This window comes from Bidens hawaiensis, unplaced genomic scaffold (assembly GCF_021521415.1).
Source record: "Bidens hawaiensis isolate Kalapana, Puna unplaced genomic scaffold, B.hawaiensis_p1.1 tig00003781_1, whole genome shotgun sequence".
Classification (NCBI taxonomy): domain Eukaryota; kingdom Viridiplantae; phylum Streptophyta; class Magnoliopsida; order Asterales; family Asteraceae; genus Bidens; species Bidens hawaiensis.
In genome coordinates this window covers 2,281,077-2,397,912 of record NW_027491218.1, presented here as the reverse complement: position 1 = coordinate 2,397,912, position 116,836 = coordinate 2,281,077, and the positions used below count along the sequence as shown (strand labels likewise).

Here is a 116,836-nt window from a genome sequence, read left to right as displayed (position 1 = left end):
AAAATAATATATTAAGACCGGGTTTATTCTTATACTTGTATTTTAAACATAACTTATAACAATTATGTATAATTCGTCTTTAACATGAAGGTAGTCGCAATAATTTAATATAATAATTGATGTTTCTAAAAGCAATGAGTTATGTATAATATGTCTTTAACATGAAGGTATTTACGATAAAATAATATAATAATTGATGTTAATTATTGATACATGCATGGTAAAGATATAAAAGTAATGTGTGGTTTTTAAGCCCCTTAATCATGCTTTGGGTACAAAATCAAGTAAAGTAGTGTATGTAAATTTGCATAGAAGTTAGTTTATCCTCAAGCAAAGCATACAATAGTTGAAGTTTGTTGTTTGTATGAAGCAAAATCAACAAGTTATGAAGCAAGCATGTAAAGTATAACTTCAAAGTACAAAAGGTACGTAAAAGAAAATTGTCATGAAAGCGTATAACCTGTAAAATATGTAAAATAAACATCTATAGTTGAAATATTCTTGAATGACCTAACTGAGATTAAAAAAGTGATTAAATTGAAACAGTAGTGAAACATTGTTTCCATTCTATCATATTTTTCTCTACTTTTTTTATACTAGCAAATTAAACTTTCATAAAACGAATGCACTTTTACCTATACCAATCTTACTATATTATTAAAACAGCACAAGATATTCATATGGGCTTCAACTAGCATGTCCACATATGCTTCTAAGTCATATGTTTTCATTTATAGAATTGTCACATAATTCATTAATTAATATTTTCTATAATCATAACCTCACTAAGTAATGTTTTCTATAATCATAACCAACTATTTCCTTTCAAATGATTTAAAACCGATTTTGATCACAATTAATGATTTGTAACTGATTTTGTCTTCCCTTTTTTAGTATGACTATTATTTTAGCAAATCAATTATTTGTATAACAGTTTGTTATTTCACAATTTATACATATTTTTCCTACATCTTGTGGTTTTGCAGAGAATAAGATAAAGAATGTTTACGATATCTACATATATATAACGTTTGAAATATTTTCCACCCGTGTGTAACATTGGCCATTATTCTAGTAAGATATTAAGATTATTAGATTTTTGTCTTCAGCCTATAAAAAGAATTAGTCAAGCCCAAATGTACAACACTTTGTTATATCTTTCAATTGAAAACTTACCAAACATATTATAGAACAATGCAATAAATTATACATAAATTCGAGAACCAACATTTTCACTTTGTTGAATGAAGAATTGGAAGCTTACCAAACATAATATACAACAATGCAATAAAAATATATATATAATACATGAAACTTCCGTATATAAAGAAGTATTTAAAGATTTATAACATTTATTAATATAGATTTTAACTTTTCATTATTATGCGTAATATGTTATTTCAGTTACAAAAAGTATATATAGTTTATGTGTTGTGAAACAAGCCTAATAGCTAAAACAATATGATAATAAGATGTAGGGAGAAAATAAGAGATTTCATTAATAGGTGTGTATTACAATAAGATACAATGATATGTATATATAGGAAAAGATAACTTGAAGAATAAGCCTAATCTATATTAGGTATTGATAACCATAATAATATATATTTATAACACTCCCCTTGGTTATCAACTCAATACGCTTGGATATGCTGTCTCATTAAAAACCTTGATAGGAAAACCCAGTGGGACAAAACCATAGCTAAGGGAAAAAGAGTGCAGCGCGTATTGTCTCCCCCTGATTTATATATCCTTTAAAATGGTAAATATCGATCTTATGTGAAAGTTACCCAAAACTTTTATAGTCAATCATTTGCGTCTTCGTCCATTGACATTTGAATCTTTAAGTTGAATAATGTTATATGATCTTCACGTGAAAACTTCTTTTGCTTCATCTAGTAAACACTATGATTCTGTTGTGTTTCTCTGCATCAACAAGACGAACCAAACTTGTTTTGATGGGTTAGTAAAATATAAAAACATATATTTCATACCTGAAATACATGTTTTAACACATTCAGATGTCTCCTAGCAAGACACATTCCGATAAACATAAATAAAGAAAATAATAATCATATGTAGCTAACAGTACAACATAATATAATGCATATATGCATTTAATTATAGTATTTTCGAACCAATAATATTTCATATTTAGATAGGAAATTATAAAGAGTCATTGTGTGACATCCTTTAACGTGCTAAAAGAATTAAATTTGTCCATGGTAAAATGTCTCAACATTTCATAGATCTTTGGTGGATTTCATCATCATCGTACTCAGTATATCCCACCAATAGCAATGCTATGGTAGGGTCTGAGGAGGGTAAGATATAGACAGCCTTACCTCTATCCCATAGGGATAGAGAGGCTGCTTCGGGTGAGACCCCCGGCTCGATAGTAGTTTTGCATCAAGCCTTGGACATAAGGCACATATACTCGAACTATAAGTCGAGTAATAATCATACATTGTCAAGGTCTTTCAAAAAGAATTATCTCTTTAAAAGCTCATAATTTTCTCTCGGTGATATATCGTCATTGTAAACTGTGATTATAATGAACTTTTAAGAGTGAAATTTTGATAAAAATATGGCTAATTATACCAAACTTATCTCCCTCTTTATCAAAATATCTCTTGATTTGTGCCAAGCTCAATTCGAATAGTTTAGTTCATACGTAATAAGCATAAATTTATGCGTTTACCAATCCATCATGGACTTATTTTCTACTTGACAAATTATGCATATGCATTCACTTTATCAAGATATTTGCTGCATAAACTTGCTCATTAACACATCACTTTGTATCACATATCAAAATCCATATTGTACAATTTCTTTGTTTATTGAGATATTGTACTCATAGCGTGCATTCTCTTCTATGTGTATGCTTATTGATGCACAAAATAAACTAATCTTTCAAGCATTCAATTATCTTAGGAAACTTTTCATGAGTTCCATTTATGTTCAACATATTCAATAATCGTAAAGTATCAAATATGGCTCTATACACAACAATCATTATGTTCTCGATAACTTACTTTACATGATTTGATAATTCAAATCATTCATAGATTTTCTTGTAAACTCTCAGTATCAACTGAATAACAATATTTATTGGACGCATATCAATTCTCTCTTTATATTACCAGACTTTTAGTTATCGAAAAGTCATTGCTTCCACCATTGAAGAATGTGTCTCCTCAATCCTCATAATTAATCATGGGTCTTTGCAAAAATATTTGTGCCATCAATTTTGCTTTATATCACTTGATGAATTTTCATAACTCATATACAAGACCCGTTTGTATCTAACACATTTTACAACTTTAGTTGTACAGACTGCTGGTCCAACAAACTTTCCGTTATTTAGAGAATTCAACTCTGCCCTGTTTGCGTTTTTTCCACTTTGGCCAATCATTTTTTTATAGGCAGATTTAGATCTTGATCCTCATCATCATTTCAAGCGCTAATTATATATATAAATAAAAGTATAACGACGTCGACTTTATTTCGATTCCATATATCTTTGTAGACATGATACAATATAATTTATTGAGAGCTCTTTGTTTTCAGGTACCTAATGTTCTTCAAGAACCATCATGTCTAATCTCTTTCAAGAGACCTTTTACTGCACCTCGACTTGACCATCTTTATTACTTGCTCCAATTTTCGAGGAAATTTAAACTTTGGAACCGATCAATCTACCACGCTACAAGCGTGCATTATAATTATTATCAATTTGCGTTTGTCCTTCCGGGACATTTATTAATTGGAGCATTAGCAGTTCGTATAGGTGTCTTAGCTAGACACTCTCTTTTGGTCAGTGAATCGTCTGGTAATTCTTTCGTTGATCTTTATTCATAAATTATCCTTTGAACTTTTAGTTCATATAATTTAGTTTGAGGATCAATGATAATTCATTCCAACTAAATTTGTTTTCCAACTGCTTTAAATCTCCCTATAATGTTGGGAATGTTGATTCACTAAAGTGAAAACTAACGAGCCATAAGCAAATATCTCATTAATGGCTCTAAGTATTTAATCATATATAATATTTAATACCGACATATATTCCCAACTTCCTTTGTGTTCTCATCTTTGTGTCTTGTGATGGATTAATTTCAGTATATAACACATACGAAATATTAGATGAGAAATATTTGGTTACTGACAAAAAACCAATTGCAATGGGGAGGAAGTATCATAACTTGTTGGCTTGATGCGAATTAGTTTAAAGACAGTAAAATCATATGTACTCAAATACAAACATGAACCTTTGCTCTCGTGATGATTTCCTTTCCAGCAAATTATAGACGTTGAGTAATCGTCTTTAACAATACAATTTATGTAATAACATAATCTGTTATGAAGTTCAACACTTATTCCAATGATCATTATTAACTTCGGAATCAAATTCATTATTATAATCGAATGTAAATATACCAATTTGGAATAATATGCTTGCTATCTTATTAGCTAAGCAATAGATCATGCAAACATGAAGTTGCGATCTTGATAACCATTTAGACGATGCATCGATTTTGAAAATACTAAATGGTATCATAATATTTAGGGATTCACACCCTATTCTATTTAATAAATAGGTCATTTTCATTGAGAGCAAACTTTGCATGTTTAATCATCATGAAGAATCTCATGGTTTTTCAATATATTTCACATCATTGACTCGGTGTGGTCTAACCGGTCATGCCATTAGATAATCATGATTCATAAACTTCAGGTTTATGATCATATATGTATCATGCTTCTTTAGTACAAGATTGTAAATATAAGTGAACATTGTATTATCGTTTCAAACGATTATGTAATTTCACTTTTGTATTTCTAGATTTTGTTCTCATATATGATCAATCTCTTTGCCACATGTGGTGGTCGATCTCATTATTAGCATGACCAATGTTATAATTTCGATAGCCGATCTCATTATTAATATAATCATTATTACAATTTTTCTATTATGTCCATGATCGCAACAATCAGTGCATATTCACATTCACTTCGGGGAATGATATCAAACCAAACACTTTTCATGGTTTATTCATAATTTTCTCGGACATAGATACAAAATCACTTCAAACATTTCATACGCTTTAATGATATGCTACTTTATGAGCATACTTGAGGTCTGACTAATGAAAAATTGTCGTTTCCGATTTTTCCTCATAATTAATCTTCTCTTAATCATCTCTTCATATAACAAGTACTGAGAATTATCGTGCTAATATTTTATAACCTTTGATAATGAGATCTATAGAGAATGACACTTCAGGTGCCATATATAAGCACATCTCTATCGTGAGAGTAATAATAAAATACAACTTTGGTTAGTTGTTTGATTGTATGCTATCTATATATTAATAAGATATAGAATATAAAGCATTCACAAAGCTAAATAATAAATATATGACTTTATAACATGATATCATATAAAATGAGTTATAATATAACTCTACAATATAAGAGTTTTCAACACTTACAACCAAATACATATAATTTGTGTGTCAACCACCTATATAACAATATAACAAACAACAAATATATCTTATATGCGAGAATTTTCATTGTAGATTATCATCACAAAATATATCCATATAGTTCCAACTTTTAACTTTTTTTTTTATAACAAATGGTATAAATTCAAATTCTATTGAAAAGAAATCTATTTCTTGAGCTAAGGCTCAAATGAGATTCAATAGCAAAATTTGTTGAAAACTAGCTGTCATAATGCAAAACCTTAAAAATCATTCATGTTTCTATAAATATTAAATACTTTTTAATGATTTTAAAATCAACTAATTATCAAGAAAATGTTCTCGTCACTTTTTGAAAGGAATAGATCTTCATAGACAAACCAATGAGATCTAATAAAATTTTGTGTAACAGTTATTTTTTAATATTATTCTTCAATAATAAACATATCGAATCAGTAGTTTAATATATCACAATATTGCTTCCCTAAGATAAAAACCAAAAACAAACAAATGTGTACCATTTATCTATCAATAGTTTAATTCTTATCACTTTAATAAATACACTTGTATCAAAGAATTATAGCATCTTAACAAGCTTTTCATTGTCCAATATTCATCTTACACTCATAGCAACACATAAAAAGAAATCGCAGCTTATGGTATATTGCGAACAACAATACATAATTCACTTATTTGGATGTTTGATGTATCAGTTCATATTAGAGTCAACTAATTGTTCATGCTTATTCAAATTCAACAGAATGTATGTATTAATGTATCTTCTAAAATAATGCCTTATAATATTATACGTCATATCCTAAAATATCATAATCAATATTATTTAGAACATTATGTAATTTATCATTATAACTTTTTAGTTTTTACCACTTGTATTTCACAGATTAATGAATTATGACTATATTTTTTATTTAGCATTGTGTAATTTATACAACCGGTTTAATACATGATTATCTAATATGTTGAACATATTTTTCTACTTTACATTGTGTCATTTATTGAACGTCATTATTTATTTCTAGTATGTCGCTTATTCCATCATTGTAGTATGTAAAACGTGTTTATCTAGCCTAGTATATAATACACACAATTAGAGGTACACAAAAAACTCGAATCTGGAACCAGATTCGAAAAATAACCGAAACCGGTTTTTTTATACTTGGGTTTTAATACCCGAAAGCGGACCCGATTTGTACTCGGTGATACCCGAAAGCCCTGATCGGTTCCATACCTTGAACCGGGTTTTTTCAATACCCAAAACCAGATTTTTCAAATACCCGATCTATAGCCAAAATTACATGAAATATACCAAAAAAACTACCCGAAAAATACGCCTAAAAGTGTACCCCCCCCCCTAAAAAATCAAATCTATACTCGAAAAATACCCGCAACAAAACCCTAAAAAACCCCAAAATAGGGTTTTTTTCAATACCCGAAAATAAGGCATTCAAATACTCGGTTTTGGAATAAATGGTTATATACCCGACCCGAACATGATACATAGAGTATGGTTTTTAGAGACAATACCCGGACCCGAACCCGATCCGTGCATTGCCAATACCCGATTTTTCAATATCCGGTCATACCCAAACCCAGTTCCATACCCAGTACCGGGTATTTCAAAAACCCGATTTATGAACCTCTACACACAATTACAAAACATGTTAAATTTAATAAGTTTTTTTTTCTAATGTCTACCCTCTTTACAGTAGTGAAGCTTGGAATAAGACACCGAGGGAGGACTCAAAATGTATACAAAATTTCACAAATAAGGAGGGTCGAGCTCAAAATTTAGGCCAAAAACGACTAAATTTACACAACGTATAAAAAATTTCAAATGAAAACGAATAAATTTACACTACTACGTAAAAAAACCGGGAGGGCTAGGGCCACCCAGCCGTAACTAACCTTCGCCAATGCCTCTTTACTTGAAGTTTTTTCAACAAAATTATGCTCTAAATAATTTTTATTTTATTAAAAAAAAGGAAAACAAATGCCACATGCCTGCAATCAGGGCATAACTTTTTGTCAATAATTTAGTTGGTCCAAGTTGCTTAGACCTTTTACAGTAGTACATAAGTTTTGATCTTGAATTCAACAATTACATGTGCTTCCGAATCAACTATACTCAACTGTTAATATTACGAGACATTGAAGGAATGCTTCATGTTAAATTCAAGGAATGTTGGCAATGGCATTATAGTGGTGTTTAAGGTTTGGAATATTTATGGTTCAAAACCTGACTTGACAGTGTTTATACTTTATACAATGGTGGGTTTCTTCCTTCATGGTGTTCTTGGGTGAGTTAGGCCTAATCATCAAAATTAATATGGACGGTTGATATCCTGTCTAGACTCTCGGGAAAAACTAACTTAGGTATTGAGGGTGGTTCCAAACACTGTTAAAAAAACTGAAGGAATGTTGAGGGAACCTTCCGTTGGTAAAAACCGTGTTTAGTAATGTAAACTTGAGTTTTACTCGTTGCAAGTTTTATTTAAGTTTTTGACTCGTGAGTAATGTTACAAACTCGTGCTTAATTTTGGCTCGACTTATATATTATTTAGCTATTTATGTAAATATGTATAATATTTTTTAAAACATGCCATATATATGCTAACATTTATGAATGTGAATATTGGATACTTTCTTTTATGTTAAGTTTTTACCCTAAAAATTTAATAGTTATATTATACTGTTCCTGAACTTTATCAAATTTCTTTTAAAAGATTTATGTTTCTAATCCCTTTTCATATTTAACCAATTTACGTGGTTACCGTTGAACTAATTCTTTTTCTTTAAACGAATAATGTTTCTGGCTCTAAACTTTAATAGAGTTACAGTTTAGTAAACCTTTATTATTTATTATTTTTAAAGTATATGTTTTCTTTAATTTTTTATACGTGTATTTCTTTTTTATTTCACTTATTGTAATTAAAATTTTTAACTCTAGATATGTTTGAGTTAACTGTGTGGATTGCTTATTTTACCGTTGTTTAGGTTAAAACTTAGACCACGGTCTATACTAATTCAACGATATACCATGTAGCAATCACATAATCACCATCACCCTTCTACACCCTCTCGCGAATCGTGAACTTAAATACTAGTTACTAATATTTCCAGTTGATAATCCCTTGTAGTCAATACAATTTAATGTAAATTGCGGTTAGTCCAAATCTACGGTTTTAGTCTAAAAGTTTCAAATTTGCAATTTTTGTCCATATGGTTTCATTTCACTTGCAATTAAACCCAAATTCATTTACCTCGTTAAGTATGGTCGTTAAAACCATCAACGGAAGTTTTTGTCATTTTTCTTTCCCAATAAATCCCAATCCTAATTTGTAAGCCCCCTCATGTGAGGGGTCGGGGCGTATCTGGAAAAAAAAGGACAAAACTGCCCCTCACGTGAGGGACACGCTGATGAGTTTAACAACCCGACTTAACGTGGTTAATGAATTCAGATTTAATTGCAAATGAAATGAAATTATAAGGACGAAAATCAAAAATTTGAAACTATTGGACTAAGCCACGAATTTATACAAACCAAAAGGACGAAAACCACGATTCACTCTACATTTTAAATATACAACAATTTCTTATAAAAAATCACATATTAAAATATACAAATGATTAACACTACAAACCAAAGTTTAATCATGTTACCCATTAAGTGGCGTAAGTGTCAAAATTGGAATATCATGATACATAAGTATTGTGACCCATTTCAATGTCAGAAGCTCTAAAATATTTTATTCTTAACAATTAGTCGGGAGTAATCATGTATGGTCTTGAGGTTGTGTCGACTGTAGGGTTTAAAATCTTTAGTAGTCGAGATTTTGGTTTTTCTCGTTTTAAATATCCCCTCTCCAAACCGTGTGCGTGGTCGCAGGTTTGAGAGTTAGTTGCTTCGCTTTCCTCCTTTCATTTTTTTTCCATTTGTGTTTTGCCCTTCTCGGACCGCACATATGAGAATGTTCATGTCCAACCACGTCTAAACAATAAGTTTAAATAGTGTTGGCTTAATTGTTGTTTGGCCCAAGTGTAAGGCTCAACCCAATAATTAGGTTTTATTATATTTGGTAATGTCTTGGCTAACAAGTTAGGGTTAGTCTATATAAACCGAGTTATGGTTAGACATTAGATGTAATAGAGTTGGTGTAACCGAGTTAAGGTGCATCAAGAGTCAAACCGAGTTAGAGTTTGAGAGAGTTGTAATTAGTTTTTTGAGTGATATTTTCTGATTAATATAAACGAGAGTTATTCGTTTAGTTGGTGTTTGATTATCGATCCGGGACTTGAATTGGTATCAGAGCCAAGTTCAAGACATCGATAATCGGCCGGCGTTGAGCGGTGGCTTGAGGAGGAGCTATCATCGACGCACATCGGAACCAAGTTGGGTTTCCGAATCGGATAGTTTTGTTTTAAAGGGATTTATCGAAACTCAAACCATAGTCGGTGTGTCTGCGATCAGTTGAATAGACAAGAAATGCAAAAAAGGTGTTGCTTAAGTCAAAAGCCTCCAAAAGGAATTATTTTAAGGGTTTACGTAAGAAAAAGAAAATCACTGTTATTATTATAATAATATTAATTTGCAATACAAGTAGTTGATTTTTAATTCGATACACAAAATCAAGTAAAGTTGGTTTTATATACTATCCGGTTTTTGAGAGGTATTCATAACCGGGTTTCATGAAGACACGTTTCGGTTCTGAAAAGTTGTTTGGGACTGATTTGTTTGTACTTGTTTCAACGGGGTGAAGCAAAGGGGTTTTTCGTCAATGACAGGTGGCAAAGAAAATCCGATAATCCAACCCAAAGCGAGTGGGGGAATATCGTTGCAGGTTCTAAAGTTGAATGGAACTAATTACATCACATGGGCGATTGTGGTGGAAGCAATCTTAGATGATCAAGAGTTATGGGAAGTTGTTCAACCGAATGAGGGTGCGGTTATTGATGCGAAGAAGAATAAAACGGCAATGTCGTTTTTGTTCCAAGTTATAGAAGGTAATATTCTTCTTCAGGTTTCTTAATACAAGAATGCTCGAGAAATATGGGCGGCTTTGAAGGCACAGTTTGTTGGGACCGAGCGAGTTCAAAAGGCTCGACTACTGATGTTGAAAAGTGAATTTGAGAAACTCAAGATGGCGGAAGACGAGACTGTTGATCAGTTTGCGGGAAAAATAACCGGTATGGTTTCAAAGGCAACGGGTCTTGGTCACGTATTCGAGCAAGATGTATTGGTGAAATGTTACTTGACGCGGTTCCAGACAAATACTTCAACTTTGTAGCTTCAATCGAGCAAACGGTTGATCTCGATAGTATGAGGTTTGAAGATGCTGTTGGAAGACTTAAGGCGTTTGAGGAACGTTTACGAGGGAGAGAGCGCGCTTCAAATTCACAAGGTCAGCTACTTTTCAATCGGACAGATGGTAATTACAAAGGGAAGTCGTATGATCAGTCCAGTAGTCGAGGTAAGAGTTGGCCGAGTTCACGGGGACGTGGAAAAGGCCGTGAAACCGGAGGTCAAGATTGAGATGATTCACACCCTCCTTCGGTTGGTAAATAATAATTCCCTTTGAGAGCAATATTATATTCTTCAACAAATTCACTTCATTGACTCGGTGTGGTCTAACCGGTCATGCCGTTAGATAATCATGATCTATACACTTATTGTTTATGATCATATATGTATCATGCATGTTTAATACAATACAAAAACATGAGAGAACAATGTATTATCGTTTCAGACGATCACTTTCATCAATTACGTATTTTCATATTTTGTTCTCGAAAATCTCTTTTCCACTTCTAGTGGTCAATCTCATTATAAACATCAATATCATTAAACTTCTAACAGTCGATTCATTATTAACATGACAATTATTGATCTCACTATTAACATGACCATAATTACAATTTGCTCAATTATGGCCAAGATCACTACCAATACAACAATCAGTATATATCACTTTCACTTCGAAGTAAACCAGACAACTTTCATGGTTTTATTATTTTCTCGGACCCAATAATATGAAATCATATCAAAAGTTCATATTGCATGCTTGAGGTGTTTACATGTGTTGCATGCTTAAAAGGAAAGTTGATTACTCGCCCATCATCAATTAAGGTGGGGACCAAATCCCTTACTTTCTTGGAAAGAATACACGGGGATATATGTGGGCTCATACACCCTCTAGTGGACCATTTAGATATTTTATGGTGCTAAAAACAATATTCTCTTCACATAACATCATCTGAGAAGTAATCGTATGTCTAAGCCATGTAATATATATCGATCTAAAAATTGCGACCTTTCAGTAGTTAATAATGAGATCTAGAGAGTGACGCTTTTGGTGTCATATTTATTGCTATACTCTTTCATTGTAATGATAACAAAGTACAACTTTGGTCATTAGTTGTTTTCTTAAATATTAGGAAAATTGGTTTTTATTGGTCCCAACTATTTTATTTTTGCCGGCGCTGGTCCTAACTATCATTTTGGCTGGCAACGGTCCCAACTTTCACATACGTTGAATCCACCAGTCCGCGACTAACGGAGTACTAACTCCGTTAGGTAAAATTTGATGTGTCGTCCTAGTTGTCAAAAGCCTGATGACATGGACATCCTACGTGGACCGGCTATGTATTATAATCAACGTTTTATACTTAAACATTATACAAACATAAATTCCCAAATTATACAACCCTAAATCCCCAAATTCTCTCTAACTCAAGAACCATAATTCCCTCTTCAGTCGATTGAAAAACAAGCCATTACATCCTGTTAAAGCTTCAACAATGTTGTGATAATCCAATGGGTCTATGTGAAACACTCGTAAATTCTTACTGTCACTAATCGTGGACTTCATCTCAGCTGCCAAGTAATTAAAAACCACAAATTAAACAACAACGAATTGGGATCATGAAAAGTAAAACAAAAACAAAAACAAACGAACGAGCCATGAGGGTAGATTGCAGCATGAACAAGGAAGCCTCTTTGAATAAGACGATGAACAAGTGCAGACCCAAAGCATCCGCCAGCATCCATTACACAAACCCTTTTGAAATCAGGCGAAGTCCATCGAATTCGAGTGAAACCAGAGTCGATTGAAAGACAAACAAGCCCTAATCTTTAACAATGGATAAGGTTCTTGAGTTAGAGAGAATTTGGGGATTTAGGGTTGTATAATTTGGGAATTTATGTTTGTATAATGTTTAAGTATAAAACATTGGTTATAATACACAGCCAATCCACGTAGGATGCCCATGTCATCAGGCTTTTGACAATTAGGACGACACATCAGATGTTTCGCGGACTGGTGGATTCAACGTATGTGAAAGTTGGGACCGTTGCCAGCCAAAATGATAGTTGGGACCAGCGCCGGCAAAAATAAAATAGTTGGGACCAATAAAAACCAATTTTCTTAAATATTATAGTCTATCTAAAATGATAGCCTACATACTATAAAATTAATATGCAATATACAGTGGTATAACATGTCATTATAATAAACACGAATTATAATAAAACTTTATATATTTTTGTCAATCAGTTAATAGCAAATACATATATAGTTTCAGTATTGAGCTAATGAACTATTGTACTTTTCTTCTTTTGTATGACTTTATAATTACTATTCAAAATGTTCAAATGTTCTTTTATAATTACTATTCTAAATGTTCAAATTGAACATAACACAAGTTATATTGACATGAATATTAAATTATCACGTGGATTTGCAAAACAACCTTGAAAAAATTTAGGTTCATGTATCTCAAACAATATAACTATTAATATCAAATTTGCAAACATATTTAATGTTTGCGCATCGGGTTCTAAATTAACTAAAAATAATTGAAGAATTTACTGAACAATATAGACTCGTTTCAATGAAATTATAAATGAAACATTTAATTTGGAACATTATACTATAATAATGCTTATAATCTTTAATTAGAGAAAGAATAATAATAGTCAAATCTATATTTTATTATAATGTTGTTCCATAGTAATAATATAAATAAAGTCATATATACCAAAACACAAAATTATACCGAGAAGATATACATAAAACTTCTTTTTGTTTATTTCCAACCAGAATAATAATTTCAACTTTTGTAAAACTACAAATATTAAAGAGACGTGCATAGCAATGTGTCGACTCCAAAGGGGCAGGGGTATGTCTTTAGTAGGTCAGGGTTTTCAATTCAGAAAGGGGTGGCAGCGTAGCTTGTTGCCCGTCTACCTGCTATGTTGATGTAATATCTATGTTTCTATATAATGAGAAAATTATTATTTTCAATGAATAATATACACCATATGATAATTGTGAAATAATAAAAGAAGTCGGTTAACCGGTTCGGAAATCAATAATATAAACCGGTTACCAACGGTTAGAACCGGGTATAAATCGGTTAGAGGTGGACCGGTTAGGTTTCAGGTTTGAAACAGGTTTGGAAATCGGTTAACCGGTTAGCTTGTGCACCTCTAAGCTGAACTACCAAGAAGAGGTTTGCTAAAAACTAAAACCAAGTGCAAAACTGAGTATACAGTTCAGGGTCCCAATATAGAACGGTTCCTGATCGGCTTATCAGATTCAAAACTAAAAGCAGTAAATTTGGTGTAGGTAAAAGGTTTTCATGATACGACTAAACGATTACCGACAACAAAACTTTGCAAATCATCAAGCATTCAACAAGGTGATGCCTATGAAACTAACAAGTGAAACCTGCACCGCTCAAAAGCTAACTTTATTGCTATAATAACACGAAAAATACATACGTTGTCGATAACAGCAGCAGCGCGTATATATATTTATGTGATCACGGTCGGGGCAGAACGGCCGGTGAATTCTAGTATCTTTGACAGCTTTAGTGCAACATCAACCTGTAGCCAAAACATGCTGGTCAACCCTCCGTCAACATACGCATAATAAATTGTTATATATATATATATATATATATATTCCATCACAAAGTAATAAATTGTTATATTTATTATTCATTTTATGGGGATCATCTCATTTTCTGAATTTATGACAATTATATGCCCTTCCCATAAACTTGTACGAAAGTTTGGAGAGTAAGAAGAAAAAGAAGGGCATATCCGTCATGTTATAAATTATATCTAATGAATGGAAATGTTAAATAGTTTCAATCGAAAAATATGATATTATGAAAGTTTCCAGAGGAGTATACGGAATTGTTTCTAAAAATGCATATGAAAATAAAAATAAAAAATTAAAATGGTTTACCAAAGGAGCAAGTGCTTCTCGAGATTCTCTTCCAGTTTTAGATGAATCTTTTACGTACTGCTCGATGTAAAGACGAATCGTAGCACCTTCTGACCCAGTCCCGGATAAACGGAAAACCTACAACACACATTCAAAAGTGTTCACCTACTTTTCATTTTTTTAAACATTCTTACAACCGTGAGAACCCATCACCAAAAAACTCGCGGCCCAACAAAAAGACATGATGCCTTCAATGGGTAAAACTTTAAAGGTGGACTCTTAAAAAAAATTGTTTAGCAAATATTAAGTAAATAAATGTATTCAATAAATACTCACCAAACGTGACCCGTCTTCAAACAAATAACGAATTCCTTGATTCTTCGAGACTGAACCATCAACTGGATCTTTGTATTCAAACTCATCAGCACCGGCGACATCTAAAACATCTGGACATATTCCCTTTATAGTACTACAAAAAAAATAACTAGAATGAAATATAAGCTTGAAATCAGCTTGTTAACAACTAGAGGTGTAAACGAGATGAAACACATCATCTACTCAAGATCGGTTCGTTATAAGCTTGAAACGAGCCAAGCTTAAACGACGAGTTCGAGACTAAAAGTAAGCTTGTTTGCTAAACGAGCTTGAGCTTCATAACTCGGCTAGTCTCGTGAACCTAACAAGCCCGTTAGTCTCACGAATACAATAACTTTTATTTAATACAATAAATAAATACTACATAATAAAAATATTTATAAATAATTATGTAAAAATAACTAAACACTATTTATTATAATACACACACACCCCTATATATAACCGTAATTAATAAACAAGCCAAGCCATAACAAAACTCGAGCTTGAAAATTTTCTCACAAGCTGAGCTCATATCGGTTCGAAAGTTATACGAGTCAACTTGGCTCGAGCTACATACTACCACAACATTTCTAATTTAGTATAATAAGAGACTAATGTAACGAAAAGATCGATCAACGGGTTTTCAAGGAATTAAGAAATTTACGTGTTAATGTCAATAATAGAGGATTGCAAGTTGACCAAGTGATCCATGACTTGCTTTGCAGCACCCGCATCAACATTCTTCAAAAAAACCATCAATATAAACATCGACTACAATTTAGTTACATTTTTAATGCATTATCATAACTTAAGAATTAAAAAGGACCTCATAATCATAACGAGTATAATAGTGGCGCCCGAAAGTAGCCCAGTGTTGCTTCACAATATCTTCAACAGTCACAAGCTTCCCGCCATCGAGGTTATCCTTGTTTTTATAAGCAAGGATGGATAACCAAGCCAACACAGCCCAGATTCCATCTTTTTCACGTATATGATCCGACCCTGTATGAATAATATAAACAAACAAATTATTAAAATATGCAACAATAATATTCTTCATATTCACAAAAATAAAAAATTACCTGTTCCAAAACTTTCTTCACCACAAACTGAACATAATCCAGCATCCATCAAATTACCAAAGAATTTCCAGCCAGTTGGTACCTAAGAAATCAAAACCAAGTGAGTTTTACTTTAAATATGATTATATTGTAAGTACATAAGTACTATAACTATCACAATATTATATGTACATGAGTACCTCAAAAAGCTTAAGGTTGAGACTTTTAGCTACAACATCGAGAGCAGCGGATGTTGGCATGCTCCTACAAGCAGACAAGTCACAATTGCAAATCAAAATTAGTTTCGGTTAGACTAGTTGAATAATGGGTTAAATGAGCTCATGTTGAAATGGGCTGGGCAGGGCAGGGCCGGGTTGGATTGACAGTTGACACACACTACTTTGTGCATTTTCTTATTTTTCATATATAAGTTAATGTGTTGATTACAATCACAAAAGAACATTCTTTTGCTGTATATACTAAATCTTGTCATCTGCATTAGATTATAGACTTTGGGCAACTTTGACATGTTTGACTCATTCAACCCACAACCCAACTCAACCCATTTAGAGGTGTAATTAAAGCAAGCTGCTCGTGAGCTACTCGAATTCTGCCCGCTAAAAGCTCGAATGGAGCCAAGCAAAAATATGCTTGAGTTCGATCCAAAATAAGCTAGCTCAATAAACGTGCCCAAGCCTGAGCTTTGCTTATTGAGCTCGAACTTGCTTGCGAGCCTAGAGGAGCCAATTATTTATATAATTTACATTTAATATGTTATATATATTTATATAAATATATTACTATGTATAAATTTATGATAAAAATAACTAAACAATATTTATTATGTTATATACAATAATTAAAGCTATATACCTATAATATATAAAAAATATAATTATAAACGTAAACAATTAGTTATTAAAAAATAAGCGGGCTCGAGCTTGAGCTTTAGAAATAAGCTCGAAAGCTTGAGCTTTAGATCTAGAGCTCAAAACCAGCCCAAGCTCTGGTAAGTTAAACGAGCCTAATCAAGCTCTGGCTTGGCTCGGCAAGTTTACACCCTAAACTTATTTATAAGCAAATGGTTGGCAATGCCACTTCTAGGAAAAATGAATAATAATATACACCCAGCAACACAGTCGCTGCCAGTAACATTATATACGGTCACAATAATTTAAGATGCTAACTGAAGCACACACACAACCATCCAAAGAACAAAGGAAATTAAATATAAATATAAAAAGGGTAACCTGGCAACACCCATTAATCCAGATGAAAAGTAAGGTATGGCTTGGACTGCGTTGGCAGTAATGATGGCGACCGAATCTGAAGGTGTAACAAAAAACCTGAAACCGTAGATAAAAGTTACCAACTAAGACTCTTCTAAGGAGTAAAAAGGTAAATGAAGTAGTAATTCATATATGCATCAAGAAGGACTTTTACCTTTTACCAAGGATCATGTTTCTATCAGCATCACCATCAGCAGCAGCACCAAATCCTGGTGGGTTACTGTCAGGTTTATCACCCAATCCCATTCTTGCTACCAACTCTTTTGCATAGGTTAGGTTTGGGTCAGGATGTCCGCCTCCAAAGTCTTCCTGTTCGCATCAAAAGTTTAGTTAAAAACGAAAAATAAAGTTAAGCATAAATTTGACAGTTGGGTAATGGTCGGTCTGAAACGGGTCATGATCGTTTAACAAATTTTACCATTGTAAATGTATAAAATAAAAAAAACAAAAAATAAAGAAAAAAAACAGATCAGAATCGGTCCAAGTAGAACTGACCCGTGGCGCGAGGTCGCAAACAATATTTTAATCTTTTAATACTAATTGACGATTCAGATATATAAACAAATACAATCCAAATCTTTATATGAAATCAGCATTGAATGAAACGATCATAAATTCAGAATTGGTCCAGGTAGGATTGACCCGTGACAAAAGGTCAACATTTTTTGCTTTTTATTTTTTGCTTTTTATATCTTTTACGATAAATTAATTATTCAAATATATATACAAAAATAATACCAATGGGTTGGTGATCCATTGGGAAGGGTTTGGGAGGTCTTGGGTTCAAGTCCCACACACGACAAAAATATTCGCCGTTCAACACACACACACACACACAAATAATCCAAATCTTTTAATGAAATCAGTTTAGGAGGTTGTATGCATTAAAAGCTTTCAACCATTTTGACTCATTCAGCCAGTTAGCCGTTTAGCGAAAGCATTTATTTAACATGACCTGTTTGACTGATAACAAGGTATATTTTTCTACTAGCACCTTTAGATTAGATCTTAAACAAATGAGATGGATAGAAATAACCATTTGGTCGATTTTTAGTATGGGCTAAAACGAGTTAGATTGGGTTGACCTGCAAACACTTTTTTGTCCAATTTTTAAAATATATAATAAAAAAAATAATGAACAATAACAATAATAGTCTTTGAATAGAAACACTTTTAGGAGACTGTGTGCATCAAAAATAAACTTTGGGGCAGTAAAAAAGTAAAAAAAAACACAACCCAAATCAGCCCATTCATAAGCAAACGGGTCAAAGCTTCCACATGTAACAAAATCAAAGAACAATTGAGATTATACAGAATGAGCAGAACCTTGGGAACACAGTTCAATAATGAGCTCTCCTTTGCACCAAGCTCTTCAACAAAGATTCGTTTAGCATAAGCTCCAGCAACTCCATGAAGTCCGTCAAAACTAATAAATCACAGCATAGTTAGCATTATTATTAACCGAATATTGTATAAACACAATAAAGGGTAAGATAAAGTGGGTAAGAAGTGCGCACCAAAAACTAAATTGTGGAGATGCAATTAACTTTTTGATGGACGGGAAGTCAAAGATTGACCTGAAAAAAATCATAAACCATTAGTTCGAATGCAACATTTATGTTTAACTTAATTCTTTTTATCAAAAGTAATACCATACTTCATTAACTTCACATAGTCACTTGCTGAGTCAAAAACATCAACATCAAATTGATCATCTGAACCTGAAAAGTTTGAAACCCCAATAGCTGAGATATCCACCTGTATACACATATCAAATATGTGATCAACTTATGCATATAAATATATAACATAACATTTTTTTTTAAATTTAATATAGCTTGAGGATTCAGTATTACATCAGGTAGGCCTTCTGCAATAAAGTACTCCTTTATTGTTTTAGTGTTCTCAAAGATTTTATCAGTAATTCCTTCGGGTGCTGGCCCACCATTTTCCATATTGTATTTAATTCCAAAATCCTGGAAAAAAAAAACAATCACGAAAATATAAATTCCAATCCTGTATATCATGCTCAGGGTTTTGCTGTTGATAAGATAATAACATACCTCATTGGGCCCACCAGGGTTGTGACTAGCTGTCAATATGAATGCTCCATTTGCTTTGGAACCCTATAATATTAACAGTGTGAATGTTAAGCTAATCCTCATTATTTAGTAGAGAGAAGTTCAGAACGGATATGCTTACATCAGCGCCAACTCGTTCCCGTACAACTGCTGATACAGCAGGTGTGGATAGAAGTCCATTTTGACCAACCCAAATGCGTCTTACACCATTTGCAGCTGCCATTTTAATTATAATCTGCAGTTTTTTAAATAATCTCATGAAAATAACGTTAAAAGTGTGAACCCTCGGGTGGGCAAAAGTAAAAGCCCTGCTTGCGGTGCGCGCATATAATGTATATATGTGTGAACCCTCGGGTGGGCAAAAGTAAAATTGCACTAATTTTGACATTATTTTACTAATCTCATGAAAATAACGTTAAAAGTGGCGGAAGGTTAATCAGGCATCATGTGGTGGCGTTGATAGCCGAAAGACAAGGGCACATGCACCAATCAGCCGGTGTCCCGATGATTGAGTGCTATGTGCCTTATGTCCAAGGCTTGATGCAAAACTACTATCGAGCCGGGGGTCTCACCGGAAGCAGGAGGCTGTCTACATCTGACCCTCCTCAGACCCTACCATAGCATTGCTATTGGTGGGATATACTGAGTACGATGATGATGATGATGATGATGATGATGATGATGATGATGATGATGAGTTTTTTAAATAAAATACGTTCACCAATAAAGAAACAACTATGTGGTTCCTTCATTGTTAACAATTTTGTTCTCTCATTTTTAACGAGAATTAGGCCTGTAAACGAATTGAACGTTCAGTGAACCTTTCAGGAACTGCTCAGCAGAAAGTTCGTCTATGTCCGTTTATTTAATAATTTAATAACCAAACAAACATTAACAAAAACTTTGATTCATTTAGTTAAATGAACGAGCATGAACACATGTCTCGTTCATTCATTTATGTTCATGAATGTTCGTTTCCGTTCGTTCATTTAAATTTGTTTATGTTTGTTCGTTTACGTTCATTTATGTTCGTTAGTTTACGTGTATTTAAGTTTGTTCGTTTACGTTCATTAATATATATTCATTAAAACTTTTACGCCCATTACAGTTTAGTATAGCTTTAATAACAAATATAGACCCAACACATTGTTGTTCACAATTGCTTTTGATTGTTATGTTCGTTTATATAATTTCAGCTATGCTCGTTCGTCTATGTTCATGAACCATTCATTTATACTATTGAAGAACGAACGCGAACACATTAATTTTCTTAACGAACAAACACGAAAAAGAAAACCACATTCGTTTAATTGCTTGTGTTTGATCGTTTGTACGGTTAAAGTTAAAAGAACAATAATTTACATGCTCCGTTCGTGTCCGTTCTGTTCGTTTACAATCCTAGCAAGAACCCATTTAAAAGCTCTGACTAGTTAAGAAAAAACAAACAATGTCATGTGTACAGAAGAGATTACTTTATGAAGTAATTCAAGGATTGAATGTTAAAAAGTTAAATAAAAAAAGATAAGATAACTACCTGAATTGCATCCTTTGAAAAGTACCGTCCATCACCAGAAACAACAAGTGTAGAACCTTTAACTTTCTCTGCAGAAAGAGCGTTGAACGTCGATTGAACAAAATTATGCAAATAATGTGGTTGGGTGAATACTTTAACCTGAAAATTTGAAGTAATAAAATTTATTATTACTGCCATCCTGCTTAAAGTACGTAAAAATGGATATAAAATACCATATATTCATTCAAATTTGTCAGTGATTTAAGTGATCTATAACTAAACCTATTATTGATGTAAGCAGATGCCAGTATAAGTGTATAACTATGGTTGTATCCTACATTCCTAATCCAGAAACTTTTCAAGTATATATTAATTTGTAACTACAAATAATATATATTAATTTGTAACTACAAAAATAATATACTTAAGAATAGAGGATGTATATTTAATACAAGTCAAGGTGAGTTTATGGTAAAAGAACATGAATACTCATTTCTTATTACAAAACACATTCTTTAGTCAACTATTACTAAGATATTATTTGTGTATGTATCATAAAATATGAATTAACATAAAAGGAAAACAAATATCCACATTTGTCTTAGTATCCATTAAAAGCCTGAAAAGGTGCGTGGTTTTAACCATTAATAGAAAAGTTTTCAGCGAAGTTTTTCATTTATTTATAGCATGAGCGTTTAGAGATATAAGATGACTTGTACAAACTAGAGTACCTTCTAGAAGGGCAGTTGGTTTACTCAAATAACAAAAACACTCGACTCGCAAGGATTTTACACCTTTGTTGTTGTCTGGTATAATTCTGAATTCGGATTATGAATTCAGATTATCAGCTCTACTTCAATATGAAGCCTTTAGCATGAACATATTTTCCTACAGAAGACGCATGTAATCCCAATTTCTTACTTTTTCATGGCTTTAAGAAAGTCATTTCCAATCATGAATGCTTAACGTCTTAGAATCTATGTGGAGTTGACTGTTTCACCTAGACATATTCCCTTCAATTGTACTACAAATAGATTTAGGCATGAGGAGCTTTTTTGTCCAATCTAGTGATGGTATTGTGTTTACATAACTTTTTTATAGAACTGTTGGTCCAGAAAATGTATGCATATGTAAAAGAAAACCAACTTTAATAAAAAGGAGCATATATAATACTATAGAACTTGTATAAATGAGTAAACATTGCAGTTTTCAGGAGAAAAAGGAGGTCATCAACAGTCAACATTTATACAATATGCAGTGTCCCGCTTAAAATTTGCGCGTTTTGACCCTCTGCAAACTTGTAACATGGAGGCAGATCACGTTAAGGTATAGTTACCTAAACTATCTCAACAGTCAGGTCAAGAATTAACTCAACCTTTGACATGACTACTTAAAGAGACTAAAATCCTATTAAATCACCCTACATGCAGACAATCCTTCACAAAAACATATATAAGCAGCCTTGTAACCTAAATATGTATCAAAATCATGCTTGCCCAGTGGTTATTTACAAGGCTCTTTCTTGACTCAAAACATTTTCTGCGCATCCACCGCCATTTGTTGCCTATTAGGCCTTGGGTATTCAATTTGAGACTTCAAGTCCTAGATGTAACTAATTGTCTTGTTTTACAAACTTAAATCACTTCTAGCTTGACTAAATTTGGGTTGGGGAAGACACAGTTGTATAACCCACTTCGAAGAACATGATAATATAGAAAAGGTATCTAAAGAAAATGTTCACTTGTGCCTAACGTTATAGGACTAACAACTTATCAAAGTAACTAGATTATGTTTTTAAGCTATGACTGCATTTCTGTCCTTTCTCCTGAAATCAGTGAATATTAAGTACCAAACTTTTAAATTAATATCTTACAACTATATAAAATAACACTTTAAATAAAGTTAGTTTTAGGATTTTGGAAATTCTGTCACAATACTTTCTATGTTTTAAGATTTTATATATAACACTACTACAAACACTATAAAAAAAACAAAGTGGACTATTATATTAAGAGATAATACTTTGAACTTTCCAGACCACTAAAACTGTCATCCTCGCATCTAGTATAAGATAATGTCACCAATGAGATCTAAACACGCCACTTAGGTCATTTCAATTTTCAATCAAACCTACTTTCCCTAATTTAAATCCAAGGAACAGATTCCATGCTGCAATACACACAATATACGCTCACAGTTTCTGACACTGACCTGTTAACATGACAGCACGACACAAAACAACATGAAGTTAAACAAGTTTGGGTCTGGGCTTAAAAGGTTTCGTTTCTTAAAACAGGTCGACACGTTTAAGACATGTTTAAATTTTTGTCAACAGAGGTTAAACACCTGTGAACCTTTTTACACTTTAAAATTTTTTTGGAAAAAATAAAAATGTATGCCTACTTAGTGGATGCTATCAATTATGATTTGATTTTAGACTCTTATGGATTTTTGTTTTTGAATATGTTAAAAACAATATATATTAATTAATAACTTTATTAACATTCGGCACCTTTTTATTTCACCACATATGTGATATTTATCGTGTCCCTACTCCTTAAACAGGTCGTCTTTTCTCAACACATTCATATTCGTGTTTGGAAAAAATTGCATGACTAGCTATCATGTCTAGCACCATATGTAATTGTTTGTAGTGTCATGTCTAACCCAATCATCACTCATCATCATATAGATCCGTGCACAATAATCAACACGAATTCGAATCGATCACAATTCACACACCACAATCTAAACTTACGATTCACGAACTCAATCCAATCTCACTCTAGACAACTTCACGTAATTTATTTATTACTAAATTCTGTTTCACTACATACGTGATATTTATAAGCTGGTCGTGTAGTGTAACCTGTTTCTAAACATTATTTATTCGTTATCATCCGCACACAATAACCGACACGCACGATTCAATAACTCAATCCGATCTCACTTTAAACACGAATCAACAACCAGCAGTTAACAATTCTACTTAACAATAACTAATAATTATAACAAATTCAAAACACGCAACGGATATATACTTAACGAAACCTAATGAATTAATGAAACAAATTAGGGCACATATACCTTCTTCCTGAGACCAGATGTGCCAGGCTTCTGGCCTTCAATTGGAGCCGATTCGATGCGATTAACCGTGAAATTCGCCATGAATTGTTGTTGTTTTGCTGTGAAATTAACGAATTAGAAGACGATCGATCGAGCTAATAATAATAATAATAATAATAATAATAATAAGATGTGTGTGTGTGTGTGATGAAGAAATGGTTACTGTTAAGAGGAAGGTTGGCGAAGATGAGAGAATGAAATGAAAGACGTGGCGGGTGAAATTGTGTTATTATTATTGGGAACCGTTGGTTAACCGAAGGTTACGTGATCTGTCAACTTATGTCTTTCTCCTACGCTCTTATTCTCGGTAGTTCGGTAAAACTCGGGCGGTAAAAAGACGTGAAAATAAGTCAGTTCTGATAACGTGTGTTATGGTATCTAAACTATAACAAAAAATAAAATAGAAAATATAAAAATTGAGATATATCAATGGATGACATCGGCAATGGCGGATCCATTAATTTTTTTTTTTCAGGTTGTGTGCTACCTTTAAGCACTTCAATCTTACAAGTTCATTAGATAATAAAAATACCATAAAATAATAATAATAATAATAATAAAAAGATGCCGTCATTATAAATTAAAAAACACATAATATAAATACAATGGCAGAGAGCGGCATCTGTAACTTTGTATAATTGTAACACTTTTGTTCTATAAAAAACGCTAAACATAAAAGAATGCATTAAAAAAAAGTTTTTAAAAAATACAGGTTGGCAGGAATAAAACATGTGACATTCACGTAACAAAACCAGTGTCTTATCCACTAAACTAGCTGCTTGTAACATAATTAAGATGGTTCCCTCATATATTTCGCTCTATCATTTTCTATATAACAGTACATGATTAATTCGAAACTCGGGTGATTCCGGAGAACCACTCATTTCTCAAGTAGATCCGCTTCTGGGCGTTGATTAGTAATCCGAGTCTACGCAAATTCGGTCGGTTTCCAATACATTTGTTAAGATATTGGAACTAAAACAAAACTCGGTGACTCTACGCGAATTTGATTGGTTTCCGTCACGTTCGTCACGGTACCGGAACTAAAACTAAAAAAACAAAATTGGCACCCTGACGGTTTTCGTTATGTTCACAATTATGGTAACTGACTAAAACAAATAAAAAAAACCAATGCCGTTAAAACTTGAGCTCTGTCGGTCCCGTACGTGGATGCGGTGAGTTTACATGAACTCATCGGTTTCCGCCACGTAAAAAAATGAACGAAATTTTAAGTAGCCTTTTTTTCAACAATCCAAAGAGACCCTTCGAAAGTCGTTGACGGATACAAGTTTTGAACCAAATCCGTCTTTATCAATGAGTTTTGTTTGAGCCAATCAAAACTAACCACATGTTCTAAATTGTCTTCCCAACAAGTTTTGAGTGAAATCCGTCGGCTCCAACAAATTTTAAATCAAACCCATCGGATTTACAAATCAAAAGTGATCTCCTCCAACGGTTTCGTAACTCATTTCTTACTCCAAAATTTTTAAGTATGAATATTATATTATTGAAATTATTTTTACTTCTAACTTTGTTTTTTATAACAATTTTCTTTTTATAAAATTTGAATATATCGTTGAGATGTTATTAATTTTATCTATGTGCTGACATAAATTTTGTTCAAAACCTAGCCCGGTTAAAATCATATCGAAACATACAATGAAAATTAAACCCGGCTCGGTACACATAGATAAAATAAGAACATTATCTTAATGTATATTCAAATTTTTATAAAAGTTTATATTTTAAAAGTTATAAAAGAAAAACAAAATATACGCAAAATTAATTATAATAATATAAAATTCAAATTAAAACTTCAAAATTGAAATTATATGAACTTTGGCTGTACGTAGAAGTTGGGTCATAAATTGTCAGGCACGAGGAACTTTGAACATGTGACAGTTTATTATTGGTTTGCAAATTTTGTCGGCACGAATTACAATTTGTCGCCTCCGACGAGTTTTAAAGGGAAGATACGGGAATTGTGTTATAATGGGAATCTCTCTTCATGAAAGGGTTTTTTTAGGAATTTTCCTTTATGTTTTCATTATATGTATTGTACGAGTGAGTTGATTATTATTGATAGAAAAAAGAGTCGCACCACCGAGTAAACCCAGTGTTGGTGTTGGTGATTTGGTTATATGTTCTATTTGTAATTGTTTAACATTAATATTTAGATGGATATGATGATTTGTGATGAATATTTATGTGCTTAAGGGAGGACATGTCCAAATTAACCTTCAAAGTTCAAAAATGTTCTCTTGGTCATCTTTTGACCAACTTTATGTTAAAGCAAATCTGGGCCCTTTAGGATTATGGACCAAGACCGGCTCGAATAATATGTAATATGAGTAATATTTGAGATAGGTATAAGATGTTATAGAAAACACATAGTTAAAGGTGTAGGTATTGTTGATGAATCATATATGTGCACTGTTACAGTAATACATTGCTATTTATAGGGACAATATGACATCTAAAGATTGCATAATTGTTCTTTATGTCCGACCAAATGGTTTGACTGTCCTTTCTTCTCTACGGCTATTATCTTGTTCTTTTATATTTTCTAAACGGCCATTCCTTTTGTCTTTTGTATAGTGATGCCAACTCATTCGTACCAACGCTTCTTTCGGGGTATTACCATTACAACATGCTATAACAACATCAGTCATGCCTATTTGGATGGAGGCAAACATTCAGCATTTGTAAACGGTGCTAGCATTTGGTATGGGTTATAGCCGTTGTGAAGTTTCGAAGTACATAAATATCACTTTACATATATGTGTGACGTGTTAAGAACCATTGAGAACCAAACATGTATCTGTACAAGTGTACATATAACATACTACTTTATGGGATGTGTGTAAACTAATGAACCGGGCTAGAGAAAGATATGTTGCCTCTCAGTCGTATCATATATTTATATTTCAATCATAATTTTGAAATCATCACGTACCCCGCCCCTTTAATTTATGTTGTCGTCGTCTTCAAGCCATACTGAATGATCATCACGTACTCCGCCCCTTTAATTTATGTTTCTTCACATACTTTTTTTTCTTTTCAAATATTATTGTTAACATGTGAACATATTCGTATAGAAATGTTTTTTTCTTCTCAAAAATGAATGATCACATGCCAAAAGGTATGTGGCCTTCAATATTTTTCAACCTTGAAACCCATACACTGAAATGTGAATCTAAAACCAAATTTTTTAAGTTGTTAGCAACTGAATTCATAACCATCTTCATAATTATCATAAGGTCAAAAGTTAGCAATTGCCTCACCATAAATTGGTAAAACAAATGCCTCACAAAAGCAAAAGAACAAAAGTAAATACTAAAAAAAAGCCTAACAAATATATTGGCCCATAAGGGACAAATTAACCTTTTTTTTTCAATTACTAATGAATAAGTCCGGTTATTCGGGGTAATCCAATGATAAAAGGTGACCTCATATGCTCATGATTATAGATAGTGCACATTGTGTAGTTCAAGCCCATGATATCTTATTCTATGTAAATTCCGTCACCCAAAGGCCTACTACGATAAAATTTGTTTGAGATATGTTGTTCTAAGGGAAATTCGCAGTCTCCAACCCAAATTTTCACTACCACTTCTGTGTCATTTGAGCTACAGGTTGTTGGCCGGTCAGATCAATCTAAAAGCTTAACAAAATGATTGAACTATCTATAATATATATAAACGAAAACATAAAAATCCTACGTGTCGCGATGTTGTCGCTCCCTCTTTTTTTGGAGTCACCAGATTTGATTGATTTTTAAATAGAGGCTTCTCATGCATTTGACCCGAATTCATGGGTATGGGTCTTATCAAACCCAGATATTCCTTAAATGGGTTACAACATCTCATTAAATAAAAAATTATTCAAACCAAATTATTGATGTAAAAATCCTATAAAATAGGATATACTAAAAATAAATATTTTATTTATTTTAAAAAAGATATATATATTATTTAAATTAAAAACCAATTTTATAGTAAAAAAATAAATGGGTATTGGGTCTCATCAAACCATGAGTATATTATTAACTTTCATAAATATTATTTATAATTAAAAAAACCAATTTTATAGTAAAAAAAAATAAACGGGTCTTGGGTCTCATCAAAACCATATAGCTTTTAAACCGGTTTATAACATCTTATTTATTTGTGAAACATTTTATCATCAAACCATAAGTCTATTATTAACTTTCATACAATAAAAAAAATATAAATTCAAAAATAAATAAATATTAGAACAAACAATATAAAACAACCCTCATAATACGGGGAGATAAAAACTAGTATATATATAAACAATAACGAAAGACATTCCTGATAATTAAAGCAAGTCCATGTCGTTAGCACAACATGTTATGCCAATATAATAAAGTCTAGTAATATTACACGATTTAACATCATTTATATCAAGCAATCTTAGAACTTATATCGTGTTTGAAGATTTTTTTGTAGACAATTAAAAATAGCAATGATATAATATGCTAAAGTACCAACGTATCTTAGCTTTATTATCTGTCTTTTTTTCCAAATAGTCAAAATAAGGTTATTTATGCATGGGAAGATTAACGTACAAATGAAATTAACGTGTGAAACGTGAGAATCAAGTAGAGTTCTTATATTTTCAAGTAGAGTAATTATGTAATTAAATCATAGAGTAATTATGTACTTGTAAATATAATTACTCTATTTGATTTTCATGTTTAGCACGTTAATGTTATTTGTATCTAATCCAAAACCCTTTATGGCATAACTTTAGATATGAAAACAAATGCAATTTATCTTAGGATTATTGAATTAAAATAATCACACATTTAATGAGTTGGCATGATAATCCCACCTGAATTATTTCTCTCTAGCAGTCCTACCTTTGCCATGTTTTTTGTTTTATGATCCCCCGTTAAAAATAATTAACGAGGTTAACTTTTTGCTGATGTGACTATATGAGTTGGCATTTAAAAATCCTACATGGCATTTTTTTTTCCTTTCTAGGCAAATTACGTGGAATCTCTCACCAATTTAACCCCTAAATGATATTGGAGCCCTAATTCCACATCCGGATATCACAACTACCCGTTCTTCGGAACCCGGCCTGAATGAAGGGTGTTGTTTCAACCATCCGGTAATATCCCCGACACAAACGTTGTCCGTGACGAAAACCGAGGATTTAGGATTAGAAACTGGTGTTTCATAATGAGGTGTTGTGGGTGTTTGAGGGTTTGAAAAATTTAATAAACTCCAGACGAGAAGCACGCAGCGACGCCGCCGGAGTAGAAGATGAAGGCGTTGAAAGCGATGGAGAACGACGAAGAAAACCGCCGTACGCAACTGCTGTTTCTTGCGGACTGAGCTGAAAATGGTGACGGAAAAACCTCCGGTGACTTCATTGGGTTTTCGTCGGTGGAGGTCCGGCAAAGTTAAGGTGAAGTGAGTAGGATTTTTAAATGCCTAGAAAGAAAAAAAAATGACATGTAGGATTTTTAAATGCCAACTCATCAAGCCACATCAGCCAAAAACTAACTTCGTTAATTATTTTTAACGACGGATCATAAAACAAAAAACATGAAAAAAGTGGGACTGACAGAGGGAAATAATTTAAGTGAAATTATTATTGGTCAACTCATTAAAGGTGAGATTATTCTAATCCAATAATCCTTAATCTTACCACATATACATTACATTGTGAAATCTTGGTTAAATAAAAATAAGTTTCCGTATGTCGTTTATGCGTACCAAACGCTAATTTAATTTAATTTTTTCAACTATCAGGACTTTATAAACTAATTATTTTTCTATTGCTAGATATATAAACTAAACAAGTTCCAAATTTATTTAATTCCTTTTATCTTCATAGTTTATTTTATTTTTTCAAATTATTTGTTTCTAACATGTACATATACTAAACTTTTAATTCTTAATATTATTTGTATTTTATGTAATATTTAAATATTGTTCAAACCAATTATGAACGTCATCCAGTTTTTAATTAAGTAGGATCTAAGCAGTGAATGGTCAAGTGAATAGTTACAATAACAGTTTAACATTAGTATAACATTAATAAGACATAAAAAACAATACACACACAAATTGTTATAAATGCAAACGATTTTAAGACTAGTTCGATGTTAATTTTCTTTTTCTAAAAACAAACTCTACTACGTACTTTAATTACATTTTAACTTTTACACTCAAACACAATCACTTTTCACTCATTTAGAAACAACCGCAAAACGTTAAATAACCGTTAGTAACCCCCAATCATGGCGTTTGTATCGTATCCGCAAAACCGTTAATTAACGCCAAGGCATTACTCGTTACCTCCTTCACCTTCACCGCCCGAAGACACACCTCCGTCTCCACTCCATCGTCTGGCACATCTTCAAACCCATCCGTACACGTCTCCTCGTTCGTCAAGGCCGCGCTCATCCACGTTTGCACGTTGTTGAGCTGGAACCTGTTAAATTATACATATCTTTAGTCAATTCGTTTAACCATCCTCTTTTTGCCAGAAAAATATACGGGTCAAGTCGCTTGTGAGTTAATCGAGGCTGACTCATAAAAAAGCTCAAAACGATTCAAGATTAAACTTTCACAACCGCCATGGATATCTATTATTTTTTATTTTACATACTAATATTTCACGAGTTAACATGTTGTAAAACGTATTCGTGGTTTAGTCCTTTTATGTATGTTTTTTGCTTAAACAGTTTAACAGTAGTTATAACTAAAAATATATATATAAACAAATAAATATAAAAAAGTATATAAATCAGCTAATAAATAATATACGAGTCGAGCTCTTTGAAACTCGAGCTCAGATCTCTTTATCGACAAAAAAGTTATAAATTGACAAAAATTAAAAATACGTATAACAAACCTCAGCGCCTCGTGGGACCCACCAAGGTGCCTCCTTATCAACTAAAAAATTACCCTATGTTAATTCACATAATGCTTTTCAGTTTCAACTTGTTTATTCTTTTCTGCAATAATATTTTGCGTTTTGGTTTAAATTCGTGTTCATGACTTATTGTTTTACGTATATTTTTTTTCGGTTTAGCCGTAGTTATAATTAAAAAAATATATATATAACAGTTTCAACTAATAAATAATCTACGAGTCGAGCTCAAGCTTAAGAAAGTACTCAGCCTCATGTACGGGACCCATCGAGCCGCCTCATTATCGACTAAAAAATTACGAAGTTGACTTAAAATTAAAAATACGTATAACTTAACAAACCTCAGTGCCTCGCGGGACCACCGAGGCGCCTCATTTGGCGTAGTGAGCCCCGAATTTGGTCCACGGCGTCTGCGAACACCGAATAGCAGTCGTGCACGGCCGCGGCTACTCTCTAGCGTAATCGGCTTTGCGAGAAATGTTGGCGAAGTAGTTGGTAATGTGGTTGGCTTTGGAGAGAGTGACGCCGATGGCAAGCCGAGCCGGGTTTTGTTGTACGGAGAATGAGTGTCCGGATAGAGAGGTGAAACATGTTTGTGGGTACAAGGTTGCCATGCAACGTGTACGGATGAAATCTTTGTCGGGTGATGTGTTTGGGAGTGTGTTGGCTATTGTGGTGGTGGTGGTTATTATGGTGGTGATGAAGAATAAGAGGGTATATGAGGAAATTTGGATTTTCATGGTGTTTTTTTTGTTTTGAATTTGACGGTTTTGGTGGAGTGATGGGTTTAAGTAGTGTTATAGGTTGATGCTAAATTACCGTATTGCCCTTTTCGACATGATTGCGTTTTCTATAGGGTTATGTGAATGAGCCGCTTTGTGACATGTAACGCTTCACATGTACTAGAGTATGGTGTCGTATGGTGACATCATGATGTGTGAAATGTGATTGTGAAGTGTGATGAATATTTTTAATTGGTTAATATGTTAATTAGAAAATATACCTGTAATTGGATTTGCGTAGGCCTCGATTGTGTACTTTGGTGCCCTGGTTCGCACCCTATGTAGCCCATATGGCAAGGATGACACCCCCTCACCTACATCATAACACGCACCCTTAGAATACTCTTTATTTGTTCGTGGTTTTTTTGATTGAACGTTTTTAGTTTAAAGAAATGTTATTTTGACAATAGAAATTGTTAAATGTACACTGCTTGTTATTTCTGTTGAATGAACCTCGTGTTCTTATTAATTAGTTATATCGTGTCTCTACTTTACTCACTACGAGATGTAATTTAGTATTTAGTAAACCCAAATGAAACTAACCTTATTAGGTTTATGTTTTTCACAAAGAAAGTAAAAGAGAGAAGTTTAACCTTACCATTACATTATCCAACTTTTTTTATATTCGATAAAAGGAGCTTGGTTAGTCAAACTAGTTTTCTTTTAACAGGAATATAATATGACTTTGATAAAAGAAAAGGTTTTAATATTGTCAAAAGTTCAACCATTCTAGTAAATATATAAAGTTTTGTTTGTCTTTTATTAATACTTTATTTATCATGCTTTAGTTATTAAAATTAGGAAAATGTATCATGTATTATTGTATACCTCTCTCTCGTCTTATATAACATTTTATCTTTTATGTCAAACAATATAGTCTTCTTTACTCGTCAAGAGCTCATAAGTTTGTTTTTCTGTTACCTGAATAGAAATTTTTTATAGAATACTCAGCTCGAGAGTGCATTTCCCAATCATTCATCCAAAACACGTTGGTGGTATTTGTCATCAATAGTCGTGAACTCAAGATCTCTCATTACCAATATTATTCCACCAACAAAAAATAATGTCTTTACTATACGAATGATCGATCCTCCTGTCTAAATAATAGGTCTTCGTACACGCATATAGCGTGTGTACAAACTTATGGTCAGGGGCAAAGGTTAGTTAGGAGCAGGGGTCCCTGAGTGTTATTTTTTTGCGTAGTAGTGTAAATTAATCCGTTTTCGTTCGAAATTTTTTATACGTAGTGTAAATTTAGTCGTTTTCGGCAGAAAATTTGAGCCCGGCCCCCCATCGTTTGTGAAATTTTGTATGTGCTGTGAGTCCTGTCCCCCGGTGTCTTAATCCAAACTTCGCGCCACTGCTTATGGTAATATAATCATGAAAATATTTTTAAATATAAAGCATAAGCTTTAAACTCATTTAAGTCTTGTTCTATATTTAATTTTCATTCTTTTAAAGTGCATACAAGCTTTAACGGATTATGCAGCAACCTTACCCAAAAAAAGGTACAAACGGGATAAAGTGTGACCCATTAACTATATATTAAAGGAAAGAGGACTGCTACAGTATATCTTTAAGCTTTCCAACTTTAGTCCTTGAATTTTATATTGTTATAATTTAACTCCTTAAAGTTTTAAACTATTTTAGTTTTGAGACATGACATTTTTTTTTGCTAAACTTTTTTTACTTTTCATTAGCATCCCAAGGTTTTTATGGTTTTAGTATGTGCCTTAATTTGTGTTTTTCTTCCCACATAGTTATTTGTTATTACTTATACATTTAAGTTATTGATCCTTTTGTAACGTTTAACATACAGTATTTTTAAAACTTTTTAGTATACCATTATGACATGCTCCTATTTTTATGTATGTCATGTTGTTAAAACGAAGTTGTACTCACAATAAGTTATATAAGTAGCGATGACAACGGATTATTATTCGCAATACAACTTTTTTATTATAAGCCATATATCGAGTGTCGGTACACATCAATCACGTAATGAGTCAAACTAATACCAACCAAGTTCTTTTGATAGTTAAATAAACTTTTATTTTGTTGTGCCAAAGTGTTATTCATTACGATGTGCTTACATATTTACGTTTTAATATTCGGATCCATTGCCGAGTTCCCCGCGCAAAAGCGCGTCGGGAACACACTAGTTCTCATGATAATGTTTTGTACTGTTCATTAATCCACGGCCCATACGAGTGGGCCCACACTATCATGGCTCATTATCAAGTCTCTTCTCGTGCAAGCACAGTAGCACACAGTCACTTTGTACAAAAATAGTCTTATAAATGGTAAAAAGATTCAAAACCAACCTTTTTATGTATTTATTGTTTCCTTGTAAATTCACACATATCTTTATAAACTTTTAAATTCACCCCTCCTTCATAATAAAACATCATATATATCTAATAATAACTTAGCTATGAATGATATTTTACCAGTATAATTGTTACAGTTGTCGTGGATATAACGTGTGACCAAAATAAAATAATGAAACACATTTTTAAATTTAAATGTAAACTAGTTGTGTCGCCACCACTATATTTCAAGCCACCGTTATCCATTAACTTCCTCACAAACTTTATTGTTACCACTTACCACCATCGCTAGCCTTGTTGCCACAACTGTTGTCGCCACCACTACGTCATCATGGCCACCAATCCACCATCACTCTTTAGAGCCAAAATAATGTTCCTCAACAACGACAACAAGATGTTTTTCAACAAATGCTAAATTTTTATGAATGTCAAATGAGTGTAGGTAAGAATTACACCTAAGGTTGACAAAAGTGCATCAGCCAAATAATCGAGTCGTGAACTCTAGGAAAATTTTGGAATATAAGATTTTAAAATATTTAGCCACATTTTGACATATATTTCAAAAGTTCACAAAAATAAAGATTTCAAAAGGATTAATTTGATGTGGTTCCAACGGTTTAATCGTTAGCCAGAAAAAGTTTGTAAAATCTAGAGTAGAATTGAGAGATAACCAGATCAATTCATTATTTTTCATTCATAGTCTTCTCTTAAACTACTGGTGCATCTGAACATGGGAAGGGCACATATCATAATTCCATGTTGTTAGATATGTGTGGTGGAGGGGCTACAAAATGGGGCGATTTGCGCATGTGGTGTCCAGTCAGCAAATGACATGTTTTTGTTTTTGGGATGTAATGGTGTTTTAGCCATATGTATATATATATATATATATAGATATATATCACACACACACACACAACACAGGCGAGGAAAACTCACCCCCCTCCCCCTATCGCCCCGTTTATCGCCGGGGGGGGGGGGGTGAAAATGAATATTTCCCCAAAAATCTCGCTTTTCTCGCCCACTACAGGCTACCATAGAGCTTAAAAATAGTAATACACAATCTTTTCGGTTACAGTTTAGTTAACAAGTTCTTACACTAATCACCATACCTTGTTGGTTGAAAACTAACATATAACAACTGTTTTGAAAACTAGACTGAACTAACCGGTCAGAGTGTCATACTGTTTTATCGTAACGCTTCATGTCACCATTTTGGTTGCGAGATAAACAACTATACATATATGAGCATACCCATTTTTGGTCAACATATTACTTTCTTTAAAGAAAAAAAAAGTGAAACTCTTGACTTTAGAAGAAAAAGAAAATTATAGGAAAACAATTATTATGTGGGATTGGCCGAGATTGACTCCAATAATATGTAAACCCTGGGCCGGATTTTGTGGCCTGTTTGTCCCCATGGCCCATGCCGGGACTCATGGCTATTATTTTTGTAACTAACTCTGTTTAATAATTAATTAACTAAATGTAAGTTTATCCCTACTATTATTCACATTTAGAGGTGCACAAAAAACCCGAACCTGTAACTTGACCCGATAAAAATACTTGGAACAGGTTTTTATATACCTGGGTTTTTAATACCCGAACCCGTACCCTATCATATCCGTAGGGTATGAATAGAGCATGCATTTCGGTACCAAAACTCGTACCCAGTAATACCCGAACCGGGTTTTACAAATACCCGGAACCGGGTTTTTCAAACATCTGATCTATTCCCGATATTACCCAAAAAATGTGCAACTCCTTAAAAATCCAATATATATTCGAAAAATACTCAAAAAAAAAAAACAAAAAAAAAACCCCTTAAAATAGGATTTTTTCAATACCCATAATTAAGGTATTCACATACCCGGTTTAGAATACCCGGTTCTATGCCCGACCTGAATCCGATACATAGGGTATGGTTTTTAGAGACAATAATCGGGTCCGAACCCGACCCGGGTAATGCCAACCCGATTTTCCAATACTCGGTCATACCCGATACATGTTCCATACTTGAACCCAGATATTTGAAAAACCCGATTTGTGCACCTCTGATACGTGCATCTGCATGAATTAATATAATTATTAGTATTTGTTTATTACTTTATTTAAGTTAATTAGTAATTGGTCTATGAGTTAGTAGTGGGTAGTTTAATATTCATAGTGGTTAGTTTATCTAGAGTCATATTAGCAAGTAGTGGGTAAGTGGTTTGTATGGCTATTTATAGTTACTTTGTATTTGTTTTTAGCATGAATGAAATATTATTAAAATGGTGCTCCAAAAAAATGTCTCTATCTTTCTCATCTAATTTTTGAGAGTGTTTGCTTACTACAAAAGGCGAAGGAGATTAACCATCTCGAACCGGTTCTTATCAACCTCTTTTCCCATTGTCCCTGCAAGTTTAAGCATTAATTGAGGTTAACTTGTGACCAAAATTAAAAGCAGGACATGTACATTGAAAGACGTTTATTGAATCACTTTTGAATTTGAATTCGATCTAGAATTAGAATTAGAAAAATCGATTTGAATTGGAAACTTGATTTGGTTTGAGTTTCGATTAGTTTGAAAAGTGAACTACGAGAAAATAAAGTACATTCTTAAGTCGATTTTCGCTCATTTGAATTTTGACTTGGTAACACAATAATCTAAGGGGTATTTTAGTCCTCTAATAGAATATTTAAAGTATATATGAATGAAGTTAGTTGGCTAGATTTTAATTGATATAAAAATGAAACTATTATATAGGTCTTGAGTTTTCCCTCTTGCATCTTTGTATAGCCTATTATTCTCTTAGTTTTCACTCTTTTTTTTAGCTGTGACATCCTGGTTTATTGAAGACCAAAAAGTGTAGTGTGTTAAAACTTTAAATAGAATAGGAAGACCAAAGTATATTGGTGATGGTATATATTATTGATCATAGCTTTATCATCATGATGACCAACTTTACAAGGTTCGTGATGGACGGAACATACCATCAAACCAATCAAAATTTAAGTTTGACACGTAAAGGATTCATGAACAAATGAAAGAGTGCATACTATCTTAAACAGAGAAGCATGTTTACTTTATAAGCACTTTCTTTATAAATTGATTTGTTTTCGAATATTGAAAACAGTGGCGGATCTACGTTGAAAGAATAGGAGGCAGCCACCCTTCATAAAAAAAAAATAAAGTTATAGGTATGTTTGCTATATAAGTTATAACCATTATTCTTTTTAAATGTCTATGGTTAATAGTTGTATGGGAAAAACACACTTTTAACACATTATTAGATAAAGGTTGTATAACAGTTAAGAGGTGTAACAATTGGATTTTGGGGACATCAGATCGGTTCTCAAACCGGATCAGTTAATGGTGGTACTAACCGAATCATGCTTAAATTGGATCGAAATGTATTCAACCTTTGGGGGTGACAATTTGATAATCCTAACCTGTAGGATCAGGATCAAACTTTTTTTTTTCGCCCAAAATTACAAAAGAAAAAAATTCCAATATGTTTTTTTTTCTTTGGGAGATTATTGTTTTCGAGTTAGGGTGTTTTTGAGTGGTATGATTAAATTAACGCATCGAATACATATATTAACAAATGAGAACAAAAAGGTCATTTGTGCAGTTTTAACGGTAAAAGAAGGATATTGTTTTTCAGAAAAAGGCAAACATGGCTATATTAATGGTAACTAACGACTAGGTTGAAAACCAATTCTAACGACTATATATAAAACGTGTCCCATAACGAACCAGATCGAATCAATACGGTTAAAACCGCCGGATTAGGTTCGGATTCAAAATCGTATTCTAATTTTAATCGGTATTTTTTGCCCCCAAAGATAGTTACATGCTAGCCTAGGGTCCAATAGTTCTAATATTAATGGCCCTTGTAAAACAAAGAGATGGCCCAATATCCAAACCAGCCCAATAATAACACATGTTATAGACTATGAGTTGACCTTTGGACCTCAAAGGCTCATAAATTGTAATTCACAAACATATATGTAGTTTTGGCCGAGTTGACACCAAAGCAAGTTTTGGTTAAAATTAAAAAATATCATGATTATAATATGTAGTTAAGATTGATATGAAAAAGAATTATATTATAACTTTTCTGCTTGATCTTTGGGTATGATGCGAGTAGGTGTGTAACCTCTTCGCAAGTCGGGAGCGTTGAGTTTCACTTGTGTAGATTCTCCACGAGGTTTTGGTAGTTTTAGACATAGTGATCAGTTATGTTAAACAACCAATTCCACCTTGAAGCTTCAAACAATCTAGTTCTCAACGTCCCGCCATGCGGGGGTGTATTTCCCTTTCCGCAAGCATGGCCCATAAGATCGATCTTCTTGGTTTCAATTCCCTGCAAGTGCTAAGTATGTGAAGGGTTTCGCCTTGACACTGTACCCGCACTTGTCTTATGGTTTCTTGTTTCCAAGGTAAGGGGGTATATTCCCTATTATTTTTGAATATTTTTGAAATTCGAAGAGTTGGTGAAAAGATAAGGACAGTCCAAACGGTTGAAAGGACGTTAACGTCTTCTGACGGTTTCAGGACGTGCAGGAAGTTACGACGACGTGACAGCATGTGGTCAATCCGGACGCTTTTTCAGGCGCGTGGGCGCGAGCTTCATGGCACGCGCCATTCTTACATCTGTTGCCAGCTTGCTTTTTCCACGTGTCGCCGTGTCATTGCTCCTACGCTCTCTCTTTCATCCGCATTAAATTCATCGCATTCATTGCGATGAGTATATAAGGCGGAGAGGGGGCATTTCGTCCAATATCTTCACTTCACTCTTCTTTCTTTTAAGCGATTTCCAGCGAATACTCATCTTTTCCGGCGAGCATTCTCTTGAAACCGCTTTCTTTCATTAACATTAAAAAATGTCCTCTTCTCATGACCCAGAGGTTAACGTCGAAGAGTCCGACGTTTTCTCCGAGAACCCGACGTCAACGTCCGATAAGGACGATAAGAGTACTGATGGCAAGTGTCAGTGTACTCTTTCTGACGATGTATACCATTACATTGTCAAGAAGTTTATGCTGGAGCCCTATGAGCCGGAGTTTCCGGAGGCCAACCAGACGGTATACGACGCCCCTAAGGGCAAGATAGGGGTTTACGTTTCGTTCTTCCTATATGGGAATCTAAGATTCCCATTAACGAAGTTCGTATACCGTGTTTTGGAGAAACACGGTGTTCATTTGACAGAGGTGCACCCAATGGCAATTGCTAAGGTTCGCCATTTCGAATGGGTGTGCCGTATTTTGGATATCGAGCCTCGAGTCGACCGCCTGATGACCTTCTATACTTGGAGGTGCATCCAGGGTTGGTATACCCTTGTCACTCGGATCAAGGGTTTGAAGATCTGCGCTACCGAGCGTAGTCTTCGCTCATGGAAGCGCGAATTTTTCTACATTTCCGCTCGCGTCGTTCCCATTGCGATGACGTTCAAGAATGAGAGGGCACTCCCTAATCTTCCGGCTTCCAATTACCAGGAGACGGAGTGGTTCACAAAGATTTCCCAGATTCGGACTCCTGTTTATCGCTTCGCGGAGTCTGGGATGGTCATGCTTGGGATGAGCCGCGTGTGGAAGGATGCCGGGTCTGGGACGCCGCAGATACCCATCGTTCTTGAATACGGTTTGAACTATATTCCTTATGGTATGCTCCGTCTTTTGTGTTGGTTTAGGATTTCCTTCTAACATTGTTATCATTTTTATTTCAGAGAGGAACGACTTACAGTCGCTCTTGCACCCGCGGGAGACTGGTGGTCCCGCGCGGTTGGGTACTCGTGACCTTGATGAGAACGAGTTGCCCATTTTGGAGAAGACTGCGGATAGATTCGTAGAGGTCTATCCGCCAGGCCATGACATTTTAAGCGCCGCTCGGCCAGGTAAGGAGTTCTTTAATCCTCGTCCTCTTCATGCTCAAACTTCTGCTGGAATTCCTCTGATCTTGTCATCTTCTGATGAGGGATCCGCAGATGGGCCTTTTATTGTGAGGAAAAAGAAGGCGGCTGGCGTGAAGGGCAAAACGAAGGTTGCTACCTTCGTTGACCTGGGGAATCAGTCTGATTCTGAGACTGAAAGTGAGGAGGCGGCGGGGAACCTTGGTGGTGATGACGAGACCATTGCGAAGGTAACTGGCGTGAAGAGGCCAGTTTCATCGGGTCCATCTCCGCCTGTCAGGGCTTTCAAGATCAAATAAACCAGTAAGTATACTGTATACCTTTTCCGCATTTCCTTCCGCATTTGTTTTTTATATCTTTGTTCTTTATGCAGGAGTGGACTTATCTGCTTTTGAAGAAAGTGGTGCGGGAGAAGCTAGTTCAGGACCCACGACGATAGGTTTGGTCAACCTATCCAAGGCGATGATCCAGGCGGCACGTGGAAAAAGCAAGCTGGCAACAGATGTAAGAATGGCGCGTGCCATGAAGCTCGCGCCCACGCACCTGAAAAAGCGTCCGGATTGACCACATGCTGTCACGTCGTCGTAACTTCCTGCACGTCCTGAAACCGTCAGAAGACGCCAACGTCCTTTCAACCGTTTGGACTGTCCTTATCGTTTCACCAACCCTTCGAATTTCAAAAAGATTCAAAAAGATTCAAAAATAAGAGGGAATATACCCCCTTACCTTGGAAACAAGAAACCATAAGACAAGTGCGGGTACAGTGTCAAGGCGAAACCTTTCACATACTTAGCACTTGCAGGGAATTGAAACCAAGAAGATCGATCTTATGGGTCATGCTTGCGGAAAGGGAAATAACACCCCCGCATGGCGGGACGTTGAGAACTAGATTGTTTGAAGCTTCAAGGTGGAATTGGTTGTTTAACATAACTGATCACTATGTCTAAAACTACCAAAACCTCGTGGAGAATCTACACAAGTGAAACTCAACGCTCCCGACTTGCGAAGAGGTTACACACCTACCCGCATCATACCCAAAGATCAAGCAGAAAAAGTCGAGAATTTTCTGCAAGTGACATTAGGAAAACTGCGGGAAGAATCCCCATGGAGAACTTTAAAAAAAAAAAAAAAACGAAAACCCCTTTTTAGAACCCATTGTTTAAAGTCCAAAAGTTCCCCTCACTTATTAACAATTCATTAGAGGAACAATGGACTGGGGGGACTTGAAGAGGTAGGTCCCCGCAAAGCCCAGTTGGACCCGCAAGACTCACCTTGAGGAGGTACGTCTGCGCAAAGACCAACTGGATCCGCAGGACCCACCATGCTCAGAGAGAAGACCTTACACGCAGTAAGCCAGCTGTTCCCGCAGGAAAGCCTCCCTTGGTACAGTACCCTGCCTGTCCCCGCAGCTGTAGGTACAAGCCAAGAAGGAAGGCTACCCGCACTAACAGTAAGGCTACACGCATAAGGCACTAACTCTTAATACTTCAGTAATGTCACCTGAAGAAGGAATGAGCAGGGCGGGAATATTCCCGCCCAAAAGAGCCAGTCCGTACGCTTCTAGAAGATCTTTTGTACTATACCTACCAAGGTATGGACAAATAGACAAGATCTGACAAAAGCAACCCATGAACCAATCACAGGGTGACAGCTCACCGACAATAGTACGAGGAGGAGCACGCTCCAGTACAAAATGTCACTATCAGCCGCTGCCTACCCACCAACTCCCATCGTGGCACGAACGTAGCCCATAGTTGGTGGAAAAGGAATATTATATACAGCTAGCCGTACCTTCTTGGAAACCTACCTTCGGCTATAAATACTCCAACACCTTGGAATGGTATCATCATCTTCTCTATAGCCATTTCTCTCTATATACACTTATATTCAGAGCAATCTAGTCTGATTCTCACGCCGGAGGGTGGTTACAAGGAGGAACCCCCCCTTCTCAGTGACGAGCTTACGGTGTCTGTTTTGCAGGTTGAGAAGAATAACCATCTTTGCCGGACCTAACCCTCGTGGGAAACATCTATTTACCCTAAGATTATCCTTAATCTGCCGGGGTCATTTAGTGTTTCTTCAGGCAAGAAGCCGAAATCAAGACAAACAACTTACATCAGCAAAAGATGGTTTGTTAACCACTCGTCTCATGAAAATAAAACTTAATGGTTCATATGAGCATGCTATAGATACAAATAACGTAAAAAAAAAATCTCCGACCCTTAGCTTTGATGGTTGAAAGATAGACGTGCTTTGCATCCCCAAGCACCCAACATATCGAGAAACTCAGTTTAGACCGTCACAATAAGCTTTTTCATGTTAGCAATAATATAATATGAAGTTCTAGTTGAAAAGTTATAGTCCGTCATGATAAAGATGATATTAATTATTATTATTATTATTATTATTATTATTATTATTATTATTATTAAATTTGATATTCTACGTTACACAAATGGATAGCACACAAGAACGAAATAAGTTCTCTTTTGTGAAAATCCTGACATGTCTAAAGGATGGCCAAGTGGTGATATTCCCTTCTACACTAGTACACTTGCTATGTTCTTTTTAGAATGTTAGTAATATTTTTATATACTTACACATACTAGTATTATATCATATATTGTATATTTGTTTCTCACTTTAAAAGGAAAATTGGTTTTTATTGGTCCAAACTATTGTCTTTTGGTCATTGCCGCTCGCGGCTAGCAAAATCCTAACGCCGTTAGTTTCAGATCGCCGAAAAAACGTTTTTGGCCGGAAAAGTCAATTTTTTTTGCCGGAAAACACCACCTGAACACCGCCACCACCACCAATTGACTCACCGCCAACCAACCACCATCACTTAAGCAACATTAACAAATTCCGACGATGGTTCTTGGGTTCCGGCGATCTCAATAATTGGGCTTTTACTAGAAAAATGTTCCTAAAGGTACGATACAAAGTTACCATGATTTTTGGGACAAAATTTTTGAGTTTTCGGGAAAAAATGTGTGTTTTTCGGGCAAAACGTTTTTTCCGGCGACCGGAAACTAACGACGTTAGAATTCTGGTAGTCGCGAACCGTTAGGAACAAATACGTTAAAAGTTGGGACCGCCAGCAACCAATTCGTTAGTTGGAACCGACAGTGACCAAAAGACGATAGTTAAGACCAATAAAAACCAATTTTCCTTTCTAAAATGATTAGAAGAGTAAACTGTGTTTTTCGTTCCTATGGTTTGTCTAAATCTGTGGTTTTAGTCTAATAGTTTTAAATTTGTGATTTTCATCCCTAGGGTTTCATTTCACTTGCAATTAAACCCGACCCCACTAACCTTGTTAAGTCTGGTCGTTAAACTCATCAATGTGAGGGGAAATTATGTCTTTTTTTTTCAGATACATCTCAGCCCCTAGGGTTGAGGTTTATTTGAGGAGAAAAAGGACAAAATTGCCCCTCACGCCGGCCGATTATCGATACCTTGAACTAGGCTCTGATACCAATTCAAGTCCCGGATCGATAATCAAACACCAACTAAACGAATAACTCTCGTTTTTATTAATCATAAAATATCACTCAAAAAACTGATTACAACTCTGTCAAACCCTAACTCGGTCTGACTCTTGATGAACCCTAACTCGGTTACACCAACTCTACCACATCTAATGTCTAACCATAACTCGGTTTATATAGACTAACTCTAACTTATTAGCCAAGACATTACCAGATATAATAAAACCTAATTATTGGGTTGGGCCTTACACTTGGGCCAAACAACAATTGAGCCAACAATCACCCCCGCAATTTTTGTACCCGAGTCACCCGACTCACCCTTAATTTCCTACTCGAAATTGGCGGGTCTTCAACTTCACGCTTGTCATTCTTCTCAATTTCTATTTACAGCAAATACTTAACAACAAAGTAAACAGCAAATAGGTAGTATAAAAATGGTATCAACATGAGAATCATTCATTAAACGATTATCGGATGAAAAAGAAAAAGCAGTGGTTATCCAAATTATTCTTTTATCAACATGAGAATCATTCATTGAAAGATTATTAGATGAAAAAGAAAAAGCGGCGGTTATTCAAATTATTCTTTTCAAAAATCAAATCCTAAATTAAGGGTATAGAGGTTTTTGTAAATTAAGGGATTGACATTTCGGGAGATAAAAAAAAGTACGAAATTGCCTTCCCTGAAATTTCGAAATTGTCCATGTCTCTTTATTCTATTCTATTAGTTCTCATATGTTAATTAACTTCATTTTATTCTATTTCTCCTTCATGTGACATATGTAAAATAATAAAAACAGGACAGACGAAGAAAGAACCAACTTACAGAATTAATATAATATAAACATGATTTATAATAAGTACTAGAATGAACTATATATTTATACACAGATCTAACTACTATATAGTTATAAACATATTTTTAGTAAGTTAAAAACCGGTATTTTTACTCGTACCTGATTGGGTAAAAAATGATATAACCGGGTTAAACAATTTACCCTATAATATCATATACGCACAACTTTCTCAAAAAATAGCCTAAAAGTACTTGATTGATAATAAAAAAAAATCAAAAGGTAATTCATAATTAAAAAAATCCAAAAGTGTGCAACAGGTTATGACATAGTTTACTGGTTTACTCGTTTTAATTTGTCAGCTAGGTTGAAATTCATTTTAAAAATATGGGCCGCAAACAAATATAAAAAATATGTTGGGCTTAAAACTGGTATGTTGTTAAAGCGGTATATTTTTTTAAAAACAACCGGCGGTTCGATGCTCTAGCAACCACCTAAAAGTACCGGGCTCTAAATGCCGGCTACCCGGTATAACTGGCAGTACGAACATGTTATTAAAACACTGGTTACAGATGATCTGATATAAAATAAATAAATATTTCTAATGATTTGGAAATCCCGGGTACCCAAAATAGGATGAGCAGTTAGATTAATCAATAAATAAATTCTTAAAACTTTTAAGGATTTATTTAAATAAATCCTTAAAACTTTTATGGATTTATTTATTCTAAAAGGCAGCCATCGTCATCGTCTCCTCTGACCAGCCAAAAAAATATCTATCGACTACTACAGAGTTGAAACAACACAATTGAAGTCGATTGTCGGTTCCAAATTCTTCCGGGTAAGTAAATGTAATAACCCCCTCCGAAAAATAAAAAAAAATGATTTCCTTTTATAAAGAGAGTTTTAAAGTTTAGTATAACAAATATTTTTACATAATAACCCCCTCCCACTTCCAAAACCGGAATTTTTTCTTGAGGTTGGAAAACAATATTAGAGAATTGGTTTCCTATCCTTTTTTCTTAAACAATCATCTTCATATCGTATCAAACTTTGATAAAAGTATATCATAACATTAAAGGAAAATGCACAAACCAACACGTAAATTCAAGGATCAACTTGTAATGACTAACAGAGATCTTCTTTATCTTTATATAAGTCACTAACTGATAACTTACTTGTGCATAACAACAAATAAACCTAAATCATCATCTTCTTCTTCTTATAAGTAACCAACTAACTTGTGCATGCCAGTATCACCATACCTTCTTTAAATTATGTCTTATAAATTTTCCCAATGGTAATTCTTCTCTTCATATCATAACATTCATTCTGTAATTCTGATGCAAAACTTTTCTTATAACAGGCGTATTTGGCTATTTCAAAAACCCATAAAGATGATGCTGTTGATTTTAGAGGAAATCTTGTTGACCTCTCGAAAACCGGAGGGTGGCTTGCAGCCGGGCCATCCTTGGTAGTTTTTCACTAAGTTTTTTTTTACTTGAGTAAGTCTAATTATTAAGTATTAACCAATGTATGCATTTGTCTTTGTAGTAATTGAGCTCGCATAAAGACTGTGTGTGACCGGGATTTCGATGAGTCTGGTAACATATCTAACAACAGAAATGAATATCTTAGCCACAAAATCTGCAGTAACCGTGACAACCTTCATGGGGGTTCTCAATATTTTAGCCTTGTTTGGGGGATTCTTGGCGGATGCTAAACTTGGCTGTAATTGTTATCTTTGCATCTATATGTGCAGTGGTAAGCATATAACTTATATATTTGAAGTAATTGCATGGTTTGAGTAAAGAATCATATAAAACCTTATAACTTATTAGCACTAATATATCTCAGTTAAAGAAATAGGTCTCTAAAGTAAACAAAACCGGCCTAACCGTCAAAACAATAAAGAAAACCGCTCAGTTAAGTCGATTTAAAGTCTATACGGTTTGGTCCAGTTTTACTATTTAAAATCTGCGTTTAACATTAAAAGAGATTACAAACTTTAAAGTAACCATAAGTTTTTCATCATGAACAGGGTGTGACACTATTGACTCTAGCAACAACAATCCCGAGCATGAAACCACCACATTGTGACATGGAGACCCGGAGCAAGAGCCAATGTATAAAAGCTAGCGGAAGTCAACTCGCGATGCTGTATGTTGCACTTTTCACCATAGCATTAGGTGGTGGCGGACTAAAGTCAAGCGTTTCAGGTTCGAGTCAGACCAGTTCGATACTTCCAGCCGGAAAGAGGAAAAAACAATGGTCTACTTTTTCAACCGTTTTTACTTTTGTGTTAGCCTTGGGTCTGTTTCTGCGGTTACAATTTTATTTTATATACAAGAACATAAGGGTGGAGGATGGGGGTATGGGATTTCAGCTGGGACCATGATTACTGCAATTATTGTATTGGTTTGTGGGACCGGTATTTATCGGTTCAAGAAACCGCAAGGCAGCCCGTTTACGGTTATATGGAGAGTTGTGTTTTTGGCTATCAAGAATAGGAATCAGCCGTACCCTGCGAACCCGGGCTTTTTGAATGGTTATAGCGACTCGAAAGTTCCACATACGACCAAATTAAAGTATGTAGATATACTTTTCCCAAAAAGATTTTGAGGGAAAAAGATAAAAGAATTATTATATATCTTCCTAAAGGAACACATTAACCTGATTTATCACTAGAGATGAAAAATTGGTGTCTTAGTGGCTGGGTCTGGTAACTAGTAAAACTTTAGTACATTATAAAACGGGTCATAGAGGGTTAGCGGTTAGACCTGTTGAATTAAATACCTTTGGAGGTGGACCCGTTTGGCTGTTAATTAAACAGATTAACCAGGTCATACCCAAACACGACTTATTTATTAAGTAGGTGTTAGAAAACCCTTGTAAGACCCCGTTACCGGTAGCCCTACTTTGGTGTTCGATTTACTCATAAACACAGTTCTGAATATCAGCGTTAATTAAAACTTTCACGGAATAATATAAAACATCAACAGTCTTTACAAACATTCATAATCTTGTCTTTAAAACATAACTTAAACATGTCTTTAGTTCAAAACATAACAAATAGATCTTCAGATGCCAGTTTCTTTATTATACCGCCATGTGTCCCCACTCAAGCCAGCTGCCTCATTCTACTCACCTGCGTGCATACTAAAAGTCAGCTACGCTGAGTGAGTTCTAGTTAATCACATAACATACAATACGTACGCTTACCTTCCATTATGCATCCGAAGACACATAATAATTACGTTACTATTTTACTTTCATTACATAACTTCATACATACATACATACTTTATTACTTTCATACTATATATTTACTGTTCATTCTATCTCAGATATTATTAGGGTTTGATCCCTTTCTTTCCTATCTCAGATATTATTAGGGTCTGATCCCTCTTTACTTCTTTATCTCAGATATTATTAGGGTCTGATCCCTCTTTACTTCTTTATCTCAGATATAATTAGGGTCTGATCCCTTTCTTCTCTATCTCAGATATTATTAGGTTCTGATCCATTTCTTCTCTATCTCAGATATTATTAGGGTCTAATCCCTTACTTCTTCATCTTCGTACATTTTGTCTTTACGTACTCGTAACATAACATTCTTTACTCTTTCATACACATTCATACATACATCTATCATGCACACCCATCTATCATATACATACCTCCCTTGTCAATACGTGCAATATCCGAAGATTGTTCACGTACCGACAAGCTTTCGATCACATTTAAGATATACATAATTAACATATAAATTACACATGGCATACACTTACCATTTAAGGTAAGTGTATTAACTATCACATCGAGTATGCACACAGCCCCGAAAACATAACAAGGAAATGGGGCTAGAAACTCACCTGTACGCGGTTACGTTCACCGTTAATGGTTATTCCCTTTCTTGAGCCGTGCACGGCTAACTGTATAATATTTACATGTATCAATTAATTATTACTACTCATATCGTATTTCTATATTTATATAACCCACAACGAACGGGGGTCCGGAGGCAGCGCCCCTGGCAGCGGGGTTCTAGGGGCGGCATTCCCTAGCGAGGTCCAAGGGGCAGAGCCCCTGGCTGGGGTTAAGCTGCCAGGTTAGCTTGAAAAAATTTTATTTTCATTAACTGTCTTAACACATTTTCCATTAGGATTTTAATTTATTTTTCTAATTCGCTATCTCATTCGCTATAACGAATTAAGACTAATTCGTTACTGATTCGTCACCTTACATGCCTGATTCGTTAGTTGATTCGTCATTCTAGTTCGTTAGCTTAATCATAGCGAATTATGAGTAACGAATCAACTGATTCGTTATCTAAATATAACGAATTGGTCATTAACGAATCTCCTGATCCGCTGTCTGGTTCGCTGTCTTATTATAATGAATTGACCAGTAGCAAATGACCTAGTTCGCTGTTGTAATCACAACGAATTGCTAATCACCTGATTCGTTATTTTAGCGTAACGAATTGGCTCCGTCTTATCCAACCTTGACGAATTAGCCTATATACTTATCCAGACTTTGACTCTTGGGTCAAAGTCAAAATTGTCAAGAACAATAACAGTCAACACGAACTAGATTAGCAATTCAGCCTCAAATCTCAACGAAAACACACGAGTTTGGTATCAATCAACTCGTAATCACCTCGCCTACAAACCCTAACCACCCAAACATATATACATTCGCGTTTAATGGGTGCGGTTTGTGTGTATATATTATGGGTATTTCAAACTAACAATTAGCCTATCAAACTGTAACGGATTTTACTACGAATTAGTTCGTTGGACTCGTTTTCATCTCATTCATACAGATCTAGAACTTCCTAAATGAATCCGAACCTAGATGAATGATTTATAGATATAAACGTACCTTAAATGAGCCGAACTACGAACACGAGCTGGTCCTTGATGTTGTTTTGGTTCTTCACGACGATCTAGCACCAACAAGCTCGGGTTCTCGCCTTCGGATCTTGGTTCGGGTTTGTGTGTGTTTTCCAAGGTGTAGACTATGGTGTAGAGATGGATAGAAAATGGAGAGGTTTAGGGTTTAAGGGTATTTATACTCCCTTAAGCCATGGACCTAAGGCCCATTCCATTTCTTATTTTCCATCTTCTAAAGTCCAAGCCCAACCGTGTACAGTTTGTTAACTAAACTGATAAACGACACAATATAAAATAAACGACATTTATTTTATTATTATAATCAAAAGTAGGATGTTACAACCCTTTTTCATGTGGTCTTGCCACTGTTAAAAGTGTCATTTCAATAAAGTTTACAATCTGATCAAGTAAAAAAGATCTTTTCTTCAAATTTCAAAAACTCATTAGATTTTATCAAGTAAACAAGAGCTTTCATGTTAATAATAAAACTCAGGGATTTTATCGCATAGTTTTGAAGTATTTAACCATGCAGAAATAAGATATAGGGACTGATATGGAAATTCGATAGAAGTCCATACGGTCTTTTACCCGACAATTGCCCTAGATAAAATGTAATATTTTCATTGAAACTAACCAAAATTTTCTTCTATGCAATTTAATGATACAGGCCACTTGACAAAGCAGCCATCATACTTGATAATGCAAATTCAGATGAAAACAGAAACAACCCACGGATAGTGTCAACTGTTACACAAGTTGAAGAAGTCAAAATGATTATTGGCCTAATCCCGATATGGGCAACCTGCATACTCTTCTGGACAGTCTACTCTCAAATGAGCACATTCACTATACAGCAAGCTACAATCATGAACCGAAAACTTGGAACCTTTAGCATACCCGCAGGCTCGTTTTCAGTTTTCCTGTTCATATCGATTCTCCTGTTTACATCTCTTAACGAACGGGTCATTGTGCGTTTAGCCCGAAAGATAACCCATGATCCAAAAGGGCTCAGAAGCTTACAAAGAATCGGAAACGGGCTTGTTATTTCTGTTATGGGCATGGTTGTTTCTGCTGTTTTAGAGAAAAAAAGGCGGGTAATGTACGAAAAGAAGGAGGTTTCGACATTTTGGTTAGTCCCGCAGTTATTCTTGGTGGGTGCGGGGGAAGCCTTTGGTTATGTAGGCCAACTTGAATTCTTTATAAGAGAAGCTCCTGAAAGAATGAAGTCACTGAGTACGGGCCTATTTTTGAGTAGTTTAGCAATGGGCTTTTTTATGAGCGGTCTGTTGGTTTCGTTGACCGACATGGCAACACATGGGAGCTGGTTAACAGATAATTTAAATAAGGGGAAATTGGAGAATTTCTACTGGCTTCTTGCGATTCTGGGATTTATTAATTTCATGGTTTTTTGTGTTTTGGCATCTAGACATCAATATAGAGCGCAGAATAATAACAATCAGAATGAAGGCATCGAAAACTGAATAGAACGAGTGAGGATATTAAGATGAATAAGGCAGTCATTGGAGGGGAAGAAAGAAGCCCAGGAGATTATTTTCGTATTTGTGGTCTTAAATATAATAAACAGAATATTGCTCTTGTCACACCCCGACCAAAGGCCGCGGAACATGCCGGGGTGCAACGATTGTCCATAAGCGCATGACACTATTTAAAGCGACAATATTTAACAAACTCATTTCATTTCACAACATCGAAAATGTCACATAACCAAATATTCATAAGTCAAATACAACAAAATATAACAAAATTTAGCAAATCAAATATTGTTCATTTTTGTTAATAACTTAAAGGTCTTGACATTCGTTTTCACCACAAGCATCGAATCAACCGAGATGTAAACCTGTAACATTTCATACAATAAAGTTTGTCAACACAAAGGTTGGTGAGCAATTCATAAGTTTGAACATGTAGATATATAGTAAGAAAGATCCACAAAACTGAATTTGAATAAAATCACTAATGGAATTATGTTAGCGACACCTAACTATAAGGGGATACCAAATAGTCTAGGATTTAATAGAATATCGTTAATTGCATTACGTTAATGACACCTTGCTATAAGGGGATGCCAAGTAGTCTAGGATTTATAGACTTCCACCAAGTGATAAACACATAGGCATATAAGCATAGAACACCAAATCGAGCAATTATTCAAGTAAAGTATACAACAACGTTTGTGGTTTAAGACTCAATTATAAAACATTTAGTTTAGATAAGATGAAATGCCACCCCCAAAACAAAAGATAGAAAATGGGGTATAAAGTTACTCACATTCAAGTAATAAACTTGAAAAGTTGATAATTTGGAGATTTGCCGGAACGACGGGTTTAACGTATGTGGTCTAAATAAAAAAAAGTCTTGGATTTAGAATGGTTGTTTTGAAGATCTTTAAATAAAATATTTGTTGCAAAAAGTAAACAATTAAAGTTCAAGGTTTAAAATGTAACTATTTAAGAATTTATATTAATAACCCTTTAAAAATGCAAGTTTGCTCGAAACCGGGTTAAAGTATCTAACCTTAATATTTACTTAACCAATGTTAAGTAATAAGGTGGGAAAAATGCTAAAATGCAAATTCCATTAGGGTAAAGATACTAAACGGGTCTTTAACGAGTGTTCGGGTCTTGACGAATGGTCAAACCCAGAGTCAACTTTCCAAAATATTAATTGTTATGATATAACTCATAAAAACTTTACAAGACTTAACCAAGTATGTAGATCTGTTGTTTAGAACTAACAACGTACGTTAAGTGGGTGTTCGGTTTTGTCGGTCCAAACTTTGTTATGAGATCAAGTTGGATCCAACATCTCCAAGTACTTAAGAAAATAATAAAAATCAGTTTGTAAACTATTTTTAAAGAAATATACAAGTCTTGATAGCTAAAAACACACTTATGTGTCTTAAGCGAGTAAAAATCGGATCGGTTCGGTTTCCATCTCACAAAAAGTTCATAGATGGATTCCACATACCCATATATCATAGATCTTGTATAATTATGTACAAATGAAAATATTTAAGTTCTACAACTAAAAAGTCAACAACAAGTCATTTTAACATAAGTTCGGTTTGGTTCGGTTTCCATCTCACAAAAGTTCATAGATGGATTCCACATACCCATATATCATAGATCTTGTAAAAAATGATTTTTGAAACTCAAATCTAACATTAAATATGTTTAAACAACTATTTTAACAAAACTAGTAAGCAAAAGTTCAGTTTCCGGTTTAGAGCTATTTGCGGTCGAACCGAAGCATAGACTCTTAGAACCCATAACCATGGAACTTGTAAATAAGGTAAACAAACTAAAATGAGCAGATGTTACTCATGGTTAGTATGTGCAAACAAGTTATATAAATGTGTGTATATATCAAGAACACGAAGTCCTCCTTCAAGCCTTGCCTGACGAGGTCGAAACTTAACCGATCGGAACCGGAGAAGCTACTACCAAAAGAAACAAGGGGTGTGTATTATATATATGTTGTACCACCATATTCAAGTGTTAGTAATGTTAGATGAACAAGTTAGAATTAAAGATTAAACTCAGTTTGACTTTTAGAAGTCAAACATTCAAGAACAACTATGAACAACCTTTGAATCTTTGATGTTCTGAGAGAGAAATGAGAGATGTAGCAGGGAATTATGAATAAGAATAGTGGTGTATATATAGGGGAAGGAGTTGGGTCAAAGATGAGTGTTAAACACAAGAAATTTCATGCAAAAAGGGTAAAAAACGAACACAAAACAACAAAAACGAGTGCAGGTTTGCAGGGACCGTCGCGCTACGTGACCAGCAAAGGAGTCCCCCATTGCGCGGCGCGACGGGGTTGATTTCCTGATTTTCAATATTTTCAAAAATGGCAGCTTTGGCCCCTGAAGTTCGTTTTAAGTGATTTTTAAGCGTTTTAAAGACCAAAATGAATGTTTTCAAGCCTAACAAGTGTAAAACAGTATTGTAATATAAAATCCATCATTTTAATTATTTCCAAAGTGTCGGTTTATAAAACGGGTCGGTTTACATAATAAAAGTTTACAAAACAAATACTATTCGGACCCGAAATTGACGAATGTCACAGCTCTCTCTATACATAGTTCCAGATTTATAGCCTTAATTGTGGTTCCTAATCTTTTTATCTGACCCATATGTGTATATAATGGGCATTTCCTTGTAACCGTGTTGGATGGTTCTTAAATCCTAACTAACATCCAACCACAACTAAACCCTAGGTGGTTGGGTTGTAACGGCCCAAATATTTCTTTCTTTGTGGCATTCGATATCGACCACATCCAATATTCATCATCAACACTGCTAATAACCTCTGAATCCCCATCACCAATTAATTCATAACAAAATGGTAAAACCTCTAAACCCTAAATCTCTCTTGACTCTCCGTACAACTATATTATCATTATCATTTTCATCACAATCTCACGTCCCTCCTAATTTAGTCACCAATGTCTCCAAGTTATTATCCTCCAATCCCCGCTGGTTCGAATTGAAACTCGTCAGCCACTCTCACGTCACCAGAATCCTAACCACCGTTAAAGACCTAGATGTAGCCATTCGCTTCTTTTACTCGATCTCTAAAACCTATTATTACAAACACGATTTCAATTCTTCCAAGGCCATGCTCAATCGCTTAGTCACCGAGTCCCGACTCGCAACTTCCCGGCGCAACCTAACGAAACAAGGATCAAATGATTGGCAAGTGGGAAGATTTGAATCGAAAAATGTCAAAATTTAATGTTTGTTACATCCAAGAGGTAACTATTTTAGTTTATTTATTTTATAATCTAGTACTTTATTCTTACAATTTGATATATATATTTTTTCTAAATGTTTTGTAGTCCCGAACTCCACAAAGCTGATCGAGCGAGGCGACTATCATAAAGAACGCTTTGCGCGAATATGTCTGAGTTTACAAATGTAAGGATTTTCCCCACTTGGAAGCGTGGGAGATTGCGAGACGTCACGTGAAGTGGTAACCGATTCCGTTGGTCGATTTGAACGGACCAACGGCTCCAAGGAAGAAAGGATCTTGTTTAAAAAGATCAAAAACTTCCGAGTGCGGGGACTTCACATCCACCGTTCATCTATCAACACAACAAACACTGCTAATAACATCCATCACATCCACCATTCATCACCAATTGATAACGAAATGGTAAAGGTAAAACCTGTAAACCCTAAATCTGTCTTCACTCTTCGTACAACTATATTATCATTATCATTATCATTATCATTATCATTATCATATTCATCACAATCTCCTAATTTATTATCCTCCAATCCCCGCTGCTTCGAATTGAAACACAAACTCACCCACTCTCACGTCAACGATTTCAATTGTTACAAGGCCATGCTCAATCGCTCCGACCAGATTAGGGTTTTCATGCTCAAACAGTGTCGAAATCAGAAACAGGTTATGGATGTTGTTGAATATTTAAACGAGCTTCATCATAATAATAAACACGGGTTCCGGTATACTTTATATGTTTGTAACGCCTTGTTGATTCAAATGGCCAAGTTTCAAATGGTGGAAGCCGCGCGTGGTGTCTTTGAACGGATGCCTGGGTATAATGTCAGCCCGACTTTGTTAACGTATAACACGATGATTAACTTGTTGTGTAAACGGGGGATGGTTCGGGAAGCCAATGTGTTGTTTGACCAGATGGTTGGCTATGATTTGTGTCCGGATGTGTTTACTTACAGCTCGATGATTCTTGGGTATTGCAGGGTTAGTGATTTGGAATCTGCGTTTCGGGTGTTTGATCGGATGATGATTCAGGACGGGTGTAGCCCCAATTCGGCGACGTATACGAATTTGATAAACGGGTTGTGCAATGCGGGTCGGGTCAATGAGGGGCTGGATATGTTGAATGAGATGATGGATAAGGGCATTGAACCGACTGTTTATACGTTTACTGTGCCGATTTCTGTCTTATGTGCAAGTGGGCGCGTGAAGGAGGCGATTGATCTTGTAATTGTTATGAGGAAAACGGGTTGTTTGTTAAACGTGCATACCTACACGGCTCTTGTAAGCGGCCTGTTTCGTACGCGGCAGCCCGAAGTAGCGGTCGGTTTTTACCATAAGATGTTGAAAGATGGTTTGATTCCGAACACAGTTAGTTATAATGCTTTGATACATGGGTTAGGTATGATAAGTAGGTTTGATGCTGCTTTTATGGTTTTTGATTGGATGGAGGGACAAAATGGTAATTTGCCAAACACCGAGACGTATAATGAAATCATTCATATGTTGTGCTTGATGGAAAACTTTCAAAAGGGTATGGTTCTTTTGAGTAAAATGATGAAAGTAGGCCCGTTGCCGACTGTTGTTACGTATAACACGTTAATTTTTGGATTTATCATACAAAGGGATTTAAATAACGCGGTTAGGTTATTGAGTTTGATGAAGGCAAATGGATGCAAACCAGATGAGTGGTCTTATGCTGAAGTTATTTCAGGGTTATGTAAGACTAGGGATCTTGACCGAGCGTTGACTTTTTTAATGAACTGGTTGACCAAGGATTGAAACCGAATAAAGTCCATTTCACGACTTTAATAGACGGTTATTGCAAAAAATGCGATGTAGAAGCTGCACTTTCGTTGTTAAAAAAGATGGAAACGAGTAATTGCAAGCCCGATGTTGAAAGTTTTAACCCGATAATATCGTGTTTATCGAAAACGAATCGATTAAATGAAGCACAAAAGTTATTTGAGGAAATGGTCGACAAAGAATTATCCCCAAATGTGATTACCTACACATCTTTAATCGACGGGTTATGTCGAAACGGTAATGTCGAATATGCGTTCAAGATTTTCGATGAAATGCGGAACAAGAATTGCATGCCAAATTTATTAACGTATAGTTCGTTAATTTACGGGTTATGTAGGGAAGGAAGTGTAGATAAAGTAGAGATATTATTAAACAAAATGGAAAATAAAGGAATTGTTCCCGATCATGTGACGTATACTTTGTTAATCGATGGTTACGTGTCGTTAAATCTAGTGAATCGCGCGTTTTCACTTCTTAAAACAATGGTCAACAGGAGATGCAAACCGAGCTACCAAACATTTTGTGTCTTGATGAAAGGTTTAGAAAAGTCGACTTTTGCTAATCTTTTGGATAGAATGTTAGAATACAAGTGTGAACCAACGGCTGACACTTACAGTATCATAATCTCGGGCTTGTGTAAGGAAGGTAAGATTACAGAAGCGGTTGACTTGTTTCACAAAATGGAAGAAAAGCCAATAACTCATCGTGATGTGAATATATATGCCTCGCTTATATCCGCTCACTGTAAGAATTTTAAAATTGAAACCGCTTTAGAGTTCTTTAATTTGATGCGAGGAGACGGTTTTGAACCTAATATTAAATCTTATAAATTGGTAATTTGTGGTTTGTGTAAAATTGGGCAAACGGGTAAAGCTGGTGAGTTATTTGAGAACATGTTGGATCAAGAATGGGATGCAGATGAGATTGTTTGGACGGTTCTGATTGATGGGGTTGCTAAAGATGCTGACATGGATACATGTGTGCGTTTTTTACGTTTAATGGAATCAAGAAACAGAATTCCTAACTTTCATACATATGCAATGTTGGCTAAAGAATTGTCAGCAGCCAATGAGAGTTGTGATATACTAGGTTTATCTACTTTTGTGACAAGACATCTAGAAAAGTACAAAACGTTATGCATGAAGTAATGACTTAGCAACATCTTTCTTGTGGACGATGTGATAACGCACGATCTACTGATAGAACATGAGCGTTTTTAGGTGAATACTAAATTCATTGTTTTTGTGAAGTAACGCAATATAAAGTTTAATAATTATTCAAGTGTCTAGTGCCTAGTAGGGTGCATGAGTGTGTCGTTTGGGCTTAAACCAAACCAAAAACAGAAAAAATGAGTTTTGACATGCTGAATGGTAATGTGGATGTAAAAACTTAAATGATCACGTGTCATGCCACATCAGCTGCATACCTGATCACGTGTCAATCCAACCCGGCCCGGCCCGGCCCTGCCCTGCCCAGCCCATTTCAACATGAGCTCATTATTCAACTAGTCTAACCGAAACTAATTTTGATTTGCAATTGTGACTTGTCTGCTTGTAGGAGCATGCCAACATCCGCTGCTCTCGATGTTGTAGCTAAAAGTCTCAACCTTAAGCTTTTTGAGGTACTCATGTACATATAATATAGTGATAGTTATAGTACTTATGTGCTTACAATATAATCATATTTAAAGTAAAACTCACTTAGTTTTGATTTTTAGGTACCAACTGGCTGGAAATTCTTTGGTAATTTGATGGATGCTGGATTATGTTCAGTTTGTGGTGAAGAAAGTTTTGGAACAGGTAATTTTTTATTTTTGTGAATATGAAGAATATTATTGTTGCATATTTTAATAATTTGTTTGTTTATATTATTCATACAGGGTCGGATCATATACGTGAAAAAGATGGAATCTGGGCTGTGTTGGCTTGGTTATCCATCCTTGCTTATAAAAACAAGGATAACCTCGATGGCGGGAAGCTTGTGACTGTTGAAGATATTGTGAAGCAACACTGGGCTACTTTCGGGCGCCACTATTATACTCGTTATGATTATGAGGTCTTTTTTAATTCTTAAGTTATGATAATGCATTAAAAATGTAACTAAATTGTAGTCGATGTTTATATTGATGGTTTTTTTGAAGAATGTTGATGCGAGTGCTGCAAAGCAAGTCATGGATCACTTGGTCAACTTGCAATCCTCTATATTGACATTAACACGTAAATTTCTTAATTCCTTGAAAACCCGTTGATCGATCTTTTCGTTACATTAGTCTCTTATTATACTAAATTAGAAATGTTGTGGTAGTATGTAGCTCGAGCCAAGTTGACTCGTATAACTTTCGAACCGATATGAGCTCAGCTTGTGAGAAAATTTTCAAGCTCGAGTTTTGTTATGGCTTGGCTTGTTTATTAATTACGGTTATATATAGGGGTATATAGGGGTGTGTGTGTATTATAATAAATAGTGTTTAGTTATTTTTACATAATTATTTATAAATATTTTTATTATGTAGTATTTATTTATTGTATTAAATAAAAGTTATTGTATTCGTGAGACTAACGGGCTTGTTAGGTTCACGAGACTAGCCGAGCTCGGTTATGAAGCTCAAGCTCGTTTAGCAAACAAGCTTACTTTTAGGCTCGAACTCGTCGTTTAAGCTTGGCTCGTTTCAAGCTTATAACGAACCGATCTTGAGTAGATGATGTGTTTCATCTCGTTTACACCTCTAGTTGTTAACAAGCTGATTTCAAGCTTATATTTCATTCTAGTTATTTTTTTTGTAGTACTATAAAGGGAATATGTCCAGATGTTTTAGATGTCGCCGGTGCTGATGAGTTTGAATACAAAGATCCAGTTGATGGTTCAGTCTCGAAGAATCAAGGAATTCGTTATTTGTTTGAAGACGGGTCACGTTTGGTGAGTATTTATTGAATACATTTATTTACTTAATATTTGCTAAACAATTTTTATTATGTAGTATTTATTTATTGTATTAAATAAAAGTTATTGTATTCGTGAGACTAACGGGCTTGTTAGGTTCACGAGACTAGCCGACTCGGTTATGAAGCTCAAGCTCGTTTAGCAAACAAGCTTACTTTTAGACCCGAACTCGTCGTTTAAGCTTGGCTCGATTCAAGCTTATTACGAACCGATCTTGAGTAGCTGATGTGGCTCATCTCATTTACACCTCTAGTTGTTAACAAGCTGATTTCAAGATCATATTTCATTCTATTAACCTTGAGTTGTTATTTTTTGTAGTACTATAAAGGGAATATGTCCAGATGTTTTAGATGTCGCCGGTGCTGATGAGTTTGAATACAAAGATCCAGTTGACGGTTCAGTAAGAATCAAGGAATTCGTTATTTGTTTGAAGACGGGTCACGTTTGGTGATCATTTATTGAATTTGTTTATTTTATATTTGCTAAACAATTTTTTTTAAAAGAGTCCGCCTTTAAAGTTTTACCCATTGAAGGCATCATGTCTTTTTGTTGGGCCGTGAGTTTTTTGGTGATGGGTTCTCACGGTTGTAAGAATGTTTAAAACAATGAAAAGTAGGTGAACACTTTTGAATGTGTGTTGTAGGTTTTCCGTTTATCCGGGACCGGGTCAGAAGGTGCTACGATTCGTCTCTACATCGAGCAGTACGTAAAAGATTCATCTAAAACTGGAAGAGAATCTCGAGAAGCACTTGCTCCTTTGGTAAACCATTTAATTTTTTATTTTTATTTTCATATGCATTTTTAGAAACAATTTCGTATACTCCTCTGAAAACTTTCATAATATCATATTTTTCGATTGAAACTATTTAACATTTGCATTCATTAGATATAATTTATAACATGACGGATATGCCCTTCTTTTTCTTCTTACTCTCCAAACTTTCGTATCGTAATACAAGTTTATGGGAAGGGCATATAATTGTAATAAATTCAGAAAATGAGATGATCCCCATAAAATGAATAATAACTATAATAATTTATTACTTTTGTGATGGAATAATATATATATATATATATATAACAATTTATAATGCGTATGTTGACGGAGGGTTGACCAACATGTTTTGGCTACAGGTTGATGTTGCACTAAAGCTGTCAAAGATACTAGAATTCACCGACCGTTCTGCCCCGACCGTGATCACATAAATATATATACGCGCTGCTGCTGCTGTTATCGACAACGTATGTATTTTTCGTGTTATTATAGCAATGAAGTTAGCTTTTGAGCGGAGGTTTCACTTGTTAGTTTCATAGGCATCACCTTGTTGAATGCTTGATGATTTGCAAAGTTTTGTTGTCGGTAATCGTTTAGTCGTATCATGAGAACCTTTTACCAACACCAAATTTACTGCTTTTAGTTTTGAATCCGATAAGCCGAGCGGGAACGGTACTATATTGGGCCGTTGGACAGTATACTCGGTTTTAGTTTTTAGCAAACCTATTCTTGGTAGTTCAGCTTAGAGGTATACAAGCTAACCGGTTAACCGATTTCTAACCTTCTAACCGGAAACCTAACCGGTTAGTAACCGGTCCACCACTAACCGGTTATACCCGGTTCTATTCGCCGGTTGGTAACCGGTTTATATTATTGATTTCCGAAACAGGTTAACCAATTTTTTTGTATTATTTTATTAAAAACCGGTTTTTTCTGGTTATTCAACGGTTAACTGGTTCGGTTATACCTGAAACCTGTTATACTGGATAGGAGCTTCTTGTCTCAAAACTGGTTAGTACCTGACGAAACCTGTTATACTGGATAGGAATTTCTTGTCTCAAAACAAGTTATTACCCGACCTGATTAACTGGTCTAACCGGTTATTTCTCGCCAAATAATTAACCGGTTTGAAAATAAACCAGTTAACCGGAATGACTTCAGCTAGTGAACTGTTTTTGAATGGTGTCCCTTGTTCTGCGTCCAGAGTAGTGGGCGTTGGCCCACCAAGAGTGGGCCTAACAGTGGTTTGGCCCAATCGTTTCTACAGAAGGAAACTTAACGCCACCAGAAAATGGGTTACGGAAAATACATAGGGACGGTTTCATTCTCCGCACCAATGCAGAGATCTCGTACCTACTACGCGAATCTATGTAGTAAATGGTGCCCCTCTCATGTCTCAAATAGTAGGGGTTCAAGTCCTGTTGTAAGCAAATGGCGTAGATTTAAGAACATGTTTAGTGGGTGAGTTTGTCGCTAAAAAATGTAGTAGTAACAACTGGCTAACTTAAACCGAGTTTAAAGATTGAGCATGTTGGTCATTTTATTGTCATCAGACTATTTAGGGTAATAGGGTTATACTTGGGACCCGAATAAAAGTTTAATGCGTCAACAAACTTGTGGTTCAAGGGAGCAACATATCCTTGATATGGCGTCCATGTTGAAAAATGCTACTTTATTCTAATGCTTATAAAAGTTGCTTTAGGTTTGCATGATAGATCGAAAGGTATGAAAAATAATCATTATTCATTACTGATTATATGTAATAAGTCACTACTTATCGGTTGCAATTTGATTTATCAGCGGTAACTTTTTGTCATTAGTGGTTGTGCCTTAATGGTAACTGGGTGTCACCGAGAAACTTGGCTGTCACTAGTAATTAAGTTACCATTGATAGAGTTACGGTTAAAGGTTTTTCATTGATGTAACTGTTTAACTCGGCGGTTTTTCATTTTCTGATGGCTCATTCTCTATAGAAAGAATGTTTTTGGACCAAGTTAAATGCACCATCTTTATAATAAATCTGCATGTCTTCTTGTTATTACATGTTAATTATTTGACTTAAAGTTCGAAGTTCTATAAATTATTTCAATATGAAGGTGGTTTTGTACATAATTCATGGGAGATATTATACCTATATACCGTTTAGAATGACTTATATAGTTGTAAATCACCATTGAGTAGTGGCATACGCTAAAAATATTTCACAGGGGTCGGAAGATAGTAGGTGTCACAATTTTATAAGGGTCGATCGTGATTTTAACATATATTTAAGAAAGTTTTTTACAGGGGTCGGCCGACACCTACATCAAAGGTGTAGGTCCGCCAATGGCATTGAGCCAAGTGACATTCAGTTTCTTTGTGTTATATTTTCAATTTCATTTTTTCCGAACTGACGTTCAGTTGGTTCCATAAGTCTTTTGGATACGTATTATAAAGTAATGTTTATGCACAAATACATTCTGGAGCCATAGTAATTATTCATGTATCTATTTTTTGAATTTGTATAAATATAACCCCTTTCGACTATTCTAAAACGTGAATTTTTAATATGTACTTTAGTGAAATAGTAAATAACAGATATTTAATGTGTTGATGTTAAAGATCAAGTGTTTTACAATGTGGCAAAAAATTGTGACTATGTCGAATTCATAAGTTTCATATGCCATGCTACCATTCATGTAATTAAGTAAAGGTACCCCAAATCCCTTTATTTCATCCACTTAAGTTCCGAGTCTTTCTTCACCTTGTTGATCCACGAAGGTTTAGACTGCACTGGGTTGATTTGCTTCGGTTCTTCAAACTCTCCCTTGGATGTTACACCCTCTGAAACCAATTATTGAAAACAATTGAATAAAAAACGCAAAAACACGGTGCCTTTGTGAGAACTCATCACCACTCTTGTTTATTAATGAAGTGCTAATCTTGATTAAGGTCTGAAATGGTAAATTAACAAATCTGAGGGGTTAAATATTAAAAGTTGACAATAAAGATAATCAAGAAAGAGAATATATAGACAATAACGGAGTTGTAGAGATATCATTAGAGTTAGAAATATTAATTTATTTTAATTAATTTATTTGTTTCCTAGTTTTAGTCTAATTAGAAATCTTGGTTAACACATTAGAGTTTTAACATAAATAGATGGTTTAGAGTTATTGTTTTACGTTGTGTTTTGAATCGTTTTGTTCTTAATTAGTAAACAAGGAAAGAGTCGTGAGAAGTTCTCCACCAGACATTATCCGCGTATAATAATATTTTTTCTATCTCATAAATAATATAATAATCAAATATAACTACTTATGAAACTCAAGAAAAAAAAATAGTTAAATTATTTGATGGATGAACATGAACCATGTCCATGGCAATGGAAGTTGAGATGGTCAAAAAAACCGGTTGGGGAACCGGTTTACCGGTTTAAACCGGAAACCGGTTTTTACGAAAACCGGTTTGACCGGTTTACAAACCGCCGGTTCGTCTTTCGGTTACAAGTTCTAGATCCAAAACCGGTTAACGAACCGGTTAATGGAAAAACCGGTTTTTTTTAATAACCGGTTATGGAAAAATCGGTTAACCGGTTTATAAAAAAACCGGTTTTTGACCGTTGTGGAAAAACCGGTTAACCGGTTTCTCCATAACCGGTTTTTGAACGTTGTAAAACGGCTATATGCCCGTTTTTTTTTTTTTTTACCATTTTACCCCCACAAACATCTGTATATAGTTTAGGTTGGGTATTGGTTAGATCACACTCGATTATACAACTCCAAACGCTCTAAACGTTTATTTCATACGCGATTATTTTGTTATCTCACGCTCAATTATACCACATTACCACTCCATACGCTCTTATTTCGTAGTCGTTTATTTCATACTCGAGTATACCACTCTTATTTCGTAGTCGATTATCATGGCCTCCCAAAGTGCTGGTTCATCCGTCAACATGGGTGCCTCGAACACGGGAGAAACGGTCGTTCGGGTCATCCCCACGAAACGTAACCATGATGTTTGGCAACATTTCGACCTATGCGAAATGTCTAACGGTAGCCAAAAAGCTCGATGCAAACATTGTTTGAAGTTTTATGGCAAAGATGCAAACTCCACTTTAAAAGCGCATGTACAAAGGCCCTTTTGCAAGGCCTTGAAGGACGAATCGGGAAGTAGTTCGCAGCCGGAGATGACGAATCAAGGAGCAGTGTTTACGTACGACGTTGAAGCGGTACGTCAAAAGTTTTCAAACTTTGTGATTCAACAAACACTTCCTTTCAACCACTTCGACAACCCTCAATTCACGGAGATGATGCAAAACTATGTTCAACCACGCTACCAACACGTAAGTCGTTCGACCCTTAGAAGAGATTGTCTTAAAGCATGGAAAAACGCTAAATCCGAACTAATTTCATACTTTTCAAACTTACAAACTGTTGTAAACTTAACAACGGATGTGTGGTCGGTACCTCATGGCCAAAGATTTACTAACGGTCCAAGCTTCCACGGTAGCTTCGGAGTCTGCTTTTTCTGTTTCTGGCAGGGTTATATCGATTAGGAGGACTCGACTCACTGCACCAGCTATAGAGATGTCGATTTGCTACAAGGATTACTTGGACTCTTTAGATAGGGCACAACATCAACGCTCACTCGAGGGGGAAATGGAGTATGAAGCGGGCTTGTATGAAGACGAGGTCAATGAAGGACACACTCAACCAATGACCGATGAAGAAGCCGCGTACGACGATTACCTAAGAAATAGCTCGGGATCGGATAGCGAAGAAAATTAGTTAAAGAAACAGCAAACATGGAGGCAAATCATGAGTAAGAAACAGCAAGTTGTTCATGTAATCGTGTCTAAGCATTCTTTAATGTTTGTATTTTTGAGTTACGAATATGCGATAACGATTTAATGTTTGTATTTTTAATGTAAAAACTATAAATGAAAGTTATGTGTTTTTAATCTTTGGTTTGTTGAAAACACATTCACCAACACACACTCATACTCATCTTCCAAGCAAAGAACCCTAATAACGAAAGCAAAGAATGGCTTCGGTCAGTCCGTTTTGCCTTGTAGTTACCGGTTTGCCTTATAGTTACCGGTTTGTTTATACTGTGAAAAAATAATGGTTATTAAAAAAAAAAAAAACCGGTTAACCTAAAAACCGGTTATTAAAAAACCGGTTTATTAACCGGTTTCTAAACCGGTCCTAACCGGTTAGACCGGTTAGGGTGTTGACAGAAAAAAACCGGTTATTAACCGGTCCGGTTATTAACCGAACCGGTTTTTTAAAAAAAACCGGTTTTTTAAAAAAAACCGGTTTGTGCACCTCTAAATGGAAGGTCCATTATAATTGTCAGTCAAAAATGCAACCCACATGAGGGTTGGTGTACCTCAGGGTCATTTTTGTTGTGGTCTGTACCCCGCTGTTATGGGCCCCATGGCTGGCTGGGTTAGTACTAGTAGACTAGGGGTAAGATAATGGTGTACCCTCAAATCCTCATATTACAACTTTTCTTTACTTTTTTACAGATTCTGTTACAAAATTAATTCTGCTTCAATAATAATTCAACACTTAGCAAAGGTACAATTAACAGTTAGGAGGATATATTTATCTAAATTATCCAAATAAACAGTTCATTTTATCTTGGATGTATATATGTGTGAGCGCGTTCTCATAGATAATCACATAATAAACTTGTACGATATTACCTGACTTAAAATAGTTTGAATTATTTGATGGATGAAAATGATTTCCTTTTATAAACAGAGTTTTAAAGTTTAGTATAATAACTATTTTTACATAATAACCCCCTCCCACTTTCAAAACCAGAATTTTTTCTTGAGGTTGTAAAACAATATTAGAGAATTGGTTTCCTATCATTTTTTCTTAAACAAATCATCTTCATATCGTATCAAACTTTGATAAAAGTATATCATAACATTAAAGGAAAATGTACAAACCAACACGTAAATTCAAGGATCAACTTTTAATGACTAACAGAGATCTTCTTTATCTTTATATAAGTCACTAACTAATAACTTGTGCATAATAGCAATACCTAAACCTAAATCATCATCTTCTTCTTCTTATAAGTAACCAACTAACTTGTGCATTCCAGTATCACCATACATTCTTTAAATTATGTCTTATAAATTTTCCCAATGGTAATTCTTCTCTTCATATCATAACATTCATTTTGTAATTCTGATGCTAAACTTTTCTTATAATAGGCGTTTTTGGCTATTTCAAAATCTCATAAAGATGATGCTGTTGATTTTAGAGGAAATCCTGTTGACCACTCGAAAACCGGAGGGTGGCTTGCAGCCGCGCTCATCCTAGGTAGTTTTTCACTAAGTTTTTTTTACTTGAGTAAGTCTAATTATTAAGTATTAACCAATGTATGTATCTTTCTTTGTAGTAATCGAGCTCGCAGAAAGATTGTGTGTGACCGGGATTTCGATGAGTCTGGTAACATATCTAACAACATAAATGAATATCTCAGCCACAAAATCTGCAGTAACCGTGACAACCTTCATGGGGGTTCTTAATATTTTAGCCTTGTTTGGGGGATTCTTGGCGGATGCTAAACTTGGCCGTTATTGTTGTCTTTGCATCTGTATGTGCAGTGGTAAGCATATAACTTATATATTAGAATTAATTGCAAGGTTTAAGTAAAGAATCATAAAAACCTTATAACTTATTAGCACTAATATATCTCAGTTAAAGCAATAGGTCCCTAAAGTAAACATAACCGGCCTAACCGTCAAAACAATAAAGAAAACCGCTCGGTTAAGTCGATTTAAAGTCTATACGGTTTGGTCCAGTTTTACGTTAAAATCTGCGTTTAACATTAAAAGAGATTACAAACTTTAAAGTAACCATAAGTTTTTCATCATGAACAGGGTGTGACACTATTGACTCTAGCAACAACAATCCTGGGCATGAAACCACCACATTGTGACATGGAGACCTGGAGCAAGAGCCAATGTATAAAAGCTAGCGGAAGTCAACTCGCGATGCTGTATGTTGCACTTTTCACCATAGCATTAGGTGGTGGCGGACTAAAGTCAAGCGTTTCAGGTTTCAGGTCAGACCAGTTCGATACTTCCAACCGGAAAAAGGAAAAAGCAATGGTCTACTTTTTCAACCGTTTTTACTTTTGTGTTAGCCTTGGGTCTGTTTTTGCGGTTACAGTTTTATTTTATATACAAGAACATAAGGGTGGAGGATGGGGGTATGGAATTTCAGCTGGGACCATGATTACTACAATTATTGTATTGGTTTGTGGGACCGATATTTATCGGTTCAAGAAACCGCAAGGCAGCCCGTTTACGGTTATATGAAGAGTTGTGTTTTTGGCTATCAAGAATAGGAATCAGCCGTACCCTGCGAACCCGGGCTTTTTGAATGGTTATAGCGACTCGAAATTTCCACATACGACTAAATTCAGGTATGTAGATATACTTTTCCCAGAAGGATTTTGAGGGAAAAAAGATAAAAGAATTATTATATATCTTCCTAAAGGAACATATTAACCTAATTTATCACTAGAGATGAAAAATGGATGTCTCAATGGCTAGGTCTAGTAACTGGTAAAACTTTAGTACATCATAAAATGGGTCATAAAGGGTTAGCGGTTAGACCTGTTGAATAAATACCTTTGGGGGTGGACCTGTTTGGCTGTTAATTAAACAGGTTGACCAGGTCATACCCAAACACGACTTATTTATCAACACTGCTAATAACCAACCTCTCCCCATCACCAATTCATAACATAACGAAATGGTAAAACCTCTAAACCCTAAATCTCTCTTCTTCACTCTCCTCCGTACAACTACATTATCATTATCATTTTCATCACAATCTCACGTCCCTCCTAAGTCTAATTTAGTCGTCACCAATGTCTCCAAGTTATTATCCTCCAATAATCCCCGCTGGATCGAAAACCTCGAATTAAAACACGTCAGCCACAAACTCACCCACTCTCACGTCACTAGAATCCTAACCACCGTTAAAGACCTAGATCTAGTCATTCACTTCTTTTACTAGATCTCTAAAATCTATTATTACAAACACGATTTCAATTGTTACAAGGCCATGCTCAATCGCTTAGTCAGCGAAAGGACGAGTCCCGGGTAGCCGATACCGAGTACATTCGAGTTTTGATGGTCAAAGAGTCTCGAAATGAGAAACAACTTATGGATATTGTTGAATATTTAAATGAGCTTGAGCTTAATAATAAAGGCGTAGGCGTCCGGTATAGTTTATATGTTTGTAACGCCTTGTTGATTCAAATGGCCAAGTTTCAAATGGTGGAAGCTGTGCGCGGTGTGTTTCAACAGATGGCTGTTAGCCCGACTTTGTTAACGTATAACACCATGATTAACTTGTTGTATAAACGCGGGATGGTTCGGGAAGCCAAGGTGTTGTTTGACCAGATGGTTGACTATGATTTGCATCCGGACGTGTTTACTTGCAGTTCGATGATTCTTGGGTATTACAGGGTTAGTGATTTGGAATCTGCGTTTCGGGTGTTTGATCGGATGATGATTCAGGACGGGTACAACCCCAATTCAGCGTCGTATACGAATCTGATAAACGGGTTGTGCAATGCCGGTCGGGTCGATGAGGGGTTGGATATGTTGAATGAAATGATGGATAAGGAGGACATTGAACCGACTGTTTATACGTTTACGGTGCCGATTTCTGTGTTAGGTGCGAGTGGGCGCGTGAAGGAGGCGATTGATCTTGTAACCGTTATGAGGAAAACGGGTTGTTTGTTAAACGAGCATACCTACACGGCTCTTATAAGCGAGCTATTTCGTACGCAGCAGCCCGAAGTAACAGTCGATTTTTACCATAAGATGTTAAAAGATGGTTTGATTCCAAACACAATTAGTTATAATGCTTTGATACATGAGTTAGGTATGACAAGTAGGTTTGATGCTGCTTTTATGGTTTTTGATTGGATGGAGGGGCGACAAAATGGTAATTTGCCAAACACCGAGACGTATAATGAAATCATTAATATGTTATGCTTGATGGAAAACTTTCAAGAGGGCATGGTTCTTTTGAGTAAAATGATGAAAGTAGGCCCGTTGTCGACTGCAGTTACGTATAACACATTAAGTTTTGGATTTATCATACAAAGGGATTTAAACAATGCGGTTAGGTTATTGAGTTTGATGAAGGCAAATGGATGCAAACCAAATGAGTGGTCTTATGCTGAAGTTATTTAAGGGTTATGTAAGACTAGGGATCTTGACCGAGCGTTGACTTTTTTTAATGAACTGGTTGACCAAGGATTGAAACCGAATAAAGTCCATTTCACGACTTTAATAGACGGTTATTGCAAAAAAGGCGATGTAGAAGCTGCACTTTCGTTGTTAAAAAAGATGGAAACGAGTAATTGCAAGCCCGATGTTGAAAGTTTTAACCCGATAATATCATGTTTATCTAAAACGAATCGATTAAGCGAAGCATAAAAGTTATTTGAGGAAATGGTCGACAAAGAATTATCCCCAAATGTGATTACCTACACATCTTTAATTGACGGGTTATGTCGAAACGGTAATGTCGAATTTGCGTTCAAGATTTTTGATGAAATGCGGAACAAGAATTGCATGCCAAATTTATTAACGTATAGTTCGTTAATTTACGGGTTATGTAGGGAAGGAAGTGTAGATAAAGTAGAGATATTATTAAACAAAATGGAAAATAAAGGAATTGTTCCCGATCACGTGACGTATACTTTGTTAATCGATGGTTACGTGTCGTTAAATCTAGTGAATCGCGCGTTTTCACTTCTTAAAACAATGGTCAACAGGAGATGCAAACCGAGCTACCAAACATTTTGTGTCTTGATGAAAGGTTTAGAAAAGTCGACTTTTGCTAATCTTTTGGATAGAGTGTTAGAATACAAGTGTGAACCAACGGTTGACACTTACGATAACATAATCTCGGGCTTGTGTAAGGAAGGTAAGATTACAGAAGCGGTTGACTTGTTTACAAAATGGAAGAAAAGTGAATAACTCGCGATGTGAATATATATGCCTCGCTTATATCCGCTCACTGTAAGAATTTTAAAATTGAAACCGCTTCAGAGTTCTTTAATTTGATGTGAGGAGACGGTTTTGAACCTAGTATTAAATTTTATAAATTGGTAATTTGTGGTTTGTGTAAAATTGGGCAAACGGGTAAAGCTGGTGAGTTATTTGAGAACATGTTGGATCAAGAATGGGATGCTGATGAAATTGTTTGGACGGTTCTGATTGATGGGGTTGCTAAAGATGCTGACATGGATACATGTGTGCGTTTTTTACGTTTAATGGAATCAAGAAATAGAATTCCTAACTTTCATACATATGCAATGTTGGCTAAAGAATTGCCAGCAGCCAATGAGAGTTGTGATATACTAGGTTTATCTACTTTGAGACAAGACATCTAGAAGAGTACAAAACATTATGCATGAAGTAATGACTTAGACGTCTTTCTTGTGGACGATGTGATAGCGCGCGATCTATTGATAGAACATGATCGTTTTCAGGTGAATACTAAATTCATTGTTTTTGTGAAGTATCGCAATACAAAGTTTATTAATTATTCAAGTGTCTAATGACTAGTAGGGTGCATGAGTGGGTCGTTTGGGCTCAAACCAAACCAAAAACAGAAAAAATGATTTTTGACATGCTGAATGGTAATGTGGATGTAAACACTTAAATGATCACGTGTCATGCCACATCAGCTGCATACCTGACAGCTGGTAGGATGTGGCTTGACATGTCTGCATTTAACCTCCACGACACCATTCAGCAGGTCATCAGATGAAACCGTCAACTAAGTATCAAATTAACAAGGGATCAAAAATGAGTTAGTATTTATAACAGACTGAAAAATATCGCGCTTTTGTTAACTTTACAATTTCATCTTTTTTTTTCATTTGCAGGATTAAAAAGATTCAACAAAAAGGTTGATTAATAATGGAGGGAAAACTCGGTGTTGAATCTATATCAATTAATAAAACCTTTCTGATTCCATTTTTGCAGCAAGGTGATGTGTTTCTTGCCATCTACATACGTGATACAAGTTTCGGTTTTCTGCTTTGGTAAATACAGTTGACAGCAATCTTCACACCGTTAAAAGTCATAGTAGAATGAGGATTTTTTTTTATTAATAGGGTAGTTTTTCATTGTTATTCATGTATCATGAATCATCTTCATAGATATATTTATAAACCCCGGGGCTCAAAAATTTCCAAAAAGAAACTTGAACCAATGATTTTGATCTCCTGTAGTTTCATTAGATGTTATGTATTTATTTTGACTTTTATGGTCAAACATATTCTTTAGGGAAATATGAATTTGCATCATTGCAAAAGTTGAATATAACAAGTGGTGAGGGGCAACAAAGTGAGTATTTGGTTATTGCTCGGTTTTATTGTTTCTAGTTGACTACGCGATGTTATCGATAGGCGTTAGGTAGGTGATTTTTCTTTTCCTGCATTTTGCATAAGTACTATTTTATCAAATAATAGTGATATCAATATTTCTTAAAAGCTACTATATTGTAGCTTATCTATATTACATTATAATACATATAAGATGTTCATTTTGGTAATTTACCCCTCTTTTCATTCTCTCTACTTGAGACGTCGTTATATATATGATCCTATATACTATTCGCCGGCCAACTACCTTATTTACTACTCTCTGGCGAAGTTAATCCCATAGACCGACCTGTTCCTATTCACCTTGTACTAGGTCAGTTAATCAGTCCATTTTAGGTTCGTTTGAACCAGTGTGAAGCGACGGTGGTGTGGCCTATTGTACTCAATCGAATTCAGGTTAGTCTGTCGTTATATTAGTTTACTGTATAAAATGCGTTGTGGTTTTGTTATGGAATTTTGATTCGAAATTGAAGAAACTGTCGTTATATTAGTTTACTGTATAAAATGCGTTGTGTTTGCAAACCAGGAAAATGAAGAAACTGTTAAAATTGAGATATTGGAGTGTTGATGTTGGGGTTGCAATACACAGTGTTACCAAAACCGGGATACCGATTTGGATTTGATAGTTGGTCATCACAATTGTCGATGTTACACAAATGGGGTAATGATATGTTTTTTGGTTTGATCTATTTGACTTTTTATGTTTACGTGTATGCATTCGTGCTTATGCCACATATGGATAAAATGGATAGAATACTAAATGAATAAAATCAATAAAACTTACTCCAGAAACGGAAAAAGTGGACTGGGGTTGAAACACTCATACATGTGGGCCAAATTTGAGTTTGAACTTTATCAGCTTAAAATCGTTGGAGTTAACATTGTAAAAATTTTATTTTATATCTTCTTTCATTGAATAATGGATTATTTGTATTCACACGCGCACGCTCATACACTAATATTCTGGTTTGGTATTTTGCAGCTAGCAATGGTTACAACTGACCTATTCATGCTGGGTGCCAACACAAAGCAGGTTTGATTTGTACTAACATTCTTATCCCTAATCTGAATGTTACTTTTCGTTACTACCAAGATTTTGTATTATCGCAGGCCATAATTTTCATTAATGTTTTGGTTTAACCAAGGAAGCACTTGAAGAAGCGCATCTCACGTGGAAGTGGTATGTCTTAAAATATTAAAGAGTTAAATGCTATTTTAGTAACTGTGGTTTGGTCAACTATGCAACTTTAGTACATATTATTTATTTTGTGCAAATTGCTATCTCAGTTTCAAAAAACTTGCATTTTTAGTACCTTTCTTAACCCTGTCAATTTTCATCCGTTATGTCCGGGGTATTTGCGTAATTTCATTATTTAAATGAGGGGTATTTGGGTAATTTCACTATTATATTTTTGTTTTTGTTTTTGTTTTTCTTTTCTCTCTCCCTGTCTTTAAATTACTTTCCCCCAATTCATAATCGTATAAACCATAATTCATCAAAATCCCAGCAAACCTTAATTCCTCAAAATCGATCATGGTTATGTGCTCTTGTGGTTCTCCAACCATCATTCGAACGTCCTGGACATCATATAATCCTGGTCGACGATTCTATTGTTGTGTTAGGGCGGTAAAATTTGTTTATGTTTACTTAATTCATCTTTGTTGCTCCAATTTTTAGTTGAATTCATAATGTTTTATTAAAAAGATGAAACGGTGGGTTTGTTCTTTAGCTTGAACCCCCCCCCCCCCTTCCCTGTGTTAAAGAGCAGGTGCTATTATACCAAGGCTTTTGAAGTCAATTAATGAACATAAACAAAATGCAAGAAAGTTGTTTAAGCTGAACTCAAAACTTGAAGAAATTGGAAGAGAAATGGGTAATGAGAACAAAAGGCTAAAACAAATGCTATGCATTTTATGGGTGTTTTTCATTTGCTATTATCTATTTCACTGACTTTGACTTTAGATTTTTATGTTTGACTTTAGTAATCTTATGTAAAAGTGTTGTTTGTGGCCTAATACAAGTACTTTAATGCATCAATGTAATGCATGTATTTGTGTTAATGATGGATGTTTAGCTCTTTATGTTTTGCTGTTTATTCAGTTTGTTTGTGTGTTGAACTCTTTCTCTGTCAAATATTACATTCATGAAATGCATATGCATTATGCACTTTTATCTTGCAAAACCAATATATAGTCATCCATGAAATGGCCCTTTTTGTCATCCCTGAAATGACACTTTTTGGCATCTAATGAAATGCATAAACAAACTTCACATCTCATAACAAGTTATGTCATGCAACAATGTATAAGTTTCATAAAAAAACTGCAAGGACAACCTCTTAACAACAAATTTAACACTTTAACGTAATAACATTACATAAACATTTGTCAAGAGCTTATAAACACAAGTTTCATAACAAGAGTCTACAAAGATTTAAACATAATAACACTACACAAACGTTTGTTAAGAGTCTACAAACACTAGTTTCATAACAAGTTTCAAAAACATAATGCAAAGACATAATAACATAGGTTTCATAACATAAACCTAACACAAGTTTCATAACTAAATAGCAGCCCCACCTTTTGTTTCAGCCCTTTTCCTTTTACCAACAACATTAGCATCCACAACTTGTTTTCCAGCCCTTGTGATGAACGTCGTTTGAGTCAATCAAAAACCTAGTTAAATTATATAGATAGGATAAGTAAGGTATCGTATCCACCAGGAGTATGTGGTAAATGTAATTCGTGTACAGATTTACTATTATGAAATAACTGATTTTTAGTGCTGATCACACAAGCAATGATTTGAATTTAGAGTTAAACAAGCAAACGAGTAAACAAGTTTCAATCAATTAACAAAGCAAATCACACCCGGGAATTCAAGTAAGCAACCTATAGTAATCCCATGCAACCTAACGATTAATTATTACTGGTTAACTACAGACTGATCAATCAGACAAAACCTTAGACATCAATAATCGCTTTACACACGACACTGGTTATCAAACGGTCCTTGCCAGTGTGACTCAGTTAAGGGAAATTATATGTTTTGTCTTATTCAATCTAATCAAAGAATCATATGATCAATTATCTAGCAACTGGTAACAAATCGTTCAGACCAACGTAAACCTAAACCGACTGAACACACAGAAATACTAAACATCAATAATCATATATCAACCATAAACAATTATACATAGTGTTCTTAATCATATGAGAAAAGAAGCAAGCTTCTCACAAGTGTAAGACATAGGTCTTTTACGAGTTATGAAAATGATTTTCTGTTAATTTTATTAAAACAATTACCGAGCCAAATTAAGTCGTTTCATAATAAATTCTGTTAAATAAGTTAAAACGTTAAAAGACCTAACTCACTTTCGTAGGAATCACGATTGCATTTAGCATATGCAACAAGCCCTGTAAACCCCCCGGTAGCCCGGGAGGACGAGTGGGGTCTCGTGAGGGTTTATAGTGAACTACACCCACAAAGTTCCAAATACAACAAAATTTACACGTACCTGGATTAACCACAGCAAAATGAACATGAAATCACTCTGGGTCGCTTAACTGAAACCTCATTTTCTCGTGAAGCGGTATCCCCACACTTAGCTTTTGCTATGATGGTACGCTTGAAATACAATTAGTGAAAAATAAATAAAAAATGCAAACTAAAAATATACAAAATGTACAAATACCACCCTTTTGAAAATTTTATGACATTCAAGGTGAGCGTCTAGCCTGCCCCCGTGCAGCCTTCTCGTTACATGCGCGCTCCTCAAGAGATTCCTCCCAACCTTTTGGAACGACATGATCCTGCCATTTTTCATTTACGTCTGACGGTTTCTTTACATCTTTCTTTTTCGTCTTCTTTCCCTTTCTTGTAGGTGCTTCCTCACCATCTCTAAATCCGTGCAACATCTCATTCCATCCTTTCTCCTTCATGCTGCTCCTTAGCTCATTCCTGTCAGTCACAAAACATTTTTCTTTTGTGTGGTCCTTTCTCAGGGGTTCACACTTGTCAACAACATGGTTAGTAGCATTTTCAAACAATGGTAACCGTTTATCACGAACCCCACACTTAATCTCCAATATCCCCTTAGCACAATCAATTACCACATGTGCTGTGGCAAGGAATGGCCTACCCAATATGACTTTCGGTTGTGTATTATTCACACGTTTGGCATAGTCAAGTACAAGAAAGTCAACTGGGTAGAAAAATTCCTCCACCTGAACCATTACGTTAGTCACCATGCCCCGAGGAAGTGTATGAGTTTGGTCTGCCAACACCACGGTGGTGTTTACCCTTTCTAACGGGCAAAATTCATACTGATCATATAAACTACCGGGCATGATACTAACACATGCTCCAAGATCTATAAGTGCCCGATCAGTTTTAAATTTCTCGATTTGAATTGATAAAAGTGGCACTCCCGGGTCTTGAAGTTTACTTGAGGTGGTATTATTCTCCACCTCCTCATCTCTCATGTTGGTCAACTTTTCATTAAAACATTTATCACAAGAACAATTTTCACAAAAAGATGTTTCATTTACTTTTAATTTTGAGCTATTTTGGAAAATCGTTTCATTTTGACCAACGCAATCACTCTCATCACTAAAATCTTACACCACCCCTTCAACAAACTGTGGTGGTGAATCAACTTCAAAAACAGAAATTTCAAAATGAGGTAAAAGACTTACAACGTTGATGTGCACATTGTTTCCCTTCTGGGAGCTTGAGCAGTAATGGTTCGGGTTGACTGTGGTGTCACTCGGGAGTTGGCTTGTGTTCTTCTGTAACTTTGCCACATCTGAAGCAAGCTGACCGATCTGCTTCATCATTGCCTCTGACAACTTATCTCGTAACTCGAACTGTTGCTTCGTTTCAGCTTTATGATCAGTCATAACCTTCAGCAACGCATCCAACTTTGAGTGCACCGACTCATCCGAATTTCCCGAGGACCTCCTATGCTGGTCCTGATTACCCAATGAATTTCCACCCCGGTTACCGTCTTTGTTATACCCCCGATTCTGATCATACGAACCTTGCAACAGCTGATAACCGCCCTTGCGGTAATTACCCTGCGACATGTTCTGGCTCGATCCATGAAAGTTCGGGTTTAACTGTGTAGACGCGTTCCCGTAACGAAAGTTCGGGTGATTCCTCAGGCCCGGGTGATAGGTGTTTGAATTCAACCCTTGACCATTGGAATCCCCGTAAGCATAATTAACTTCCTCGGGTTCATCCTCCTCGTCATCATAAAACTCGGGGCAATTTTCTGCCTTATGCCCGAGCTTACCACAATCTTCACAAACCAGGAATTTTACTCCAACTTTCCCGACCTCTTTTTTCTTACCTTTTTTCAACTCAGCCAGTTCACATTCCAATTCAGTAATTCTTTCAGACTCACTCGCGACTGACTTAACTGACCTTGATGAATTACCCCGTCTTCGTCTTTCAGCTGCTGCTTCAGATTTCGAATCTTCACACATAAACTCTAGAAAATCCCAATCATCTTCCTCAGGCTGATTCAGCAACAAACCATTACACGAGGCCTTAAGATGTTTTCGGTCCTCGTACGTCAACCCATCAACAAAACACTTTACCAGTTCCCACAATTCGATTTGGTGATGTGGGCATTTCCTGATCATGTCTTTATACCTGGTAAAGGCTTCATGAAATAACTCACCAGAGAACTGTGAAAAGTTACGAATTACTGAACTGGCCTCGACAGTCTTCGACAGTGAATAAAACTCGTTTAGAAACACCTGCTGCATCTCGGCCCAATTTCTGATACTGTGCATCGGCAGTGAATTAAACCAGAGTTTTGCTTTATCTTTTAGAGAAAACTGGAATAATCGCAACCGGACTTCATCTTGATCGAATGCACCATCACCAATAGACCCGCAAATAGCCGAAAAATCGGTCAAGTGCGAATACGGGTCTTCCGAAGCCAACCCGTGGAAATGAGGAACGATGTTAATGTAAGATGGCCGGGACTTAAAAGTTTGTTGTCCCTGCACTCGTTCCTGTGGGACCAACGGGGATGCTCCGTCCGAGATAGCCGGTCTAAACCGACTGTTAACACCAAGCAAAACTCGGAAATAAAAATAAAAATGAAAATACAATAATAAGGAAAGATATTACCGGGTTGCCTCCCGGGAAGCGCTAAGTTTATTGAATAGTCTTCAGCCGGACTCGCTCCTGAAACCACAATCAGGAGGCTTCTCCTTTATCCTCTTCCCATCTATGCTCCTCAACACTCTCCTTTTACAATTGGTCGGGAAGAAACCAATTGCACAACTCTCATGGGCCCGACCATATGAATTAAACTCGGCCCACCAACTCTTGAATTCCCCCAAAAATGGTTCAATGAAGTGAAACGGGGAAGTCAATCTCTTCATCACACTACGATTTCTTCGCCCAGAAATCCTCCTTCTAGTTCCTTTAGCCAAACTTTTAAACCTTAACACGTCCCGAATAGAGATTGAGTACGGTTCGCGTTTTGTTTTTTCACAATCGAGGTGAGGTGTTGGAAGGACCAAATCACTAACTATCTCATGGATCTCCTTACAAAGCTCCTTCTTGATCCCCAAACTTGGCTCGTTATATATTAAATCTTCAAGCAGCTTTAGATCACCAAGTGGGTCAAACTTGCCTTCATCCATAATGGCAAAGTCCATCAACTCTTCATCGAACTCATCCTTAAATTCTTCCTCCCAAGAGGGAACATACTCCTCTACTCTCTGCTCCTTCATTCTGATATCTTCAATCTCACTCACGGTTTCAAACAAAGGTGGATTCAAAGGTGGAATATATTCCAAATCATTTCTAACAGCGAACAATACATCGTCCATTATTGATTCCAATTCTGGGGTTGGCTCTAATATATTTCCCGATAAGTCTTTATATCCTAAGAAGTTCCCCATTTGATCATATGCAAATTGGTATGGAGGAGGCTTTGCCACAAGTGATTCCCATGGAGCTTTCCGTGCTTCGACTTCTATATTTCTCCTCTCATAAGCATCATGCACCCAGTGATCTCCGCCACACGCTTTGCACCATGGCGTTCCAACGTGTCGTCCGAACATATTTCCTTTAAAGAACACTCAAAAGAAAAGGATCACGGGCACCAGATAAAAACAGAATAAATTACTTAAAATAAAATTAAACTAAAACTAAACTAATTAAAATAACTAATCTAATCTAATATACGAAAATACAATAGGTAAAACCTAACTCGGGTCGTTCTCAATACGCCTCTAACCGTGTCCCCGGCAACGGCGCCAAAAACTTGATGTGTGTATAATGATGCTCTCACAAATAAGCTTTAAATTTATTAAACGAAAATCCTAAAGAAACCACACAAAACCGGCAAGTGTACCGATCACTAATAGTATAGCACTAAGGAAGTCCGAGTATCGAACACAAGGACACTTGAAAACGTTGATGATACTTAACCCTTACCAAGACTCTCCTAACAATATTTAAATGATTTTTAATAATTAACTACTTAACCTAACTTACTCTAACTAAATTAATTAGCTAGACTTAACTTAACTTAACTAAACACTTGAAACTTAGAAACTTAACTGCAATCGGAGAAAACGTCTACCTAGGTAAGAATCATATTGAGGGTATAACAAGCTAATGGATTGAAGAATCTCACGATATCGGTTACTAAGGATGACACAACTAAGGTTCACTCAAGGAAGCTAGATCACCTCTCGGTCTCACCAACAAACTCTAACTTACACTTAGTTGATTTTAAGAACAAACCGGGAAACGAATTGTTAAAGTGCTCTAATGTCGACTCTCCTCTCGGTCTCACCGAAACACTACCCTAATGGAGACGAATACTACGCAACCAAGGATCGAGGAACAATTTAGTTTAACTTAAATTAGATCAACTAATCGCTTAAAAACCCAAACCCGACAAGAACCGAACCCGCTCTCGCGCGGTCCTAATCCTAACAAGTAAAAGCTATGAGACGACCTTACTTCCTATCACCTCTCGGTCTCTAAGAAGGTGTTCACCCGCTGATTATATTCAATTAATACACTCACTTAAACCCTACGGTTGATCACCCCGCAAAAAAACCCTAAACACCAAGTAAAGAGTTCTAACAAGCAACAATCAATCAAAACTTATTCAATCAATCAAAGCAAGAGGTATATGAGAATAATTAATAAATTCACAGCCACTAAACACAACCTAATTCAATATTAAACCAAACTTTTCATTAACAATTCAAGTCATGATAATCAAACAATCCATAAAACTCACTAAAACCAAACAATAATCATCTAACCTAGGTAGAACAAATAAGTTTAGCCAATCATAATCAATGACCAATAGATGAAAAAGATATAAATGATAAACATGTTCAATAAATCTGATTACAAAAGGTTTGAATGCTTAAAAACCAAAAACGAACTCACAAACGTTAAAATAGTCAAAACCGACAACCGAAGGATAAACGATAGAACCGTAAGCTTGTCCTCCTTGGTTTCTCCTCTAGAACAGGTATGGTGGCTGGAAAATATGTTCTAAAATCATTCATAAGGTATAAACCCTTTATATATGTGTTTAAACACCTCTTTCCTAATATAAAATAGGTTAAAACAAGCCCACAAGGCCCACTAGAAGACAAAATAGTTGTTTTATGATTTCTGGCTGTTCTTGGCAGCCTTGGGACATGTTGGAATCCACCACATGCTGCTTGAATGGTATGACCTGGTCGCGTAGCTCGGCCATGCCATTTTCAAACGTTTTTCGACTTCCAGCTCGTTTATCTTCCTACGCGCGTACCGGTTTATCCGAGCTCCGTTTTAGCTGATTCTTTTTTCATTTGACTCGTTTTCTCGCTCTCTTCAACATGGCACCTATCATATACACAAACATTTTATTTCATGCAAGAAAAAGTTATATTCGTTAACAGTTTACGCACAAAACGACACAAAATCGGAATAAAACTCTATGTGTTTTGCAACACATCAAATATCCCCACACTTGAACCTTTTTCGTCCCTGAAAAAGAAATCTACACAGGATCATAACCAAGTGAAAAACAATAAACTCCCAGATTATTTAACATTACTAAAGCACAAGAAACAGCTCGACATATTGACCGCGATTGCCAATATTGTTGTTCACTTAAACCCAGCCACCAGCCAATCAAGCCCCCCTTTGCATTAAACATTTTAAGTCCAAAAATTAAGGCTACACCTACCCCATCTCAGACAAAGAGAGCTAGAAGAACTAGAGTCGAAGCAAACTGGCTCGACAAATCACCATAAGCCAAGGACTCGTTGATTGTACTAATTTGATGCACTCGATGAAATTTTGATGGATGAATGGTCATGTGGAGGTCGTACGAGCTATTCCTAAATATTATTGGACTTTGTCCTATAAATTCCTAATTTGATATTTATTGACTAAGAACCTTCGAGCCCCAATAGCTATAACCTCAGAGTCACTATCCCCTTAGCAACGCGTAAACTCTAAGTCCCGTCTAGTATGTGCATCTTTGGCCTATTTTACTAACTTTAAAGACTGCTTCTTTGGCATTTTACAATACATAACTTTCTTCACAAGCATTTTGCTTTTCTTGAACAACTTTTGAGAATATACAAACATAACTTTCAATACATACTTTTCTTTTTCTTTTTCTTTTTTACTTTTCTTTTTTTTATCTCTCTTTTTTTGATTTTTTTTTCAATATTTTATATCACCCTAAAATATGTAACTATTTCTAAGCTCGAAGAAAGATGGACATGTGGTGTGTGCTGGTTTGAGTGCATCTAAGTATAACCATCTCAAAGTTTTTAGATTATGGTAATACTCCCTAAGCATCGAAATTCGGTTTCACCGTTTTCAAATTATTATATATATAAAAACTGCTAAAGAGGACTATCAAAGCTAGTTGGGCCTACCGACACATCCCAAATCAGATATGCAAACCATCCCTTCTTTTATTATTATATTATTTAAAAGTTCTGAGAGTTCGTTAGCACGTTGGTAGTAATATCATTTCCTGCTTAACGTAGAACAAAAACAATTTTCAAGGGACATTTTTTTTTTACTTTTTTTTTTAAATATTAACTCCCAAGATTTTCAATATTTTTTTATTTTTCTTGAAAATGAAAACGTCAGTTCCCCATCCCCACACTTAAATTTCACATTGTCCTTAATGTGAGACAAGGAAAAGACAAAACTAAACATAAAGAAAAATAAAGTGGAACAGACTCCCCTGGTATATGTGATCATGCAAGTGTGCGATGAATCATGTTCCTCGCCCTCCTATTCGAACTCAAGCTTAAAACTCCAGTGCTCTCTATCAAGCTATCACTAACGAACGAAAGCGGCATTCCTTAAGCAAATTTCATCCCCACACATGTTTAGAACTCCAGCTCATCAACCGTCATCAACCAACCAAGGAATAACCTGCAAGTAAGAGAAGAAACACCAGGCAAAACTCGGAAATAAAAATAAAAATCAAAATACAATAATAAGGAAAGATATTACCGGGTTGCCTCCCAGGAAGCGCTAAGTTTATTGAATAGTCTTCAGCCGGACTCGCTCCCGAAACCACAATCAGGAGGCTTCTGCTTTATCCTCTTCCCATCGATGCTCCTCAACACTCTCCTTTTACAATTGGTCGGGAAGAAACCAATTGCACAACTCTCATGGGCCCGACCATATGAATTAAACTCGGCCCACCAACTCTTGAATTCCCCCAAAAATGGTTCAATGAAGTGAAACGGGGAAGTCAATCTCTTCATCACACTACGATTTCTTCGCCCAGAAATCCTCCTTCTAGTTCCTTTAGCCAAACTTTTAAACCTTAACACGTCCCGAATAGAGATTGAGTACGGTTCGCGTTTTGTTTTTTCACAATCGAGGTGAGGTGTTGGAAGGACCAAATCACTAACTATCTCATGGATCTCCTTACAAAGCTCCTTCTTGATCCCCAAACTTGGCTCGTTATATATTAAATCTTCAAGCAGCTTTAGATCACCAAGTGGGTCAAACTTGCCTTCATCCGTAATGGCAAAGTCCATCAACTCTTCATCGAACTCATCCTTAAATTCTTCCTCCCAAGAGGGAACATACTCCTCTACTCTCTGCTCCTTCATTCTGATATCTTCAATCTCACTCACGGTTTCAAACAAAGGTGGATTCAAAGGTGGAATGTATTCCAAATCATTTCTAATAGCGAACAATACATCGTCCATTATTGATTCCAATTCTGGGGTTGGCTCTAATATATTTCCCGATAAGTCTTTATACCCTAAGAAGTTCCCCATTTGATCATATGCAAATTGGTATGGAGGAGGCTTTGCCACAAGTGATTCCCATGGAGCTTTCCGTGCTTCGACTTCTATATTTCTCATCTCATAAGCATCATGCACCCAGTGATCTCCGCCACACGCTTTGCACCATGGCGTTCCAACGTGTCGTCCGAACATATTTCCTTTAAAGAACACTCAAAAGAAAAGGATCACGGGCACCAGATAAAAACAGAATAAATTACTTAAAATAAAATTAAACTAAAACTAAACTAATTAAAATAACTAATCTAATCTAATATACGAAAATACAATAGGTAAAACCTAACTCGGGTCGTTCTCAATACGCCTCTAACCGTGTCCCCGGCAACGGCGCCAAAAACTTGATGTGTGTATAATGATGCTCTCACAAATAAGCTTTAAATTTATTAAACGAAAATCCTAAAGAAACCACACAAAACCGGCAAGTGTACCGATCACTAATAGTATAGCACTAAGGAAGTCCGAGTATCGAACACAAGGACACTTGAAAACGTTGATGATACTTAACCCTTACCAAGACTCTCCTAACAATATTTAAATGATTTTTAATAATTAACTACTTAACCTAACTTACTCTAACTAAATTAATTAGCTAGACTTAACTTAACTTAACTAAACACTTGAAACTTAGAAACTTAACTGCAATCGGAGAAAACGTCTACCTAGGTAAGAATCATATTGAGGGTATAACAAGCTAATGGATTGAAGAATCTCACGATATCGGTTACTAAGGATGACACAACTAAGGTTCACTCAAGGAAGCTAGATCACCTCTCGGTCTCACCAACAAACTCTAACTTACACTTAGTTGATTTTAAGAACAAACCGGGAAACGAATTGTTAAAGTGCTCTAATGTCGACTCTCCTCTCGGTCTCACCGAAACACTACCCTAATGGAGACGAATACTACGCAACCAAGGATTGAGGAACAATTTAGTTTAACTTAAATTAGATCAACTAATCGCTTAAAAACCCAAACCCGACAAGAACCGAACCCGCTCTCGCGCGGTCCTAATCCTAACAAGTAAAAGCTATGAGACGACCTTACTTCCTATCACCTCTCGGTCTCTAAGAAGGTGTTCACCCGCTGATTATATTCAATTAATACACTCACTTAAACCCTACGGTTGATCACCCCGCAAAAAAACCCTAAACACCAAGTAAAGAGTTCTAACAAGCAACAATCAATCAAAACTTATTCAATCAATCAAAGCAAGAGGTATATGAGAATAATTAATAAATTCACAGCCACTAAACACAACCTAATTCAATATTAAACCAAACTTTTCATTAACAATTCAAGTCATGATAATCAAACAATCCATAAAACTCACTAAAACCTAACAATAATCATCTAACCTAGGTAGAACAAATAAGTTTAGCCAATCATAATCAATGAACAATAGATGAAATAGATATAAATGATAAACATGTTCATATAAATCTGATTACAAAAGGTTTGAATGCTTAAAAACCAAAAACGAACTCACAAACGTTAAAATAGTCAAAACCGACAACCGAAGGATAAACGATAGAACCGTAAGCTTGTCCTCCTTGGTTTCTCCTCTAGAACAGGTATGGTGGCTGGAAAATATGTTCTAAAATCATTCGTAAGGTATAAACCCTTTATATATGTGTTTAAACACCTCTTTCCTAATATAAAATAGGTTAAAACAAGCCCACAAGGCCCACTAGAAGACAAAATAGTTGTTTTATGATTTCTGGCTGTTCTTGGCAGCCTTGGGACATGTTGGAATCCACCACATGCTGCTTGAATGGTATGACCTGGTCGCGTAGCTCGGCCATGCCATTTTCAAACGTTTTTCGACTTCCTGTGAGGCAACCCGGTAATATCTTTCCTTATTTTCTAGCTATTCAATAAACTCATATTTGGATTCCTCTCGTCAAGAAAACCTCATATTTGGAGGAATCCATATTACCGCGACCTAAATATTACCGCGACCTAAGAAAACCTCATATTTGGATTCCTCTCGTCAAGAAACCCAAAATTCATATATTATGGCTCCCGTAACTCATTTTCTAGCTTAGGATATGCTTATTTTACTTCAAGGTCGCATTTTGTCAACCCATCTTGTTCAGTTTTAGCATTGGCTTATGATTTCTCATCCATACTCTTCCCGAATCCTTGTATCACTTCCCAAGACATCAAATCATGTTTCGGTCTTCTCGAGATATCATTCCATGCTCGTACAGGTCTCGAATTTAGCATATTTAACGATCAATTATCTGAAATACAAAAGCACGCATGAAGTACCAAAGTTCTAACAATATACTCAATAAAACTACATAATTAATACACTAATATATATATACAAAATACCCGACCATCACCTTGTTCTTTTAACAACAGTCTTACCAGTCCCAGATGGTTTTGCAGCAGCTTTTCCAACAGCTTTAGCAGATCTAGCTTGTTTACCAACCATAGCAGACCCACCTTGTGCCCTCTTGGCACATGACCTCTTGTTATGTCCCACTTGCTTGAAAATTTCACGTATTACAAACTCACATTCCCTTGTCAATTTACCACCTTTTGCAAGTTTTGGCTTAGCTCAAGAATCTCCTAAGCAGATTTCTTTCTCTTCTTCTTTGGTCTACCTATTTTCTTGTGATACTTTGGGGCTGTTATGGTAGTTGGGCATTGAGAGATTGGCCATAACTCCATACTATTAATTGGTTCTAAGGTTTTTGCATAAACCTCTTTCCAAGTCTCTAACCAATAGGTCTCATCCACCCACCTCTCTGCTATCCCATCACCTTGTCCATTCATAGCCATATTATAAATACAAGCCACTGCATGCCTGCAAGGCATGCCCATAAGTTCCCATGTTCTGCTTGAGCAAGTCCTTTGTTCCATATCTGCATCTCTTTTCTCATTGGTAGGATCGTTAACTTGATATTTGGTATTTCCATTCCAAATAACAGTGTATGGATTTGCTTCAGTCTTGATTTTCTCAAATAAGGTTGTGGCAACAGTGTTAATGGCCCTTGACACTTAGCAATGGTCTTATGCACCATAACCATCCTTTTCATTAAATATCCCCTAATGTTATCAATGCAAGTTATAATTGGTTTGTCCCTTGCAATAATTAGTTGCCTATTGAAAACCTCACAAAGATTGTTCAACAAAACATCACATCTTAGCCTAACTGCAATATATTCAAGGAAATATACTCAACAACTTATATCTGCATATTAATGAAACAACTAATATCAAACAACTCATGCTAATGAAATGTACATACCATTGAAATAAGCTCTTGACAAGTGTTTGGGTGAGATCTTTTTCAACCAATCATGGAGTGTATTATCATTATTTTGTATTGCTTTCATACTTCTTTCAAATTCTTGTGGTGTGGTTGCAAAGGCACAATTCTAAAGCATGTTTTTGTACATCACACCTCTCCACCTTAGCTTCATGTTCTCATGTATATGCCTTTAACAATATATGTGTTCAGCACTTGAAAACACCTTTTGTATAGTTGGTATTATGCCTTAAACAAAACAATTAAATGTATGTAAAATAAGAAAACAATCATATGTATGTAAAATAAGCAAACAATTAAATGTGTGTAAGCAAACCATCTGCATGTCACTTATGGAGGTGAAGTTACCATTGGAATACAAATTTAAATAAGCAAACAATTAAATCTTCACCCAAACACTCCAAAAACCAGGTCCAACTAGCAGTTGTCTCAGCCTCTACCAATGAGAATGCTACTAGATAAATTCCATTGTTTGCATCAATTCCAACAGCTGTCAAAATTTGCACTGGAAAGGGCCCATTCATAAAACACCCATTAAGACCATGTATTTCACTACCACCTAGCTTAAACCCTCCTTTAGTGCACCAAAGCAGATATATATTCTCTTGAACTGTCTTGTGGGACTTCTAGGGTTGCAACAAGGTTCAATGATATACATAAAAATATACATCTTTTCGGCATCAAATAATCTCTAAAAACTGCAATTTCAATCAAAAAATATAGCATAAAAGGCTACTTATCATAATAAAATGTAATTTCAGGTGATACCAAGCCCCAAACGAAGAAACGAACTAAAAGACGAAGAAAAATAGAAGAAAACACAATAAAAACAAATAAACACGCCCCCATGCCTCAAGAAACATGGCCCATGCTTCTGAACACCAGAAAAGACAAAAAGAATTAGCACATGTCATTAAAAAGCACGGGGTCGTGCCTCTCAACCACGGGGCCGTGGTCACCTTTCATAAACGGCAAAATGAAATTAGAACATGTCATAAAAAGACACGGGGTCGTGCCTCAGGAATCACGGGGTCGTGGTGAGTCATCATGTACAATCTGACAACATGCACCTGGGACACATAGACACGAGGCCGTGCTTTTCTCTCTAGACAGCCTATAAATAGTCGCTCTTATGCCATTTGAAGAGTGTGCCTTGAAAAGAGTTCTATCCGGTTTTCTCTTATAAAAACACACACTAACACTCACATAGAAGATTTAGTGAAGAGTTTGAAGGCCTGGAGGTCATCACCATCAACCATCATCAACATCCATCATCATCATCATTAAGAATGAAGATTCATCTACAATTGGTTAGATTGTTCCAAGTTTAATCATGTATTTGTTATTACCATTCATCTTAATGTTTGTCATCATGCTCATTATGAGCTAAACTCCTTTTACCATCTAAAATCCATGAAGAAGCTTTTGTTTTACTTGATAATTATACAAAACATGTGGTGTAGTCTAGTAAAGTACATGGTTATATTACAATTATCTTTTGATGAGAAATGTTTCACCATCTTAAATCACTAATTCAAAGTTGGTGGTTTTCAATTCTATTGGTAATCGTTCATGATCGATTCATGTTCTTGAAAGACAGAAATACTTTGATACATTATCGAAACATGGATCCTTATATTGTACTTAGAAATGGTGAGATATAAGTTATGATGTATTTATCTAAGTCTTGGTAATTCGAAAATGGCGTTTCAGGTTTCGGGTCAGACCAGTTCGATACTTCCAACTGGAAAGAGGAAAAAGCAATGGTATACTTTTTCAACCGTTTTTACTTTTGTGTTAGCCTTGGGTCTGTTTCTGCGGTTACAATTTTATTTTATATACAAGAACATAAGGGTGGAGGATGGGGGTATGGGATTTCAGCTGGGACCATGATTACTGCAATTATTGTATTGGTTTGTGGGACCGGTATTTATCGGTTCAAGAAACCGCAATGCAACCCGTTTACGGTTGGTTATATGGAGAGTTGTGTTTTTTGCTATCAAGAATAGGAATCAGCCGTACCCTACGAACTCGGGCTTTTTGAATGGTCTTGAATCGACCACATCCACCATTCATCATCAGCACTGCTAATAACCAACCTCTCCCCATCACCAAGAAATGGTAAAACCTCTAAACCCTAAATCTCTCTTCCGTACAACTATATTATCATTTCCATTATCATTTTCATCACAATCTCACGTCCCTCCTCCTAATTTAGTCGTCACCAATGTCTCCAAGTTATTATCCTCCAATAATCCCCGCTGGTTCGAAATCCTCGAATTGAAACAAACTCACCCACTCTCACGTCACCAAAATCCTAACCACCGTTAAAGACCTAGATGTAGTCATTCGCTTCTTTTACTGGATCTCTAAAACCTACTATTACATACACGATTTCAATTCTTACATGACCATGCTCAATCCCTTAGTCAGCAGCGACGAGTCCTGGGTAGCCGATACCGACCACATTCGGGTTTTGATGGTCAAAGACTGTCGAAATGAGAAACAAGTTATGGATATTGCTGAATATTCAAATGGTGGAAGCTGCGCGCGGTCTGTTTCAACGGATGGCGAGTGGGTATTATAATGTTACCCCGACTTTGTTAACGTATAACACGGTGATTAACTTGTTGCGTAAACGGGGGATGGTTCGGGAAGCCAAGGTCTTGTTTGACCAGATGGTTGACTATGATCTGGATGTGTTTACTTACAGTTCGATGATTCTTGGGTATTGTAGGATTAGTGATTTGGAATCTGCGTTTCGGGTGATTGATCGGATGATTCGGGACGGGTGCAACCCCAATTCGGCAACGTATACGAATTTGATAAACGGGTTGTGCAATGCGGGTCGGGTCGATGAGGGGCTGGATATGTTGAATGAAATGATGGATAAGGAGGACATTGAACCGACTGTTTATACGTTTACGGTGCAGATTTCTGTGTTATGTGCAAGTGGGCGCGCGAAGGAGGCGATTGATCTTGTTATTGTTATGAGGAAAACAGGTTGTTTGTTAAACGTGCATACCTACACGGCTCTTATAAGCGGGCTGTTTCGTACGCAGCAACCCGAAGTAGGAGTCGGTTTTTACCATAAGATGTTAAAAGATGGTTTGATTCCGAACACAGTTAGTTATAATGCTTTGATACATGAGTTAGGAATGATAAGTAGGTTTGATGCTGCTTTTATGGTTTTTGATTGGATGAAGGGGCAAAATGATAATTTGCCAAACACCGAGACGTATAATGAAATCATTAATATGTTATGCTTGATGGAAAACTTTCAAAAGGGTATGGTTCTTTTGAGTAAAATGATGAAAGTAGGCCCGTTGCCGCCTGTTGTTACGTATAACACATTAATTTTTGGGTTTATCATACAAAGAGATTTAAATAACGCAGTTAGGTTATTGAGTTTGATGAAGGCAAATGGATGCAAACCAGATGAGTGGTCTTATGCTGAAGTATTTCAGGGTTATGTAAGATTGGGAATCTTGACCAAGCGTTGACTTTTTTTAATGAACTGGTTGACCAAGGATTGAAACCGAATAAAGTCCATTTCACGACTTTAATAGACGGTTATTGCAAAAAAGGCGATGTAGAAGCTGCACTTTCGTTGTTAAAAAAGATGGAAATGAGTAATTGCAAGCCCGATGTTGAAAGTTTTAACCCAATAATATCGTGTTTATCGAAAACGAATCGATTAATCGAAGCACAAAAGTTATTTGAGGAAATGGTCGACAAAGAATTACCCCTAAATGTGATTACCTACACATCTTTAATCGACGGGTTATGTCGAAACGGTAATGTTGAATTTGCGTTCATGATTTTTGATGAAATGTGGAACAAGAATTGCATGCCAAATTTATTAACGTATAGTTCGTTAATTTACTGGTTATGTAGGGAAGGAAGTGTAGATAAAGTAGAGATATTATTAAACAAAATGGAAAATAAAGGAATTGTTCCCGATCATGTGACGTATACTTTGTTAATCGATGGTTGCTTGTCGTTAAATCTAGTGAATCGCGCGTTTTCACTTCTTAAAACAATGGTCAACAGGAGATGCAAACCGAGCTACCAAACATTTTGTGTCTTGATGAAAGGTTTAGAAAAGTCGACTTTTGCTAATCTTTTGGATAGAGTGTTAGAATACAAGTGTGAACCAACGGTTGACACTTACAGTAACATAATCTCGGGCTTGTGTAAGGAAGGTAAGATTACAGAAGCGGTTGACTCGTTTCACAAAATGGAAGAAAAGCCAATAACTCGTGTATATATAGTTAAGTTCCAAGTCTTCCTTCTCCTTGTCGATCCACGAAGGTTTAGACTGCACTGGGTTGATTTGCTTCGGTTCTTCGAACTCTCCCTTGGATGTTACATGCTCTGAAACCAATTATTGAAAACAATTGAATAAAAAACGCAAAAACACGATGCCTTTGTGAGAACTCATCACCACTCTTGTTTATTAATGAAGTGGTAATCTTGATTAAGGTCTAAAATGGTAAATTAGCAAATCTGAGGGGTTAGATATTAAAAGTTGGCAATAAAGATAATCAAGAAAAAGAATATATAGACAATATCGGAGTTGTAGAGATATCGTTAGAGTTAGAAATATTAATTTATTTTATTTAAGTTATTTGGTTTCCTACTTTGAGTATAATTTAAAGTCTTGTTATATATATAAGGGCTGAAACGAAGAAGGTGGAGAAACATGCTAAAGCCTGCGAAGAGAACCAACATGTTTTTGTCCCTATGGCTTTTGATACCTTTGGCTCCTTGGCACCTGAAGCTATCCGTTTCCTAACCAGAGTCCAACGAGTTGTGCATAGCAATGTGTCGACTCCAAAGGGGCAGGGGTATGTCTTTAGCAGGTTAGGGTTTGCAATTCAGAAAGAGGTGGCGGCACAGCTTGTTGTCCGCCTACCTGCTATGTTGATGTAATATCTATGTTTCTATATAATGAAAGAAGTTTCTAAAAGAAACAAAACATATATATTGTTGTGAAACCACCGACGATTTTACAAGTTGTATAACACCTTTTCACATTTGTCAAAAGTCTTGGCCACATGAACACTCCACATAAGTGTTATGAAAGTGTCGGTAAGACACATCCATGTGATGGATGCCAAATTTTCAATCCCAACTATATGAACATGTCTCCCAAATAGTATTACCTTTTTGTATATATATCTATCTTTGTAATCTAAGAAGACATCATCAAAATTTACTGAATCATACATTTTCTTATTCTCTTGTTTTGTTATCTTCAAGTTCTCATATTATACTAATAATATTGTTATAGTTAGAGCTAATATTATAACACGTTATCAGCACGAGCCGCTTATATCCTAACCAATAAAAGTAATAGACACAAAGGTATCTACATAAGCATCATAAAGAAGTGTTTATGATGCTTATGTAGATACCTTTGTGTCTATTACCTTTCTTGGTTAGGATATAAGCGGCTCGTGCTGATAACGTGTTATAATATTAGCTCTAACTGTAACAATATTATTAGTATAATATGAGAACTTGAAGATAACAAAACAAGAGAATAAGAAAATGTATGATTTAGTAAATTTTGATGATGTCTTCTTAGATTACAAAGATAGATATATATACAAAAAGGTAATACTATTTGGGGGACATGTTCATATAGTTGGGATTGAAAATTTGGCATCCATCACATGGATGTGTCTTACCGACACTTTCATAACACTTATGTGGAGTGTTCATGTGGCCAAGACTTTTGAAAAATGTGAAAAGGTGTTATACAACTTGTAAAATCGTCGGTGGTTTCACAACACTCCCCCTTGGATGACACCTTTTCAAAACTTCGGGGTCTTGAAGTACTGCCTCATTAAAAACCTTGCTAAAGAAAAACCCAATGGGAAAAAGCTTTAGCTAAGGGAAAAAGAGTGCAGTAGATAGCTCCCCCTCAAGTTGCAGGTCGTTACATTGTTCGTACATGGCGCATGCCAATATCATGGACATGTTTTCTGAATGTTGCTGTGGGAAGTGCTTTTGTGAAAAGATCAGCTGAGTTGTTGCTGGATTTGACATATCTCATCTCAACCTGATTTTCTTTAATAAGGTCCCGAGTATACTCAAAGTATCTTGGTGGTATATGCTTTGTTCTGTCACTTTTGATTTACCCTTCCTTCATTTGCGAGACACAAGCTGCATTATCTTCATAGATAGGAGTTGGGATTCGATCTTTCTCTAGACCACAAGAAATCAATATGTGTCGTGACATAGATCTTAACCATACACATTCTCTTGAAGCTTCATGCAATGCAATGACTTCAGCATGATTTGAAGATGTTGCAATGAGTGTTTGTTTCTGAGAACGCCATGAAATCGCAGTTCCTCCATTCTTAAATACGTATCCAGTTTGAGATTTTGCTTTATGGGGATCAGATTAATAACCTGCATCTGCATAACCAACTAACCCTTCTTTTGAATCGTTAGGATAAAATAAACCTAAATCAACAGTTCCTTTTAAATACCGAAAAATATGGAATGAAGCTGGTAGGTCCGAAAACAATGGCACTTCATGTTTTAGATGTGGAAGTACAAACCACTGGGCAAAGGCTTGTCGCACAACTCCACATCTGTGTGAACTGTACCAAGCCTCTCTAAAAGGAAAAGAGAAAGAAGTGAACCATGTTGATAACTTTAATAATATCAATGCTGAGCTGAGCGTTGAAGACTTTGAGGTGCAACTTTGAAACAAAGTTGCTTGACTACTATAATTAGATGCAATTATTAAGTGTGTTCTCATTATCTTTAATTATGTAGTTCCTCTTTCATGTACTACTTGTGTTTCAATTAAATAAAGTTCTTATTAAATATCATATGTCTTCGTTATACACTTATTTTTTTTTTCTTAATATTTTTCAAGATTTAAAATGAAAATCACCGGAGCACAAGATCAAACAAATGAAGAAGATATATGTATAGCGGATAGTGGAGCCACACATACTATACTTAGATCTAAAAAATATTTTTATAAACTGAAACCAACAAAAGGGATCATCAATACAATATCAGGTCCTACAAACTTGATAGAAGGAGTGGGAAAAGCTAATTTAGCATTACCAAATGGTACAAAGCTCAAAATAGAAAATGTTTTATTTTCCCCAAAATCAACAAGAAATTTGTTGAGTTTCAGAAACATATATCATAATGGATATGATACTCAGTCAAGGACTGTTAGTAATGAAAAATATTTGCATATCATAAGCAAAGATCAAATATTGGAAAAATTGCCAATGCTCCATTCTGGTTTGCATTATACATATATAAATGTGCCTCAAGCACATATGGCAGTCAAAGAAAATTGTTGCGATTCTGGTATCATAAACTTATGGCATGACAGATTAAGCCATCCAGGATCCACAATGATGAAAAGGATCATTGAAAATACACATGGGCATCCACTGAAAGGTCAAAAGATCCACAAAATAGATCAAATGCCTCAATGTACATCTTGTTCTCTTGGAAAATTAATTACAAGGCTTTCGCCATTAAAAGTCGATAAAGAAACACCAATGTTTCTTGAAAGAATTCAAGGTGACATATGTGGACCAATTCATCCACCATGTGGACCATTTAGATACTTCATGGTCTTAATAGACGCATCCAGCAGATGGTCTAATATCTCTTTATTATCGACTCGTAATGTTGCTTTTGCAAAATTTCTTGCTCAAATTATCAAATTACGTGCACATTTTCCGGATTATACCATTAAAAGAGTAAGACTTGATAATGCGGGAGAATTTACATCACATGCTTTTGATGATTATTGCATGTCTGTGGGGATTGTTGTAGAACACCCTGTTGCTCATGTACACACACAAAATGGCTTAGCCGAGTCGTTGATCAAACGCCTACAGCTAATAGCTAGACCATTAATAATGAGGACAAAACTCCCTGTTTCTATTTGGGGTCATGCAATTATGCATGCTAGATCATTAATCCGTGTGAGACCAAGTGCAAATCATAAATACTCTCCCACACAACTTGTTTCTGGAAATGAGCCAAATATCTCTCACCTTAGAATTTTTGGGTGTGCTGTGTATGTTCCTATTGCACCGCCACAACGCACAAAAATGGGTCCCCAAAGAAGGTTGGGAATATATGTTGGATATGAAACGTCTTCCATCATAAGATACCTTGAACCTTTAACAGGTGATGTATTTACAGCACGTTTTGCTGATTGCCATTTTAACGAGACAATGTTCCCGGCATTAGGGGGAGAAATGAAAAGGCAAGAAAGAGATATATCATGGTGTGTGCCATCATTGTTACACCTAGACCCAAGATCAAAACAAAGTGAGAAAGAGGTTCAAAAAATAATACATCTACAAGAAATTGCAAATCAATTACCTGATGCATTTACTGATATAAACAGGGTCACTAAATCTCATATACCAGCTGCTAATGCTCCAGCTCGAGTTGAGATTCCAAGCAAGCAAAACCATAATAATGCAGCTCATGAATCTCAAAAACGTATAAAACGTGGAAGGCCAATCGGTTCAAAGGATAAAAATCCTCGAAAAAAAAAGGGTTCTGAGAAGGATACTGACCCTAAGGAAGGAATGATTGACAAAACCTTCCCTCAGGAAAGAATAAATGATATAACATTTCCTCAGGAAGAAATAAATGATTCCAATAAAGAATTATCAATAAACTATGGTAAATCACATATAATGTGGGATCGAGATGAAATGGAAAATATTGATGATAAGCGATATCATGGAAGAAAATGATGACCCTGAACCAAAATCTGTAGATGATTGTAAAAATCGACAAGATTGGAACAAATGGAAAGATGCTATGCAAGCTGAATTAAACTCACTAAACAACCGAAAGGTTTTTGGACCTATTGTCATTACACCAAAGTCAATGAAACCTGTAGGATATAAATGGGTTTTTGTGAGAAAACGAAATGAGAAAAATGAAGTTACAAGATACAAAGCAAGACTTGTAGCTCAAGGTTTTTCTCAGAGGCCAGGAATTGACTATGAAGAAACTTATTCTCCTGTTATGGATGCTATTACGTTTAGATATTTAATCAGCTTAGCAGTCTCTAAAAAGTTAGAGATGCGTCTTATGGATGTTGTCACAGCTTACTTGTATGGATCACTAGATAGTGACATCTATATGAAAATTCCCGAAGGATTTAAACTCCCAGATGCAATAAGCTCAAAGCCTAAGGAAATGTATTCCATCAAATTACAAAGATCCTTGTATGGACTGAAACAATCTGGAAGGATGTGGTACAATCGTTTGAGTGATTATTTGATAAGCAAAGGATACACAAATAATCTTATTTGTCCATGTGTCTTCATCAAGAAAACAACATCAGGATATGTGATCATAGCTGTGTATGTTGACGATCTAAATTTAATTGGGACACAAAAAGAAATTAATGAAGCAATTGCTCTTTTAAAGAAAGAATTCGAAATGAAAGATCTTGGAAAAACCAAATATTGTCTTGGTTTACAAATTGAGCATATGCATAATGGGATACTTGTGCATCAGTCAACTTATACTGAGAAACTCTTAAAACGTTTCAATATGGACAAAGCAAATCCTTTAAGCACACCGATGGTTGTTAGATCACTCAATGTTGACAATGATCAATTTCGTCCTTGCGAAGATAATAAAGAGATTCTTGGTCCCGAAGTACCATACCTCAGTGCAATTGGAGCACTTATGTATCTTACTAACTGTACAAAACCTGACATTTCTTTTGCAGTTAATTTATTGGCAAGATTCAGTTCATCCCCTACTAAAAGACATTGGAATGGCATTAAACATATTTTTCGGTATTTAAAAGGAACTGTTGATTTAGGTTTATTTTATCCTAACGATTCAAAAGAAGGGTTAGTTGGTTATGCAGATGCAGGTTATTTATCTGATCCCCATAAAGCAAAATCTCAAACTGGATACGTATTTAAGAATGGAGGAACTGCGATTTCATGGCGTTCTCAGAAACAAACACTCATTGCAACATCTTCAAATCATGCTGAAGTCATTGCATTGCATGAAGCTTCAAGAGAATGTGTATGGTTAAGATCTATGTCACGACACATATTGATTTCTTGTGGTCTAGAGAAAGATCGAATCCCAACTCCTATCTATGAAGATAATGCAGCTTGTGTCTCGCAAATGAAGGAAGGGTATATTAAAAGTGACAGAACAAAGCATATACCACCAAGATACTTTGAGTATACTCTGGACCTTATTAAAGAAAATCAGGTTGAGATGAGATATGTCAAATCCAGCAACAACTCAGCTGATCTTTTCACAAAAGCACTTCCCACAGCAACATTCAGAAAACATGTCCATGATATTGGCATGCGCCATGTACGAACAATGTAACGACCTGCAACTTGAGGGGGGGCTATCTACTGCACTCTTTTTCCCTTAGCTAAAGCTTTTTCCCATTGGGTTTTTCTTTAGCAAGGTTTTTAATGAGGCAGTACTTCAAGACCCCGAAGTTTTGAAAAGGTGTCATCCAAGGGGGAGTGTTGTGAAACCACCGACGATTTTACAAGTTGTATAACACCTTTTCACATTTGTCAAAAGTCTTGGCCACATGAACACTCAACATAAGTGTTATGAAAGTGTCGGCAAGACACATCCATGTGATGGATGCCAAATTTTCAATCCCAACTATATGAACATGTCCCCCAAATAGTATTACCTTTTTGTATATATATCTATCTTTGTAATCTAAGAAGACATCATCAAAATTTACTGAATCATACATTTTCTTATTCTCTTGTTTTGTTATCTTTAAGTTCTCATATTATACTAATAATATTGTTATAGTTAGAGCTAATATTATAACATATATATATATAAAAAAAAACTTATTTTGCGTATGTTGACGGAGGGTTGACCAACATGTTTTGGCTACAGGTTGATGTTGCACTAAAGCTGTCAAAGATACTAGAATTCACCGGCCGTTCTGCCCCGACCGTGGTCACATAAATATATACACGCGCTGCCGCTGTTATCGACAACGTATGTATTTTTCGTGTTATTATAGCAATAAAGTTAGCTTTTGAGCGGATGTTTCACTTGTTAGTTTCATAGGCATCACCTTGTTGAATGCTTGATGATTTGCAAAGTTTTGTTGTCGGTAATCGTTTAGTCGTATCATGAGAACCTTTTACCAACACCAGATTTACTGCTTTTCGTTTTGAATCCGATAAGCCGAGCGGGAACCGTACTATATTGGGCCGTTGGATAGTATACTCGGTTTTGCACTTGGTTTTAGTTTTTAGCAAACCTATTCTTGGTAGTTCATCTTTGAGGTGCACAAGCTAACTGGTCAACCGATTTCTTATTTGAGAAACCGAAAACCTAACCGGTTAGTAACCGGCCCAGCACTAACCGGTTTATACCAGGTTCTAACCGCCGGTTAGTAACCGATTTATATTATTGATTTCTGAAACCGGTTACCGTTTTTTTAATTGTATTATAAAAAAACGTCTTTTTTTCCGGTTATCCACTAGTTAACCGGTTCGGTTATACCCGAAACCGGTTATACCGGGTAGGGGTTTCTTGTCTAACCGGTTAGTATCCGACCCGATTAACCAGTTATTTCCCACCAAATAATTTACCAGTTTGATAATTAACTGGTTATTGATTAACTGGGATGACTTCAGCTAGTGAAATGTGTTTGAATGTTGTGGGCACTTAACACCACTAGAAATTGGGTTCAGCAAATGCATAGGGACGGTTTCGTTCTCCGCACCGATGCAGAGATCTCGTACCTACTGTGCGGATCTATGTAGTAAATGGTGCCCCTCTCATGTCTCAAGTGGTAGAGGGGTTCAAGTCCCGCTGTGAGCAAATGGTGTAGATTTAAGAATAGTTTTAAGGGTGTGAGTTTGTCGTTAAAAAAATGTAGCAACAGCTGACTTAAGTTAAAACTAGTTTAAAGATTGAGCATGTTGGTGATTTTATTATCATCAGACTTATTTACGGTAATAGGGTTATACTTAAGACCCAAGTAAATAAGAATAAATATTTAACCTTGTGTGGTTCACGGGGGCAACGTTTCGTTGATAGGGTTGGGAACTATCCCTCAGACGGGTCTAAGGGATAAAGACTCTTTGCATGATAAATGTTACCTTATTAAAGAGTATGGTTGAAATCGTTCTAGTGAGTGGTGTCCATGGTGAAAAATGTTAAATGTTACCTTATTCAGATGTGAATAAAAGTTGTTTTAAATTTGCATGATAGATGGAATTTGTATGAAACCTATTAACACATAGAGTTCTTGTGAAGGGTTTTCCATTAATGTTGTGATGGTTCGTTCTCTATATAGTGTTATATGACTAACTTTAATGTACTACTTCATAATCTTTATGATAGATGTGCATATATCTTCTTGTTATTACTATAAATTATTCATATTATTCAATTGAACATCTATAAAGTATTTCAATATGATAGAGTGATTTTGTAAATAATTCGTCGGAAATATTATATCGTTTAAGAATGAATTCTATCGTTGTAAACAAATTACATTTCTACTCATGAACCTTAATAGAGTTATCATACGGCCTCTAGACTTTAATTAATGTTTTCTAAATAATTTATTTTACCAGGTTCGAACCCATCTCCCATTTTCCTTTTTTTTCCTTCCTTTTTGGTATTTTTTTTCGTTTTCTTCACAGTCTTTTTAGGTTTCCTTTTTTGAGTAGTTTTTATCTAACAAATTACAATTTTGACTGAACTCCATTGTTCCTGTAGTAGTGTGCGTGCTCGAAATTTTTACAAAATTAAAGGCATTTTGAAATGCGGTATTCTGAATTGATGTTAAATTGGTTCCATAAGTCTTTCCGGCTACATATTCTAAAGTAATGTTTATAGTCGGTGCTCGGTAAGGTTATGCACAAATACGCTAGTAAATATTCATGCATCTAATCTTCAAATGTATAAACCTAACACCTTTTTCTTGTTCTAAAACGTGATTCTTTTAGTGTGTACTTTAGTGAAATAGTAAATAATTAGTTACGAAGTCACGTTGAATTAAAACATCTTTAACATGTTGTAGAAATCTAAGCCATGATTATCATTCTAAAACGTGATTTTTTAATATGTATTTTAGTTTAAAAGTAAATAAACAGTAATAGATTTTTAATAGGGAGTTAAGTGTTATTTTAGTACCCGTAGTTTGTTCAATTACGCAACTTTAGTACCGTTTTTGATTTTTTTGCAATTGACTACTTCATGTAGGGCTGTCACTTTCACCCGAAACCCGACCCAAGAAAACACATACCCGAACCCGAATTAACCCGACCCGAAAAACCCGAACCCAAGAAAAGACTAACCCGAACCGAAGCAATTCGGGTTGGTTCTCGGGTTCCATTTTTTATTGCTAATTTATGTTTTTAGTTTATTACTAATAGTAACCGTTATCGAACAACCAAATCACGCCCGATAGAAGATGATTATGGTTCGAGTTAGTTTTACTCTTCCTTTGAATTGCTTTATCAAGTTATGCTAGTTTATTATTTGATTATTTGCTTACGAGCAAAGAATAATATGTTGTTTTAGTTTTACCATTTTTTTTGTTTTTAGGTTTGTTTTCTAGGATACTCGAAACCCGATTAACCCAACCCGAAAAAACCCGAACCCGAATTACCCGAACCCGAAAAACCCGTGAGAGATTCGGGTTGGGTTTCTGGTCAAGATTTAAAACTTTGAAACCCGAAGAACCCGACCCGAAAAACCCCAAACCCGAAGAACACCCCTAACTTCATGTTTCAAAAACATGCAATTTTAGTACTTTTTTCTACCCCCCCCCCCCCCCCGGGTCTATTTTATCTGCTAAATCAAGGGTAAATTGGTAATTTTCTTTATATTATGTGTTTTATCTTTTTCTTTAAACAAAATACCTTATAATTTAAAAAACAAAATAAATATAAATACAAAAAACAAAAAAATAAATCAAAACCCCCTCACTATGATAACCCCCTCCTCACCATACAATTAGGGTCTCCGTCTCTCTCTCCTCACCGTACTAGAACTGCAACCACACAGCTCCAGATTAAAATAAACGAGGCTAGAAAAAAGTACTATAATGACATGTTTTTAAAACATGAAGTAGTCATTACAACAAATTCAAAAACAATACTAAAGTTACGTAATTAAACAAACCACATGTACTATAATGGCACATAACTCTTTAATATGAGTTGATGTTAAAGATCAAGCGTTTTACGATGTGGCAAAAACTTGTGACAGTATCGAACACATAAATTTCATATAATCATATGCCATGCTACAATTCATGTAATTAACTAAACGTATCCCAAATCCCTCCATGTCAATCCACTTAAGTTCCAAGTCTTCCTTCTCCTTGTCCATCCACGAAGGTCTAGACTTCACCGGGTTGATAAGCTTCGGTTCTTCAAACTCTCGGATTGTTACACACTTTGAAACCAATTATTGAAAACAATAGAATAAAACACGCAAAAACACGAGGCCTTTGTGAGAACTCCTCACTACTCTTGTTTATTAATGAAGTGCTAATCTTGATTAAGGTCTAAAATAGTAAATTAACAATCTGAGGGGTTAAGTATTAAAAGTTGGCAATAAAGATAATCAAGAAAGAAAATAGACAATAGAGGTTGTAGAGATAATTATTAGAGTTAGAGATAAAGTTTATTTCTAATTAATTTAGTTGGTATCCTAAGACTCTCCGTTGTGGAGAAATGATTTAGGCGCCATGGTCCTAGTCACCCACCCATGACGCCGTTAAACCACAACATCTAAATAATCATGATAGCGTCTAGCCGATTTTTGCCCTGCAACGATATGTCAACAACGGCGCCATCTCCTCTGAGTGGATGGGGTCCACTCCAATTTACCAAAATCATATTTAAATTAGGCAATGGTTATTCATACACCCTTTTTGTTATTCACACATCATTTTAACACACATTTTGTCTATTATGTACACCCCCTCTAAAAGAGAGAGGGTGTATGAATAGCACATCCCTTAAATTAACACACATTTATTTATTTTTTATTTTATATATTAGTTTAACAAAGTTAACCCATACCTCGTTAGTTAAGTTAAACTCCACTATTGGTGTGATAGTGTTATCCTACAACACAACTTAATTTGAATCTAGTTAGTGTGTTAAAGTTTTAATATAAATAGATGGATTAGAGTTATTATATTACATTGTGTTTTGAATTGTTTTGCTTTTTATTAATAAACAAGAAAAGAGTCGTGAGAAGTTCTTCATCAAACATTACCCGCATATAATAATATTGTTTTCATCTCACAAAGTAAACAGTAATCAAATATAACTACATATGAAACTCAAGAAATAAAAATAGTATGAATTATTTGATGGATGAACATGAACCATGTCCATGGCAATGGAAGGTCCATTATTGAAAACAATAACATAGCCTAAGGCTATGTGTAGTGGAGGGGCTACAATTAGGGGCGATTTGTGACACGTGGCGCCCAGTCAGCAAAATGGACGAATTTGTTTTTGGGGTGTAATGGTGTAGGGGCTACAAGTTGGGCCTACAGTATCTTTTTTTATTATTTTATTTTTATAATTAAACTAATCAAATAAAAACCAATTTCTTCAAATAATTAAATAAAAATGCATTAAAATTTAAAAGAAATACAAAAAAATACATAACTAAAAATATAAAAAAAAACATATACTGTAGCTCGGTTGGCGTACATGTTTAGATTCGGGTCGGAAAATTGAAACGGATAGCTCGGTTGGCTCGGTTGGCACATATACATATACATACACACACAACATATATACATATACACATATACATATACATATATATATACACACAACATATATACATATATACATATACATATATACATATATATATACACATACACAACATATATACATATATATACACACACAACATATACACATATATACATATACATATATATACACACACAACATATATACATATATACATACATATATATATCACACACACAACATATATACATATACATATACATATACATATACATATACATATACATATACATATACATATACATATACATATACATATACATATACATATATATCACACACACAACATATATACATATACACATCTTAAAATACTAATAAACAAAAATAACGATGCATAGGTGTCTTAACCACATTCATTCCTAGATTAAAATTCCATACTAATCTTCTAATCTCTATTCTCCTTAATCCATGCTATCCATGGGTCATTGGTAAAAATTGTTTGACCCATGAGTTACATCTTAAGATATAATGCATACATTAATAACTATTTACAATAGTATAAAACCTAAAACATAATTTTGCTCAATGTATACATTACTTTTTATTAAAGATGTCAACACGTGTTTTAACAATAAGGACTTATGAATTCAGTTTGAATTATGCGAGACTTTTCACTTCATATATATAAATTTTTAATTATGCTATTTAATTTAAATTTCCAATTAATGCGATTATTAATTTTGTATCTTTAATTTAAAATTATAAACGTAGTCATTCTAAAAAAACTTTTAAGCATTGAAACAATAATCAGTTATACCTAAAGAAATTTGGAGTCCTATAATTTAGATTTTTTTCTAAAAAGTTATAAAACCGAATTCTTTGATTTTTGGAAACTGTAAAATTTTGTTTTTTTTATTTCATAAACATTTATTACATAATCAATTTCAACAAAACAAATCTTATGTTACTCTACTAATAAAACAAAGTGTTGACGCTTAGGTGTCAAGCCTACATTCACTCATAGCCTAATTTTTTATCATAATTCTTAATATCTTATCTCATTCATCTTAACTATCCATTAGTCAAAACCATTTTATCAATTGGGTTATAAAATCGTTAGATGGATTTTATTTAACTATTTAAAGGTGTATAAATGCCACGTTTATAATCACTATTCAAGAAGAATTGATGCTAAATATAACAAATTATTAGGTTGGTTGTGGTTTTTCAACATTGCATAAAGTATATATTTAGATGCGCATATATGTAATCTGATGACATTATACTATAGATTATTGTCTATATGCATATTAATTATCATCTTTTAAACATTGTTACACGAAAAATTACATTAAGTTCATGTTATCCACCATGTGTAGTACACATAGTGAAACATGAAGAAGATACATTTTATAAGTCGTGAAACGTGAAAAATTTATAATTCATAAATTGTTTATTTTGTCTAATACATTAATTTACATGGTAAATGAGACCTTAAAATGATGTTTACAAATTTGAAAATACTTCTTTGTATACAAAATTTGTGTCACATGTTGCGTTTAATGTGAAGACACCTTTTGGACATGCAATCCTATTACCAAATTGTGTTTGTCGCATTTCGGACTACAATTGTATCACTTGTTTCGTTCTGATCTGACATAAGATAATCATCGAATACATATGGATCATTTTTAAAAAATGGTAACTTTTGTTCATTTCAAAACAACTTTAATAAAAACTAATATAGCCTCAAAGGCTTGTGTAGGCACTTGCCTTTATAGCAACTCGGTTTATCATCATCACTGAATCTTTTAGATTTATTATATGGTATGTTAAGTTACACGCAATTTCAATCATGAAAAGTATTTTAAGAATCACAATTAAAATATCCTACATGATTTTTTAATTTATTTTTACCTTTCATTTTGTTTATTTTTTTTACTATAACAGAACTTATTTATTTTTATCATTTGATAAATCCCATGTAATACACGGGTTCAAAAGACAGTACATATATATACACACACAACATGTAAGGCTAAACGTAGTGGGCGAGAAAACTGGAAGTTTTGGGGCGATTTTTTGGAGGAACACCGCCCCCCCCCCCCCCGGCGATAATTGGGCGAAAATGGGCGGGGGCGGCATATATTTGTCGCCTGTGGGTGTTTAAAAATAATAATAAATTAATAAATAGAACGTTGTGAAACGGTCAAATTTAAAAAAAAATTAATCAATATATATATATATGACCTATGATCAACATATAGTTTTTTTTAATAATAAAGTCAATGAAAAAATATTATAATTTATGAAATTCCTTATGGTGGGTAGATGGATGTGGCAGTGCTTTTAAAGTTTATTTTTGTACTATTTTATATGTTTTAATTATTTATAATATTTTCCAGGTGAAAATACTGAAAAGTTGAGGCCCATCTGTTTGCTGCATTATTCCAATTAGAGAAGCAAGAGAGGTAAGCTTTAAAGTGCATAGTTCATTTGGTGTTGTCTAATCAAAACGTACCAGTTTAGTAATGGTGGAACTTATCATTTCTTAGGTGAAAATTTTCATTAGGTAATTTCGTTTTTACCCCGCCAACAATTCTTATCTTCGTAATAAACAACGTAAGTCAGTCAGTACCTGTCATGATAGGTATGCTTAATTGTGGAGTTGTAATATGATTTATTATGTTTAGGGCAAAAGCTTCCTTGTCATCTTAAGTAAACATAAGTGTGTTATGTTATTCGAAATGATTATATAAATGCTAGATAAACACATAAACGAAAGATAAATGTATGTAACATATGCACATGTATAAACATTTTATAGTATTTTACAAATCTTATGTGACTAAGGTACTAAGTCAAGTGAGAGTGCAAATCCTTAAAGCATAAGTGTATAACAAGCTAAAAAGGTAATGAAATTGTCCATCATCTTCTCATCATGTCCTGGCACATACAAAAAGATGTTAGGACTTCATGTTCAAGGGTAGGTAAGGATCTAGAGTGTGAGGAAAAGGCACTAACCTATGGTAAAAGAATAGAGAAAGCATATGAAGCGTAGATCAACCTCGTCCGTCCATAATGTGAAGGTTAGTGACGCCTGTGGCTGACGTGGCGACAAGCAGACAGAGGGAAGGAGACGAAAGACACAATTCCCTAGACAGAAGTCAATGGCTACGGACTGTCATAGACCATTTATGTGAGAAGTGATGGGAGAGAGAGAGGAAGGTCTTTATGGGTGCGTTCGTCGTTTTCACACGTCCTATTTTGTCTACCCATCGTCTTCCTCGCCACAGATTCTCTTAAAGGACATTATATGTTGGCCTCAACGTGACATTTTCTCGTGTTTATTTACAAAATCCAGGGATGCACTCTATATGTATGTGCTTAGTTGATGCAAATTTTGCTATTGAATCATTGATAGCAAAGTTGGTCACTTTGAAATTGAGTGTATACTGATATCGGTTTTCATTATAATGGGTGCAAAACTAGTATAGTCAAGTTTGAGCTTGAGTTTAGCTGCTAAGTGCTAAGTAATTATAGAACTCAAGCTTGACTTAAACTCTTTTACTATTCGGTTAGGGGTGTGGGTGTTCAAAATAGGTGTAATTTGTGGGTAGAGTTGAATTGTACTATCTATTAATTTATACACACGTATAAGTAATACTATTATTTAGCCTTGTGTGCTTGATCAAGTTTCGTGTATAAAATTTAGACTCGGCTCTTGAAACTCATTTAAGCTCAAGCCATTTCAAATATTTAGTGAGTTAATATTGAGTAACTCACCGGTTACTTTTTATAAGTGACTTGACTCGTTTATACCCCTAACGAGCTCGAAACCATTACTTCACAAGTGTTATGTCAAACTCAAAAGGCCTATTGCTTGGTAAGCTCATTATCACCTTCTTCTTTATCAAAAACTAGATAAGTTTGTGACCTAACTTTAGAAAACGGACTTGACACTTAATTATAGAAATCAAAAGAAAATGATTAAATTTGTGGACCAATCACATAATGCCACTTAAAATTTATCATAATGACATGCACCATCACGCGTAACTCTTGATCATATCTAAATATAAGGAAATATAACTACTAAATGACTCAAATCTTGTTTGTAGTTAGTTTGAAAAAACTTGCTCATAACTTGTATACATGTGATTTAACTTCAACTAGGAGCTTGCATACACATTCGAGTTGAAAGTAGGCCACTTGAATAAAATTTCATCTTTAAATAGTTATGCATATAAATAAATAACCAACAAATTGACCAAATGAGCAGTGCTCTAAAGGTAACCAGATGGCTCTCTGTGAAAGGTTGCATGTTCAAGGGGTTTTACTATAGTGGTCTTCGGGCGATGGCTTTCATCTGAAATTAGTGATGGGTTAGGTCACCAACGCTATTTGTGATCGCGAGCATAGATGACCCATTATTAATGGATGTACTCAGGCCGGACTTTGTTTTATTTTAAAGAAAATAACCAACGAATTCCCCTTTCTTTATTTTTAAATTCTGTTTACATTTTAAAAACCCTCATGTCTCATTTTCCATCTATATTTGTATATTTTGTTATTAATTCTTTACTTTTTTTTCCATCTTCAAGGTAAGAGACCAAAAATGTGAAAGATAAAGACGATGATGATGATGATGGAAATGTAAATAGAGATAATATTCTAAATTTTAAAGATAACAAATGAGAAAAGGACTATGTTCCAAGTTCTCTAAATGAATCGAACGAATATTAACACGAGCTTATTTGTGTTTGTTCATTTAACTTTAACTGAACATGAACATATAATCGAACACGTTCTCGTGTTCATGTTCATTCATTAAGAAAACGTCCATGTTCATGCTAGTTCATTTAAAACCTAAAAGAAACGTTCACGAACATAAACGAACAAAAATAAACATTCCTCAACGAACATAATTGAACAAACATAAAATAGCGGAAATGAGCATAATGAACCAAACATAACCAAGTGTGTGTGTACATATACATATAACTTAAACGAGTCACTTCATGTTTATATTTGTATAAGAATAATTACTTATGTGTTTATTAAAAAATTTCGAACATAAACGAACGTTTATGAACATAAATGAACAAACAAAACGTGTTCTTGTTCTTTCGTTTAGTTAAATGAAAAAAAATTGTTTATGTTTGTTTATTAGATAAACGAACTTCTAGTCGAATAATTTATGATTATTTGGTTTATTTACACGCCTAAAAAAATTATAAATCAAGGGTAAAAGCAACTAAATCAGGGTATTAGAACAAGGGTTGAAGAACTTTGGTTTCATAATAAATTCATATGTTAAGGGTATACTTTGATATTGTAAGCATTGTGTCCTAAAACAAGAAGCATACAATGTGATCCATTGATGGTCTACCCACTAGACCCCTACATACATAATGGAGGTACCTTTCTCTACATTTTTCAATTCAAAATTAAATTAAGTCACAAACCTATAAATTAAATAACATCAAGGAAATCCCTATGTTTATCCTGTCTCTCATATTTATTAATCTTTTCCAACATCTAAAAAAAATAATCTCATATTTTTTTCCTTTGAATTTCTCAAAGCAAAACAAACAAAATTTATTTTACAGATTTAAATTAGAAAACATGAACATGAACATGAACATGAACATAAACATTTGTGAACCCTACACATATTACATGGTGATGTTAGCGACACGCGTAAATAAACAACACTATGGCCTATATATATCAAATACATACCGGATCCTTAAAACTATAATGTGGCCGATGAAGCTTTTATGAGTGAACCACATGATAGCGACATGCATTTCGCTTTGTGATTTATTTTTATAAGGGGTATTTGGAGTACCGACTTACCATGACTCATAGAGTTAAATATTTAGTTTTTGTTATTTATAGTGTTATTTTTTTATTTTGTAGTTTTTAATTGATAATATTAAATGTTAATTTAGTTTTTAATTTTCATTTTTCCATGTCTCGAAGAGTTAAAACTTAAATATCTAGTATTGATTGTATGAGAAAAAGAGCAAATGAGAAAGGGTTCGCGAGCGAAGTCCTCTATACACCCAGATGAGTTCATATGATTTCTCGTAATATTCTTTTTAAGATACTAGTCGTAATGTTACATGTTTAGTAAAACTTGCATAAAAATGTTGTAAATTATGTAAGTAATGCACATAATGTTTTCAAGGTAAATCATCAGTGAAGAATTAGAGCCGAATCGAGTCTGAGTACGTAGATGGATCAAACATTAGGTATAACCAGTTTTTTGGATTGTTTAAATAAGCTTGTAACATAAGTTCCTAGACTTATCGAATATATAGAATGTGAATTTTAGGATGAACACAACCACTAGCTTTGTCTCTTGACGAAATTATATGTCTTATAACAAAGTTCTAGTTTCACTTGAAACATGTGATGAAATATATGTGAAAAAATTAATTGTTCAAAAAAAAAAGAGTTAGGGTGAACACCATGTAGTCCATTAATTAACACCCCTATAATTTTTAGGGCTAAAAGTTGGTTTATAGCAGGCTTCATGAGAACTAATCCTACTCTAAACAGTTGTTGAAGAGGTAGGTCCCAGCAGAGCCCAGTTGGACCCGCAAGACTCACCTTGAAAAGGGACGTCTGCGCAGTTGAACCCGCAAGACTCCTTAACGGACGTCTGCGCGGTTGAACCCGCAAGACTTAACTTAAAGGGACGTCTGCGCAGAGACCAACTGGATCCGCAGGACCCACCATGCTCAGAGACGTGACGTCCTTACGTGCAGTACGCAAGCTGTCCCCGCAGGAAACGCCTCCCAATGGTCGACGTACTCCGCCTGTTCCCGCAGTAGCGGATACTAGCCATCAGGGAAGGCTACCCGCGCAGCAAGGCTACACGCACAAGGCACTAAACTCAAAATAATTCAGTAATGTCACCTGAAGAAGGAATGAGCAAAGCCGGGAATACTCCCGCCCAAATGAGCCAGTCTGTACGATACTGGAGGATCTTTTGTACTGTACCTGACGAGGTATGGACAAAAGATCTGACCAAAGATACGAAAGCTCACTGACAACAGTATGACGAGCAGCACGCTCTTGTACTGTATGTCACTATTAGCCGCTGCCTACTCACAAACCTGTCGGGGGACGTGCATAGCCTGCAGTTGGTGGAACAGGAATAGTACACAGCCGGCCTGGTCACTATCAGCCGCTGCCTACCCACCAACCACAAGCATGGCATGTGTGTAGCCCACAGTTGGCAGAACAGGAACACTATTCAGCCGGCTGTACCTGCTTGGAAACCTACCTTCGGCTATAAATACTCCAACATCTTGGAATGGTATTATCTTATCTCATATTTCATATCTTGATACATTACCTGATATCTGTTCTAGTCATTCTCTTAATATACACTTATATTCAAGAGCAATCTAGTCTGATTCTCACGCCGGAGGGTGGTCACAAGGAGGTACCCTCCCTTCTCAGTGACGAGCTCACGGTGTCTGTTTTGCAGGTTATCAGAAGAACCATCTTCGCCGGATCTAACCCCTCGTGGGAAACATCTATTTAACCCCCAGATTATCCGTAATCTGCCCGGGGTCGATTAGTGTTTATTCATTGGCGCTATCCGTGCATAAAAGCTAGAACTTATTCTCTCAGTTTTTTCAAAACTTCTGGAAAGATGGTTGAGGTTACTCTGTTGCCAAGATCAACGAGTGACCAGGAAGCCCCGGTAACCACAACCCCAGCGACTGGGGGGAATACCGGCGAGAACACAAATTTTACGAACACTACCCCGGTTACCGAAGCCGGGGCAAGTGCAGTAAATTTTACGAACACTACCCCGATTACCCAAGCCGGGGCAAGTGCAGTAAACAATCATCCCCTGGGATTCATTAATGCCCAGGCGGAAAGACAACGGACGAGGCTCCCCCGCCAAACACTTGATCAAGTTAAAGCGTGGGCGGAAGCACGTCAGAAGGAATTCCAAGCTGAGTTGGACGAACGCTTACGTTCACTCCAACAGGCTGACGAGTTCGGAAGCACTCGACAACAGCTCAACATGAGCAATGAGTGCGAGTCCTCGGACGATGATCGGGAGGAATCCGACAGTGACGCAAACCCTCGCCATAGGGCGAAAGGGAAGCGTAACGAAACGGACTTCCAACCGAGAAGGAATTTTGGAGAAACCTTCAAACGGAACGCGGGGGGAAACCCACGTGACTTCTCCAAAACCTTCAGACCCACTGCTGCAAATGCGGGAACATCCAAGTTTGCAAGGGACATTGCGGAAGCAATCGCCCCGAAAAGTGCCAAGCAGATGCCCAACATCGGCACTTATGATGGTATATCTGACCCAGATGATCACCTGAACAGATTCATAGCGGGGGCAACCGTCAGCAACTGGACGGAACCCACGTGGTGTTATATGTTCCAGATGACGCTGGTCGGAGCGGCTAGAGCGTGGTTTGACCGTCTACCGGTCCACCACATCTACGATTGTGCGGACTTCCAACACAAGTTCAGCCAACACTTCAGTCAACAGAGGAAATATACTGAAGAACAGTGGACGATCCTCAACTGCGTTAGAGAGGAGGATGAATCCTTACTAGACTTCATCACTCGCTTTAACTCGAAAAAGTTGAGTCTGGGCGTTATAAGCGAAGACCTTGTTCGCGCCGCTTTCATCCAGGGCGCCGAATACCCAGAGCTTATCCGCACGTTGACGGGTAAAGACGGCATGCCATCCACATGGGATGCCATCATGACGGCGGCCAAGCGCTTTGCTGAAACAGAGAAGCAACTGGGTAGGGATCTGTCCCAGACTACAAATCTCTACACGCAGAGGACTAGAGAAAACAACGTCCGGACCGCCTGGCAAAACAAAAAGAGGAAGCTAGGCATGTGGCAGTCAAGGGTAAACTTTGACACCTCATCCAGCTCTCGCTCCCTAGTAGGCGGAAGGGATAACACGCACCCATCAAGCCGACACCCCAGGTGGACGCCACTCACCAAAAGCGTCACGGAGATATTTGCCACCGAAAAACTCCCATGGCCAAAAGCTCCAACAGTCCGGCAGCGACCTAATGTGGACCAGAGCAAATCCTGTGACTTCCACGGAACAAAGGGTCACACCACTGAGGAGTGTACATCCTTGAGGAATATTATTGAAACATTCGTCAAGGAGGGCAAACTTACACACCTGGTGGCATCAATCAAGAATGGGGGGAAGAATGACAACCGATACAAAAGCAATGGACGAAAGCCCGTTGACATCAGCATCCACATGATTCATAGTAACATCAGAGGAAGAAAATAACGGACGACAGAACCATGCGCATGGAAGGAGGCTGAGGTGCGCTTCCCGCGAGTGCCAGGAGGACCCAGCAAAGAAGGCCCTGTCGTCATCAAAAGCCAGCTGGGGCACTACATCACTTCCCGCACTCTTGTTGACAACGGCGCCTCGTCAACGGTTATGTACAGGCAGTTCTTCGACAAGCTAGATGACGAAGACAAGGAACGCCTGGAAACGGTCTACGCCTCGATGGAAGGGTTCGACGGCAGCACAAACACCCCTCTGGGTATCCTATCTTTCCCCGTCACTCTCACAGACGGAAAACACTCCCGCACAGAGGATGTGGACTTTGTCGTAATGAGGAAGCCACACCACACATACGACATTCTCTTCGGGAGAGACGGGATGGCAAGATTCAATGCCGTGGTAACTTCAGTCCACGGCATGATGGGATGGCCAACGACTGAGGGCGTGGCGATGGTCACCGGTATTCCCCAGGTATGCATCGCATCTGTCTCATCAACACCCAAACCAAAGATGGCTAAACCCACCATCACTAAACCAGAAGAATGGGCTTTCAATGGCAAATACCCCGACCAGGCGGTTACCATTGGCCCAACAATCACTGATCCTACGCGCACCTTACTCAAACGCTTACAACAGAAAAACGCTGACATCTTCGCATGGAAACCAGCTGACATGACTGGTGTACCTCGAAGTAAGGCAGAGCATAAGCTCAAGTGTGACCCGGCTTTTATGCCGGTCATACAAAAGCGTAGAGTAATAGGGGCGGAACAAGCTAACGCGTGTAGAACCCAAGTCAAGGAACTCCTTGACGCGGGCATCGTACGCGTTAGCAGGTATCAAACTTGGGTTGCAAATCCCGTTATGGTACCAAAGTCTAACAAGCAATGGCGCATGTGCATAGATTTCAAAGATTTGAACAAAGCATGCCCCAAAGATTGTTACCCGTTACCCGAAATTGATCTTAAGGTAGATTCGTTAGCACCGTTTCGCCTTAAATGCTTCCTTGATGCGTATAAAGGGTACCATCAAATCCACATGGCCGTTGATGATCAGGACAAAACCGCATTTCGGACGCCCGATGGCACATTCTGTTTCAAATGATGCCATTCGGACTTAAGAATGCCGGGTCCACATACCAACGCCTGATGGACAAAGAGTTTCGTGCCCAAATTGGGAGGAACTTGGAAGTCTACATGGATGACCTGGTCATCAAAAGCCTTGACCCAGAAGCGATGTTGAAAGACATCGAAGAAACATTCAACACACTTAGAAGGATAAACATGAAGCTCAACCCGAGCAAGTGTTCCTTTGGGATGGAAGAAGGGAAGTTCTTAGGAGTCATTGTTACAAAGATGGCTTCAGAGCGAACCCTGAAAAGGTCGAAGCCATTATCAAAATGGAATCACCTACTACCATCAAGCAAGCTCAGACACTGAACGGACGCCTAGTTGCACTCAACCGCTTCTTGGCAAATCATGCGGATAGGTCGTTCCCATTTGTGTCGACGCTGAGAAACTGTTTAAAGAAAACGCACTTCCGCTGGAACCAGAAGCGGAAGCAGCTTTTCAGGAAATTCGGTCACGCTTGATCGAACTCCCAACGCTCACAGCACCAGAAGCGGGAGATGAATTAATCCTATACCTCTCCGCCACAGATAGAGCGACCGGGGCCGTCCTGTTAGTCGAGCGAAAAGGCATCCAGATGCCAATCTACTATGTTAGCCGTCTCCTAACAGACGTCGAAACCCGGTACTCTACCCTGGAAAAATTAGTCTTAGCACTTGTACAGGCTTCACGTAGGCTAAGACGATATTTCCAAGGTCACCCAATCACTATTCTCACCAACTTCAAACTTGCAAACGTTTTAGGAAAACCCGAACTGTCGGGACGCCTAGCCAAATGGGCAATAGAATTAGGAGAATACGCGATAAAGTACAAGCCAAGGCCAGCCATAAAAGGCCAGGTCTTGGCCGACTTTATTGCCGAAGTCCCCGCCTCACGGGAGAAGGAGTGCCAGGACGAGGCTCAACCCTCTCCAGCACAGGACATCAATGATGTCTGGCGACTCTGCACTGATGGAGAAGCCAGCAACGAGGGCTCAGGCGCAGGGTTAAAACTAACCAACCCAGTAGGCCAAGAATACACTTACGCTATTCGACTAGATTTTCCAAGTACGAATAACGAAGCTGAGTATGAAGCGTTCTTGGCCGGGTTGAGGATTGCGCGTAAGATGGGAGTAAAGAACTTGGAAGCCCATGTGGATTCCATGTTAGTAGCAAATCAGATAAACGGGACGTACACGGCCGTGAACGACACAATGGCCCTGTACCTCGCTCAAGCAAAAACCCTCATGCGCGATTTTAATGATTGTAAAGTCATACACGTCAAGCGTAGCGAAAACAAATCTGCGGATGCGTTAAGCAAGCTTGCGTCATTGGATTTCACCCACTTGGGAATGGACATCCGCATTGAACTCCTTGGAGCACCATCAGTCCCACACAAGGAAGTCTGTGTCATCCAAACCGGCACGGAAACGTGGATGACACCAATAATAAATTACCTTGCGGCGGGTATACTACCAGAGTCGAAAACACAGGCAAGAAAACTACGCTGTAAAGCACTGAACTATCAACTCATCGATGACATCCTTTACAGACGTAACTTTCTCGGCCCACTCCTCAGATGCGTTGACGACCAAGATGCCGACTACCTACTAAGGGAAGTACACGAAGGCATCTGTGGGATACACGCAGGTCCACGCGCAGTTGTAGCTAAGCTAAACAACGCGGGATACTTTTGGCCAGGGATGCATACGGATGCACTGGCATACATCAGAAAGTATAGGTCTTGCCAACTCTACGCACCTAACACGCATCGCCCGAAGAACGAACTTGTTCCAGTTACCTCTTCATGGCCATTTCAGAAGTGGGCCATCGACGTGACCGGCCCATTTCCCACGGCAGCAGGGAACGTCCAGTTTCTAGTGGTCGCCATCGACTACTTCACCAAGTGGATAAAAGCAAAACCCTTAGCCCAAACGACCGCAAAACACATCAAAAAATTCATTTGAGAATTTATTATTTGTCGTTTCGGGCTTCCACAGAATTTGGTGAGCGATAACGACACCAACTTTGCTGACAAGAAGCTGCAACAGTGGCTGAAATAACTTCAAATCACCCACACCTTTACCTCAGTGGCGCACCCGCAGGGTAATGGTGATGTGGAAAGAGCAAATAGGAGCATCGTCGACGGCATAAAGAGAAGACTATTGGAACACAGATCCGGCTGTGTGGACGAAGTTCCACACGTCCTTTGGGCACACAGAACAATGAAAAAGGCAGGTACGGGAGAAACCCCGTTCAGCCTCACTTATGGCACTGAAGCCATGGTCCCGGTCGAAATTGGTCTACCCTCACCAAGGGTCTTAATTCAACCAGAGAACAATGATGCGGAAAGACGGTTAGACCTTATGCTAACCGAGGAATGCAGAGACTTAGCCGCAGCGCGTGAAGAGAACTACAAGCGACAGATGCAAAAGTACTACAACACGCGGGTAAAACTCTGCAACTTCAATGTCGGAGACTACATACTGCGTAACAACGAGGCTTCGAACCAAGAACACCCAGGAAAGCTGGCCCCTGTTTGGGAAGGGCCATACATTATCAAAGAAGTTTTGGGAAAGGGCGCGTACCGGCTCGAAAGGCTCGATGGCACCCCCATCCCAAGAACATGGAATGGAGCTCAATTACGCAAGTGTTACATGTAGATCAATTCCAAATTTATAAAGAAACGGCCTGGAGCCACTTCTAATGGAAATGATACTCCTTTCACATTGTGTTGATCGCTTTACATTTACACTTATAAACTTTCCGGACGGTATGCCGGTATCCACCGCATAAATATGGAAAGAAGTCGTTGCGTGTGGACGGCGGCAAAACCCGCATAAACACAAAAAACGGCAAACCTTCACGCAGGTTAGTTATAGGTGAAAATTGGTCATCCACTAAATGAAAGTGACGATCATACCCGCACAATCATGATAGAGGAAACTGAACACTAACCTATTGACAGCCGCGCGTCGAACAGTTAACTTATTCAAAACACTGGGAAAATTGCTAAAATAAACTAAAATATACATGCGCAAGTCATGTAACGTTTATAACGCAAGTCACAAAGATTCAAAAGTAAGCGGGATTATACCCCTTACCTTGGCAACCAAGTAACTATAAGACAGGTGCGAGTACAGTGTTAAGGCAAAACCCTTCACATACTTAGCACCTGCAGGGAATTGAAGCCAAGAATACCTCGGCAACCAAGTAACTATAAGACGTGTGCGGGTACAGTGTCAAGGCAAAACCCTTCACATACTTAGCACCCGCAGGGAATTGAAGCCAGGAATACCTTGGAAGTAAAGTAACTATAAGACGAGTGCGGGTACAGTGTCAAGGCAAAACCCTTCACATACCTAGCACTCCGCAGGGAATTGAAACCAAGAAGGATCTTCTGGGCCATGCTTGCGGAAACGGGAATGACATCCCCGCATAGCGGGAACGTCGAGAACTAGATTGTTTGAAGCTCCAAGATGGAATTGGTTGTTTAACATAATTGATCACTATGTTCAAAACTACCAAAACCTCATGGAGAATCTACACAAGAGGTACTCAACGCTCCTGACTTGCGAGGAGGTTACAGACCTACCCGCATCATACCCAAAGATCAAGCAGAACAGTGGGAAATTCTGCACGTGACATTAGGACTTCCGCGGGAAGAATCCCCATGGAAAACCTTAAAACTAAACCCTTTTCAAAACCCCTTGCTTAAGTCCAAAAGTTCACCTCACTTATTAACAATTCATGAGAAGAACATTGAACTGGGGGGACTTGAAGAGGTAGGTCCCAGCAGAGCCCAGTTGGACCCGCAAGACTCACCTTGAAAAGGGACGTCTGCCCAGTTGAACCCGCAAGACTCCTTAACGGACGTCTGCGCGGTTGAACCCGCAAGACTTAACTTAATGGGACGTCTGCGCAGAGACCAACTGGATCCGCAGGACCCACCATGCTCAGAGACGTGACGTCCTTACGTGCAGTACGCAAGCTGTCCCTGCAGGAAACGCCTCCCAATGGTCGACGTACTCCGCCTATTCCCGCAGTAGCGGATACTAGCCATCAGGGAAGGCTACCCGCGCAGCAAGGCTACACGCACAAGGCACTAAACTCAAAATAATTCAGTAATGTCACCTGAAGAAGGAATGAGCAAAGCCGGGAATACTCCCGCCCAAATGAGCCAGTCCGTACGATACTGGAGGATCTTTTGTACTGTACCTGACGAGGTATGGACAAAAGATCTGACCAAAGATACGACAGCTCACTGACAACAGTATGACGAGCAGCACGCTCTTGTACTGTATGTCACTATTAGCCGCTGCCTACTCACCAACCTGTCGGAGGACGTGCATAGCCTGCAGTTGGTGGAACAGGAATAGTACACAGCCGGCCTGGTCACTATCAGCCGCTGCCTACCCACCAACCACAAGCATGGCATGTGTGTAGCTCACAGTTGGCAGAACAGGAACACTATTCAGCCGGCTGTACCTGCTTGGAAACCTACCTTCGGCTATAAATACTCCAACATCTTGGAATGGTATTATCTTATCTCATATTTCATATCTTGATACATTACCTGATATCTGTTCTAGTCATTCTTTTAATATACACTTATATTCAAGAGCAATCTAGTCTGATTCTCATGCCGGAGGGTGGTCACAAGGAGGTACCCCCCCCCCTCTTCTCAGTGACGAGCTCACGGTGTCTGTTTTGCAGGTTATCAGAAGAACCATCTTCGCCGAATCTAACCCCTCGTGGGAAACATCTATTTAACCCCCAGATTATCCGTAATCTGCCCGGGGTCGATTAGTGTTTCTTCAGTTGTGTATCTACTCTAAAACGCCCATTTACAATTATAAACGCTCATTTACAATGGAATCACCAAATCTTTACAACTTTATACAGTTGAAACAAATGATGTGACATGGGAGTGGGTGTGCATGCAATAAACACCCCTTTGTAGGTGACAGTGTCAACTGTCAACACCGATATTGGAGGTGATGATTGCATCG

General features: G+C 36.1%; 2 protein-coding genes and 5 pseudogenes across 4 annotated transcripts; 5 read left to right on the top strand and 2 right to left on the bottom strand.

Moving 5' to 3' along the window:
* Window positions 1–14,034: 14,034 nt before the first annotated feature.
* LOC143624484 (phosphoglucomutase, cytoplasmic-like) lies at window positions 14,035–24,395 on the bottom strand. The gene is made up of 17 exons (XM_077095126.1): window positions 24,132–24,395; window positions 21,066–21,203; window positions 19,653–19,766; window positions 19,514–19,576; window positions 19,307–19,426; window positions 19,108–19,208; window positions 18,968–19,027; window positions 18,777–18,876; window positions 17,605–17,759; window positions 17,412–17,507; window positions 16,362–16,425; window positions 16,183–16,264; window positions 15,927–16,102; window positions 15,765–15,841; window positions 15,080–15,212; window positions 14,765–14,881; window positions 14,035–14,397 (listed from the first exon to the last, which is right to left on the bottom strand). Exons 1-17 carry the CDS (start codon window positions 24,210–24,212, stop codon window positions 14,326–14,328), a joined length of 1,749 nt encoding a protein of 582 aa, XP_076951241.1. The 5' UTR covers window positions 24,213–24,395; the 3' UTR covers window positions 14,035–14,325.
* A 5,889-nt stretch (window positions 24,396–30,284) lies between these two features.
* LOC143624457 (21 kDa protein-like) lies at window positions 30,285–31,907 on the bottom strand (annotated as a pseudogene). The gene is made up of 3 exons (XR_013152115.1): window positions 31,428–31,907; window positions 31,065–31,105; window positions 30,285–30,641 (listed from the first exon to the last, which is right to left on the bottom strand). The product of XR_013152115.1 is annotated as a 21 kDa protein-like (transcript).
* Window positions 31,908–39,624: 7,717 nt separating this feature from the next.
* On the top strand, window positions 39,625–50,754 carry LOC143624456 (protein NRT1/ PTR FAMILY 6.4-like; annotated as a pseudogene). Its single transcript, XR_013152114.1, has 5 exons — window positions 39,625–39,720; window positions 45,742–45,864; window positions 45,938–46,139; window positions 46,417–46,963; window positions 49,941–50,754. The product of XR_013152114.1 is annotated as a protein NRT1/ PTR FAMILY 6.4-like (transcript).
* A 3,697-nt stretch (window positions 50,755–54,451) lies between these two features.
* On the top strand, window positions 54,452–56,997 carry LOC143624455 (uncharacterized; annotated as a pseudogene).
* A 358-nt stretch (window positions 56,998–57,355) lies between these two features.
* LOC143624425 (putative phosphoglucomutase, cytoplasmic 1) lies at window positions 57,356–60,073 on the top strand. Its single transcript, XM_077095086.1, has 7 exons — window positions 57,356–57,470; window positions 57,567–57,648; window positions 57,729–57,904; window positions 57,990–58,069; window positions 58,636–58,765; window positions 59,433–59,549; window positions 59,924–60,073. The coding sequence occupies exons 1-7, from the start codon at window positions 57,411–57,413 to the stop codon at window positions 59,993–59,995; spliced, it is 717 nt and encodes a 238-aa protein (XP_076951201.1). The 5' UTR covers window positions 57,356–57,410; the 3' UTR covers window positions 59,996–60,073.
* A 7,260-nt stretch (window positions 60,074–67,333) lies between these two features.
* Window positions 67,334–69,998, top strand: LOC143624454 (uncharacterized; annotated as a pseudogene).
* A 17,735-nt stretch (window positions 69,999–87,733) lies between these two features.
* Window positions 87,734–89,996, top strand: LOC143624453 (uncharacterized; annotated as a pseudogene).
* Window positions 89,997–116,836: the final 26,840 nt, after the last annotated feature.

Excerpts from the sequence above, each read along its gene's own strand:
- LOC143624484 (XM_077095126.1), bottom strand. The coding sequence starts at position 24,212 with ATGGCGAATTTCACGGTTAATCGCATCGAATCGGCTCCAATTGAAGGC. Across the intron at positions 14,882-15,079 it reads TTGAAGACGGGTCACGTTTG|GTTTTCCGTTTATCCGGGAC; the intron begins GTGAGTATTTAT and ends TGTGTGTTGTAG. Across the intron at positions 14,398-14,764 it reads GAGAAGCACTTGCTCCTTTG|GTTGATGTTGCACTAAAGCT; the intron begins GTAAACCATTTT and ends TTTTGGCTACAG.
- LOC143624425 (XM_077095086.1), top strand. The coding sequence starts at position 57,411 with ATGCCAACATCCGCTGCTCTCGATGTTGTAGCTAAAAGTCTCAACCTT. Across the intron at positions 57,905-57,989 it reads ATACTCGTTATGATTATGAG|AATGTTGATGCGAGTGCTGC; the intron begins GTCTTTTTTAAT and ends GTTTTTTTGAAG. Across the intron at positions 58,070-58,635 it reads ATATTGACATTAACACGTAA|TATAAAGGGAATATGTCCAG; the intron begins ATTTCTTAATTC and ends TTTTTGTAGTAC.